The sequence below is a fragment of the Rhinoderma darwinii genome, chromosome 3 (assembly GCF_050947455.1).
Source record: "Rhinoderma darwinii isolate aRhiDar2 chromosome 3, aRhiDar2.hap1, whole genome shotgun sequence".
NCBI lineage: Eukaryota > Metazoa > Chordata > Amphibia > Anura > Rhinodermatidae > Rhinoderma > Rhinoderma darwinii.
The window spans coordinates 24512308-24656486 of NC_134689.1; the positions used below are offsets into that span (position 1 = coordinate 24512308).

At 44.9% G+C, this 144179-nt stretch overlaps 4 protein-coding genes across 4 annotated transcripts; 1 reads left to right on the forward strand and 3 right to left on the reverse strand.

The window, feature by feature from the left end:
• The first annotated feature begins 6815 nt into the window (after window positions 1-6815).
• On the forward strand, window positions 6816-14466 carry LOC142750913 (melatonin receptor type 1A-like). Its single transcript, XM_075859888.1, has 2 exons — window positions 6816-7042; window positions 13694-14466. The coding sequence occupies exons 1-2, from the start codon at window positions 6856-6858 to the stop codon at window positions 14464-14466; spliced, it is 960 nt and encodes a 319-aa protein (XP_075716003.1). The 5' UTR covers window positions 6816-6855.
• A 3339-nt stretch (window positions 14467-17805) lies between these two features.
• LOC142748839 (proton-coupled amino acid transporter 1-like) lies at window positions 17806-63004 on the reverse strand. The gene is made up of 11 exons (XM_075856140.1): window positions 62867-63004; window positions 55464-55623; window positions 54367-54457; window positions 52001-52089; window positions 50253-50348; window positions 47044-47128; window positions 45297-45515; window positions 44186-44284; window positions 33417-33583; window positions 32347-32516; window positions 17806-23964 (listed from the first exon to the last, which is right to left on the reverse strand). The coding sequence occupies exons 2-11, from the start codon at window positions 55616-55618 to the stop codon at window positions 23690-23692; spliced, it is 1446 nt and encodes a 481-aa protein (XP_075712255.1). The 5' UTR covers window positions 55619-55623; window positions 62867-63004; the 3' UTR covers window positions 17806-23689.
• A 4316-nt stretch (window positions 63005-67320) lies between these two features.
• On the reverse strand, window positions 67321-81010 carry LOC142748840 (ganglioside GM2 activator-like). Its single transcript, XM_075856141.1, has 4 exons — window positions 80721-81010; window positions 79611-79763; window positions 70933-71115; window positions 67321-69114 (listed from the first exon to the last, which is right to left on the reverse strand). Exons 1-4 carry the CDS (start codon window positions 80823-80825, stop codon window positions 68953-68955), a joined length of 603 nt encoding a protein of 200 aa, XP_075712256.1. The 5' UTR covers window positions 80826-81010; the 3' UTR covers window positions 67321-68952.
• Window positions 81011-89401: 8391 nt separating this feature from the next.
• On the reverse strand, window positions 89402-94191 carry LOC142750914 (ganglioside GM2 activator-like). The gene is made up of 4 exons (XM_075859889.1): window positions 93802-94191; window positions 93036-93191; window positions 91410-91592; window positions 89402-90286 (listed from the first exon to the last, which is right to left on the reverse strand). Exons 1-4 carry the CDS (start codon window positions 93895-93897, stop codon window positions 90116-90118), a joined length of 606 nt encoding a protein of 201 aa, XP_075716004.1. The 5' UTR covers window positions 93898-94191; the 3' UTR covers window positions 89402-90115.
• Window positions 94192-144179: the final 49988 nt, after the last annotated feature.

Genomic DNA, 144179 nt, shown 5'->3' on the forward strand with positions numbered 1-144179 from the left:
CACAAAGTGCACAAGACAAGAAGAGTTGTCATAGGGACATTACATCCACCTATAAGATGATCCGAAAATAGAAAGATAAGCATGAGAAAATGTTATTTAATTCCACCACATTTGTATCTAAAATGGTGAATAATACGTTTTTTTATTTTTTATTTTGGAAGTTTTGTATTTGGAAAACCTGTATATCCAACCACAAGAGGAGGGCAAGTCAGCACGGCATCACTGATCTGGTCATTGAATGTTTAAAAATATTCCTCAAGTGAATCCCAACCTTTTATCATCTAGTCGTTGGAGGTCCTGAATGCTGCACGTCATTTCTTCATATATTTTTATAGCATTCAGAACTCAGTTTTTCTGATAGTGCGCTCCAAATCCTCTGTATAGACATATAACTATAACATTCTGGCTGCCTGCAGTCAGCACTAGAGGGAGCTCAGCAGCTTACTGCATACAGTTTATACATTGAACTCAATAATACACAGTATGTAATTAGCTCTTGAGTTCCTCCTATTGCAGACAACCTGCATTTTATCATTTTTTTTTTATATGGTGCACAGTACTTCTTAACCGTTCAACGGTAGTCACTGTAATTTTTTCTTTTCATTCTGTCCTCTGCCCGTTTTAGTCCCTATTGTGATCAGAGAAATCAGTCACGTAAGCACTCTGACCACCCGGCAGCTACATGACTCACTACTGCTAGGTCAATCTCATCCAACGCGTGCCTGACCTCCATTGGTATAGTGTGATGTCACTAGTATACTCGATCCGTCCCAGTCCTTGCCTCCTACTCAAACGCTGCACTACTGAATGGTATGCATTGAAATTTAGGATGACAAGCAGCGTGAAACTACATTCACTGGACTCTGCACAATACTGAAGCAGGCTGGGAAATGTAGTAGTAGTGATAGCGTATGACTGCATGGGAATGCAAAGAAGACTGGAGGCCGGAGGAACGATCCAAGATGGCGGGCAAGGAAGAACGAAAAATCTACTTTGGTACACCATTCACAATGTTTAAATAGTTGAATACATTCATGATCATGAGGGCAGTGGGATGCAAGGAAATCTGGAGTGCTTCTTTAACTCTGTCTAGGCAGGGGATTTGGAACTCTGTATTAGTCACATAGAGCTCTGACCTACTATAACGATATATTAAATAATTGATCAGCACAGAATTCTGAACCTAAAACAAAATGGGGGAAATGATCTCTAAGGAATAAGGAAAGATTATCTTTTTTTCATACACTATATGTATAGAAGTATTGTAACACCTACACATTGCACCTACAGGAGATTATATTACATCCCATTCTAAATCCATTGGCGCTAATATGGAGTTGGTTCTCCCTTTGCAGTTAAACAGCTTCCACTCTTCTGGGAAGACTTTCTTCAAGATTTTGGGGTGTCTGTGGGAATTTTTCCCCCATTCATCCAGAAGAGCATTTGTGAGGTCAGACACTGATGTTGGGGGAGGGGGCCGGGCTCACAATCTCCGTTCTAGTTCATCCCAAAGGTGTTGGATGAGGTTGAGGTCAGGGCTCTGTGCGGCCAGTCAAGTACCCAACCAGCCATGTCTTTTTGGACCTTGTTAACGGGGCACAGTCATTCTGGAACAGAAAAGAGCCGAACTCCAAACTGTTCCCACAAAGTTGGAAGCTGCAATTGTCCAAAATGTCTTGGTCTGCTGAGCATTAAGATTTCCCTTCACTGGAACTAAGTGACCAACCCCTAAAAAACAATCCATTGAAATAAACATGTTTATTACAATGGGAAGAGTGGTCTGTCAGCCGCTTATTTCCGACAGTAACAAAGGATTAAGCATGTTGGATTTCAACATGGGGGGGGGGGTCGGTGTTGGGAGGCCCTTGTATAGATTTGATTATCTACCGATCCCAATGAAATCGGGATGTTTGGTGGACTTCGATCTAATGTGTATGGCCACCTTATAATAAGGGGGCTGGAGATTTGCATCCCCACAATATTCCTATGGTAAGACTGAACTGCCACAATACCCCATATAGGGCATGTTGTTATGGGGTAACTGGAGCATAGGAGCTTCAGCCTGCAACACCAATCAACACATAACATTATCCCTCCTCCACCAAACTTTACAGTTGGCACAATGCAGTCAGGCAGGTAACATTCTCCTGGCATTTACCAAACCCAGACTCCTCCATCAGACTGCCAGAGAAGTGTGATTTATCACTCCACAGAACACGTTTCCACTGCTCCAGGGTCCAGTGGCGGCGGCTTTACACCTCTCCATCTGACGCTTGGCATTGTGCTTGGTGATGTAAGGCTGGTGTGCAGCTGGTCAGCCATGGACAGTCATTCCCGGGGCATAGTTTTTGTGCGGGTGTTAATACCAGAGAAGGTTTGTACTCTGCCGTTATTGAGTCAGCAGACCGTCGGCAACTTTTATGCACTATGCGCCTCAGCACTCAGTGGCCTGCTCTGTAACCTTACGTGGTCTGCACTTCGTGGCTGAGTTGCTGCGGTTCCTTCCACTTTACAATAATATCACTCACAGTTGATCGTGGAATATCGAGGAGGGAAGAAATTTCATGAACTGACTTGTTACAACGGTGGAATTCAGTGAGTTCTTTACAACGACTCATTCCTTCCTGGATATTATACACCTGTGGGAATGGGACTGAATAAAACACCTGAATTCAATGATTAAGAAGTGTGTCCCAATACTTTTGTCCATATAGTGTACATTCAGATAGACAGAGGGACATATATCCAGCATTTACATTATAATTGTAGACGGCAGGTTATGTACTGTGATGACAAGCAGCGTTCAGGGAGTTATACATTTCTGCTGTTTGTCAAGGTTCACTCCGCAGAGTATAAGGAATGTCGGCTGATGAAGCTCTTGTGCTGACACCAAGACTCAAGTGCATGCCAAGAAGCAATTTTATCAGCAATGCTGCATAAAAAGACCGGGATGACCTGACGGAGGACAAATCAGTAAGAACTTGTCTATAGAGATGGTTAAAAAATATTGTACTATGGACTGTACTTTCCAGCAGATTAGACATGTGGGACCCTGTCTTTTACATCATATTAGCACAGGCTTAACTAATGATACGTCCATGATTACATTTTAGGTGGGATCCTCTTTACTGATTAACCCTAAAAAAAAATCTTAAAAAACACCATTATGCCGGGTTCCCACGTAGCGTAAAAGCTGCGGAATTTCCGCAACAGAATTCTGTGCGGAAATTCCGCAGCATTTGCTGTAGCAGCAAAGTGGATGAGATTTAGTAACTCTCATGCCCACGCTGCGGGAAAAAAACGCAGAGTAAACGTTAATAAATTGATCTGCGGTGCGGAATTTAACAAAAAACGTCTGAAAATACGGAGCTGTTTTCAAGGGAAAACAGCTCCTGATTTTCAGCCGTTTTTTAAGCAACTTTTTTTGCTGCATTTTTTTACGCCCTCTGAGTCAATGAAAAACTTCTCCAAAAACAGCTCAAGGAGCGACATGCACTTCTTTTTATGAGGCTTTTTTTACGCGGCCGGTTTTAAAAATGGCCCCTGTAAAAACGCCACGTGGGAATGGAACGCCGTTTTTCCCATTGAAATCAATGGGCCAATGTTTGGAGGCGTTTCGTTCCCGCATTTTTAGCCATTTTTTGGGGAGTTTACGGTCCGAAGAACGGCTGAAAATAGCCTGTGTGAACATACCCTCACTCTCCATTCAAGATCCTCCTTATTGCAGGGGGTGCAGTGAGGAAGAACGGGCTGACCCTGGACCCCCATTCTAGTGATTAATCAAGGCCTTTACATTATAATATGCCATTGGTAAATAATAATAGTCATTTGATTACAGATAGCACCAGCTACACATTATACAGAAATAGGGGGTGGTGACTTAACATGCAGGACGGCTGTCTTCCTACTCGCAGTGACCTTATTTTTTCCTTATTTCACAGAAAATAAATAAATGAGAGATTTAACCACTTAATGGCCGGGGCTGAAAAGGCCTTAATGACCAGCTACATTTTTTCGTTTTTACCTCTCTGCCTTTCAACAGCCATAACGTTTTTATTTTTTCATTGACGTGGAAATATGAGGCCTTGTTTTATGCGAGAAAAATTGCATTCTTTTTTTTCGCAGTTTGAGGGTAGAATAAAAATATTTTTACAGTGTGAATATAGGAAAAAGTGATTCTCTGCATCGTTTTTACTGTTTATTTTTATATCACGTTCACGTTTCACGCTAAATAACCGATTCGATTAATTCTTCAGGTTATCACGGTCGTTTAGATACCTAATATGTGTAGGTTTTTTGTTTTTATTTAATGTAGGGGCAATAAAACATTAATTAATTAATAAAACATTTTATGCAAAATGATGACATTTTTTGGGACTTTTTTTTAAATTTATTTATTTTTGTATTACTTTTTTTTAAATACCATTAAGGGATAACTTTATTTACAACTCTATTTTTTACTTATAATGTATTAGCATACTCTTATATGCTAATACATTACACTGTCTCGATGACACAGGCTGATGTTAGGGCAGCACATAGTGTGCCCTAACATCGGGCAAACTGAACAGACAGCCCTGGGGTCCTTTGTAGGTCCCCAGGGCTGACTGCAGAGGGATTCCCTGCTCTTGGATCATGTCACCGGGTTTCCAGTGACGTGATCAAAGAGGGGAGTTCCCTTTGATAATGCCACGGTCACGGACCGCGAAAAATAAAGTCTTAAACAGCGAATATTTTCCGACCCCAGGTGTATTTAGCAGGCTGCTCTAAGATCAGGAGTTGTAAGTTACAGTTCCTGCTTAGAGGATGAGCGTTCACAGGAGCGCTCATCAGCCTCTTCTACAGCAATGCCAAAAGACGTCGCTGTAGACTAAGCACCTGCACCGCCTGCCGTCAAAAGAGGGCGGTTGTTAAGGCGTTAAACCACAGCCAGGGACAGTTTTAGAGAGAAAGGGGGCCTGCATGCCATTGTTAGACAGCTTTTCCTTTAATGATACCACCATATAGTGCAACGATAATACTGCCATATACAGCCAAAATATTATGACCATTTAGTGCCCAAATAACGAGCAGTATTCCAAATACTACCTAAAAGAATCCACATAGTATAACAATTCAATCCCCAAATAATACCATATATTGCCCAAACAATGTGCAGTATTCCAAATAATAATACCTTAAAGGGATTGTCCGGACATGGGGTGGTTTTTCACACCCATGACCCAACCACAGGATAGGTCATCGGTGGGGGTCAGACACCCAGACCCTACACCAATCAGCTGTTTCAGCTGCCTTTGGGCACCAGAGTGGCCGGTGTCGGGAGCAGATGGCTCTATACACTGTATAGCGGCCGTGCTGCAGTACTGCAACTCTGCTTCTATTCACTTGAATAGGAGTAGAGCTGCAGTACTGCAGCAAGGCCGCTAGACTGTGACTGGAGCCATCTGCTTCTGGCACGAACATCCGGTGCCTGGAGCAAGCCGGAATAGCTAATAGGTGCGGGGTCCAGGTATCGGACCCCCACCAATCATATGCTGATGACTTATCCTGTGGATAGGTTATCAGTATGAAAAACTGCTTTGTGCCTAAGCAACCCCTTTAAAGAGTTCACATAATACAACAATTCAATCCTCAAATAATACGACAACATAGTGACCAAATATTGAGCAGTATTCCAAATAATACTACCTAAAAGAGTCCACATAATCCAATAATTAGATCCTCAAATAATACCACAATGCACCACTAAATAATGCTGAGTGGCTTCAGTTTGCTCCTTGGTTTCCCATTCTCAGGGGTCTGGCAAATACCAAGTAGCATCCCCTAAAACCATCCCTGCCAACAACAAAGAGGACGGAGTGAGTGAGCTCAGGAAGATCATTTTGGCCGACCATCATTTTAAAATTATACAGGAACGAATGTTCGTGATGGCCGGCGGCAGAAAAGTGATCATCATGGTGGATTTTTTCGGCCTTCATTGGCCTAAATTGGGCATCATTCGCCACTTTGCGCAAGCGAATTACGTTGTCTTACGCTTTCTTTTGCAACCATGTGCCTGGTCTGCCAGTTTAGTCTGGCATGTTAATAGTAAGATCGTTCATACGAACATTCCGACATACGATTGATCCGCCACATCACTCTTCAGTGTATGGCCAGTTTAACTCTCTGACCCCCTTCATGGCCAACTCTACGTCTATACTAACACTGAGGCTAGTGGATTAGGGTTTCATGCTTGTTCTTATTTATTTTGCGGTCTTCTGCATAAAGCACATACGTTCTCATTTCCCATCTCCCTCCAGAGAGACACATTCACTTATCTGCTGATTTATCAAGAGTACACAGAAGACAGGTGCCGGGTAGAAGATTGAAGAGCAGACCTCAGTGCAGCAGTATAAAGAATTCTGCTTGTCCAGGACTACGCAGACTGTTAAATGCTTGCACACAAATACCCTGAGTGCACAATTCTGTAGATAACAATCGAAGGATCTGCGCCAGCTCCTATAGCCTTAATATATGGTTCTGTGCGTCTTGAAGGGGGTTTACTGTCCACCCTTTATATTACAGAGTAGAAGTGATAATGGTAAGTTGTGGAGTATGACAGCTGATAATCTATGGATGCGTTTGTATCATCAGAGCTTTCACACTGGAGGGAAAGTCGTTCCTATGGATCATGAAGAGCTCAATGGAGAAAATTAGAAATCCCACCTATACTGTGATGCAGGGAAGTGGAGACAGAAGAGCTTCACTTGTATTTCTGGTGCTGACAGGTTGAAGTGAAGGAGGTACCAGCTACCAGATGCCTTGACAGTATTCACAATGTAGGTGGGAGACAGAGCGTGCACGTCTGTGAGGGGAATGGAACAGGTGGCCCCTACTAAGAGCCGGCACTCTCCTGGGGACCCAAAGGAGGAGGAAGGAGAATATCCCACCTGGGTTATCAGCATGCTCACCACAATCCTCATCGTCACCATCAGCGGAGACATCTTTGGAAACCTTCTGGTTATCACATCTGTCTTAAGGAACAAGAAACTTCGTAAAGCAGGTAAAACAGAAAAAAATTTAATTCAAAAAGATTTTGAAATTTAGATAATTAGAAATGTATTTCACGTGATTTGTAGGATTTTTAGTAAGAGTTGAATGTAAATGAACGAGAAGTTCATGAAGTCACTCCCCTGCATACACATTACTGATCCATTTACACGCAGTTTTCGTTCTTCGAGATTAGAACATTTTAGACATTTTTTTTAGAATTTTTTCATGTTTGCAGGTTCATTTTTGGAATTTTTCCTAAGTTCCTTCTAAAGATTATAATTTTGTTATCAACAGTACTTCATGTCTGAAATGCTTAGAAAACAATTGATTGAATATGTTTTGTTAAAGGGGTTGTCTGGTTTCAGCAAATTAATTACATTTTTTTGTATAATTAAAAATTTATATAATTTTCTAATATACTATTTGTATTAATTCCTCACAGTTTTCAATATCTCAGCTTGTTGTTATTAAGTAGGAACATTCATTGTTTACTTCCAGTGGATAAGTTTGCCTTGGTCATGTGATGGACACACAGGTGAATGGCTCGTTACAGTTACAGTATGTGTATAAGAGCTGTATCTAATGATTCCAGCAGCTGTGTGTGCATCACATGACCATGGACAGAATTGTATCTACCGGAAGTAAACAATGAGGCCGGGTTCCTACGTAGATTAAACGCAGCGGAATTTCAGCAATGGAATTCTGTAGCATTTCCAGTAGCAGCAAAGTGGGTGAGATTTAGAATATCTCATGCCCATGCTGCGAAAAAAAAAAACGCAGCGTAAACGTTAATAAATTGACCTGCGGTGCGGAATTTTATGCTGCGTTTTAGTTAATTTTCCGTTGCGGGTTTTCCCCATTGAATTCAATGGGGATGCAAAACCCGCAACAGAAAGCCAAGTGTTGCGACTTTTGCGGCGTAATCGCAGCGATTACGTCACGAAAATCGCAACTCCAGGAAAAAAAAAATCATACTTACCCAGAACGATTTTTACGCAGCGTATCCGACCCGTGGGAACCCGGCCTGAATGTTCCTACTGAATAACAATAAGCAGAGGTCTTGAAAACGGTGCGGAATTAATACAGAAAGTATATTGAAAAATTATATCAATTTTTAATTATATAAAAAATAGCATTCATTTGCTGAAACCGGACAACTCCTTTAATTCTAGCTAAACCAGAATGGGACCTTTATACCTGGAGTGACATGGGGGTTACAGGTATTACATCCCCAGATACCTTAGACTAGTTAAACGCTATGTACACCTTCGATACACTTTTTTTTTTTTTAATAAATAGTTTTCAGTGTGATTGGTGCGACTAATTACTTTTTATTAAAAATGATTTTTACTTTTTGAGATACAGCTGCTTTATATCCTGTATACAGAGCAGCTGAATCTAGCGCTGAGACCTGAACCCGCCAGATCCACGGGACTGACGCGTACAGTGTCAGCGGTTCCTATGTGTCTCTAAGTTTATGATCGATAACGGAGTCTAGTGATCAGTGGGGGTTCAACAGATCTAACATTTATCACCTATCCATAGTGGATAGGTGATAAATGTTTGTTGCTGGAATACCCCTTTAAAGGATTTGTCCGGGATTAGAGAAAAAGGGTCTGCTTTTTTTCCCCAAGAAGCTGCTCCACTCTTGTCCATAGACTTTGCCTGGTATTGCAGCTCCGTCTCACTCACTGGAATGTGGTTGACCTAAGGATAGGCCATCAATATTTAAATCCCAGGGAATTCTTTTCAGATATTGGGAGTTAATTTTGTACTTTCCACAAGGCTTTATTCAGACGAACGGGAAATACGTGCGTGCAACGCGCGTGATTTGCACGCGCGTTGCACGGACCTATATGTGTCTATGGGGCCGTGCAGACATGTCCGGGATTTTTCCTCAGCGTGAGTCCGCTGAAAAAAAGTCACATGTCATGTCCGTTCTTTGGGCGTTTTGCACGCATCACGCACCCATTGAAGTCAATGGGTGCGTGAAAACCACGCATGCCGCACGGAAGCACTTCCGTGCGAACTGCGTGATTCGCGCAAGAGCTGTCAAAAGGATGAATGTAAACAGAAAAGCACCACGTGCTTTTCTATTTACAAACATCCAAACGGAGTGTCTTTGAGAAGAGCGAACCCGGACAACCGAACCGAACTAAACCGGGTTCAGCCGAACTCGTTTCGGCCGAACCCGGCAAAAAAAATTCCGGTACGCGACGTCACGAGATAGTCACTGTCCAGGGTGCTGAAAGAGTTAAACTGTTTCAGCACCCTGGACAGTGACTTCCGATCACAATATACATGAACGAGTAAAAAAAAAAAGAAGTTCTGACTTACCGATAACTCCCGGCTTCTTCCTCCAGTCTGACCTCCCGGGATGACAATTCAGTCCAAGTCACAGCTGCAGCCAATCACAGGCCAAGCACAGGCTGCAGCGGTCACATGGACTGCCGCGTCATCCAGGGAGGTGGGGCCAGATGTCAAGAGAGGCGCGTCACCAAGGCAACGGCCGGGAAGTTCTCGGTAAGTACGAACCTCTTTTTTTTTTTTAACAGGTTGCTAGATATGGTGATCGGAATTCACTGTCGAGGGTGCTGAAAGAGTTACTGCCGATCAGTTAACTCTTTCAGCACCTTGGACAGTGACTGACGTCGGCTAGAATCATCTCTATGATGGCGGCTGCGCGAAAATCACGCAGCCGCGCATCATACATGGATGACACACGGAGCTGGCAAGTGATTTTTGCGCGCGCAAAAACGCCACGTTCGTGTGAATCCAGCCTAAGGCAATTTTCAACTATTTAACGACCCCAAAGACTCGACATCAGGACACGCCAGGCTAACACACCCGCATGTTATATCATAATATGAATGTAATGCAAGGATCTATGCGAATGCCTTGTCCTGGCATATTGAACATTTCACTTCCTTCACATAATGTATTTCTAAGTCCTACATTAACATAGATTTGCAATAATGGAGGTCCAAAGAATAGGCAACAACTGTCATTATGCCCTATAAACCTGCACGTGTAGTACTGACAAAATATCAAGTCACTTCCTAAATCAGAGTGACATCCGGACACCAAGAGATTACAACATATTAGCAGCAGACGTCTATGTCATCGATTACACGGCAGTCATATTGAAGGAGCCGGCCCAGGGAGGAATCAGCCGTCACATTTCACTATTGTCACTGTAACGCTTCAAAGAATGGGATTTGGTGAAGTGCAGACATTGACTTCTGATTTCTACTGTCTTGGAAAGTGCAGAGCAAAGCGTTCATGTCATTACCGGGGTCTTATAAATCTATTCTGCAGCATGGTCTTCTTATCTGAACATAAAAAGTACCATCCATCCATCCATAACTCACTCTATCTAATCTAATTGTAAAGGATCTGCCAGGCACAGCTTCAGGGTTAACTCCCATAGGTAATCAGTCTTCACCTTAGTCTATGTCTCTGAGACTGACTCCAGCTTCCACCGCTCAGGCTGGCGGGCTTAGGAGTGGGAGAGCCTATCGCAGCCTGGCCAGACTCAGCTAGCTCCCGCCCTCTGTCTATTTATACCTGCCTTTCCTGTTCCTCCTTTGCTTGTGATTCTTCTCGTGTGGTTTCCTGGCCCAGCTACAGCTTCTGACTATTTGATCCTGCTCCATATTGACCCTGGCTTACTGACTACTCTCCTGCTCTGCGTTTGGTACCTCGTACACTCCTGGTTTGACTCGGCTCGTTTACCTCTCTTGTTGCTCACGGTGTTGCCGTGGGCAACTGCCCCATTTCCCTTAGCTTTGTGTACCCTTGTCTGTTTGTCTCGTGCACTTACTGAGCGTAGGGACCACCGCCCAGTTGTACCCCACCGCCTAGGGCGGGTCGTTGCAAGTAGGCAGGGACAGAGTGGCGGGTAGATTAGGGCTCACTTGTCCGTTTCCCTACCCCTATCATTACACTAATTTAATCAAATCTAACTCATATCTATCTGAAAGATCGGTAGTCGAAATTGACCCACAACCCAGACCCGGTAGTTATTTTGACTACCGATCTTTCAGCCCGCTATATAACAGCATGCTTTACGAAATGTCATATCACTTGTACGCAACCTGACGAAGGGGCTGGTATGGCCTTGAAACACATCGTTGTTGTTTATCTGTACAAATAAAAACCAGTTCTGCTACGGCTGCGCCCTCGATCATTCCACTTTCCATTTTTCTATATCTTGAATATCTATCTTAGGCCGGGTTCCCATGGGTCGGATACGCTGTGTAAGAACTACGCAGCGTATCCGACCTGGAACCCACAGCACATTCCGTCCGTAAAACCGCACATTGAAAAAAAACAAAAAAGACGTTTATACTTACCCCCTCCCCCTTCTCTGCTCGCAGTCCGGCCTCCCTATATGACGCTGCAGTGGTCACATTGGATGAAACGTCATCCAAGGCGGCCGAACTGCAGGAAGAAGGAGAGAGTTCTGGGTAAGTATGATTTTTTTTTCCAGAGTTGCGATTTTTGTGGCGGAATCGCTGCGATTCCGCCGCAAAACTTGTCTTTCTGTTGCGAGTTTTGCATCTTATTGAATTCAATGGGAAAAAACCTGCAACAGAGAAGCAACGAAAACGTAGCATAAATCGACATGCTGCGGATTGAAATTCTGCACCGCAGGTCAATTTATTAACGTTTATGCTGCGTTTTTTTCTGCAGTGTGTGCATGAGATTTTCTAAATCTCATCCACTTTGCTGCTACTGAAAGTGCTGCAGGATTTCCGCAGAGTTCCATTGCGGAAATTCCGCAGTGTTTATGCTATGTGTGAACCCGGCCTGTATGTTCCCACACACAGGATACACTGCAGACAGTGGCGTAGCTATAGGGGTCACAGTTACAACCGAGCCCTTAAGAATGGGGGGCCCATAGGGCCCCATTTCCAAACAGCACGCTAATTATTAAATAAATTCTCTGTGATGTGATGCCGGCACTTCCTGGTTACGGGCAGGGCTCCCTAGACATCACAGACACATGGTACACTCAGTGTACCATGTGACCGTGACGTCACGTGTGGAGCGTTCCAGCCAGCATGGAAGAGCAGGTGCGGAAGATCCTGGAAGACTCCAGGTGAGCTGCAGAGACGGCACGTAATGTATTGTATTGTGCGGTCTGTGTTTGCGGAGTAGGAGTGGGGGGCCGTTAAATTACAGTCCCCCCCCCCATCTCCTCTGCAAACTGCACAATACAATACATTAGAAACTGGGGGTCGCGACCCCCTGGGGGATTGTGTGAAGACCTCCGGGAGGGCGTGAGTCACTCACCGAGGTTCCGGTTCCATTTAATGCTGGAGCAAGGAGCTGACGGCTCCTTTCTCCAGCATTGGCTGTGCCCTAAGCCATGAGCAGTTCAACGCAGACAGGCGAGATAAAGTGACGTCATCGTGCCAGTCTGCGCCGAGTCACTCATAGCGCAGACCAAAGGAGGAGAAGGATCCTCCACCCCGCGTGGGAACGGGGATAGGTAATTTTATTATTTTTCTATTATGCACATATGGCTGCATTATACTGTATGGGGGGCAGATATGGCGGGAGGGGCATTATACTGTATGGAGGGCTGATATGGCAGGGGGACATTATACTGTATGGGGGGCTGATATGGTGGGGGGGCATTATACTGTATGGGGCAGATATGGCAGGGGGCATCATACTGTATGGGGAGCATTATACTGTGCGGGGGCAGCTATGGGGAGCATTGTACTGTATGGGGGCAGCTATGGGGGGCATTATACTGTGTGGGGCAGCTATGGGGCATTATACTGTGTGGGGGCATTATACTGTGGAGGCAGCTAGGGGGGGCATTATACTGTGGGGGCATCCATGAGGGCTGTTGGGCAAGGCGGCTGGGCATAGGCACGCGCAGTGGTCTGGTGGTGTTGGGGAGGAGTACCCAAGCTGCATTCTTGCACCAGGACCTATGAGTCTTTAGCTACGCCCCTGGCTGCAGAAAATCTGCAGCAGAATCTCAAGAAAAACGCTGGTAAATCTGTGACAGAAACTCTCAACAATAGTGCATTTTTTTCTGCTCATATTGCTACGGAAACGGCAGCGATTTTACTTGCCTGCACTCTCTTTGCCACTTTTTTTGCGACGTTTTTGGGTCGCGGCCATTGAGCGCTGCAGGCAAAATACGCAGTGAAAACCGCTTTCTCTGCCTCCAATTGATGTCAATGGGAGGTCAGAGATGGAAATGCCTGAAGAAAGGGCATGACTATTCTTTTTCCCGCAAGCGTTTTTCTCCCAATACACAAGCACGCTCGATTCAGCCGATAGTGCATATTTTCTCAATGGAGAGAGGGGAGTAAGCCGCTGCCAGACAGCTCTGGTGGCGGCTTATCTCCCTTGAGAACAAAGGATCGGGACAGTGGTGGACCATTGAAGGTTGGAAGAGAACCTTCATAACTAGAGAACATCCAATCTACTAGGAAGAATAATTTCAAATTTGATAAATTGTTGTAACTTCTGCTCAAGAAACTTTACACTCTAGTCGTCAGTAGTCTTAATGAATTCCATATCACAGATTGGATGACCAGGGACTATGTTTGACCTTCATAAAGCACTGCTTGGTAACTTTCTATATTTGGTTTGACAATAGGCAATATTACTATGTTGTTTCTATCTCATGCAGGAAATGCTTTCGTGGTCAGCCTGGCTGTGGCAGACCTACTGGTGGCATGTTACCCTTACCCTTTGGTTCTTCTTGCAATCGTCAACCGCGGCTGGAGAATGGGACACACTCATTGCCTGTTGAGTGGCTTCTTTATGGGACTAAGTGTTATAAGCTCAGTCTTCAATATAACAGGCATTGCGGTCAATCGATACTTCTACATCTGTCACCAAAGCTGCTACTCCCGTTTGTTCTCCACCACGAGAACCATCTTGTACGTGGGACTGGTGTGGACATTGGCTTTGGCAGCTATTCTACCCAACCTTTTTGTGGGATCCTTGCAATACGACCCAAGAGTCTTCTCCTGCACATTTTCTCAGTCAGTTAGCCCATTGTATACTATAGTCATTGTGATTTTTCATTTCTTTTTACCAATTGGCGTGGTGAGCTTCTGCTATCTCCAGATCTGGATATTAGTTCTCAACAGCCGGCATCGGGTGAAACCGACAAGGCAAGTACACATCCAGATATGGCCGAACAACATGCACAGTTTTATCACCATGTTTATAGTGTTTGTACTTTTTGCGGTGTGCTGGGGACCCCTAAATATAATTGGGCTTTTGGTGGGCTTGAATCCACAACTAGGAGAGTCAATCCCACATTGGCTCTTTGTCACCAGCTATTTCATGGCTTATTTCAATAGCTGTCTTAATGCTGTGGTTTATGGAGCTCTCAATAAGAATTTCCGAAGAGAATATAGGAGAATTTTGCTGAACATTTTCCAATTGGCTTAAAGCTGAATATTTAGTATTTTATGCAATTTCTTATTCCAACACAAAAAGAAAATATTGTTTAAAATGTATGGTTATCACTCAAATATAATTAATGCGGTTGCCCAGTATTAGGAAAAACATGGCTGCTTTCTTCCAAAAACAGCGCTTTACCTGTCCACAGGTTGTGTGTGGTATTGCATCCCAGCCTTATTTACTTCAATAGAGCAGAACTCCAATACCAGACACAGCCCATGAACCGGTGTGACGTGGTAGTTGAAAGAAAGCAGCCATGTTTTACAAATCTTGGACAAATAGCTTAATTAATGAAATCTGTTATTTTATTTTTTCACTATATAATGTAAAATTGTTTAAAAGGATTTTCTGGGGAGATAAAATTTTTTTTTTTAAATGAGCCCAAAACTCTTCCATTCACTTGACTATAGGATTCCTCATCATTTCTTACCATTATTGTTTTGGTACCATCAATAGTGATGTCACCACAGTAGGATGCAGTTACCTGGATGTCACCATTGTCACTCACGTAGATATGTTTGTAGAGTAAGACCTTATGCACATGGCTGTATAACGGCTCCGCAAAGTCTCCACATTAAACAGGGCTTTAGACCAAAACTGTACCTCCATAAGCCATATTACGGACATATTCACACCTAGAAGTCATGGTTCTATGGGAGCATATCTCACGAAGTTGATATCCTACATGAGCACCATATGGCTCCTTGAGCGGCCATACAGGCAATGAGGCCTAAATGTTGGAGACATTTCCAGAGTTAAAACAATTTCTACCCATATGTAGAACTTAGATTTTCATTTCTAAGATTATATCAAGGAATCTAGAGGGCGGAGCAGATGCATTTGCAGCAGCATTCCTCAGTTTATGGTAGTGTCAGACACTCAATTGCCCTCACCAGGTTAGCTTGAATTAGGCACCACCCACGAAGAGCCTCTTCTTGTGTATAGTCCATATAACTAGAAGACTTCGGCTAGGGCTACAGGGCGTAGTGTAGCCCTGCCCGCTTTTTGATGGGCATAATACAGGTTCTTATAGAGCTCAATACAAACCTCTGGTGCTCTAACTCAGGTTTTGATGAACCACGGGAGGTACGGCTGTTGCATCCATAATAAAACGCAAAAAAGCACTATTGCTACAACACCTGAAAGCAGCTGAAGACTACATGGAGGGTCTGACATCAACTAAGCATATGGGAGGGTCTTCATATTTACATGCAATCTGTCTATTTATTATAGATTTTGGAAACCAGAAAAAGCTCCCAAACAAAAACCCTACTCATTCCAAGGTGTCCACCATTATTGACATCGTTCAGTCTGAAGCACGTAACAGGTCACCAAGGGATAGGAAATCAATACAGGTCCAGCAGTATCCATCGTAACAGCAATTACTTATTTACTATGTAAGCGTTAATTAGAATACAACATGGGACGGAGTGTCATTTAGGATGTACACCACTCAATAAATCAATAGAAAAACACCAGACTGTCCAGGACTATTAACTAAACACCTGCTAACGCCACAACGGAGTATAGAACAAGAATTAAGCATTGCTTGAAAACAGGAAGTCCCGTGTGCATAAGAAAATGTCTTCCCCAGTGCCATCAGTCTATTTTGTAAAGTTAGCGATGTTTATAAAAGGCTGCATCTTGCAAGTGACACCCATAGTGGTCAGTTTTTAAAAATTCTTGACAACTGGTCCAAGTTTTTTTTCTTTTTTTTTTTACTAGGAGAACTCGGAGATATTCTTTCAAGCCAGGGGAAACCCTACTCATACCGAAGCTTAATGTGGAATTCTGCATAGATAAAAAAAATCATTTAAGTTTAACTTTTTAATGGGAATTTCACTTTTGCGCAATCAATTACAAGCCATTTTATTGTCAATGAATTCTAGACTACAGGGTGTCCTAAAATAGCTGAAGTCTGCTGATCGGATGATAAAAGATAGAGATGCACTTTAATGATCTGTTATTTGTAGGTACAACATTTTGTGCTGATTATTTTCTTGATATAGGTTTAGATTTTATTCTGATACAGAGCTCCAAATCCGCTGTGTAATCACAGTTAAAGGGGTATACCCAGTATGGACAATTATCACCTATCCACAGGAGTGGTGAGAATTGTCAGATTGCTGAGGTACCCCCATTGATCGTCAGAATGGGGGTCCTGAACCCCCCCCCCCTTACTGATTGACGCAGTGAGTACATTGGCAATGCTCATGCTTTCCCCCTCGAAAGAGTGCCACTCTTGTTCATATATAGTGTACGATATTCCAGGTCAGCCCTATTCACCTGAATAGGGCTGACCTGCAGAACCAGACAGTCCATGGACAAATGTGGCACTAATCCTGAAAAGAAAGCAGAACTTATTCCTAATTTCATACAACTCCGTTGAACTGAAGTTAGGGGGTTGTGCATGGCATCACAGAGAGCGCTGGGAACACTTACCACCTACTAGTTTAAACAGAGACACCTACAAGATTCCCATAGTTAAAGGGTCGTCTAGTTTAAAAAGTAATACCATATTGGCGAATCCTGATTAATGGGGTTTTCTCATAAAGATGATAGCCGAACGCCATCTCTGGCAGCCCCATAGAAAGTAAATAAAGCGGTGACCAATATGCACACAGTCTCGCTACATTCACACAGCGCACTCCAGGATCTCCGTTCTCGGGATCGGTGTTGACCACCGATCAGATATTTAAAACCTATCCAGAGGATAGGTGATAAATGCTCTTTATGAGAAAACCCCTTTAATAAAAAGGGTATTTCGATACCAAGAGTGTCTTGCTCTGGAGGACCTGGCACATCTGTGCATTACATGGACAGCCTATTGATTTCAATGGGAACTGTGTAATGATTAATTTCCCCTGTGGTGGCGCTGCAGGCAAATGGAACGCTTGCCGCCGAGCTCCTCTACAGATTCCAGTTGATTGCTGGGGGTCAAGCAGTGGTAAATCATGTGATCCGCTTACCAGGGGTCCCTTTTAACAAAAAGCGGACAGCCGCTTTAAATTTCCTGTCTCTCAATAAATGTAATTGAGAAAGAATTCGTAATCTGAACACATGAAATAAAGCAATAAAAGTAAAAGTAATATATATTTGTGTCTACCTACACTTTCGACCAGTCATCCTATTCACATATTACATTTAACTTTTCATTACTTAAACGCGTCCTTCATTTGGTGAGGAATTGCGGTGATCCTGAAATAATACAATATACACTTAATCTTGAAATCCAATTTTCAAGGTGACATTGATAAAGGTCTTTGATCAATATTCTCGGTCTCTAAAATACACGGTGATGGAAAAAGCAAAAGGCGGAGAGCAAAATGAGAATCCGATCATTTATTAAGCAAAACATCAACACAGAGAAATCCTAATTGCAAATCCTATATGAGAACAGAGCGCAGATCTGACCCTAGAAACATCTAAAAGTATAATACAAAACATATATACATGTCAAACAATCAGCTTGAAAAGTGCTCTGAGGAGCCGACCATTTAAAGAGGACCTGTCCGCTCTCCTGACATGCATGTTTTAGTAATTACATTTATACCGCTGTTCTGTTATTCCTCCTGGAAATGTATAAATTATTTATGGGAGTTACAATTCCTTTTATCTACAGGGTGTGTCCATGCACAGTGACACTAGCAGCCCTGAATGACCAATGTCAGTATACAGATATATCCTAATTACAAGGTGAATGATAAAAACCCAGTTTTCAATTTATTCATATATTTCCAGGAGGAACAACTAAGGAACGGTAAAATGCAGAGTTCTTAAAAAAAAAAAAAAAAAGTTGCAGAAATGTAACTTGAATACAAGTATTTACTAAAACCGACATGACAGGAGAGAGAGGAGGTCATCTTTAAGTCAAAACCATGTATTTTTTACCATCAGGTATTTGCGAATAATAGAATGTAAACCCTGCAGATGTAAAACACTGAGGATAATACAGAATTGGCTTGTAAACCTGGAGAGCAACCACATTCTTCGTTTAGTTCTGAGAAATCTATGAAATGTCATATTAGAGATTGCACAGAGGAAGGGTGTAAATGGTCTATCCTGTCCACCAATTTCCAAAGCCCCCTGATCCCGGTGAGTTAACCTGTTAGTAGCTGAACTACATGTATAATCCCATTAACCGCTGTATGAAGATACCAATACACATTCAAATGGAAACCCCGAGATAGAATATTACCCCATTAGGTAAAACCAAGAGTGTACCAATATAGTAGAGCTGAATTTGTCTTGGAATTCTTTCGGAATACATTGCTTGAGCATCAGGTCTAAAACTACCCGATAAAATACAGTAATGATGAGCTGTGCCAACCTCAACTGTGATATCTCCACATCAACTGGCAGTGGCCTACATAGAAGTGGGCACATGGCACCATAATGTGAGACCCATTTTGATATTTGAGTTTTCCCATCCAGGACAATCCTTGGGACAAGTTTTCACCTTCTTGTTTGCGAACAAAGCGGTTTCTCTTGAAAGGGGAATCCTGCAGAAGTACCGGTATACCGGATGGGACCAAGCTGGGTTGGGCCGTCTCTTGCCAAGGGCCCAAAGGCAGCCATATGGTCTATATGCCCCTGTCAGTTGATTTTAACAAGTGCCCTATTGCAATGCAAGGACAATGAACACGGACGTTTAAGTTCCTCAAAGCTAACAGCACACCCTGAGCGGCCTTCAAGAGACGACCCTACAATGAGCGAGTCTTAGGAGGACCCACAATGGGAGTAGGAGTTGTCCTAACTTACAAATGCCAACACAGCCGTATTACGTCTACGTGCAAGAGCGGTATATTTAGTGCCAAGGACAGGATACCATACAAAAGCTTTAGGGTCAAGGACAAGGTCCAGTCCTGTCCTTGAACCTAAATATAGTCTATCTCTAAGCATTACCAGCACTGAAACCTATGAAGAACACAATGATGCCACATGAGGGTTCAAAACGAGAAGACTGTTTCACAGTGAAATGAAACGGGTCATACACGAGATGGGACACACCGCAAGGGTGCAGGAATATCCCTCAAGCCCTAAACCAATCCTGTAGTTGACGTATTATAGGTTGTTAGGTGGTTAGTAGTAATTACACACCAGGTATCCCTTTAAAGTGGTCCTGTCGCCTCTCCGGACAGGTCTGTTTCAATAAATACTTAAATTCTCGATGAAGCAATTCTGGAGCATCTTTTCCGAGACCTCTGCAATGTATTATTCCTCTGCTGTTCCTCTCGGAAATTTATGAATAAATAGACAACAGTGCGTTACCAGTCAAAAGGGTCCCACTACACATTCTCACTCTGTCACAATGATTGGAGAGTGTCAGTCTGTAGGGACACCCCCCCCCCCACTGGTAACACGCAGTTGTCAATTTATTCATACATTTCCAGGAGGAATAGCAGAGGAACAGCACAATGCAAAAAAAGATGCTCCAGAATTGTTATATTACGGGGGAATACTAGTATTCACTGAAACAGACATGTCAGGAAATCGGACCTGTCCTCTTTAAGGATATGCTGGTGAGAAGTATACATACATGTCAGCTGCCGGTTCCATTTACACGCATGTTCAGAAAGCAGACGTGTGCAGCCAAGCTCAGCAGTCAGTAGGTTAGAGAATGCAGATTATAGGAGCCTTGTGCAACTTATCTACACAACCACTGTTCACTTTTATTTTATACATGTAAAACACTTCAAGTTTAAGAGATAGTAAACATGACACTGTAGAAATCTATAACCGATGAGGAAAGCAAACGAGTCCCCTACAGTACGAGCACGGGTCTCCGGCTTCTGTACCTAAAGGGCATTCAAATAGGTTTTAAAGAAAAAGGGACATCTGTAGGGCTTTTTGGCTTGCACACATGCAGTACATGAGTAATTCTGCCTTAATTTATAACATATCCATAGGGCCATGTTTGATGGGTGGAGGTCTGATTACTGGGACCCCCTTTTTTTTTTTAAGGCAGGTCTTAAAATGAAAGCAGTGTTCAGATTGGTTGCTACAGGCAACACCTCCAATTCTTTCAAATGTGAGAGTGACAACATCTGATCTCCACAAGAGAATGGAGATCTAATGTGGTCACCGGCTTCAGATCTAAGCATTCATTTAGTTCTGTAGCACCAACATATTCTGCAGCGCTGTACAGAGATTGTCATTACTGGGACTCACACTCACAATTCTCTATCTGTATGTTTTTAGAGCGTGGGAGGAAACGGGGAGTACCCAGGGAAAGCCACGCAGCCACGGGAGAACATACAAACTCCATGCAGATGCTGCTGACGTGGAGCCGGAGGGGACATATCACTGCATCAAAAGTTTTTACTTAGAAAAATTCCATTTGCCCAGCATTCAAAAAGGTCCTTTAGCTTTAATTCTATCCACAATACCTACAATATTTAGGTTTCAGTAGAATTCTTCTTGCAGGTGTACATCCGACCACTTCATGGATTAAAGGGTGAGAAACTTTTAACATGTCATATTGGCATGTCAGACGTTTTGGTCACCGAGACCCCCACCGTTCGCTAAAACGAAGCGGCAGAAGCGCTCAGGTGAGCGTTGTGCCGCCTGGTTTCTGATCGGCTTTTCTCAGAGAGGAGTACGGGCTCAATAGAATGTCTAGGAGTCCGTACACCGCTCGCTCAGCATTCCGAGAAAAACGGATCAGAGACTAAGCAGCAGAGCGCTCACCTGAGTGCTTCTGCTGCTTCATTTTAGCGATCGGTGGGGGTCTCCGTGCTCGGACCCCACTGATCAAACCTTCTGACATGTCACTATGACACGTCAAACGCTTAGTTACCATTTAATGTCTTACACCACAGCTTTTGAGACAATCAAAATGTCATTTACATTCCAGAGAACGCTTTGCAAATCCTGCAGACACTTCAGGGGTTGTAGATGGGGATGAGTGAAGACGACCTGTGTCATAATGAAAAAGTATATAAAAATATAGTATCAGAGGTACAGTATAGACACAACGATGGTCCCAATACCGTGCTTCTGATCTTATATTTACCCTATATATTTTTTGGGCGGATTATGTAAGAAACACACAATTGTGGTATGGTCCATCGCATGCCAGATTATGAAAGTATTCTCCCTCAGGCTCTGTCGATATAGCGCTAGAGCCATACATTCAGCGTATGCACCAGAAACCCCCAGGATATATGCCAAATGTATCCATGGTCCCCATTTACCCAGCGGGTTGTTTTTTTTTGTTTTTTTTTCAAAGGGTGAATTTGGCGCCATATTGGTGCCTACGGCTTCATAATTTAGAACTGTAAGGTCTGAGATCATTCAGGCCCCGTGCACATGGGTTTGACAAATTTTCAAAGCCAAATTAGTTGCATATAACAACCCATCCAAACTCAGCTTTTATCTGTTAAACTGCCCTGAAAAAATAAAAGCTGCACTATGATTGGTTGCTATAGGCAGCAAGGCAATTTTGGTGTAAAAAAAAAAAAAAGTATATATATATATATATATTTATATTCCCAACAAAGATATTTACTGAAGTTTTGGCACGTCATATCCGCCTGGAATAACACTACAATAATACTGACGGTTCATCAGTGATTTCAGGGGGTATAGGAGACAAGGAAAACATGGTTGTTTTCTTCCAGAAACAGTGCCACTCTAGTCCTCCGGCTGTGTGTGGTATTGCAGCTCAGCCCCATTCCAGTAAAAGGGGCTAAACTGAATTTCTATAAGAACACTGTGCAAAAGAGTGGTGCTGTTTTTGGAAAAAGTAAGCCTTTTTTGTTTTTTTTTCATTCGGCTTTAAGAGGGTGCCCTAGCTATGCCTTACAAGAATACAGTCATACTGAATGACTGGGTCACACAAGCCTTGTGAAAGGACTTTGGTGGGTACATCATAATAAATATATATATATATCTCTGGCACTAGGAAATCAGGTTTATGATTGGCAAGTATGATAAACAAAAAAACAAAAACAAAAACAAAAACAAAAAACCCATGAAGCTCCCACCAATAGAAAGGCTTCTGTGAAATCACTCCTAATAAGAGGTCTAATAGGATACAGATACTTCAGCCATCTCCGTAGTATCCTGATTCTTCCTCTATCATGGGCTCCCTGAAAGCTCCTGGGGTACACACTACTTGGTCAACATTAGTCTAACGGAGGCCAAAAAGGTTAAAATAGCGTAGTAGACTACATTATCCCCCACAACAGGTTGCTGTAAAAAGAAAACAAAAATTACCCAAAGAAGCGTATAGTAAGGGTGATGGATACCACTGTATGGCAAACATTACAGGCATCAGTCTAATGCATTAGTCATGATCAATAGCCTATGGGTGAAGGATGCCACGGTTAGGTTACATTCACACCAGAGTGCCCGTATTGAGTGCACAAAAAACGGAGCGTATTTCCTGAATTTAATGTGCGTGCGGCGTCAGTGTGCTTTGAAGGCGGCGTCAGTGTGATTTGAAGGCGGCGTCAGTGTGATTTGAAGGCGGCGTCAGTGTGATTTGAAGGCGGCGTCAGTGTGATTTGAAGGCGGCGTCAGTGTGATTTGAAGGTGGCATCCGTATTTCACATCCGTGCTTTTGTTTATTTTTTTTAAATCTTTGCATTTCTTAGCAACTGATGCGTGAAACACGGACAGCACATTCATGTCGTCTGTATTTGTCACCCACCCATAGACTTCAATGGGTGACCACGTCCATAAAAACGCACCAATATAGGACATGCAGTGAGTTTAACGCAATGGATACTCGCTGCGTGAAAACTCACGCATGTCTGAATAGCCCCGTTGAAATGCACGGGTCCGCGCACTGTTATTTCAAAAGACACGGACGAGGAATACGCACGTCTGAATGAGCCCTTAGGCATCCATCACAGTCTCTGCACTAAAAGGCGCTATCCCAACTGGATGACCCCTGTCCATATACCCTATTAGAGTATATGAGGATCATTTGAGGACAGTGGGATTTAAAGACGATACCCTCCATTTTTTGAAGAATAGAATTGGCAGTCTTTGGAACGTTTGAGGTTAAAGCAATAGAAGCAAAGTACACCTATCATTGGGAAATAAGACGATGCTCATACTATTTTTACATGGCTGAAATTTTTTGACCACAAAAGTAGCACATTTGGCAGCTATCAGGTAATAAATACATTCATTAACATTGATGGAACATTCTAGTAGAGGATTCTTCGCCTCTAGGTACCGAGAAGTGGAGCTCAGAGATTCATTGCACTGCGTACAGAGTGGCATTTACGTGACCTGGATTGGAATTTGGCACAATAAGTTCCCATAGAGTCACATATGTCCCCAACACAAAGCCCAGGAAGCCCACCACACTGATGATAACGTCCTTGGCTATGACCCAACGGCTAAGACCTTCGGAGTAGTAAGTGGTTATTTCCAGGAGCGGTGGAATGATGAGAGCCAGGGCACTGCTGCTGACCGATCCCACCAGCGAGATGACCATGTCCAGGCGGGGAATGAGGATTGCCAAGACACCTGGTGATGAAGAAACAAAAGTCAAAAAGTTTAAACCACGTGAGTAACATTACTGATACTACTAGGATTGTGCTTGACCACCGCCTTCACTGTCACAAGCAACCGGACATGGCCAGTATAACCAGGCCTCATACACTATTTTCTACTAACCAAAGGTGGACTACGGTTAGTCATTTGAGGAGATCATAAGGACACACATTTATATGAGGTTTTTTGCAGGCGGAAAAATCTGCCTTAAAATTCCTTCAGAAATCAATGGGAGGCGTTTTCGGCACGGTTTCCGACAGTGTTTCCACATCAAAAACCGTGCAAAAAAAAACTCAGTGTGAACTAGGCCTAAGGTGAACTTAAAAAAACCACAATATATTCCCTCTCTGTTTCCCACCCATCTCTTTACGCCCATACCCATTAATGACGCGTCGTGACATGTGACTGCTGCGTGACATGTCATGCTATACCTGGAGGTGCACTTCAAAGGGAGCAAATTCAGTCTCGGCGCCTGGGGCAGGATCATCTGTACACAAATGCAATGAAGCTTCAACACACGCGGCTGCTCTGGAGGAAAGATCGCGTGGGCTGAAATCATGAGCATCTGACAAGCAGTCTCAGCGGCAAAAACAAGTGATTGAAATGAACCCCGCTAGTCAGGTTACACGCAGAAGATGAGCGTGTCTTATATATTCAAATCAATAACCTATTAAATCTTATTCTGATTGAGAATTATAAAAGTAAAAAAAAAATGGACCGTCAAAAGTTTGGTTAAAAATGAATGGTAAATTCTCAGAAAACCGTAAAAAACAAAAAAAGTAAATGCATCATGAAGAACAGGGAAAAAAAAAAGGTAACAAGGTCCGTGGCCTCTTATAATCTAAAAGTTCCACTGGGAGTCAGAAAGTAATCTAGTAAAGTGGATTCCCAGGTAGCGCACGTGGATGGGAAAATCCTGTCAGTACCTAATGGATAAAGGCCACTGCGGTCACCGCCTGGACAAGTCATAGGAGACGGTTCAATATGAGAAGAAGACGCCTTATAATCTACGCTTACTGCAATCAGTTAATGCAGAAGGAAAGGAGACTGCCCTAAACCGCCGCAGAGCCGTGTGTGGGGTGTCAGCAGGTCTTCTCTACCCATTATAGAGATGGTTTCAGATAGTGACTGGAATCTTGAGTGATTACAAGTGTGTCATCTTCTACCCAACAATTATCTAATGTGTATCGTCAGCTATACATTTTCTACATCCCCTTCTAAACATGCACAGCATGACCTTTTAACAAACCGATTCTTTTATCCCTGTCGAGGTTGAGTTGGGACGCCGCCATACCCATTAGATGGTCGGCCATTCAAATTACATTTTTAAAACCATGTGCCAGGGAGGCTTTATCTGGGATATTACCACCAAACGTCAGTATTAGGCCTCATGCACACGACAGTAAAAACTCCCGTTATTACGGGTCGTAATTACGACCCGAAATAACGGGCCCATAGACTTCTATTGGCCATGGGTACCTTCCCGGTTTCTAATGGGAAGGTGCCCCTGCCGTTGAAAAAGATAGAACATGTTCTATTTTTTTATTTTACGGGCCGTGCTACTATACTTTATAATGGGAGCACGGCCCGGAAAAACGACCGGCTGCCCGTGGCCGGCCATGCCCATAATTACGAGTCGTAATTACGGGCACAGTTGTGTGCATGGGGCCTTAAAGAGCACCTCTGGAAGGTGGATGGACCTATAAGGTAGGCGGATGGACCTATAAAAGGTAGGCTTCGTTCACATCTGCATCGGGGTTCTGTTCACGAGTTACGTCTGACCTTTCAGTCAGGGGAACCCATGAATGGAAACCAAACAAACAAACAGAAACCAAAGCTTTCCGTTTGCATTACCATTGATTTCAATGGTGATGGATCCGTTTGTCACCATTGTAAGGTTTCCGTTGTTTTGGCAGAATTAATACCGTAGTCTACTACGGGAACTGAAACCATATGCAACGGATCCGTTACCATCTAAATCAATGGTAATGCAAACGGAAAGCTTTTGTTTTCCTTTCATGGGTTCCCCTAATGGAAAGGTCAGACAGAACCCATGAACGGAGCCCTGATGCAGATGTGAACTAAACCGTACTGTTCGATAATTGGGTCCGGAGTGTTGGACCACTTTGTGATCCATTTATGACAGCTTTCTTGTATTCTAAGCAAGAATGGTCATACTTTTGATATGTCATAGAGACATATCAAAACTTTAGATTGATGTGGGTCCGGGTGCGGAGACCCCACACTGTTGCTGAAACGGAAGTGCAGAATCGCTCAGCTGAGTGATTGGCACCTTCGGCTGTGATAGGCAAAGCGTAATCTCCCTGTAACCTGTCATTTACAGGGAGATCTCGCGAGATTACACTTGTTCTGCTGTAAGTACCAAACAAACGTTAACAAAGTGCTGGTATTGTGAATAGACATCACGTCCTGGCTGGAAGGAATGTCTAGTCACGGTCTAAACACTTCAGTGACGTTAATATGTCAGTATAAGACAGCACATAGTGAACAACGCAGTGTCACTATGCGCTGTCTAAATGAATGGAGAGAAGTGCATGACGCTGATTGGTCAGCATCATACACTCCTCTGTACAACGCCCACTTGGTCTAAAGTAAAAACACACCCTAAGAAACGAATTAGCATAAATCTAAAATCGCTCCTAATGTCGTAAAAATAGATTGTTTTTCTAAATAAAAAGAATTACTGTCACCTACATTATAACCCCGATCTCCTTATGTAGGAGATTGTCACCACATTATAAGTGCCCTGAGTCTCTTTAAGGTCCTCTTACACGGCCAGTGCTGGGCCGTGTAAACGAGTGCGATCAACGAGACAGCTTGTTGATCGGCGCTTGTTTGTTCCTTTCACAAGGAGCTAGTATGGGCACTCGTTACACCGATCGCTCGTCCCCATACATTTCTATAATGTTTACACAGGGAGATGTGCTGCCGACAAAAATCATATTTTTAATTTTTATAAATGATACGATAAGCAGATGAACGATCGTTTTGCTCGTTCACCTTCTGATCACTGCCCTGTTTACACAGGGCAATTATCGGGAGCGAGCGTTCTATGAACAAGCGTTTGCCTGGTAATTAACCAGTGTAAAAGGGCCTTTAGGAGGAGAGTGGCACCACGTATGCTCACATGCCTATCAATTCAACTATGATCGTTCAGTGAGGAGGAAGAGGGGGCTCAGGACTCCTATTCTAGTGATCGGCAGAGCCGTCAGTGATCAGACATGTATCTACCATCCTGTGAATAGGTGATAAATGTCCATTGTTAAAAACCTCTTTAATCTTCTGCTTTCCAAAATATACAAAACCTAACTAATGGTAAAACCCTACCGGAGACAGACCTGTGAAGGCCCCACACACACACGAGAGATTGGATACAACCTGCTCAAACATATGATAAGAACTAGAATGCCTACAACCTAATCACCTCAGCATCTACCATCCCCACCAACCTTCTCATAGTCGTATCATCCTCTAATATAGGGTGGAACGAGTGTTGGGGTAGTGCCCAAAAAGTATGAATTCTTAAAGAAATCCCATTTCAGTATTGAATGTAAATTTTGTACAACTTAAAAATAGTAATTTTTATTTCACCTGATGCCACAAGGGCACAGGAGCAGAAAAAAAGAAAAATTAATAATTTTAACAGGTATACTTTACTTTCTCCAGGCAACGCGCCACTGGGTCCTTAGTACATATTTTTAGCCTCACTTCCTGTAAAACCATCAAAATGTGCGCTAAGAACCTCCCTATTGTAAGTAGATTTAGCAGTAATGCATATTTATTTATATTTAGTGGTTTAGGTGGCATTGGTGTTCGCAGTGTGCGGTCGCCATTTTTTTGTCTGCTGTATAAATTTGCAGTCACAGCCGTTCTTGCACCTGAATACATGTTTTGTTTTATTTTGTTGGAATGTAATGTTCAAACTTTTGTGTTGTTTACGTGACTCATATGTGGGGTTGGTGACTGCCTCCATTTTTTGATCTTGCACTCCTTCTGTTTTGCCCTGGGTGATTTTAATTTGTTTAATGCTGGTTCATACCATCCCCAGATAGATGTGCTTAGTCCTAGTTCTGGGTGTATGTGCAGAGTAGGTCCCCACCTTACAGAGGTCGCCCTGTCGTGGCAGATGGGCTCACACAATTTGAACAAAATCTGCACTAAGAACCTCCCTATTGTAAGTAGATTTAGAAGTAATGCATATTTATTTAGATTTAGCGGCTTAGGTGACAATGGTGTTCGCACTGTGCGGCCGCCATTGTCTTGTGTGCTAGAGAGATATAATATATATATATATATATATATAAAAATAAAATTATTATTTCACTGTAACAGGAAGAGGGAGAGAACGGCATAAATACAATAATGGAAGACTCGCTCTATGGAACGTGACAAGGCAAGCAGTAAGGAGACCAACTCGTGGTGCTAGCATCTGATTTACACATCAACCCCGCCAACCTCATAATGGGATTAAGTGAAATTCGGTCACAAAAAGGAGGTTAAATGTGGAGGTACAGAGGTCGTCTGCATTCCGGGAATTGCACTCTATAGACGATACAATAATTTATAGTGTATAGAATGGAAATGTCATCTATGAAATGTCCTTTAGTATTTTGCTACATCTAGAAAATAATTTCGTAGAGCGCATCAAGTTTTCAAATTAACAGGGAGCGTTATTTACTGGCGGCTACTGAAAAACAAAAAGCAGAACTATTTCACTGATTGTGTCAAAGATTTGCATGGGATTATCCAAACCTGGCTAAATCTAACATAAAACCAATCACCAGTAAAAATAAGCCCTTCTATAAATTCGATTCGATTATGAAATCTCACCCACACTGCTGCTTCTGTAATACGCTGCGGATTTTTCAGAATTATTTAGTTGCGGAAAATCTGCAGTGTTTACGCTATGCATGTTCGTACCCTTAAGGGGTAAAAGAGGTCTTCCTGATCAGCAACCTCCCCCCCCCCCCCCCAAAAAAAAAACAAGTATGGATTCTTAAAGTGTAGCTAAGCATTTGACAAACTTCTGATATGTCAGAGTGACATGTCAGAAGTTTGGATTGGTGGGGGTCCGAGCACGGCGACACCCACCAATTGCTAGAACGAAGCAGCTGAAGCGCTCATGTGATATACAAGACCTGCAGAGCTACAGGGAAAAGCAGCACGTTTTAGGTCATGTTAACCCACTGTGTATAAGCAGTAAACGGTACAATCTGACATATAAGCGACATGATGATTTATGGCTAATTTTAGGGACACCTCCCTAATAAAGGTTTGTATCAAACCCCTTCCCATTAGGTGTCGGTGCATACACTGTACGGACACAGGCTCATCATTCCGTTTGCGGCCACCTTACTAATACTGCTTTGTTTATCACGATTACATTGAAATCCCTTTAATCCAATATCTGGAAATCTAGAAAGTCTAATAATCCGGCACTTATTTCCAGTACAGAATGGCAATGGTAATGCAGAAGACTGAGCAGGGATAACCAAAGATAAAATTAGGCCATTTTGTGTTTGCAATTTATAATGGTTTTACTTTTAGTAGGTTCTAAAAAGCGATTTTTATAGGGTGAATCTATATGTAGCAGATTTTGCCACATTGTTCTGCAGATTTCATTCTATGCATCGCAAAGGGTATAATCTGTGGTGGAAATCTGCAACATTTCCGCAAATGAGAATAAACTAAATTTTAAAAACCACAGCATTCTTCAATTTCCAGGCAGATTTTTCCCGCCGTGTTTAACTCAGGAAGATTCAAGACAGGTGTCTCATTGGCAAAATCCAAGTAGAGAGCAAAGTAGAAACTTTATTCGTTCCAGAATAAAAAAAAATGGGACACAGGATAAGTGATAATTTTCTGATCGTTGGGGGCCCCCCTGCCAGTCAATCATTGGCCTTAGCGGTGATCCTGGCATGTACGGCACAAAACCACTGAGGCCAGTGATTGGTGTGTCCCTACGAAGTATGACACTCGGGAAACGCCCTATTGAGGCAAATTGTAACACGCAGTTGTCATTTCCAGGAGGAACAACAGAGGAACGGCACAATGCAGATCTAAGAAAAGATGTGCCAAAAGGTATATTTTATGGAAAATTACAAAAACTCATGCCAGGATTGCTGACAGATACTGAAAAGGGCTCTAGTCTCATGGTACAAAGGAATAACATGGGTCAAGACCCATATAGTGCAGTTTGATGGCAGCAGCAATTGAATTGGTCTCTAATTTGCTTATTCTCCTGCATTTCATACAAAGCACACAAGGCATAAAATATTCATAGGTTTCCCCCACTCCATTGAGAAGGGGTTGACCTGTCAAATAATATCATTCTCTCCTTCTGCACGGATTGCTTTAGTGGGTGCTCATAGGGCTGGCCTGAAATGATAAAAGCTCACAGGGCGAGGGTGGCGCTCATAGGTCTGGAAGGGCCTGATAAGAGTGAGGGCAGGCAAGTAGAATTGAGGCATGCCAGGATGTCATAATCATGCGGGAAAATTATGCATTACACCTCTATTCCAGGGGGTAAAGGCCAGGGGCGGACATACCATATGTGCAACTTGTCCAGTTGGATTGTTAGAGACATAATCTCGTGTTGAGGTATTTAAAGGGATTTTCCCATAAATGACATTTAGGACATATCCACTGGATAGGGCATTAATGTAGTAAGACAGATGCAGGTCCCACCTCTGGGACCGGCAAGCTATCTCTAGAACGGGGTCCTCTAAACCCTGTTTTAGCTTTTTGTGCTCACGCTGACTCCCAGCCACTTCCTGATTACAGGGTTGGGACATGGTCGGGAGTTACGGAAACAGCTTAACCTGCTGAACTACACTGTTTCCGTAACTTCCATAGTGGTTAATTGAAATTACGGAAGCAGTGCAGCATGCGAGCTACACTGTTTCCGTAACCAACATTCAGTTCTATGGGAGTTACGGAAACAGCAGAGCTCAGCGAGCTACGCTGTTTTCTCCTTCATGGTCGGAAACCAGCCAGAACACAAAAGAGGTAGAACGGAGCTTAGGGACCACGTTCTAGAGATAGGTGCGGGTCCAATAGGTGGGACCCGCATCTATCGGACATTTATGACATATCCTGTGGATATGTCATAAATGTCCCTCGTGGGAAAACCACTTTAAGAGGAAGGGGCCCATATACTGTTCTTGAACTTGAAACCTCTGCAGGTCTGTGTCTGCCCCTGAAAGGGCAAAGCACTGCCAGTCAGATGAAGAACCATATAGTAAATTTATGACTTGATTGCAGCTTTATAACATTTTGGAGGATTACAAATAATAGCTTAGATATAGTGCCACTTAGCGAGGCCATAATACAAAAACATTGCACGCCATTATTCTGATCTTTCCCTGCTGTATACTGAACATATTCAGGATGCTTGCTAAGCAATGCAGGCCAGTGTGCGGATGACACATCCTGCTCTCCGTGCGGTTGTGAAGATCTAGATGTGTCATTTACAACTTCAGTCGATTATGGCGCATATTGATGTATGCAGCCAATACTACCAGAAAGGAAGCAAGATGGCCGCCGCTTTCCGTAAGTATGCGATTTTTTTTTTGTACTACAAGGGGGCATCTGACAAGGAGTCTTTTTTTTAAGGGAACAGGTATAAGAAATACACTGTGCTATGCGAAGTGAAGGGCCTGAGGGGGCGGTGCATAGCAGGGAATTTTTTTGTGCGTATCATTACATCCCTGTGTCATGCCCCGCCCTCAGGCTCTGCACTAGGCATAACAGTGGATTAGTTTAGTTCAGAGTGTTCCTTTAAGGATCAGAGAATTCATAAGTTTATTTTGCATGATTTGTAAAAATGAGATTCCAAGTAAAGTGGTTTAGTTTTTCATTAAAGGGCTGTCTTTTCACAGACAATTCCTTCAATATGTGAGCAGCAGCTCCCTGTATCGTTTCTCGCTCTGGCAGACCAGGTCTTCAGATATACAACAAGAACGACCATACAATTGAATGGCTGCATGTAATGCTACATTTCGCCAGAAAGAAGCCAATGCAGTGGAATCAATCAGCTGCCGGTAACTTCCCACGGCAAACACCTATCGGCTATTTCAGGTGGTATTACATGTAGTTGAATGGCCGTCCATGTAAGCAAGAGCTGCTGCTTGATAGCTCACCGCTGGTTCGTAAATGGAGGTCTTGAGTGGGGGACCCTCCTTTATGACATCAAGCGAACCCCTTTAATTTTATCTTACCGTACCCGGAGCGGATAATATGTAGGACACAGTCTTGCAGTAATATCAACAGGTATTGGATAAAATTTCTTAAAAGTATAGGGAAAAAAGTTTTTTTATCAAAAGACAAACTTACATGTGATACAAACTAGAGCGGTTCTCACAGTAAGGTCGACCAAGAGCACCCAGCGTTCACCCACTCGAGAGGTGGCTGAAGGGACTATAATTTCTGCAGCCACGTAGAATTGTAATGCGAAGGAGATGAATATTCCAAAGGAGTACAGCAACTTGACAGACTGATACAACCTGTAGAAGAGAGAATGGAGATAATGACCATGGGGGATTGTCCTGCATTCAGAAACTTCTACAGGAAAAAAAGGCTTGTTCACATCATGGGCAGCATAGGTTCAGGTAAATCCTCATACAAAACGTTACACAAAGACACCACAGTACAGGCTTTTAGAGAGGCCTTCAAGAAGATGGAGGGGGAACCTTCTTAATGGAGACATCCAGGTAAGTAAAACATGGAAGCTGGGACGTATACTTGTCAGTCTTCACTTTAAAGTGAAGGTCCACCTTCGGAACCAATATTTTTCTTGTTCCAGTTGATGTAAAATTAAAAATGAAGCTCTTTTGCAAATAAAAAAAAAATATCTATTGTTTTGTGTTTACAGCTCCAATGCAGACCTATAGGTTTCCATGGTAACAGACCACAAACTGTGTAGTCTGATTCTGCACTCATGTTCCCTTCTATCGGTTACCGAATTCCTACTAAAATACATTGGGTAGTTAAGCAAGAAGTAGGGGACAGATGAGAATATGACTGCAGGATCTGACTACACCCAGTCTCTTACCATGGAGACACATTGGCCTGCATTAGAGCTGTAGACACAAAACAATAGGAGACCTAATTAAGAAGATTTACAAAAAGTCATAATTTTATATTATTGATGTATTAGAGAAATTAAAAAAAATGGTTGCAAAGGTGGAGCACTTCCCAAATAAAATTCTCATACACTGCAGATCGGCTACAGGGACTGGAAATTCCTTAGACCCTGCCCTGAGCAACAGTCTGTTAAAGGATTATTTAAGTATTTTAAGAACTCAACTACAGACAGGTTTTCATTTAAATGTCTTCACTTTCTGGATATCTTCATTCAAAATGATTGATTTGGGACAGAGTAACCGTGTAGCCAGGGCACCTACCAACAATTGGGTAAATTCAATGTAATGCTGGCCTGGATATCTGAGCCAAATCGCAAGTAGCCAAGTGTCCCCATGCTGATGTAGAGAGCGGTTACGAAACCCATACCGACATACAACACAACTGGAAACTGATGAGGGATCTTCATCTTATTCTCCAAGGGCAAGACCTGGAAGAAAGGAATAGACATAAAGCTGTAATATACCCTAGTGGTTAGCACTGTGCGGTTCGAAACCAAGACAGGGCAACAAAGGCAAAAGTTAGATGTTCTTCCTGTGTTTGCGGAGGTTTCCACTGGGTTCTCCGGTTTCCTCTCACACTTTAAAAAACGGCTGAATTGACTAATATTAGCACCTAGTAGAAATCAAAATTCTAATAAAAAGGGGAAATACAGTCAAAATGATCTTCTGATACATTATATACTCGTGTGAGAGTCACCAGGGATACACAGAATTAGGGACCCATAGAGCGCTCCGACCATTGGCACTACTCAGAGATTTCTGTTACTGAAAACCTGACAACATTGTAAGCAAAGAGACATTGACTTGAATGGCAGTTTGCTTAGAAATCTCGGAGGAGTGTCAAAGGGGATTGAGATCTCTATAGAGCCTTTCTATTACGGCAGAGGTGGTCTGAGATCATTGGTGGCCTATCACATATCAGAAGATCATATGTACTGAATTTCCTCCTTAAAAAGGAGTTCTCCAACTTCAACAATCCCTACTTGTTAGAAGTTTCCCTTGACAACCAGTGGAGCAAACAAGTGTCCCCCTGCTGGGACCCCTAGCGATCATCTGTAATCTGTGGGGAAACATGGTAGTAAGTGTTTAATTTCCCAGCAGTGCCACCACAGGTGAAATGAAGTATTACATTACATTTAGATCAATGGGGTTTCTGTGTAATGCGGAACAGGACAGACCCTCCAGAGCGAGAGCAGTTTTTCTAATCGCTCCCAACTCTGGCCAAGAGATGAAGGTCCTGAACAAAGGAGCCCCCTCTATTAAAGAGAACCTTTCACCTGCCCATGGGCCAATGGGCAGGGCTTCACAAACCCGGTCTCACTTGAAATGATTTTTCTAATTCCCTCCGTTACTTACATATCGGTGCCGTTATATTTGGCGCCCGATATGTAAATAAGCCCCTGAACTGTCAATGAACCACATGGCTCAGCTGCTGCAGAACCTCACTGAGAAAAGAGGAGCTTCATGTCAATGAGTGATGGCAGCAGCTAGGCCTGGTGAGAAATAATAAAACACTACAAGAAATTAAGAATATTAGAAGCACAGCTCAGATTTGACATAAAATATATTTATATAGAATGTTATCGGAACTCACAGTAGATGATACAATATTCTTGACCTAATATCACCACGCAGAGATACATTATCTGCGCGGTCAGCTCTCTGCTCTGAGCCAATGACCTATCAGAGGATTGCGCTAATTAACATGCAATTAGCTTTGTTGTACAGATCACTAAATGACTGCATAGGTTTAGGCTTGTAACGCCTGAAACCGTGACCTGCCAGTAGACCTGGAGGGCCGCGCTCATTGTGATGCATCTCTTCCCATGATCCCAAGCATTAACTTATGTCACCCAAAATTATTACTCCTGTCCAGTGATCAATGTTCCTAATATTATCATGTCAAACTAAATAGACAGGTCTATTATTTTCTAAAGATTCTTCCTGGTGGAGCGCAGGACGGGATCTATAAAAGTCAAAACTTTAAGATATGGGGAAATACACTCCAATTCTACCCCTTCTCACCACTGTTCTGTCTAACCGCTGCATTCAATGTGAACGTCAACCTGTTCTGACACATCAACATTGCATTTGTGCAGAGTGCGGTGCAGGGCCAGGGATTATCACTTGGTATTACAACAACATGGTATTTACATCGGTATTTAGATTCTGCAGACTGCAGTGTAAAGCAAGGGGGATAGATCCACAGAAACCTGAGCTACTGATACAAGAGGTGTGTCTCAGACTACCTCAGACATCACTTGCAGCTTAGACAACCCCGTTGTCATCGATCATAGATGTGGCCTAATGGAGAAGAGCTGCAAACATTAAAGAAAATAAAAAAACAAGAATTACTAACTCGAATTCTTATTTAAAGAGGTCCTGAAAGCTCTCCTTTTAGAAAATACTTGTATTCCCCATGAAATAATAATTCTGGAGTACATTTTCTTGGAACTGCATTTAGCTGTTCCTGTTATTCTTCTGGGAAATGTATGAGTAAAGTGACAACTGTTCGTTACCATTCCCCTGGTCAGTCTCATCTAGCGCTGGGAATAATCTATGCTAGACAAGAAGATATAATACAGGGTTAAACGCCATATATACACATTAGGTTGAGTGAAAAAAATAAGGAGTTAATTACTTGTTCACCAGGCACAGGGGATCATCTGGTCAACAGGAAAGTCAGACCAAAGCTAATTTATGAAATACTAAATGATTTCACTGCCCTGATTTGGGGGCGGGGGGGGGGGGGGGCGATCGGTCTTGCAATGCCAATTGGTTTATGTGGTTTGTGCCACATTATTACAGAAGCCGAGGAAACTCCCGTCTCTTATGTAAACAGGTTTTTACATTTTCCATTTCACGACAAGAACCTATTCCCGCCTTCAATTTCCCTTAAATACAAGTAATACTACAAACAAGTCGATCATTCTAAATATATGGCACATCCCTAGGACTAGAATTCGGGCTCAGGTACGTGCTCTAGTATTTTGTACTGCATTAATTCCCATGAATGGAGGGGATGCAAAAGGAAAACACCCCAATCAGACAGGAAAAAGCAATCTCAGGTCTCATCTAGTGGAGCAAAACCAATGATGGAGTTCACCACTGGAGTGAAGGGCACTGAGCGATTTCTGAAGTCCTCAATCACGCTGAAGACCGCCGCTCACTTCTATATAACAATTATTATTAATGTTAAAACCTAACAAGATCTTACCTACAGCAGCAAGACTTCCATATACTTCATATAAGGGGCTGCCTCATCAAGACACCCTCTTTTTATATTGAAGCTGATCAGGTTCAGAACCCCCAATTTTAGTATAAGGACAGGCAGGGTCGACCAAAGCACGAGCCGTTATTACATAAAGGAGGGTCCCGAGCAGGAGAAGCCTTGCTAAGATATCCAGATCCCCTTATAGGTAATATTAAACAACAGGGTGGTCATAGTGAGACAACCCCTTTAGTCTAGGGCCACCATTACGTAGGGTTACACACATTTTTTTTCTGAAAATTTTGATGCCCAACTTTTCTATTAGCAAATTAAATCCTTCCGATTTCATAGAATGATTCTCTTTCAGATCGGCATTTACATGCAAAATTAGTGGTAAATTTTCGACCATCAGATCAGTTTTACACACCAAAGTTATTTGATATTAGACAGAAATTAAGGTCCTCTCACGGGGCCAGACGTTGGCCGTGCAAACGAGCGCCGATCAACGAGGCATCGCACGAACACATTACATCCGTAATGGACGGAACGTAATTTGGCCGCAAGTCCCAGACCGATCACACTGCAGGGAGCCGGGCTCCTAGCATCATAGTTATGTACGACGCTAGGAGTCCCTATGATGCTAGGAGCCCGGCTCCCTGCACGGTGTTCGGTCCGGGACTTGCGGCCGAAATACGTTCCGTCCATTACGGACGTAATGTGCTCGTGTGAATCCAGCCTAAGAAAGGAGAAGCTGCAGACTGTGCCCTGAGCAGCAGCCTGCATGTCACAGGCAGCGTATAAACTCCAGCCCACTGAAGGGAGAGGCAGAGATGATTGATTGGCACTGGCTTTACAACATGGTCAAACTCACTTGATTTCTCCAGTGAACCTTGGCCCAGCTACAGGTGGTTTCCCAGCTGTTTGCAGATCCAGATACTGTTGTGCACTAGCGACATTGCTAGAACTTGGTACTAGAATTAAAACCACATCGATGGCTGTTAACTCTTGGGTAAAAGCCTTATCATTTGGTTCTGTCTTTAATATGCCATGAGGCTCAACTCCACCTATAGTATTAGAAAGTGGCTTGAGGACTACTAAAGGATGATGATGAGGATGATGAAATCTCTGCTATACAGGAAACAGTCTGGAGATTCAGTGGCATCAGCAGAATACAGAGGGCTAAGAAGAAATGCAGATGTCACCCAATGCCAACCCTGGATTGTTGCTATGCAATAGACCGAGAATATTCTGCCTGATATTTAACAAGATAGAAACTTACAATAGACAGAAGTGGCATTTGACACCCTGATACGAGGGCATTCACACGGGAACCTATGGTTGTCAGCGGAGTTTCCCTTTAAATCATAGTAATGGTGACACAAATGATGACTGTATTCTACTGCTAGCAATTCCGATAACGCTTTATATTGTTATATTCAAGCCAGAAATCACAACTTTACAATTGAATAGTGCCTTCTATAACGCCATCATAGTCTTATTTACAGGACTTTAGATTTAAAGACACAGGACACCCCAAAAAAAAAAAAAAAAAAAAAAAAGCACACATCTTTCTGTATTCAGACGCAACGGTGTCTGCACAGCCAGCGCGTCCTATAAAAGATGCTTCACCTGGTATCACCCACATTCATAGCAATCATCAGGTATAATCCAGTTCCTGTTAATGAGCAGCATTTCCCACATCCCCGGCCTGACTGGACCTATATTTGATAGGGCGGACAATGGTCTTTTATATATACATAATACACATGTACTTTAGCGATCACTTTCCATGAAGACTCAGCTTTGTTATGCAGCCAATCCGAGAATATATTCCTGTTACTGGTGCTAGGTACATGGTGCAGAGAGTGAGATTATTTTACATGTAATACAGGGTTTAGCCAACAAAGACATTCAGACAATTAAGGGTTTAAGTGCAAGTCAATGTCTCTTAAAGAGCCATAATTACCGCCAAAGCGTTTCAAAGGGAGAAAGAGTCTGCGATATGGAGGTTACAGCTTATATTGTCAACCAGGAATTGTAAATGGGAGAAGGCTGTAATACTGTGAACCACCACTACAACGGTGTCGGCGATTCACAGTGTGCGTAGTAAAGGAAATTAAGGGGAGACAACGCTGGTACAAGGCCCCTCCAAAACAACTGATCAGCGGGGGTGCCGGCAGTCAGACCCCACCCGATGAGATATTGATGGCCTATCTTCAGGATAGGCCATCGATTTCTTACGACTGGACAACCCCTTTAAAAAAAAAAAAAAAAAATCACCTTACTGTGTCCTCCACAATTGAATGCTTTTTAACACGATCAGTAGGGCCCATTTAAAGTATTGTTTATCCTGAGCTCAGTTTCACAAATAGAACTTCAGAGATGAGGCACTTCGTCAAAAAAGTAAATGCATACCAATGCAAAGTTATATTCCATTCAGGATGTGTAGAAATCTTGACCTATAGTCATTGCAATGGTGGGTTGTAGTGGCTGTCATCCGGCATACACCTACTAGACCAGTACCCCAATGTCAAAATAAATCAGATTCAAGATAGAAAAATGAATTGTAGGTTCTGATTTTCTCTGAAGATTGCCATACAAGTAACGATTAGGCTACGTTCACACCGTTAACAAAATACGGCTGAAAATACGGAGCCGTTTTGAAGGGAAAACAGCTCCTGATTTTCAGCCATTTTTTAATCAAACTAGCGTTTTTCGCTGCATTTTTTACGGCCATTTTTGGAGCGGTTTTTCTATTGAGTCAATGAAAAACGGCTCAAAAAGGGACATGCACTTCTTGATCCGGGGCATCTTTTTTACGTGCCGTTATTTGAAAATGAGGCGTAAAATAACACACCGTCGGAACAGAACACCGTATTTCTCATTGAAATCAATGGGCAGATGTTTGCAGGCGTTCTGCTTCCGATTTTTCATCCGTTTTTCGGGACGTTTACGGCCCGAAAAACGTCTGAAAGTAGCCCGTGTGAACATACTCTAATAGTTGAAGATTACCCCAAATATGAGCGGTCCTCTTGCTGGGACCAGTGGGGGGAATCTGGCAGCAAGTGTTAATTTCTCCTTCAATACTGGGTAAATTAAAGCGTACCTAACATTTCAGAAAACTTGACATATCATAGTAACATGTATGAATTTTTGATCGGGCGAGGTTCGGAGACCCCCACCAATTACTGAAACGGAGTGGCAGAAGTGCTCTTCTGAGAGCCCATCAGATAGGAGGACTCAGTCCAAGCACCCGGACCCCAACCAATAGAAACTTCTGACATTTCACTAGGACGTCATAAGTTTTCTGAAATAAGTTACACTTTAAGCAGTATACAGTTCCTATTAAAATCCACAGGCTGTAATGAATGGAGGTGCTGGATAATCCAGAGTGAAAGACATTCTTTTTAGCCCTCTCTTGATGAGGGTCCACTGAACTGAGGACTGTTGAGGAACTTTTCATGGCAGAAAATAGAAATATACGTTATATGGAGAAAAGTATTCTCAATCATTGAATTCGGGTGTTTCATTCAGTCCCATTCCCACAGGTGTATAATATCCAGCACCAGCCGTGCAGTCGCCTTTACAAACATTTGTGATAGAACCGGTCATTCTAAAAGAGATCACTGAATCCTAGCGTGGTCCTGTAATCGGATGCCACTATTGTAACAAGTCTGTTCGTGAAATTTCTTCCCTTCTAGATATTCCACCATCAACTGTGAGCGATATTATTACAAAGTCGAAGGAACCGCAGCAACTCAGCCACGAAGTGCAGACCACGTAAAGATACAGAGCGAGCCACTGAGGTGTATAGTGCGTAAAAGTCGCAAACGCTCTTCAGACTCAATAACTGCAAAGATCTAAACCTCCTCTGGCATTAACGTCAGCACAAAACTGTGCCTGGAGCTTCATGACATGGGTTTCCATGGCCGAGCAGCTGCACACCAGCCTTACATCACCAAGCACAATGCCGAGTGTCAGATGGAGAGGTGTAAAGCCGCTGCCACTGGACTCTGGAGCAGGGGAAACGTGTTCTGTGGAGCTTCTCTATCTGACAGTCTGATGGAGGAGTCTGGGTTTGGTGAATGCCAGGAGAACGTTACCTGCCGGACTGCATTGTACCCACTGTAAAGTTTAGTGGAGGAGGGTTAATGATATGGGGTTGTTTTCAGTGGTTGGTCTATGCCCCCTAGTTCCAGTGAAGGGAAGTGTTAATGCTTTACCAGACCAAGACATTTTGGACAATTGTAGCTTTCAACTTTGTGGGAACAGTTTGGGGTTCAGCCCTTTTCTCTTCCAGCATGACTGCGCCCCAGTGCACAAGGTCCATAAAGACATGGTGGGTGGGGAGTATGATGTGGAAGAACTTGACTGACCGCACAGAGTCCTGGCCTCAACCTTATCGGACACCTTATGACTGAACTAGAACGGAGATTGGGTGCCAGGTCCTCTCATCCAACATCAGTGTCTGACCTCACAAATGCTCTTCAGGATGAATGGGCAAAAAATCCCACAGACACCCCAAAATCTTATAGAAAGTCTTCCCAGAAGAGTGGAAGTGGTTTTAGCTGCAACGAGGGGACCACCTCCATAATAATACCTATGGATTTACAATGGGATGTAATAAAAGCTCCTGGAGGTGTAATGTGTAGGTGTCCCAATGCTTTTGTCCATAAAGTGTATGTCCTAGCACTTGACAGATCAGGGCACATTGTCATTGAGCCCCAACGAGCACTCCATAGTCACCAGGCTCCTCTCCTGGGGCTGACGTATTGAGAAGTTCCATGAGGATTAAGCCGCGTCTTGCCTGATGTAGAGGGGGCAGCGAGACTTCCAAGAAATAGACCTACCCAGGTGAAATGCTCAACAGGAGGAGGATTCAGTGGCCAAGGGCTCTAGAAAACCTCAGCAGTCTGACACTGAACACCTAGGAGTGATCTGTAATTACCCACTTAAAGGGTGGACAGCTTTGATGTTGTGTAACCTCTCACTCCGGCCAACAGGGGTAATTTAATCCCCCACATACTGTACTCCCAGGTGACCCACGGGCTTCATTTATAATAAGTTTAAACAAGAAAAAAAAAAGCACAATACACACAAGGTGTGTCAGAAATCAGGGGAATGTGAATATTATAAATTCCTACCCTATAGTTTAGACTTGAGGAAACACCGGGAATGTAGTTATGAAATGGAATTGGCCTTACAGTATTAGGCCTCATTTACACGAGCGTGTGCGTTTTGCGCGCGCAAAAAACGCTGCGTTTTGCGCGCGCAAAAGGCACTTGGCAGCTCCGTGTGTCATCCGTGTATGATGCGCGGCTGCGTGATTTTCACGCAGCCGCCATCATAGAGATGAGGCTAGTCGACGCCCGTCACTGTCCAAGGTGCTGAAAGAGCTAACTGATCGGCAGTAACTCTTTCAGCACCCTCGACAGTGAATGCCGAACACAATATACACCAACCTGTGAATAAAAAAAAAATTTCATACTTACCAAGAACTTCCTGCTTCCCCCAGTCCGGGCTCCCGGCCGTTGCCTTGGTGACGCGTCCCTCTCTTGTCATCCGGCCCCACCTCCCAGGATGACGCCGCAGTCCATGAGACCGCTGCAGCCTGTGATTGGCTGCAGCCTGTGCTTGGCCTGTGATTGGCTGCAGCTGTCACTTGGACTAAACTGTCATCCCGGGAGGTCGGACCGGAGTTATCGGTAAGTCAGAACGTCTTTTTTTTTTTTACAGGTTCATGGATTTTCGGAGCGGAAGTCACTGTCCATGGTGCTGAACCAGTTTAACGCTTTCAGCACCGTGGACAGTGACTGTCTCCTGACGTCGCGTACCCGAACATTTTTTACCGGTTTCGGTCAAAACGAGTTTGGCCGAACCCGGTGAAGTTCGGTGCGCTCATCTCGAATTTGACACTCCGTTTGGATGTTTGTAAACAGAAAAGCACGTGGTGCTTTTCTGTTTACATTCAGGAGTTTGACAGCTCTTGCGTGATTTTCGCGCATGCAACGCAGGACCGTCCGTGTGGCATGCGTTGTTTTCACGCACCCATTGAAGTCAATGGGTGCGTGTTGCGTGAAAAACGCAAGAATATAGAACATGTCGTGAGTTTTACGCAACGCACTCACGCAGCGCAAAATTCACGCATCGTCTAAACAGCCCCATAGACTATTATAGGTGCGTACGACACGCGTGAAAAGCACGCGCGTCGCACGCGCGTATAATACGCTCGTGTAAATGAGGCCTTATAGTGGTGTTCTGCTCCGCCATACAGGATGGTTGCCCTATTAAGGTAATTCCTTTTTAAATGGCAGCCGAGTCCATCTTCTGTAACCCCTGGTGATCAGCTGGCCAGACAGGTCCATGCAGCCGCTGCTGCAGGTGAGACGTAGCATTACATAGTGGCCATTTAAATGAATGGACGGGCCTGGTCCACCAGAACAGGAGTGCTCGGATGTCCTGAGGAGGGAGGCTTATCTCTATGATGCCCATATAATCTACTAGGCAATGTGGACAGGGCATGCCATGCTGGCACAACCTCTATAAAGACATTATTTTCTCTTAAATACCTGGGTATAGAAGTCTGCATGTTGTCCCCTCGCAAAATCATTTAACATCGTGCACAGTCATTTTTAGAGTTAAAGGGGTTTGTACAGGATTAAAAAAAACATGGCTGCTACTCCAAAAACAAAAAAACAACATCTGTCCACAGGTTGTGCCTGGTAGATCAACTTCGCTCCATTGTGGTAAATGGGGATGAGCTGCAATACCGCTCACAACCTGTGTACAGGTGTGGCGCTGTTTTTTGTTGTTTTTTTTAGAAGAAAATGTTTTTGTATTCCTGTACAACCCCTATAACTTGGTCCCCTACACTGGTGACATAAACTGCATGCCAATCATTAAAGGGGTTCTCTGTTCATGATTTTATTGATGGCCTATCCTTCGGAAAGGCCTTCAATATAAGATCGGTGGGAGTCCGACTTCCGGAACACCCACCGATCAGCTGAATGATGGGGGCCTCTGTTTCCGTCACCGCATCCTTTTCCCAGTTTACAGACACAGCGTCGTACACATCCGGAGCGTCTGTGACTGGGATTGCAGTTCCGGTCCCATTCAAGTGAATGGGACTGAGTTGCAATCCCAGGCACAGCCGCTACGGATGTGTACGGCGCTGTGCCTGGTAAACACTGAAGAGGCTACGTCGACTAGCGCCGCCGCCCCTTTAGTCACCTGATCGGCAGATGTGACGGGGAGTGGATCCCCACTGATCTGATATGGATGGCCTATTCTAAGTATAGGCCATAAATATAAAATGCCCGGAAAACCCCTTAAAATGGAAGCCATTACGGGGCCCAAAATGGTTGTCACACTCTACTCTCAAATTCATCTGTGTTCAATTTCTCAATAGCGCCACCACTGGAGAAATGAAGCATTACACTGCTCCCAATTAAATCAAAGGTCTGTCTGTGTAACGCAGGATGTGTAGGGTCCGCAATAGACACAGACACTGCACTTTGCTCTGGCAAAATGATAAAGGTTATAAACGAAGGCGTCCTCTCTATTAACTCAGAATTCCCTCTTGAGTATTTGAAAATGGGTTTTCTGATTTACACAATGCTTTAATGACTGCCTGTAGCATGTGATCCATTTAGACTGACATCTTTAGATCGCTGATTACTGTGCATAGTAATGGCAGGGGCGCCTTGTCATTGGAATACCTCAAGGGTAAAAAGGAGCGGTTCTGATAACAGTATATAAGCAAAGTACTCTCTTATTCCGCAGTCAGTACTGCATTGTATGGGACATGCCACAATCTTACCACTCCAATGCCCTCAAAGGCAAAGATGGCAGTCCCAAAAAAGAGAGGATATGTTCTCCAGCTGGCGGCATAGGAAAGGTGCGTCGGATCTGGTATGTCCTGAAAGCAAGCAAAGTCATCCCATTAATACACCAATCACACGAATGCTTCCCCAGGGGCTGGGATCATAAAAGGAGGTGGCACGTCATTACCGGGTGATCACTCAATCTGCTGGAAATGAAGAAAACTGTATGGATTTTAAACAAAGCCGGTAATTTATGTTTTATAAGTTATGGAGAAAGGTCGTGGAGCTAGGAATGTTCTTAAACAGGACAACATTTCACTCGTCAAAGTTGTTACTGTTATATGTTGGTGAAATTTATTTTTATTTTATTACATTTTGTACAGACTAAACGGAGACTCGACTCTTACACAGTACTGGGACCCGCATGATTGCTACAACAGGGGACGTTTGTTCCCCTCCCACCCACACAACGGATGTGAGGTTCCATGAGGTGGTCGTCGACTAGCGTTCTGCTGCTCCATACAACTTTCTATGGCTGTTACAGAAACAGGCAAGTGTTGGGGGTGTCACAGTCAGACACCCACCGATCTAACATTTATCACCTATTTATAAGGGATTTTCCAGGATATCAATTTGAGAGGTGTGGGGGGGGGGTCCAAATCCCGGCACCCCGCCTTTTCAGCTGCCTTTTTCCAGTTTGCAGGCACAGCGCCGTACACATCTGCAGTGGCTGCGCCTGGGATTGCAGTTCTGGTCTCATTCAAGTGAATAGGACTGAATTGCAATCCCAGGAACAGCCACTACAGAATTGTACGGCGCTATACCAGGTAAAGACTGAAGAGGCTGAACGCTGCTGACCAGTCAGCTGATCGGCGGGAGTCCGATCCCCCCCGATTTTATATTGATGACCTACCCGAAGGAAAGGTGATCAACATAAAGGTCCTGGAAAACCCCTTTAAATAGGTGATAAATGTTTTCCACCGGAACGCCCCTTTAAGTTTGAATAAAAAGCTTGCCGTTTTAGGCTATGTAAGGGGTTAATTCAGCCACGTGTTTTAATTGAAAAGCGTGAAGTGCAGCAATGCCCAATAGATTACCCATACTCACCCTTCCAATAAACTGGTAGATCATAACTACGCTGCCCAGCATGGCCACATTGGCGAGCAGAGAGAAGCCAGACAGGTAGCGGAGGTTGCGGATGAACACCAGGAGGATGAGGAAGGGGAGAAAGGACAGGATGTAAAGCCTGGAGTCCATACTCTCTTTTAGCACCACGGTAGCATTGGAGCTGCAGTCGTTGGTTGTGCCGTTGGCGGATTCTACTACCTTCAAGGAGACAAAGATGATAGTTGTTAATGTAATGGCCGGTAGCAAAGAGATCTGCTTTATCCAACCGTTCCACTAGCTCTGGATCTGCCGCCTCTATTGTAATTGAGCTGCAACCATAGTCTATCATTTTTGGAGTTCTACTGCTGCCTGTTCTGGTCACAAGTCACCCAACTGTATATAGAAATGTACAGATACGTCCCTCCTCTGCTCTCCTTCCCTATACTCTGTCCCCAAGGCATAGTAATGTCCCAGAGTCCTCGTTGCCTACGTGGATTGGTAGACAAGGGAAAATAACTACTTTAATGAAATGTCCACATGACTCGGAATTGTGAACTAACCCACTCCTCGTTTCCATTCATTTAACAGGCTCATAATACAGTGATGGAAGAAGAACGCTACATGGCATGAGGTGAACAGAGGCTCAAACGCGAATGTGAACGTAGGGTAATGGGACTATGAACCAAATCAATCCACCAAGGAGAATGGAAGATTGAAACTGGTATCATCTGATGGTAAAATCAATAGTCCGCAACTTTGAATGTAATGTGTTAATTTGTAACTCTTAAGAGGTCAGCAGAAAGTTTAATACATTTAATATAAGTCTTCAATTAAGTGGAGGAGAGGAGTCCGGAACATTACGCCATGCATTAAAGGGTATTTTCCATTTCGGACATTTATGACATATCCACAGGATATGTGAAATGTCTGATAGATGCGGGTCCCACCTCTGGGACGAGCACCTCTTCCTAGACCGGGGCTCCGTGACACCCGTCCTACCTCCTCTCGCTGTCACGGTGCTCCGGCCGCTCAGTAACTGTTGGCCAGGTTTTACGGAAACAGCTGAGTGCATTTTGCTACTCTGCTTCCAGATCTTCTTTCTAATGAAGTGAATAGGAGTTCCGGGAACAGTGTAGCACACCTCGTACCCCAGTGGCCAGAGCCCTGCGACAGAAGGTTGGACTGGGGTCAGGGAGCTTTGGGTCCCAGGGGTAGAACACTTATGGCATATCCATATCAGCTATTCCAAAAAAGCCCTATAGACAATAGTTCCCATTTTCCTCCCCCATGTCTGTACAGCGTCTCAAGACAGCCATACACCTTGTTAGTCACCTTGTTAGTCACACGCACGCTCGGCCACACTGAATCCGCACGTGTTCTCAATGGGAAATGGGGGATAAGCCACTGCCAGACAATCTCAATACAGCCCCAGCAGGTGTCAAAAGTAATATTTTTTTCAGGGTCAGACTGAACCACTGCCCTATTTCAGTGGTTATCCCATAGCAGGTTAGTGGTGATTAAGACCCATTCTCAGGATCATTGGGAGTCCGAGAGGATGAACCCCCACCGATCAGACAGTGATGGCATACATTAGCAATATCCTATCACTTTAGAAGAATAACCTGTTAACGCTTTGGTCGCCACTAGGTGGCAGCTGGAACACGTACTAATGTGTAGGTCATCCGGTATAAAAACACGGCAGAATAGTAAAGAATTATACAAATGAATGATTTGCTTGAACGGATACCTGCTTTATGTTGTCAGCCAGGAACACAAAGTACACACAGCAAAATCCCAGCTGAGTGAGAATGAGGAAGAAACCGACAGTCCTCCTACGACACAGACAGTAAGAGTATATTATATCATTGTGTGGTCATTGCAAAATAATAAAAGGTATACAGATGTCAATCATTTATTAGGAGAGGGTGACCAAGGCGAACCACTATAGAGCAAATTCTGCATTTTGTATTGCCGTGTCCCGCTGTGACTAATAGGAGATGACAAGCAATGAATTTATCGAGGGGTAACATATCTTAGAAAGGTAAAACGGTTAAAAAAAAAAAAAGAAGTTTTTATTCATCCAGGCTTATATCCAGCTTGATCATTGTATAATGTTTTGCAACTTTCCAAAACACTGTCTAAATTCGGCACTATTTCAAAGATCTCTGCTTGCGGTTAGTGAATGTAAAACAGTCTTCTTTACGGCAATCCTCTGAGGTAAACAGGCTGGACTTCAGTTACATTTTACCTGTACCGATACATTGTAGCAGGACAGATACATGCTGCAGATTTGTTTAGCACAGAGGAGCTTCTAGATGTAAACAATTGTTCCTATGCCCGGTAAAAATTCTGTGCATGGCAAGTAATAGAAACAGTAGAAGTATAATGAATCGTTCTGCAAGTTTGTAACAATTGATGAGATCCCCTCTGATCGCTAAAACTAAGCTGCAGAAGAGCTCAGGTGAGCGCTGTGCCGCTTCATTTCTGATAGTCTTTCCTCGGAGCGGTGTGCGCGCTCAATAGGAGTCCGTACACCGCTCACTCGGCTTTCCGAGTCACATAAGACCGGGAATCCCCTCAGACAAACATCTTTCCCAACTATCACAAACCTTTTTATTTCTTGGAGTGAAGGGATAAGAAACTGGAAGACACTTCAGGTGTCCCTTATTATCGCTAATGTTTGGTTTCCTAGGAGATGACATAACGCCGACTTGTAATCGACAAGTAAAATGATGACGCCAAGTAGAATAGGTCATAGGAGTCCACAAAAGTGATTTATTAAATTACGCCACCTTGTGGACAACACATGCAAGCCTGCTTTATTATTTACGGTGGGGGTGCCGACATGGGCAGATGGCAACAGAACTTTTTATCCATCTTTTATTTGTTTTTACTATTTTGTGGGCATATTGCATGTAGTCACTTTGTAGGCATGTAAAAGATTCTCTTGTACCCTTAAAAAGGTCACCTCCGCCATCTTCAAACAGTTAATGGGTGAGTGAAAACCACGGACAACACGCGGACGTCTTCCATGAGCTGTCCGTGATTCACGAACCTGTTGCTAAAGAAAAGCAGAGAAAAACTAAATAAATACATTTAAAAAAAAAGTGTGCACAAACACGGACATCAAAAACGGATGCCACGTGGAAGACACACCGACAGCACACGGAACTGCGAAGCAGGAAAAACACTGAACAGGAAAGGTGTTCATGGAAGGACGCCACAAAGGAAGCCGCTGCTGTAAAAAAACAACATTGCGGCCCGTCTCAAGTTCGCCGAGACCACCTGGATGTTCCCCAATGCTCCTGAGAAAATGTTCTATGGACAGAAGAGACTACAGGGGAACGTCTTTAGCACAAATGCACAAGGCTATGCTTGGTGGAAAAAGAACGCCACAGGCCAACACCAAAACCTTATCGCAACTGAAGCATGGCGGAGGGAGCATCACGGTTTGGGGCTGGTGTGCTGCATTAGGGGCTGGACGTCTTGCGATCATTAACTGATTCAGGACCGGGCTACGTTGAGCCTTCAGGACCAGACACTGTTAAGCCATTTTTAGCAGGCGTTAAACAGATCTAACCTTTTTATTTGTTGGGCCAGCGAAGTGATTTTTGTGCCATTTTTTTCGTAGACAATGCAGGTTTCTTTTTTATCATTTTTATACACATCCTTATTGCTATTTTCACATTTTCAGGCTTAGAGTTTGAAAATAAAAAAAAAATTATTAATGTTTTTTTACTTTTCAGCTATTTTTTTATTGTAATAATAAAGTTTCACCATGAAATAGACCTTCTATTTGTGATTGTCATTGTCTACTATAAGTTTGGATATATTACATGTCTATTTTAGGGTATTTGGGTCAGGGCTAACATTACAATGATTGGCGTGTAGAACGTTTTTTTTGGGCGGGTATTTGAAGTGTATTTATTATTCCGTTTATTTTTACTATAGTTTACTTTTTTTTTTGTTATTATGCTCTGTCCCACAAAGGTCAGAAAACACTTTACTAATTACCTTGTTTTTCCACGGTAACATTAAGCATAGAAGCGATCAGAGAAGACAGAAGCGGCTTTCATTGCTTCTATCTTCTCTTCAGGTTCCCCGGCGGTCACTGACTGCCGGGCACCCAATATTTAGCTGCCTGATCTCTTGGGCAGGCAGATAAATCCCACACCGTAGATACACTATGGTGCAGGTTTTAACGACCTCGACCGCCAGCCGTATATATACAGTCGGCGGAGAACCGGTTAAGGAAGAATAAGTTCAGAGGTGTATCCAAACATTTTAAAGGAAAATGTAAGTCCATGACCTCAAGCTGAAGAGACCTTGGATGATGCAAGACGACAATGACCCGAAGCACACAAGTAAATCAAATAGAGAATGGCTGAAAAAGAAGATTTGTGTTTTGGAAAAGCCAAGTCCGAGTTCTGACCTTAACCCTATGGAGATGCTGCGGCGTGACCTGAAGACGGCTGTGCACACGAGACATCCCAGAAAATTCCTCCTCAACGTTCTGCAAATCTTATTTGCAGCTACAGGAAACATTTGGAGGTGACGACCGCTGCTAAAGGGGGATCTACAGGTTATTAAATTCAAGGGTTCACTTACTTTTCCCACCTGTCCTGCACTAGTACACTGTATATAACAAAAAAATAAAAAGATTCCCACCGCTATGAAGCTATAGTAAGAAATTATATCAGCACAAAATGTTGAACCGAATTACATTAATAGTGTCATTTACTTTCTGTACAGAGTTTCAGGTTTTTGCTCATTTGTCAACCGATTTTGAGGTCAGAAAAAGGGTTTCCTGTTTTGTTAAGTTGCTAATATTAGAAAGAGACGTTTCCCTGGAAAGCAGCCCATACATAGTGAGGGATCAGTAAAATAAAAGGCCATTTCTACCCGAAATCGACATTACTGCTCATGTCTGTATCACAGGACGGATTTATTCCATACCTTCCCCAGACGGAGTGTGTTCTCAGCCACTGACTAGGAGACGACTCCATACCGTACATCACAGCATCGCCATAATCCACAAATGGACGCTGGTTCCTTAAGAGAATAAAATTTAAAAATAAAATAAAAAAAATAAACTCTACAAGATCTGCCCTTTACTTCATTGCCGGGATATGCCTTCTCTTATGGATCTTAGGGTCTGACCACTGGGACCCCCTCCCCCCCCCACAACAATCACAACAGCGATGTACAAAGAAAATGCTGAACTGTTGATCTTGGGGGTCCCACTAGTCAGATCCTTGCTACCAGTAAGTGATGTCATGTCCTAGAACTATACCATTATTTACTTTGATGGAAAATCTCCTTTAACTTACTTTTGTTTCCCCCTTCACAAAATTGTGTGTACATTTACAGCGTGGGTTTGTATTTAACGCCAAGCGCAATAAATGTACAGCAGAGTGAAGGTGCGGGCACGGGAGCTGTACGTGTATCACCCGCAGTGGGTGTCAACTGTACATTACAGTAATAGCCTGGATCGGAGATCACTCAGATCCCAGTAATTTAACCTCTCAGATGCCGCTGTTAATAGCGACCGTGGCATTAAAGTTGTTAGACAGAGAGAGGAGAGGTGGATTCCCTCTGTCAGCGCGATCGTGTGGTGCAGATGGCTTTCCATGGCTTCCAGGGTCCTAAAGAAGGCCACCAGGTCTATTAGGCCACTGATTAAGTGGTACAGAAGTATTGCAGCATATTATTGAAGCGATTAAGTGAGCACACAAAAAAAAAAAAAAAAATGCATTATTGGTATCGCTGCATCCGTAATTATCCATACTTAAAACTAACATGTTATTAATCCCGCACAGTGAATGCCATGACAAAAAAAAAAACATAACAGCAGAATAGCGTTTATTTAATATTTCATCTCCCAAAAAGAAAAATTAAAAGTCCTATACACCTCAAAACAGTAGAAATTACTACTACAAGTCGTCCCGTAGAAGACAAGCCCTAATAAAACAGTCGACGTAAAAAATCTAAAAAGTTATAGCTTCCGGAATACAGTGATGAAAAAGACAAAAAAAAAAATCACTGTATCAAGATGTTAAAGGGGTTGTACCAAAATTGTCATTTATTGTTTGACCGTGGGAACCCCACCGATTGCGAGAACAGGGGTCCCAAAACGTTGCTCATCATTGCACCCGCACCAGTGAGAGGAGGAGCTTGAATAGATTGGTAGTGGAGCACGCGCCCGCTGCTTTATCAATGTCTATAGGACTGACGAGAACAGCTGAGCTCTGTACTTGGCTGTTTCTATCCAGTCCCATAGACTTTGAATAGAGCAGCAGTGCAAATGCTGGACCACCGCTCAAGTATTCAAAGTCTGCCTGACTGCGGTCGAACAGTGGAGGAGGAACAGGGGTTCGGGACACCCGTCGTTGCGATAGGTGCGGGTCCTTGTAGTAGCCGGACTCCCAGCGATCAGACGATTATCACCTAGAATGTGGATAGGTGATAATTGTAGATTCTGGTACAACCCCTTTAAGAGGTTAATACGTCCATTACATGACATATAACAGACAATATAATGGTCTACCCCTAGGAGAGCAGTAGCAGTGGCATCTATTGCTCAAATAGCGCTCAGGACAGATGGTATTTTGGCCAAGCAGAAATGGTTTTCCAATCTGTCCATTTCGTATTGATAGCGCATATGTTGTAACTGTATTGGAGACCATGACAAAGTCAGTACTTACCTCTGACAGATGTGATTTGCGCATTTTACCAAGAGATCCATGCAATGAACAGCAATGATTCCCATAACAACAAGACTCAGAGGACCCAACTGCAGGGAAAAGGAAGAAAAAAAATACATTTTAACACAGGAAAATCACCAGATAAAGAGCATCTGATCCTCATAGTAATGTGCCGCAGCAGGTGAAGATCGCCCCATTCTGGGCGCTGCTTGAATGTGTACGTAACACGTATACAGTGACCATCCTCTTCTCTTGGCTGCGGGTGTGCAGAGTGTTCATATTGCATATTTATAGCCCCTCACTGGTATAGCCCAGCACGTCACTGGATGCCTGAGAATTGTAGTGAAAAGTGTTTTGTTTTTTTTACATTGGCTATAAAAGGCCCTAATACTAGAAATATAGCAGCGTAGTACGGAGATCGGCACCGCTCACATCAGTCCCTGCCCCCAGTGGGGCTCACAATCTAAATTCTCTATCTCCAACACACACCCGGGTTAATCGCATAAGAAGCCACTTAACTTGTCAATACATTTTAAACACAAGCCGATTATGTAGGGAGTGAACCGCTCGCTCCTGATGAGAGGCCCGTGTAATAGGGTCCAGCGATCAGCCAATAAATGAGCACACGCTCGTCCGTCGACTGATCGCATCTTTTATACGGCAGCAACAACCATCGTCATTGGCAGCACGGCTCCCCGTGTAACCAGGACGTGCTGCCAACAATGATGCAAACGGTCTGGAGATGAACGATCTCGTTCCTCCCCATACAGTACAATCATTTTTCCACATAAATGGAGCGAAGTGAGCGCTTAGCAATGCACTACATCATAGACCGGCGCTCGTTTACCGGCAGAAATCTTCACATTCAGCTCCCATTATGTTGCGGGAGCTCCCCATTTGAAGGCCACATGTAAACATTGCTCCTCCATCTGTACATTTCACTTAGCATGGCGACGTATAGCGGATATGTGACTTTGGCAGATCTATTGGAGTAAGGAGGATTTTACTCCGTATTTGTAGGTCAGATCAACTACTATAAGTGGCCCCGCTATGGAGCTGTGCACAGCTATGTACAGGCTCGGCCAGAGCTAACAATGCTTACATGTGGCCACGGACGGCGAGTGGGGAGCTCTCAAAACAAAAGGGAGCAAAAATTTTTATTCAACTACATTAGCAAATTAATTATTTGTAGTACCATGGGCACCTATGTCAATTGAAGAAAAAAAATAACAAAAATAATCCCAGACAACCCATTTAAAGTGGATTTTACAATGATGACCAATACATTGCAGAGGCTATTAATGAATAATCGGTGCGAGTTATACCCCTGGGACCCACCGACGAGCAAACACGACTGCAGTATACGGCGGAGCAATATCCATGCGAGTCTGGCTGTGCATGGTAACGCACTTAAGTCTTGTTTGTGAGAAAACCGCATTATCACCTATACACTGGATAGGTGATAAGTGTCTGATCGTTGGGATCCCCATTGATCATGAGATTGGGGGTCCTGCGTCCCCGTTTAAAAAGGAGCAGTGGTCGGGCCCGTGGGCCGTCGCTCCATCCAACTCCATGGGACTGATGGACATAGCCGAACGCTGTACCCTTTGTTCTATAATCTTGTTGCTCAGTAACTGAAGATACAACGTATTTTTTTTATCTTTCGCATAATGAAAAAAATAAGAGTCAATTATAACCAGAAATGAGGGAAATGGAGACATTTGTCATCAAAGCCGAGTGATGCACAAAGAAGCTTTCTGCCTCTCCAGTCATCCGGATAAGAAGCCTATCTATAAATAAAAGCGGATATTATGCACAACATGGACTGTAATATGAACAAACAAAAAAAAAAAAAAAAAAAGTATATATATATATATATATATATATATATATATATATATATATATATATATATATATAAAAAAAAAGAAGAAGGGGAGTATATAAAAAAGGTAGATGCTAATCGGAATTATTTTTTTTTTACTTCATATTGTACACAGAACAACCCCTGGTGCTAAAGTCACATCATCAACATACGCCACATGGGGTAGGATACTCTGAACATATTCTGGACAGACCCAAAATATAATTTCATTCATTGTTTACCAGGCACAGCGCCGTATATTTGATAGTGGCTGTGCCTGGTACTGCAGCTCCATCCCTGAGCTGCAGTTCCAGGCACAGCCATGACCAAATGCATGGCGCTGTGCCTGGTAAACAATAAAAGAGCTCTTTAGTCAGCTGATCAGCGTCAGGAGTCAGATCCCCATCAATCTGATATTGATGGCTTATCCGAAGGATAGGTCAACAATATCATAGTCGCTGGTAACCCCATTAAGGTTAAAAACAATGAGTGTTTTTCATACCACAATCCCAGCATTTTTCACAGCCAGTGGCAGTCCAAGAAGTCCAGTGCCAATGTTCCCTTTTAGTAAATGTATCAATGTCTGGAGCCATCTGCAATTGGAAAACATAAGAGGATCACAATTATCACAGTGACATCGAGGTATGCAGTTCTAATTTAACAGTATCAACTAGCAAACATCAAATTGTCACTTCGTAAATATAAGAAAATATATATATTTTTTTGTCCCAAATTTTGAGAACTCAATGGAGCAAAATACGGTAGAACAAAGTATTTGAAAGCAGATCTGTCAGCTGGATATGCTGGGAGGTATCATACAGCTACAGGTCCGTACTCCTATTATCCAAAACTGCAGAAAAAAAATAAATGGGTCTCATTGAAAAGGAGTCTGCTTGATTCATGAGGGCTGCGCTCCCCCCACCTCTCTCCGCAGTGACTGACATGCTATTGTGTACAGTATACGTGCATACAGCAGCCTGTCAGTCACTGCGGAGAGGGGCAGCGGAGCACATCCCTCAGCAAGCTAGCTTTTATGAACTCAATAACACTGTATGCAGGAAGCTCCCCCTAGTGGTTACTGCAGGCAGCCGCGAAGAAAAGTAAAGCTCTGACCGCTATAAAGATACGTTAGGAAATTTATCAGCACTAAATAAAAACACAATGTGTTCAAGGGAAGTTATTTGCTTTAAAGGGGTTGTTGAGGATTAGAAAACCATGGCTGCTTTCTTCCAAAAAAAACAGCACCACACCTGTCAAAAGGTTGTGCGTGGTATCGCAGCTCAGTCCCATTCTCCTCAATGGAGCGGAGCTGCAATACCAGACACAACTAATGGACAGGTGTGGCGCTGTTTCTTCTCCTAATTCTGGACAATCCCTTAAAGTCTTCTGCTTAGAACACAAACTATGCAACATCCCAGTCCAAGCATTGGTTTCATGCATCATGTCCTGGCAGGACATACAAATACCAGGAATGATTTGTAAGAAGTATTACTTTCCGGAAACCTATTCCTGGGAATGTAAGAGACGGCCGTTCACTTACCTCTAACACTTCCCTACATGTTATTACACAATGAGATCGTTGTCCGGCCATGCACTTACGTGGTGCTGCTGCTGCCGTGTTCTCCGAGCCGCTCGTACTGACTGGGTCTCGGGGTGAAGCTGTTGGTGATCCCAGGGGAACTCTCCTCACTGGGACTGGCCTCCGTGGAGCTGTAGTCATTGTACGCATCATTCCTCAGCCTGGTGGTAGCCATGATACCTAGACCGTCAAATCAAGATTAAAACGACAGTAACCATAGCGCTAGGGACGCTTCTTTACGATACACGAGACAAATCCATGTACTCAAAAGGGTTCTCTAGGATTTGGCCATTTAGTCACTTGACTGCAGCATGTGAAATTGAAAAAAAGGGAAGGGGGTGGGGAAATGTCAAGGCGATAATGTGGAAGTCATAACCTAATGTGTAAACAAACGAGAGAAAAACACATTCAAATAGATTTTAGGAAACCCAATATATATATATATAAAAAAAAGTGTTTAAACAAATAATAAAAATCAATGTTATGCAGCGCACAGGTCGCTCTGTAGAAGAGGTTTGCATTACTTATTATTGACCACATCATTTCAGACACATGCTATTACATCGCTGTGCCAGCCTCAGATGCCTCCCATTTATATCCGGCACCAGTCACCGGTGCCCCCCTTTACAACCTGCAACGGCTACAGAAGACCCCTTTTACAGTCTGCACCAGCCACAGGTGCCTTCCTTTAGAGCCTGCGCCAGCTATAGATGGCCGCCATAACAGTGACAGCCAAATATGCCCCCCTCCCATCTCTGCGGATTTTCTGCTGCCCTCCTCTGCCACCCACCTCTTCCCAGTCCCCTTCAGCCGCCACCACGAGCCTACACGGGGCGGGTGCTGCGAGTACCTTGTAACCTCCGGCTCCCCACATAGGCCCAGTGAATAGGTCATGTGATGGACACAGGTGCACAACTCGTTACAAGACACAGATCTGATACACCAAGGGTGCGGTCACGGTGCGTTTATGTTGCAGCGAGTCATTTTTCAATAGACGTCAATGGTGAAATGTGTGTTATGGACATTAACTTCATCTTCATAACGTCCGACCGCACGCAGTTACTGACCGCGCTGCCACAGTTGTTGCTGAACTGCTTGTATGTATGAGAGGGGGTTTGAATGAGCATTTGTATGAACCCCTCTCAATCTTTGCTAAGTGAAAATAAATTAGCTCCAATCGTCTATCGGCGTTCGTTACGTAAAATGTATCTGCCCATGTAAAGGGACCTTTAGATTACTCACTGCAATTGTTCTAGGGAACAGGCTAGCCACCCAGCAACAGCGGTCACGTTGGGTAATCCTGTGCTAGCGCGGGTTACCTCCAAATTTTTCCCAGGAGGCTTGGTGGCTTAACCGGTTACCTAGAACACAGTAAATTGCGGTTTAATATACCTTAAAGGGGTTAACTCCTGTGCCCACGTTATCCTATAGACATAACTGTACACCGATTTGCAGGAAGAGGCTATCTCCAAATACGAGTAGGGGTTAAACTGAGGCATCGTCCCCCATAGGATATAACGGTGGACGAACTCTCATTACATATACATTAAACGGATACCATTATAGCCTACGGTTCGGCATCCCTCACGTTCTCCGTTTAATGGATACGTCGGGAAGTTCCAGTGATGTAACCGTCCAATCATGGACATTTCTTTACCAAGTTCCTCTGAATACAATAGCGTAGTCGACGATGCTGGTCTATCAAGCAAAAAAAATAAGACAAGAAAAAAAAAAAAAAACAGTATACCCGACGTATAGCATTTGAAAGATGCCAAGAAAACACTCTTCTGGCTTCCGTCGGTACAACTGAAGCCGTTATTTTCATTACGACAAAAGATACGGAAGTCTGACTGAGCATGGATAAAATCATCTTCCTTTAAAGAGGCTCTGTCACCAGATTTTGCAACCCCTATCTGCTATTGCAGCAGATAGGCGCTGCAATGTAGATTACAGTAACGTTTTTATTTTTAAAAAACGAGCATTTTTGGCCAAGTTATGACCATTTTTGTAATTATGCAAATGAGGCTTGCAAAAATGGTCATAACTTGGCCAAAAATGCTCGTTTTTTAAAAATAAAAACGTTACTGTAATCTACATTGCAGCGCCGATCTGCTGCAATAGCAGATAGGGGTTGCAAAATCTGGTGACAGAGCCTCTTTAAGACACTAGTCATCTAAAGTGCCCCAGGCCTTTTGTCCTTAATAAGTTTTTATCGCCTTTTAATATCCTTGTATTTGGAGAGGACAAATACCATTACATTACATTGGTAAAGTCGGCCTTTACATTGGTACTGAAAACATGATTACAGTACGGGACAGTTGTCCCGCAGCGAGGCAGGGACTCCTAGCGTCGTACATAACTATGATGCTAGGAGTCCGGCTCCCTGCAGTGTGTTCGGTCCGGGACTTGCGGCCGAAATACGTTCCGTCCTTTACGGACCGAACATGCTCGTGTGAACCCAGCCTTATAGTACAGACCCGCTGATCGAAAGGGCCTCTTGTATTAGTAAGACGATCTCTTCAGGTCAGAAAATGATTTGCGGGCCCCAAAACCTTCCCTTGACCTCCCTTATGAAATCCAAATCTGGATGTTTGTGGCACTTCGGTGCCTGGTCTGACATTCCTGCAGCAGTTTACCAGCAGGCTCTTATATTGATTACGTTATTTAACCCTGGCCATATTATTAGAACCAACTGCTTTAAGCAGGGCGATCGTTGAGGCCAATAAGACCTTCATATTAGCCACGTTTCTTTTCTATTCTGCTTTCGTTAGCATTTGTAACAGAGAACCAACTGCGTTCCCAATTTTAACCGGTTTAGGACCAGGCTAGTTTAAACCTTCAGGACCAGACACCATTCATACATTTTTAGCACGCATTATGCGGTTATAACTTTTTTACCTGTTTGGCTAGTGATGTGATTTTTGCGTCATTTTTTCATGAAAAAAAGCGGTTTTCTTTTCCTATCATTTTATACGCATCAAAAACTATTGCTTTTTTTTACAATTTTAGCTTATTTTCTGGTAATAATATAGTTACCCTACAATAGACGTTATATTTTTGATACATTACACATTAGGGTAATTGGTTCAGGGCTGGTGTTGCTAAAATGATTGGAAGGGGAAGAGATTCTTTGGGGGGGGGGGGGTACTTTATGTGTATCTTCTATTTCATTTACTTTCGGTCATTGAGCGCTGTGTATGTAAAACCAGAGAATTCGCAAGCTGTGAAAACCGTTTCTATTTGCTCTCCAGGGTCCCTGACAGTATCTGACTGCCGGGCACCCAACATTCAGCTGTCCGATCGCTCGGTCAATGAGCTCAAGCCCCTGCCCTAGAAATGATGTGGCGCGGGGTTAAAGGACCAGGACGGGACGTTGTAAACATACAGTGGGCGCTCCTGTACCACTTAAACTGAATTTTTTTGTCATTGTCTGATACTTTGGGGCGCCTGTGATTGACAGCAAAGTCAGTCAAATTCAGGTCCAAGTAGTGCCTATATGTCTGGAATGTCAATTCAATTCCTCAGAACGTAATCATCCTCCTTAGTTGGGTTAAGTCTTAACGCTAGGGGTATGTTCACACGATTAACAAGATACGTCTGAAAATACGGAGCTGTTTTCAAGGGAAACCAGCACCTGATTTTCAGACGTTTTTGGAGCAACTCGCGTTTTTCGCTGCGTTTTCTACGGCCGTTTTTCAATAGAGTCTATGAGAAAACGGCTCCAAATACGTCCCATGAAGTGTCCTGCACTTCTTTTGACGAGCCGTAATTTTTCGCGCAGTATTTTGACAGTGACGCGTAAAATGACAGCTCGTCTGCACAGAACATCGTAAGACCCATTGCAAGCAATGGGCAGATGTTTGCCGACGTATTGGAGCCGTCTTATCAGGCGTAATTCGAGGAGTAAACCGCCTTCATTACGTCTGAAAAGAGGTCGTGTGCACATACCCCAACAGCGCAAAACCATCACGTCCGAGGTATCCGAAGTAGCCCATCTTCGAGAAAACAATTTACTAGGGGGTGCTTTACCTGCCAACCCCACTCGTCATTTGCAACTCACTGCGTTGGCCTCTGACTAGGCTGCTGACCATTTGCCAGTCTAGGACTTCTGTCTCTGATTCCTGTGGTGAGATGTGAGGTAAAGTCAACGCTTCTTGGTTGCTACTATGAGAAAACGTGCACGAACAAGTAGAATTCAAATTTTTGGCCCATTTTGTGAAACATAGTAGTACCTGGTGCATTCACTTGCCTTTTCCTTCTCCTCATAATAACCTACTCGAAGGAGGTAGAAGAAATAAACATGTCGGCTTTTTGCAGACACTCTGTGGTGACAACCCCACAGTGCGTCCACAAGGTAACACGCGTCCTCCTCCATCAGCAGGTGGAAAAATTCTGAGGTAACCCATATTAACACGGAATTACCCCACATGACTCCATGCTACATAGCGCAATAGCGGTCACTTTGCGCCATGTGGCTGCCTCCTGTGGAACAAAACCACTTTTTTGAAGTCTTGATGTTCTTTAGGTCCGAGTGACTTCCGTCTTATTTTCCAGCAAGAAAAACTCTGAAATACGGCATGTGATGGAACACGGATCCCCTGAAAACCTGTGAGAAAAAAAAGACTATGTTCCTCTGTATAAACTCGGGGGCACGCGGAGGTAAGAACATGGGGCCATAGTCTATTGGTGCTGTATTATGGATCAGTACAAGCATGAACTCGTAATCGAATAAGGAAAGGTTTTCCCTCTAGCGGATATATGGCTTCTCTCCTCACATGCACGTTCTGACAACCCCTCTAAGATGTGAATACAGTCACTAAAAAAAGGCGGCAAAATATCACACGTGAACTGGCCTAGGATAACGAGTGAAAAAAATCTCAAGTCCGGCAGTAATTCTGGTACAAATATCTCACATAATATACAGCGGTGGTCTGCAGTCAGTAAAACTACAACTCCTAGCATGTACCACCACCCTCTGGCAGATCATATAGAGCCGATCACGTAGCTATAGAGCAGGAGCCCCATTATGCAGCAAATGGTGTATGTTCGGGATCTGTACCCGCCTGCGATCAGTCCAGATAATATGAATACATATATTTTCTGTGTTTTAGGCAGTAACAAATGATTGCTGGGAACATGTCCAGTAATGGCTCCATATAAAAGGCTGGTAAACCGATGACCAGCTCAGGCCGCCCTCCACGCATCAAGAACATGGCACGTGACTGTACTGGAGATTGCACAATCTGAGACTTTTGCACTTTAATATGGGGAACTTGAAAACCAGTTAAGTCATAGAAAAAGAGCAGAGCCAGGAGCTCTCGATGACGCATAACAGGACACAGAGTCACGCAATGTATATAACCCTGGAGACACGGGTAGCAAAACCACGCTCACCCCGGAAGGCACCAGTCACCAGACTAAAGACATCAGAAGCATCACCGAAAAATTCAGGCTTAAATTAAAGGAACAATCCAGCAAAAAAAATAACAAAAAAAACCGTGTTAGGCCTTGTTCACACAGTACAGATTGGTTGCAGATATTGCATGTATTTTTTTTAGGCCAAAACCAGGAATGGAACCTAAACAGAAGAAATATATAAAGGAAGGCCTCAAAGTGTCTCCTATCCCGGACCCAATTCTGGGTTTGGCTTAAAAAAAAAAATGACATGCAAAATATGCACTGTGTGAACAAGGCCTTAAAGGGGTATTACAACCTCACACATTGCATATGCAGAGGATATGTCATAAATGTGTGATAGGTGCGGGTTCCAGCTCTGTGACTGACAGCTATGTAGGAAATGGGGGTCCTCAACCCGCTGGCTGATGCATCCAGGTGGAGAATGAATGGAGAGACGGTCGTCTGCAGTTGCTCGGCTGTTTCCGTAACTCCCATAGAACATAATAGAGAGCTGCGCACCTGGGTGACCACATCTCTATCTAGTCTCTGCCTGAAATCAGTGGCCACCTCACCAGGCGGCACACGGGTCTGGTCACCCCCGTTATCAATATAGGTGCGGGCACCCAACCTGGCGCCAATATCCTGTGGATATGCCAAAAATGTGTGAGATGGGAATAACACTTTAATACAGTTTTGGGCCTGAGTATTTAACACCGGGTACTGCCTGGAGAGTCCACCCTTGAAAACTATATTGCTGGTTTTGTATTCCAGTATACGGAACAGATTAATTTCTTAACATAAAACTTTCTAGACATAGATTGAAAACATAAAAGGGGCCTAGATTACTCTATACGGTGTTATTACTGGGATCAATGTATAAACTGTATGCAGTACACTCATAAGCTCCCTCTAGTGGTGCAGGTAGCCAGCATGTCATATTACAAATCTATGGATCACAAATTATGAGTTTGACCATTACAAAGAAATATTAACCCCTTCCCGACATATGACACACATTATATATATATATTTATTTAGTATCACCGTAATCGTATTAACCTGCAGAATAAAGTTAACATGCCATTTTAATTATACAGTGAGCGCCGTAAAAGCGAAGCACAATAAACAATGGATCGCTAGATTTTTTTTCCCCCATTTTCCACCCCGCAAATAATTTTTTCCCAGTTTCTTAGTGCTCTTGCACACAACCGAGATCGGGCCATGAAAAACGGTCGGCTGGATTTCCCGGTACAGGTGAACGGTACTCCTGATATAGACATTTTATGATGCTAAAATGTCTATACCAGGAGTCCCGTTAACCTGAACTGCGGTCGGGCCGCGATATCCAGCCGACACTCAGACCGTATTTCACGGCCCGATCTCAGTCGTGTGCAAGAGCATTTAGTACATTTCATGGTACAATAAATGGTGTAATGAAAACCAACAACTCGTCTTGCAAGAATCAAGCCCTCATGGGGGTATATCGACAGAAAAAGAAAAAAAAGTTATGGCTTTTGGAAGGTGGAGAGAAAAAAATTTAAATCTGAAATGGCTACGGCAGGAAGGGGTTAAGTAATTAATCAGCACAAAATTGTGGACCTAGAAATAAGATGATAGAAAGGGGTTGTCCAGTCGTCGTCCCCCCCCCCCCAGATAACTGTCTGACACCCAGCAAGGGTCGTGCATGTGCCCTGGTAATTAGAATAGCTGCTTATAACAACAAACCCTCAATAACCTCCCCCTCCCGTGTAATCACAATATTATTCCACACACCCTCCCGGCAGGAATATGATCATTCTTCATAACAACCACAATATTGACCCTCGCCATCCTCTGTACCGGCATTATAATAATGACCCTCGCCATCCTCTGTACCGGCATTATAATAATGACCCTCGCCATCCTCTGTACCGGCATTATTACCCTATTAATAACCACATTATAATGTTGGCCCTCGCCTGCCCCCGTACCGGCTTTATTACCCTACTAATGCCTATATCGTAATATGGACCTCCGCCGTACTTACATTCTCGGAGCCCCGCACGACCCGGCTGTGACACTAGCAGCAGTCCTCAGACACTTCCTGCTCCTCCGCTCTGTCAGCTTCACATCATTACCACCAGCTGCACACACAACAGTCACGTGAAGCGCGAGTCAGCTGATCGTCGCCATGACAACAGTCTCAATTTTTTTTCTGATTCGAACTTTATTGATTTTTTTTTTACAACTATATTGATTTCGTTGTTTATGCCTTTTTGTCTATAAACAGCTGTTTGTAATACATTTTTTGTTGCGTGTCACTTTTGTCACAGGTTTTGTCGCAGTTTCTCACAGTCACTAGGTGGCGCTGTAACGTTGTATAAAATAGTCGTTTCAGCGGTCATTGTTTTTTTAATGTATTCTGAATTTGGCCACACGGTGGCGCTGTGCATACATAGATTAGATGATTAGATAGATAGATAGATTAGATAGATAGGCCACGCCCCTACGTCTCGTTGGGCCTTTAGTTTTGTAGTTGGATTTCTTGAATAACTTTAAGGGTATGTTCACACGGCCTATTCACGGACGTAATTCGGGCGTTTTTGCCCCGAATTACGTCTGAAAATAGCGCCTCAATAGCGCTGACAAACATCTGCCCATTGAAAGCAATGGGCAGACGTTTGTCTGTTCACACGAGGCGTAATATACGCGCCGCTGTCAAATGACGGCGCGTAAATAGACGCCCGCGTCAAAGAAGTGACCTGTCACTTCTTTGGCCGTAATTGGAGCCGTTATTCATTGACTCCAATGAATAGCAGCGCTAATTACGGCCGTAATTGACGCGGCGTTCAAGCGCCTGCACATGCCGGTACTGCTGAAATTACGGGGATGTTTTCAGGCTGAAACATCCCCGTAATTTCAGCCGTAACGGACGCCCTCGTGTGAACATACCCTAATGGTCATTCCTTGGGGCAGTCTGAATTTATAACCACGGCTGATTTTGGTTTATTTACTGACTCTGCTGGCTCTGTTGGTTATGGCGCGTATTGGAATGGTCATTGGTCAGCTGGACAATTTTTGGATTTTGAATAAAGTGACAAAAAATGTAGTGTTGCTTGAGCTATGTCCAGTAGTGGGCGCTATGATTATCTGGGGTCAATTTTTTGCTAATAAAAGGTTAATTTTGAATACTGATAATAAAGGGGTAGTTTTTGCCATAAATTGCCTATCATCAAAAAGTGATGTAGTGTTTAAACTACCTCGTCATCCGGTCCTGCTCTGTTTAAGATTAACATTTGGTTGAAGGCAAGACATTTAAGGGGCACAAGGAATGATATTGCTGACGGATTACCTCGTTATCAGATGAGCAGATTTCGGGAGCTGGCCCCGGCAGCGGACGAGGACGGCATTTCCTGAACATCTGTCGGGCCGGATTTGGGAATGATTTCGGAGTATTTTTCAAGATCGGTTGCTCCAAAGACATGTCAAGATTATACGTCAGCATGGAAGATGTGGTTGGGTTTTTGCATTTCTTTAGAAATCAATACGTTTATAGGGGATGTTCGTAGTTTGCGTGTATTTATTTGTTCTTTGTTTGAGAGAGAATTCTCAGCCAGTTACATTTATAAGATTTTGGCTGGAATTTCCTTCTTTCAGATACGTCCTATTAATTCTTATTTTCAGGTTAAACAGCTCGTCAAAGGTTCCAAAACTGGTTTTAATTAAAAAGATAAGAAATTCCGTCTCATTTAAATTGCTTGAAAGATTGGTTATGGTCCTTCCTGAAGTGTGTTCTTCTGCTTTTGAAGCTCAATTGTTTAAAACATCCTTTGTACTTGCATTCTTTGGTGCTTTAACCCGTTAGTGACCGCCAATACGTCTTTTCACGGCGGCCACTAACGGGCTTTATTCTGATGCATAAGCCTTTTCACGGTGCAGCATCAGAATAAAGGAGAGCCGCCAGTTAAAACTCCCTGCTCTCAGCTACCAGAGGTAGCTGAGAACTTGAGGCACGCTGTTCAAGCGGGCGCATTGAAATCCGCCTGTTTAACCCCTTAGATGCGGCACTCAATAGCGAGCGCCGCATCTAAGTGGTTTTGGAGGGAGGGAGCTCCCTCTCTCACCCCACCGGCACTGCGATTCTATGGAAGCCGGGGGCCTAACAAAGACCCCCAGTCCTGCCAGTAGTGGATACCACGGTAAATTTTCTATGAGCTTGGACCGCAGAACACAGCCGTAATAAGGCATGCCCGTTCTTTCTGCGGTCCGGGCTCCTGGGCCATGTACAGACCATGAAAACCACAGTCGTGTGAATGGCCCCATAGGAATGAATGGGGCCGCAATTCTCCTGTGGATTTTCGGGGGTATTGCGGCCGCAAAAGCACGTTCGTGTGCATGGGGACTTATCTGTAATGCAGGCCTAAGGTTCTTGGTTCCTTATTAGTTCACGCTGATGGTATCTCATTGACCAAGTTTCAATTTAACAGTGTTGAAGAACTGTTTGTTAGTGCTAAATTTGGATAAGGTTAAACTTTCGTCACACCCCTTCCGAATTGGTGCAGCCACTGAGGCATCCGGTTTAGGTTTGCATGAAGCAGTTAAAAAAAAAAGATCGGTAGGTGGGAGTCAGATCGCTTCAAAACTTATATTAGGCCAGATTTAATTGTTTTATCATTTTCTTCTTAGGTTCCCGGAAGCTCGTTGTCTGGATTGTAGGACATTCTTTTGTATTCTGGGCTCAGAAGAGGGCAGCAGATCGTTGCAATACTGAAAATCTGTCCTTCAAAGTGAACAAGCTTAAAGGGTAACTAAATGTTTGACAAGCTTCTGTCATGTCAGAAGTTTGGATTGGTGGGGGTCCGAGCACTGAGACCCCACAAATCGCTAAAACGAAGCTGTTGTCAAACATTTAGTTACCCTTGAAGGTTTTTTGGTGAGGAGTTAGAGGTTTAAAGAGGCTCTGTCACCAGATTATAAGTGGCCTATCTCTTACATAATGTTATCGGCGCTGTAATGTAGATAACAGCAGTGTTTTTTTAGAAAGTCCTTATAGAAAGTAAACTTAAATTGGTATCCAATAAAAGCCAGTACCAACGTCAGGAAGTTGTATATACTGTAACCGCAAGCAAGGTCGTACATATCATTGAGGTAGCCAATGCACTTGCTATGGGGCCTATAGGGTGGGGACCACAGTTCAGGTTTTCTCGTTCATCCTTCTTCCTGAGCGATGTGAATCAAGGGCTCTCCATTGGCACAGCAACATTAAAACCATAAAAAGTAATCCAGCCTGACGGTTATGTTGTCTTCAACAGGGGATCAGTAAGGAGGGAGTGAGCCAGTACTGTGCCCTCCTGTCGAGGGATGGTGGTGGCATAAATCGTGGGATGGCATGGGGCCAGTGGTGTGAACCCACTTTGTCACCAAGGGATTTGACGTAGGGCTAAACCGGGGAGTGGAGTCTAAGGGAACCCCAGGTATTCACCCTTTAACCCCTCTACAGGTATCTGGACTTCGCTGCAGGGGAACCCTAGGTAGCTTCCCCAAGAGTAGTCCCCCTTTGTGACGGCTAATGTAACAGGTGAAGTGCAAGCTCAATTACAGCAAATGGAGTCAGGTATATCTAAAGGTCAGGGCAGGCGGCAGAGGTTCATCATGGGTCACTTGCAAGAGGTCAGGGCAGGTGGCAAACAAGAATGGTCAAGGCATAGGTCAAACACAGGTAATCCAATAATCGATGAAGTACACAAATAACACTTGGATGAACCAAATTGCTCTGGAAAAAAGAGCACAGAAAGGGAGAAGTCTTTATACCCAGAGAAAGCTGGGTGGAAAAATGTAACGCACGCTGGCCATTTAGGAGATAGGGAGCCAGCGAGTGTGAACAGTAGGACCCAGAGCACAATGGTGACAGTGTGGGCGCCCGACATACGCTGACCTGGGAGAAGGAGTGGTGCCAGCCAGAAGGAAGAACATGTCAGGAGCAGGTAAGTATAAGGCGCGGAGAGTAGAGGACATTACTTGAACCTTTAGGCCCCGTGCACTGGTAGCAGATTTGTTAAGGATTTTATGTCCGGATCTGCAGCTATAGCTTATAACAAATTGAAAAAAATAATAAAAACCGAAAAAAATCTTCTGGTTTTTTTTTTGGTCGCATTGTTTTCTCTTGTAGGAATTATATAACCGACAATCTCATGCGTATGGGAACTGGCAACCCCTCACCAGCCGTCCATTCTCAGGACAGAAAGGAGGATCTGTCTTGTTGGATTTTTTCGGCCGATCCAGAGCTGTCCGGCAGCAGATCACTCCTCTTCCGTACTTAAACATTATGTGCAAAGTAATGAGAGGCGATAAATGTCAGCAAAACAATTGTATGGCCACCCCAAACAAGTACTTGAGCATCTTGCCCTAAAATAGATGATCGCTATGTAAGAGAATCTGAGTTTAAGAATAGAAACATCACGGACATAGTAAATGAAATAAAGATCAAACTGACCAGCAGAGTTAAGTGAGGATATTTTATTAAGGCGTTTCATTGTCATGTGACATCATTAATTATTTGTATTGCTAAAGGCAAAAATATATTTACATCTTGTACAGCCAACAGACATGTGAGTCTTCTAGAGACATCGCCTCAGAGCAGGAGATAAGCTGCAGGCTTTAAGCTGGACACACATGGTCACTTTGTCAATGATTGGGTGACCAAAACAGACAAGGTCCATCCAGACATAAAGTCAAGCAGCCGGACCTCCTCCAGTGTCATAGTCGCCTGATGTGACAGCTTTACCGGTCCATTTAATGCCAGTTCCAATTAATATTGACAATTTTATTACTGGTTGCGTTAGGGCTCGTTCACATCTGCAACCGGGTTCTGTTTTTCTGCTCCACCATAGGAGCAGAACAACAAAAATAACGGAAGCTCGGGATCCGTTGTATGACGAAAAGCAACAACGTCTAACAGAACCCATTGACTTTACTGGGTTTCGTCGGGTTTCCGTCATTTTGCCAAACATAAGAGTGCACATTCTGCGCTATTTTGACAGACTAAAAAAACAACAGAATCTGTGACGGAGGCCCCTCACGGACCGTCCAACGCAGATGTGAACGGGTGACCACTAATTGTACAGCACTAACGAATATGTTGGTGCTATATAACAAGATTATACTAATAATAATAGTGACTGCTACCAGTGTAGTTGGATTCACTAGCATAAAAAAATTTGACTCTTCTCTCAAAAAGGACCAGTCACCTCTCCTGACAACTCTTTTATAGTAAATACTTACATTTCCCATTAAATAACAATTCTGTAACATCTTTTCTTAGAGCTCTGCAATGTGCTGTTCCTCTGTTATTCCTCCTGGAAATTCATGAATAAATTAACAACAGGATGTTACCATTCCCCTTCTCAATAGGATGTATCCCTACACCATCTGACACTGTCCGCACTGATTGGACAGTGTCAGCTTTTGGGGGTACACGCCCCATTGACAAGAGGAATTACAACAAATAGTTTTCAATTTGATCTCCTCCTATGTGCGGCAGCCTTGGCATCAGGAGACCCACATTCTCCTGATAGGCTCCCCCCTACAACATCCTGTGGATATTCCATGAATATCTATAGTGGAAAACCCCTTTAAGGAAGCAATTGTGGGGAAAAACGGGTAACAAATGAAGCATAAAATACACCAAAAACAGTACATGTGCATATATTATTATATTTCAGCTCAGTGAGGACTATTAAAGAATAACTAATAATTAAAAATTAATAATAATACAATAACGTGTGTTAATTCTTGTTAAATGTGTCAAGGACGTAATTTATTCTCACTTCAACGCAACCCTATATCAGTGATAATCTGTTTATTGCTCTATTTTACAGATTATTCCCGTGGAACGATCCACAACGCACAACATCGTGTGTATTTACACGTACATAATAAAAGTGATAAAACTTCAGGTTAATATTTTACGTTAGAGTGTTAGCAAACGATTAAAAAAAAATTGTACAAAGAAATATGTGAAGTAGAATGACGCCGTTTTACAGCCTTGGGCGCAACCTATTCCTTCATATATAAACGGGGTTGGCGCCAGAAGGGGGCAAAACTACTTGCGTGGTAAACGGTCTTCAGTGTCCTTCACAGATAAAAACCCGCTAAAGAAAAAGTGAGTTTGGCGCAACCAATCTCCTGGTCTCCGTGGCCGACGACAATTTGTATGCGGTAATTGCCTTTGGTGAACCAAGATGGGATAGACAGACTTGGAATTTCAAAGCTGGTGACAGGAAGATAGTAGGAACCCTTAAAATAAGGAAAAAATATGATTCGATTATTACATTATACATGAGGAAAATTTATCTGTCTGAGAATCTAATTCAAAGGTGACAACCAATATGGCTTGACCTGAGGAAGACGCCGGTGCGGCGTCGAAACGCGTAGCCTGTTAACAATAAACCCTTTTAAACACTATACCCACTGGAATGATCGTGGATGATCTCTATCCAAGCAGCGCCGTTGGTCCCCTCCTTTTCTTCTCTAAACCCAATCGTAAAACCAATATGGCTGACCTTCCCGTTGTGACTTTTGGCATCTAAATGACTCAGTGGTATCCCACTGCCAGACCTCTGCGCTCCAGTGCGATGACTAGGCCGCAGTGACACTGCTTTCATAGGGGGTCACATTATATAAATGCATTATTTTCCAATGGCTGCAGAACATTATATCCCTACAGATCAAACGTCACTGCAGTAAATTTCACCATGACCTATAGCCTTTGGACAATTTAATTTCGCCTAATTGGAGCACAGGAGACCGATTTAGACATCTTATCAGACAGATATATTTTACAATCTTCTTTTCCGGTTAGTTGATGCGGTTTGTCCCAGAAACTGTACCATACATCTTTACAGCTCCTTTTTTTTTTCTAATACAGAGCTCCTAATCCCCTGCTTCCCTTTTTCACATAAAATTGTGACTGGCTACAGCCATCACTAGGGGGAGCTCACTACATATGGACTTTTCCCATTGAACATAATACAAGCTGTATAAATCTGTATGGAGTGAGCTCCCCCTGGTGGTGGCCGTATGAATCCTGAATTTTATCAGACTTATTATAATTTTTTTTAGAACCGCTGCAAGTCTCCTATTAGAAAAAAAGGAATAAGTACTTAACTAGTCTTTCTCCCGACTATCCAGCGCTGACGCTCAAGCAGTGTTTGTTTACATGCAGGCAGCATATGACCGCAGCAGTCAATCAGAGCCCTCAACGGTGATGAGTTGTATTCCTGTCATCCTAGCGCCAATCACTCAGCGTTCGTTCCGGAAATACGACACGTCACCAATGAGGCCTCTGATTGGCAGCAGAAGAAACATGCTGCCCAAATGTAAACAAACACCAGCAGGACCGCTGGAGCAATAGCGCTGGATCTCTGGGGGAAAAGAATATGTGAGTAATGTGATTTTTTCTTTTAGGACATTTGCAGCTGTGCCCAAATTTTTTTAGAAAGTCGGATAATCCCCTAAAGCGTAACTAAACGTTTAACAAACTTCTGAGACCCCACCAATCGCTAAAACGAAGCGGCAAAAGTGCTCATGTATGCGCTCAGCCGCTTAGTTTCTGTCCGGCTTTTTCCGAAAATCAATATATCGGAGTACGGGCTCAATAGAAAATCTAGGAGCCCGTACTCCGATACATCGGCTTTCCGGAAAAAGCCGTACAGAAACGACAGGGCTGAGCGCTCACACAAGCACTTCTACTGCTTTGTTTTAGTGATTGGTGGGGGTCTCAGTGCTCGGACCCCCACCAATCAAAACTTCTGACATGTCACTGTGATATGTCAGAAGTTTGTTGAACGTTTAGTTACCCTTTTAACTCTATGACAGGAAAAAGGGGATTCTGAACTACATATAACTACACAGTGTGAGCCCTCCTAATGCTGTGGATCCTTAGCCAGTGTCAGAGTGCCCAAACGGTCAGACTGTCGCTAATTGAGGAAGAGATAGATAGATAGATAGATAGATAGATAGATAGATAGATAGATAGATAGATAGATAGATAGATAGATAGATAGATAGATTTCCAATCTAATTCAGGAGTATACAGCAGTTGGTGTCACTTACCTCTTGAAATGGACAGTGGCACGGTAGCCCATACGTGTGCAGGGGTTCTGGACATGACTGCCCCGGCTGAATTAACTGATCCAGAGTGTCACAAAAATTATCATAGGTGCAACTTCCTAAATCCTCTAAGCAGGGAATCTTTAGCCACTCGCCCATCAGTTCTTTCTCCGCTGTAACTTTTATCTATTGGATGAAACCATAAAAACAAAACATTTACACATAAAACAAAGAAGGAACCAAATACCAACCCTATATAATTATGCCATTGGGTGACTACCCCTGTACATGCTGTAATAGAAGCCATTTTGTTTGTCGGCTAGTTTTGTCAGAGACAGATATAACTAATATAGAAACCCATGAGAGACGAGGACAAACCTAGGAGTTATAATACTATGCATGTGACCTATGGTAGATGTATGAGAACTCATCTTTCTGACAAAAATACACATGCAAAAGAGCAGTTACTGACTGATTTAGAAGAGACACCAGTCAATGGGCGTTGAACCCGTGAATTGTGTGCCAGAAATGGCATGCTTGAGAATCTTCCTGGCACGTAGTGTATTATCTAGTGGCCAGAACTTCAGGAGGCTGGTGAGGAGGGGGAGGTGGTGCATCGCCTGCGCCTCTGCATCACAGACAGTGTGTAGCTGCACGGAGTGCAATCTTCCGCCTGCCGTCCACCAGACCACAGTCACAGTTTATTATCAATGTTTTGGAGGTCTTGTGGCTGGCACTGCTATGATGGTCCTGTGGCTGGCACTATATTTAATTGGTCCTCTTTTTGTCACTGTTATGAGTGTCCTGTGGCTGTGACTGTTATGGAGTCCTGTTACTGTCAGTTTTATTGGGATCCTATGACAGGCAATGTACGGTATTTGAGGGTCGTCTTGCTGTCACTGTTCTGGTAGTCCTGGTCCTGTGGTCGGTACTGTTAAGGGTTCATTTGGCTGTCACTGTTATGGGGTTCCTGTGTCAGGCACTTAATGCTATCAGTTTGTGTTCATTTTTAGGCTACGTGGGGCCAGAAAACCTCTGTAAATCGCTGTAAAATCATGTTGACATTTTTATTTCCAAAATTTTAATTTACCTAAATTTACTGCTGCCATGTAGTCCCAGCCTTATTGGTACTTTGGCACTCAAGAGAATTTCCCACAAAAAAGAATTACCAATTTGGCACACTGTGATCAGCGCCGCAACTAGGCTTTCTTTCACCCGGGGCAAAGGTTCAGTTTGCTGCCGTAGCCCTGACTCTATATACACTGGCCAAAGCAAAGCGCTTGTTGGCGCCCCCTGGCACATGCCCCTGTTGCCCCACTACCTAGACACACCCCTGCTTTGTCAAAACGGTTCACCACCCCTGCACTAGTCTTTTATAAACAGGCGACTGTCGTGTGCTAATGAGTTTACATATCGAGGACAAGTAATGTAAAATTCCCTTCAACCCTACATGTGTTTTATAAGACCGTATTGGCTGCTAGGAGAGGGACTTACATAATAAGACGGTATATGACAATATATGGGAAAAGGGGGGTGATGTTTAGGCAATTCCCTCAGGCCACATGCACACGACCGTAATTTTGATCCAGAATTAAGTAATTGTGAATCAAAATACTGATCCATTCATTTCTACGGCGCACGGACACGTTCCCGTATATTTACGGGAAGGTGTCTGGGCCGTAAAAAGGATCCGCAAAAAATAGGACAAGTCTTATTTTTTAGATTTACAGTCCATGCCCCTATACTTTGTAATGGGAGCACAGCCTGCAAATGCGGGTGACAGTCCGCGGCCGTCCGTGCAGGGGCCTCTCATAATCATGCAGGTTTAACAAATGTGATGTTACCATGCTTGCTCTTGAGGACTTAAAACTTTCATATAATCTGTGGTGTTTAACTACTTATCTTAAGAGGGTAAAAAGCAAACAGGGAAAGCTCAAGGAACGACTATGATGAAAAACAGTTTAGTCATCACCAAGAAATAAGATATTTACCACAGAACTTTATTAGGACATATTGAAGTCACAGAGGAGAGTCCTCCGCAATGAGCCAAAGTGATTACAATGACTGCAATGTGCGAACACAGCCTAAGGGTCCTTTTATACAGGCCGATATGGGCCGTGAAAACGAGGGAGATGTGCTGCCCACAACGATATTTTGTGCTACATAAAAGATGCGATCAACCGCTGAATGAGCGTTTGCTCGTTTATCGGCCGATCGTTGCCCAGTTTACACAGAATAATAATCGGAAACGAGTGTTCATATAAAGGCTAGTTTGCCCGATCATTGGCCCGTGTAATAGGATAGCGCTTGTGTGCCGCTGATCCTTCATAGCCGCCAATCAGCTGTTTTGAAGGAACAGCGACGAGCACCGCTGCTCTGATGAGCACAGCTGCTCCGGCAAGTGCCTCCCCCCCCCCACACACACATATACACATATACACACACACACACACACACACACCTTATCTGCAGCAGGTCTTCTCCAAAATGGCGCTGCTTTTCCCCCTACAAACCAGCTTTTATGCTGGGTTGCTCTGAACTGTGCATGCGCAGTACAGAGCGAGACAGGACAAGCACAGGATGTAACGAACGGCTCCCGTTCATTGTGTCCTAAGACCTGTAGCTGCCATATTCCATCTGTGTATGTGTCGTTAAGAGACACATACACAGATGAAATAAAACATGGCAGCCCCCAGTGAATAAAAAAAAAGTGTTAATACAAAAAAAACATTTTTATGTGAAAAAATAAATAAAGTACATATAACATTTTATTAAATAAAAACACATAAATTAATTAAAAAAAAAATTAATGACACCTTTCCTTTAATTGTGTATAGGAGGAGTACATTGCGGTGCAAGTAGGGCTCTGTTCACATGATGTTATTTTCTTCCATCGAAGGTATACCTTGGCAGTATTTACCTCTGACGGAAATGTCTGACATAAGTCACTGTATGGGCATACAGTGCCATACGTTGCCAATTGACTCCCATTGTCATAAAAAAGTATGCCATGCAGTAGAGGTTCTGTTGTATAGTAAAGTGCAGAAGACTAAGTATGACGACGTATACCAGCCCATCGTATGTCAAAAGTACACTCGGTTTAAAATACGATGGACACATGGAGCAATATGGATACATTCCACTTATGCATACGCCAAATGTATTCAAATACCGAGATGTGAACAGAGTCCTACATGATTAGTCATTGTGCCTTCTGGGTCCCCCGGGAGTAGGGACCCATTGTAACTGCACGCCCTATAACTGTATCGCAATTTAACAAAACCATATGCATGTATTTTTTAATAATGACAAGCTGTTGAATCACTACGATAAAAAAAAAAAGAGTTAAGAAAAAGTCTATGATGTGAATGAAGGGTCTGAATGTTGGATGTAGTTGGCATGTGGCCACGCTGCCCACGCAACTCACTGCACAGGCACAATGGAAATGTAGGTCAAGCTGGGAAGAAAAAGTCTCTATGAGAATCTAATGAATTGTGGTTATTAAAAGTTATACAAAGTATCCAAACCAGTTTTTCTAGTCTGCCTGTATAGGATGAATAATCCAAACCATTATTTGTTTTATAAATTATGGTAATACCAGTCCCCGATCTTCCCGATCTATTGACATAGATTTATAGGATACAATTCTGTCTGCAGCCTCCACTAAGGAGAGCTTAGAAGCAGTGGCGTCACTAAAAAGGTCAACCAAGTTGCATTTGTGACCGGGCCCCATAGCCTAGGGGGCTTACACACCCCTCTGCCACATTAAGCCCTTCTGGGGCCGGACATATAAGGCCCTGACGCTGGCGAGTCAGAATGTTGTGCACAGTGGTGCATACAAGGAAGAGAAGCCAGGAGCGAGCAGTGGTAAATAAATAAAGGTTTAGGGTCTAGCATCATTTTGTTTAGTCTGATCTGGGGTTTGATTTAGAAGTCTGGTCTAGGGTCTGAATTAACTTTGGGTTCCTGTCTGTTGTTTGATTTTCTACTTATGTGTATGAGTATCTGTGGTACCATTGTCCCAGCATGCTCTGATCATTTGTCAGGTCATGGAAGTTTCCACAGAAGTTGTGATTTTACCGGGACTCGATTGGCGAGTGTGTGTCACCCTAACTTTCACATGAAGCTGGTAAATGCTCAGGGAGGAAGGGGCGGCTCCATTCAAAAGCTTGGCATCGGGCCCAGTACTTTCTAGTTACGCACCAGCTTAGGAACTTTCTTCATCCTATTCATATACTCATCTCAATAGTACAACAGTTTGCAGAAAGTTCCTGAGCTCCCCCTAGAGGCAGATGCAGGCGTCCAAAATTTGTACTGTACTCAGCACGACTATGTATAACCCATTAATTTGAATTGGCGCTCAGACTACCTTTGAGTGCAGCTTGCCCTGCAATCACACCTGATCGCCAGGGATTAGAGCAGCCAGACCAATGATGAACAGATGATCTCTGAATTAGCTTCAGTCTAAATCCAGTTGGGGCATTTCCTGAATCATTAACAGAGCTCAGACACAATAACCTTGCATATTAAGCGTTACACCCTTTAATTTGCCCTTTGTCCCATATTCCCAATGCTCCTCAACAGTTATAATTGAAGCCAAGGGAAGCTGCCCCTAGTGGCTGTTGCAGGCAGACAGAATTGTATAATTGTAGTTTTCTGGGAACACACATTGATGGCCTGAGCAGAACTTTGATGCGACTGAACGGCTATGCCAGGCAGAGCCGCATGTGCCTGGATACACATTGAAGGGGCCATCGCGCTCACTGGTTCACTTCGTTCTGCGGGTGGGTGGGCGTCCTAGGGGTCACATTGACCTCTTTATAAGGATATATTATGACTTTTTTTTAGATTTAAAAAAACATATTTAAAAGGGAGTCACAAAACAATGTGTACAGAAGGCTTGTGATGTGACTCCGACAAATCTAGTCGAGTGGCACTAAAAAAATACAGTATAGTGGCATTGTGTTGGGTTTCCCAATTATGTACGTTATAGTTGATTGTGGCTAAAGCTTTGCAGAAGTGAAAAAGGAACTGGAATTATATTAATACGGAAGAGAAATAAGAACAGCATGTTTGTTTTATTTTGGATGCCGATTACAAAACTTCTGTTACTGGAGCATACCCCCAGCCAAAAACATGTCTGTACTCCCAAATCCTTATGTCCAGTCTTTTTCTAGTCAGCTGTTTGTGCTCCAGACCTCTTCTGCCTTCAGTTTCTGTGGCAGGAAGTAGCTGTCTTTACCAGTCATATTGGCACTGCGTCCTTCTGTCAACCGGTCACCCACAGGGCCATCTTTCCCTCTTTTATGTCATTCAGGCAGTAATTCATAGTGAGAGCTCTCCCATCCCTTTCACTGTGCAGAGACATGCTCGATGCAGTTACAGGGCAAAACATGATAGGATATCAGTGACCAAATGTTTATCTGTTCATCAGGTATGTGTCCGACAGACGAGAAGCCTCACCCTAATGTATAGATTACAACGTTTTGGAAAAACAAAGAATACTGGGAAATATTGATCTATGGGCGAGGGCCGGGTCGAGGGTAAGTCAAAGTAGGCAGCTGCCTAAGGCGCCTTTAAGGGGGGTGCAATTAATGAATAAAAAAAAGAATAAAATAGTACAACTAATTGGATGCTGTTATATAATTACATACAGTAATTACTTAGGTTGAAAAAAGACACATGTCCATCAAGATCAATTATAGATCATTAAAAGGTAAATGAACTGTAACCCTCTTTGCCATTTGTCATTAGATAAACATCTAGCCTTTTTTGAATGTTGTCCTTGTATTTGCCATCACTACCACATGGGGTAGGGCATTTCATAGTTTGACTACTCTAACTGTAAAGAACCCTTTCCTCTATTGACGTCTAAATTGCCTTTCCTCCAGATGTAAAAAATGTCCCCTGGTCCTTTGAACATTTCTAGGAATGAAAAAGTAATGTGCCAGGAAGCTTCATTAAATGGGTTTCTATGGTAGAGTAGCTGCACACAAGCCTCAGATCACCAAGCACAATGCCGGGCGTCGGATGGAGTGGTGTAAAGCACGCCGCCACTGGCGCAGCGGAAACGTGTTCTGTGGAGTGATAAATCATGTTTTACTAAATGGCAGCCTGATGGGGCTGCAGGATTTGGGCTAAGCCCTTTATTTCCAGTAAAGTGTTATGGTAATGCTTCAACATACAAAGACATTTCGGACAATTGTAGCTTCCAACTTTGTGACAACAGTTTTGGGTTGGGCCCTTTTCTGCTCCAGCATGACTATGCCCCAGTACAGAAGGTCCATAAAGATATGGTGGGGGGAGTTTGATGTGGAAGAACATAATTGGCCGCACAGAGCCCTGACCTCAACCTCATCCAACACCTTTGGGATCATTTGGAACGCCAATTGTGAACCAGGGTCTCTCAGCTTCTGACCTCATAAATGTTCTTCTGGATAAAAGGGCAAAAATTTCCACAGACACACTCCAAAATCTTGTGGAAAGCCTTCCCAGAAGAATGGAGGCTGGTAAATCCACAAACGGGGCCCCAACTCCATATTAACGCCCATGATTTTGGAATGGAATGTCTAAAATGCTCTTATAAATGTGGTGTCAGGTGTCCACACTTTTGGCCATGTAGCGTCACTTCTCATCCTTCTACTGTACCTTTCTGCACCGGGGACATTGGTTCAAATCAAACCAAGGCAAAATGTGCACGGAGTTTGGATGTTTTGTCCCTCAAAATCCAAAAATATACAAAAAATATTTTTATGCTATGGTATTGGCGATAGCGTGCCGGTGAGACCAATTACACTGTGTGCGCAGCGCTGCGGAATATGTCAGTACTACCAAAATATCAGGCAATAAATAAACCTTTATAAAAGTCTGTGCTTGGTTTACAGCTCAGGGCAAAGATCAGAGTATGAACCCTTGTTTATGGTGCGTTTCTTGACTGATACCTCTAATTTTCCACTATGATGTAAGAGCAATGATCTCGGATGGTGAATACACAGGATTGCAGGTTACACATTGCGGGTTTATGATCCGTAGCTACTAGTTGTAACAACAGGCAGTACAGAGTTTGCAGATGCGTCCCATTCCAATGCCCAGAGAACTCCACCATAGATGTCAATGCAAATGTAGCAGAGCTAAATTTGTTTTCAACGTTTTTTTTGCCCATTATTACTATTTTTTGTGCAAAAATGCAAACTCTGCTATACTACATCTAGTATTGGCAGTGAATGGTAAAATACATTTAAAAAAATGGGCTTTGTCAGATGGCTCCATATTTCCGGATAAATTTTGACATAATAAAAATGATTCGGATAATAATAAACAATAGTAAGAGTGACATTTTTGGATCGTCCATAATGGGAAATTCTTGGTTGTCGTTAAACGTCACAATCCTGCGGTAGAATAATCTCCACCAAAGATACAATCATTACTGCTCCATCTGATTAATTGCATTTAGATTTCCTGAACTAAATTCCTGTCTATAGACACCTGTAGTCATTTGAGTGATGATGGTTACACCCAGATATGAAGGGCAATGTCACATATATCTAGTGCTGTGTGTTGAGTAAAAATATTTTGTATACATGGGGTAATGTGACATGCTTGTTGCTGGTATTCCTATTACGCCATGGTCAGCTCTATCTATGTTTTTACAGTGAAATCCCGGTACCAATGCCATTTCCATGTAGGATAATTTGCGGGGACTCCTTCCAGGGTAGTAGGTGGCAGGAAAGCTGTTGGCGAGCTGACCACCCCAACAGAAGGAGTCAAACAATTAGTAAAGCCAAAGGACCAGTCCATTTCCTTTTATTGCATTACACATTTTGCCCAATGATGGCATGTAATACTGGCACATAATGGCACCTGAACTTGGCCAACAGCAACAGTTCACCGACTGCAATAGGTGCAGCCCATAGTATCATGGGCAGGACAACTTTAAAGTTATGGCTACACAACCATATACAGGCTGCCATATTGTGAGCTCAAATGATATTCATGACAATGCAATGTAATAGGATGTAAAAGTTTTTCCCATCATATTCCTATATCGCTGGGATATGCCATCACTTGTGCGATCGGTGGCGGTCCGTCTGCCAGGGAACTCACCGATCCCGAAAATGATGGAATTGCAACGATGATTCACTTGAATGGGGTCGTGCTGAAGATCCCCGCACAGTGGCGTCCCGGCCACCCGCTGTGAAGGGGCCACAATGCTAAATCAATCCTGCAGTCTCTTAAATCTCAAGATCGGTGGGGGTCCCAAAAGTTGGAACTCTACCGATCAAAAGGTGATGGAAAATCCTAGCGATATGACATCAGTTTGTGTAATGGGAATAACCCTTTAATGGCAAGAGTGCTAATAAAGCGATTCACATAATGGCTATGGTTTCACAGCGACTTTTGGTCGCAGAACAGTGGCAGTAAAATTGTGTGACCCCCAATGTTTCCCTATAAGAAAAAGTCAAAAACAGTAGCTGATGATTTACCGAATTCCAACACAGACCATGTAGGGATTCTTGCAATTGTCATGTCACTTCTTCCCTCCTAGGGAAACATTACAGTATCAGCGACTCGCAATGTAACTGCGACCGTCTTCGTGAAGCCCATGCCGGCAGGTAGCAGTGGATTGAGGTATGTAAATATCGGAACGTACATATAATATATAGGGAGATATAAGGACTCACCTTGACTGGAGAAGTCAGTGGTACGCTTGTATTCAGGATTGTGGACACTGTGATTTCCCCGGGAATCAATAAGGGGTCGGGTAGAATAGTAAGAGTCTTTATTTTACCAGGTAGAGTCTCAGCGTCACAATTGGCCCAAGAGAAACCATTAATCTGTGAAGACATCATATTATTGTGAAATAATCTATTAGGGAAAAATAATCAAATAATAATGCATTAAAATAAATTTTCAGAACACAATCCTATGCACTTTCTAATCTGTTTTTTGGACCCTTCAGAGCTGAGGACCTTCTCTTGCCATAGGATATGCCATCGCTTTCTGATCAGTGGGGGCCTGACTGCCGGGACCCCTACTGATCCTGAGAATTACGTTTTTCCCTGTACAGCAGAACTCCAGGAGTGGCCTCAGTGCCGCTTCATTTTCTTGATCGGTGAGATTCTCAGTTTCAGCGATTTACCATAATTTTCTAAGATTGGAAAATCCATTTAAAAACCCCCTACCATTTTGTGTCTACAAGTCCTATGCAGACCTATGTGTCTCCTGGATACAGACTACAAACAAACCCTGCGTAGTCTGATCTTGTAGTTTTATAATTCCTTCCATCCGTCCCCTACTTTTGTCAACCTACCGTCAGCAAGGAGTAAAGAACAGATCGTGTTTAGCTGCCAGATCCGACTACGCAGGCTTTAGTTGTAGTCTGTAACCATAGAGACACATAGGTTCGCAATGTATATGTATCATGATTTTTATACATGTAGCACAATGGCAGGCATCTTCAACCTGTAGCTTTCACAACTATAATGCTTTGCACTCGCTGGAGAAAACAACAAGTTGAGATACCAATAAGTAAACTGTTAATATATATATTTTATAAATAAAGATTGTTGAAATAAACACTGTGTGCGTTTGTTATTCGTCCTGCAGATCTTTGGGACCGAGGCCGCAGCGACATGTTTGTCAACAGGACGACTATGACAAAAGCGTAAAGTGATTTTTCAATAAACTTTATTGATAGAAACAGAGAACCCGTTATTAACCGTAGAGACTATAAAATCAAAGTACAATTTAAAGGAACACACCGTAAACATCAGAAGCGTGTTACAACTTACTGCTTTGATCCTCCATGGTAGTCGGTTGATTAATATTCCTGAAGCAGTCGCCAATGGCACTACAGCAATGATTGCAAAAAGAAAACATATACATGTCTGCGCCATTGTGGATAAATTCTGCGCCCACTCTCAGATAGTGCAGATATTGGTTAACCTATAGATGCTTCCTGCTCGGCACAGAAAATACAACCCTGACGACAGGCAACAGCAGAAAAGAGGAAATGCTGCACTAAATTCTCCCTGTCAGAAGTCACATGACACAACAGCTCAATAGCCTCAGGCTGCCTTGTTATGCACCGTGTGACCAGCAGCATTATGGGAGTGACAAGTAAACTACAGTAATCTGTACTCTGCTGCCCTCTGCTGTTAGCAAATGCAAAATACTTCTTTTTTTTTATATTACTGAGTGTGTCACTGTCTGAGTAATTTGGCCATCATTGTGAATTACCATAGGACTGCAGATAATCTACTGAACATTATCATTGGGCACAAAATAAATATTTATCACAGTTCACAAAAATCCAGCTCTGCTACATCTGTATGTCGTAAATAAAGGGAATGTTGAGTGACAAAGGGGGCGCATGAGGAAGAAAAGTATTATATGACCGCTGCCAAACATGTTATTCTTTTGTTTGTTATATCTCTTGTAAGTGTATAGGCAGGGGCGTAACTAGGAAAGACTGGGCCCCATAGCAAACTTTTGACTGGGCCCCCCCCTCCGCTGGGTATCACACAACCCCCCCCCCCCTTGTAGATAGTGCCTCCCTATAGATTCCACAACACAGCGTCCCCCTATAGATAGCACCATACAAATTCCCCTGTAGATAGTGCCTTACAGCCCCCCTGTAGATAATGTCTTACAGCCCCAAACCCCCCCTGTAGATAATGCCTTACAGCCCCCTGTAGATAATGTCTTGCAGCCCCAAATCCCCCCTGTAGATAATGCCATACAGCCCCCTGTAGATAACGCCATACAGCTCCCCCTGTAGATAGTGTCATACAGCCCCCTGTAGATAACGCCACACAGCCCCCCTGTAGATAACGCCATACAGCTCCCCCTGTAGATAGTGTCATACAGCCCCCCTGTAGATAACGCCATACAGCTCCCCCTGTAGATAGTGTCATACAGCCCCCCTGTAGATAACGCCATACATCCCCCTGTAGATAATGTCATACAGCCTCCCCTGTAGATAATGCCATACATCTCCCCCTGTAGATAGTGTCACACATTCCCCCCTGTAGATAGTGTCATACAGCTCCCCCTGTAGATAGTGTCATACAGCCCCCCCTGTAGATAGAGTCATACATCCCCCCTGTAGATAGTGTCACACATCCCCCCTGTAGATAGTGTCATACAGCCCCCCCCATGTAGATAACGCCATACAGCTCCCCCTGTAGATAATGCCATACAGATCCCCCTGTAGATAATGCCATACAGACCCCCCCTGTAGATAACGCCATACAGACACCCCTGTAGATAGTGTTATACAGCCACCCCGGTAGATAACGCCATACAGCTCCCCCTGTAGATAATGCCATACAGCTCCCCCTGTAGATAGTGTCACACATTCCCCCCCCTGTAGATAGTGTCATACAGCTCCCCCTGCAGATAGTGTCATACATCCCCCCCTGTAGAAGGCGTCATACAGCTCCCCCTGCAGATAGTGTCATACATCCCCCCTGCAGATAGTGTCATACATCCCCCGTAGAAAGCGTCATACAGCTCCCCCTGTAGATAACGCCATATAGACCCCCCCCTGTAGATAACGCCATACAGTGACCCCCTGTAGATAATGCCATACAGATCCCCCTCCCAAAAAAAAGAACGGCCTATAGTTTGTCCTACAAAAGACATGCATCCCCTATCCACAGGATAGGGGATACATGTGTGATCGCTGGCAGCGATAAGGAGAACGGGGGAACGAAAGTCCCCCGAAGTTCTCATGACAAACCTCGGACTTCCGGCGTCTGCGCAGTTCAATAAAAATGAAAGGAGCGCTGGTCACGCATGCGCATGCGCACAAGCGAGACCGGTGCGCAAGTCATTTCTATGGAGCTGCCGACAGACCCCGGAAGCCCGAGGTTTGTCATGGAGAACTTCGGGGGACTTTCGGTCCCCCGTTCTCCTTATCGCTGGGCGTTCCAGCGATCACACATGTATCCCCTATCCTGTGGATAGGGGATGCATGTCTTTTGTAGGAACAACCCCTTCAGTGGTGTCGCGCTGTAGCAGCCATAGCGGCTGCTAGTGTAGCCTCCGGCCATGGAAAGGAGGGCCTCATGCTGCGGGCCCCGTAGCAGCCGCTACGGCTGCTATAGCGGTAGTTACGCCACTGTGTACAGGATTTCTAAACTTTGCAGTGTTTTACTTACCTGCAGATTAATGACATACCTACCTACCCGCAATCATTATCACACTCATCCATTATATACCTACCTACCCGCAATCTGGTTTCCGCACTCTACACTCCACAGAAACTGCCCTTACTAAAGTCTCAAATGATCTCTTGGCGGCTAAATCGGACGGTAAATCCTCTCTCCTGATTCTTTTGGATCTCTCTGCAGCCTTTGACACTGTAGACCACAAACTCCTACTTAACATGCTCCACTCTATTGGCCTCAAGGACGCGGCTCTCTCTTGGTTTTCCTCCTATCTCTCTGACCGCTCATTCAGTGTGTCATTTGCTGGTTCCACCTCTTCTCCTCTTCCCCTTGATATCGGGGTTCCTCAGGGATCAGTCCTAGGTCCGCTCCTCTTTTCTCTCTACACAGCTCCTATTGGACAAACCATCAGCAGATTTGGCTTCCAGTACCATCTCTACGCTGATGACACCCAATTATATACCTCTTCCCGTGACATCACCCCTGCTCTAATACAGAACACCAGTGATTGTCTGTCCGCTGTCTCTAACATCATGTCCTCTCTCTATCTGAAACTGAATCTTTCTAAAACTGAGCTCCTTGTGTTCCCACCATCTATTAACCTCCCTAAACCTGATGTCTCCATCTCTGTGTGTGGCACTATCATAACTTCTAAGCAGCACGCCCGCTGTCTCGGGGTTATTTTTGACTCAGATCTTTCCTTTACTCCTCACATACAATCACTTTCACGCTCCTGTCATTTTCACCTCAAAAACATCTCCAGAATCCGCTCTTTTCTTACGGAGGAAACTGCCAAAACTCTCATTGTTGCTCTGATTCACTCTCGTCTTGACTACTGTAACTCATTACTAGTCGGTCTTCCCCTCACTAAACTCTCCCCTCTCCAATCTATCCTCAATGCAGCAGCCAGGCTCATCTTTATGACCAACCGCTACACCAACGCCTCTAATCTGTGCCAGTCACTGCACTGGTTGCCCATCCCCTTCCGAATAAAATTCAAACTTATTACTCTCACCCACAAAGCTCTCCACAGTGCTGCACCTCCTTACATCTCCTCCCTCATCTCTGTCTACCACCCTACTCGGGCTCTACGTTCTGCCAACGACCTTAGATTAAAATCCTCCATAATCCGAACCTCCCACTACCGTCTCCAGGATTTCTCTCGTGCTGCACCCGTCCTCTGGAATGTGCTACCCCAGACAATCAGATTAATTCCCAATATCCACAGTTTTAAACGTGCCCTGAAAACACATCTATTTAGACAGGCCTATAACATTCCCTAATCTGACTCCTTTCCATGGCCCTCCATTTAGATTAGTCATCAGAATAAGATTCCCTCACACTCCTTCTCTTCATGTCCGTCATACACGGATAGTGGCTGGTGACCGGCTCATGCAGCTTTATGTTACCACCGCATGTGTATAAAAATGGCCGGACCATTGTACAGAACAAACACTATTACACTTTGTGTCTCCCTTATGTCCTCATAGATTGTAAGCTCTTGCGAGCAGGGTCCTCACTCCCCAGGTTTGAATTGTAAATGAACTTTGTCACTATGTAATGTCTGATATTGTTTGTTTCATGTTCCCTCTAAATTGTAAAGTGCTGCGTAATATGTTGGCGCTATATAAATAAAGATTATTATTATTATTATTATTATTATATCACACTCATCCATTATATACCTACCCGCAATCATTATATCACACTCATCAATTATATACACGGGGATTCCGCTCCTTCAGGGAGCTTTAGTGCTGCTAGTAGATAGCAGAGCAGGAAGATACCTTGGCATCGCTACAGCTGTAGCAACGGCTGCTATCGACAACACCGGAAATGGGGGGGGCACGCGGCACGGGCGCCCTCATGCCTGGTGTCGCCGCTAGCAGCTGCTATGGCTGCTACAGCGGTAGCGACGCCACTGAGTGAAGAAGCGCCCGGGCAGAAAGACAAGCACGGGAGGGGGGCCAGCGCAGCATCCCTAAGGCCGGCCCTGGCTACGATGACATTTTCAAACTGCTCATCCAGCTCCACATCTCGATGCATTGCCAGCTGTAGGTGACGAGGTGTAATGCGGCAGCTATTACGACGTAGGGCTGCGATGCCAGAGCCAACCAGGATCTCCGCGGTCATATACTCCATCACAGCGGCCAGGAATACTGGAGCAACAGAACTGAAGCGTCTGCCATAATTCCGTTTCCTCAGAAAGCGGTGTATACGGCCAACTGGAAACTTCAGGCCAGCCCTGGATGTTCTGCTCCTGGCTGTGGCTCTTCTCTTTCCTCTCAGACTTTCTCTTTCTGACATGTTCACAAGAAACAAAAGGACTACTGCATAAAACAATAATCCAGAATGAACAGAGCAGGCGGCGGCTGCTATTTATACCCAGTGCTGCTCTCTGATTGGTGCAATTAGAAGTCATGGGTGGTTCTAATTGGCTCCTCTGGGTGGTGCTGCTTTCTGATTGCTGTAAATCCAAGTCAGTTTTATAATATTACACTTGGAGAGCAGCAGCTCAGTGGATGTTCAATTTGCTTTATTTAACTGTCCAGTAGTGCTGCCCTCTGATTGGTGGAAATTCAATTCATCTTCATGATATTACAACCAATTTGGCTATTACCGCAGAGGATGTCCAGATTTTTTCTCATGAATGGTCTGATATTGAGGATATTAGCCACCATCTTGTACTTCTGCAGATACGGAACCCACCACAGTAATTGATTATGAGGGTCCTCCCTTTAGATTTATGATAGTATTGATTAAGTTTTATGTTTTCTTCCTAATAAATAATACAATTTCTGCGCCATATTCCTCAACAGTTGTGCGCCATGTTGGGTAATGCAGTGCTTGCTTCACTACAATTAGAGACCGGTGTACCAGGTATCAGTACGCCAGTATTAGTAATTATAAATACTGTATGTCCTATTAGGCCTGTAGCACACACATGGTAAGTTCTGCAGGGGAGGAGATGGAGGGGGGTGATACGATCATTATGCCTATCGAATTACGCCTGAAACAACGACTCCATTACGCCTACAAACATCTGCCCATTGCTTTCAATGGGTTTTACGATGTTCTGTTCCCACGAGGTGTAATTTTACACGTCGCTATCAAAAGACGGCGCGTAAAAAGACGCCCGCGTCAAAGAAGTGCATGTCACTTCTTGGGACGTTTTTGGAGCCGTTTTTCATTGACTCTATTGAAAAACAGCCCCAATAACGTCCGTAAAATACGCCGCGAAAAACACGAGTAGTTACAAAAACGTCTGAAAATCAGGAGGTGTTTTCAGGCGAAAACAGCTCGGTAATTTCAGACGTATTTTGCTACTACGTGTGGCCATGCCCTCAGGGTGCAGTCACATGTGGAAGATTTTGTTGCAGAAATTTTTATGACTGAAAATCAGTTCCAGTTCCATGGATTTCGGCAATTTCCATTCAGATGAATGGAATTGATTTTCAGTCACAGAAAATGTCTGCAACAAAATCTGTTGCGTGTGACTGCAACCATACGAGAACCGATTCATGTTAGCGCAATATCTGTTCTAACATGCATTGTTCCGTTTCAATAGAAGGCCACGTTCAGACGTGGAAAAAATTTACCGCTGCAGATTTTGCTGCAAATTTCCGACAATCCCGCAATGAATCTGCATCAAAATTTGCATATTTGACAGTTTATTCAGACGTGGCGGATTTTGCAACGGACTTGCCGCAGATTTCAGCTTTTGCATTGCAAAGGCTGAAATCCGCTGTGAAATCCGCTACTTCTCCGCAACAGACCTTGTAGGTAGTGCCACACAGCACCCTGTAGCCAGTGCCTACCCTGTGGGTAGTGCCGATTTTTTTTCTGCAACTTCTGCACTTGGTTACCTAAAAAGCAATAGAAACCAAGGAAAAAAAGAGTCGGCTGCGTTTCCACTGCGGCCATTGCGCTGTGGAATTCTGCAGCAAATCTGCCACGTTTGAACGTGGCCTTAGGGTATTTTGAAATAGAAAATAATGCAAAAAATAAATCAGTTCACTGGTTACATTTACTGTGTGCTGTTTCAAAGCTGCAACGCATGTGTTTTTAAAGTCAAAACTACAACAGGTAGGGCAGGCTGCGGTTTAAAAAAAAAAAAAATGCACCATATCTTCATCGTCTCACTTTACAACATTTTTACTATCCAATACTGAAAAGAAATGTATATTGTGGTGAGGGTCACGTATATAAATATAACATTCATCTCCATTCACCAGACTGGCAGCACGTACATGTCTGTAAGTCACTGCTGGTGTCGCACTGGGGCTACTTGAGCCCACCAGAGGAGATGAGCCCACCCTCCATCTATACAGAACATGTGCACGTTCACTATTAGGCTATGTTCACACGCTGAACAAAAAACATCTGAAAATATGGAGCTGTTTTCAAGGGAAAACAGCTCCTGATTTTCAGCCGGTTTTTTACGCCCGTTTCTGGAGCTGTTTTTCTATGAAGTCAATGAAAAACGGCTCCAAAAATGGCTCAAGAAGTGACATACACTTCTTTTTCGCAGGCGTTTATTTTCCCGTCCATTTATCAAAACTGCCACATAAAAAAAATGCCCCGTCAGAACAGAACGCTGTTTTTCCCATTGAAATCAATGGGCAGATGCTTCCGATTTTTCGGCCGTTTGCGGCTTGAAAAACGGCCAAAAATAAGCCGTGTGAACATACCCTGAGGCTATGTTCACACAGCATTTGGTGCAGGCTGAAAAATATAAGGCTGTTTTCGATAGAACAGCCTCTGAAATCCAGGCGCTTACACGTGTATTTTGAGGCGTATTTTCGGATTGTTTTTCATCAATGGGAAAGACTTCAATGGAAAAAGTCAGCCGTTTTTTTAACTAAATGTATTTTTACGCTGCGTTTTTTAATTCAGCAGCGTAAAAATACACCCCGTATGAACTGCACAGCGCTTCACGTGCCGGAATACTTCTGAAAATACGCAGCGTGAACATAGCCTAAAGTGATTTGTAAACTTTGTTATCATTGTACACACAGGACTTCATCTAATAGGTTATTTGTGAATCAATTTGTGTTCATTTCATTAAAACTCACACAGGAGAAAATAACGTTTTTGGTTGGCTGTTAAAGGGGCCGAAAGTACAAGAGACCCAGAACAGGAACACCAACAGCACCAATGATGATCCGGCCCTGACCATTTCCACACTTGATCCATTTTACCACCAATTTTATTGAGCTGCTCAGTTGTAAACTTCTAAAACTTGGCAAATTTTTCCTAGATGATGGCAGATTTAAAGTTTTTATGTTTTTTTATTAGATTTATTTTTACATGATCATGGGGGCATCAATCATGTCTGAGCTTCAGCAGTCACAGAGATTTGTGTTACAACAACAACCTGAGCAGAAGGAAATGAAGTCAGAAAACTCCTTATTAATTTCTATGGGACAGTAAGTATGTTCACACGCTTAATAAAAAACGTCTGAAAAGGCAAAATCAGCCTCTGATTTTCAGCCGTTTTTTTAAGCAACTCCCGTTTTTCGCAGCGTTTTTTACGGCCGTTTTTGGAGCTGTTTTTCTATGGAGTCAATGAAAAATGGCTCCAAAACCGCCTCGGAAGTGACATGCACTTCTGTTTCGCGGGCGTTTTTTTACATGGCTGTTTTTCAAAAACGCCTTGTCGGAACAGAACGCTGTTTTTCCCATTGAAATCAATGGGCAGATGTTTGGAAGTGCCATGCTTCCAATTTTTTGCCCATTTTCTGCCCGAAAAACGGCCGAAAATAAGCCGTGTGAACATACCCTTACATGTGCAGAGGTCACTTTGCTGTGAGGGGGAGGAGGGAGGAGAAGCAGTCCCCATTCCCTGAAATCCTGTGTTATCTGCCTCCAGCTTTATAGTAGGCAGGATTCACACGAGCATGTTCGGTCCGTAAAGGCCGGAACGTATTTCGGTCGCAAGTCCCGGACCGAACACACTGCAGGGAGCCGGGCTCCTAACATGATAGATATGTACGACGCTAGGAGTCCCTGCCTCGCTGCAGGACAACCGTCCTGTATTGTAATCATGTTTTCAGTACGGGACAGTAGTTCCACGGAGAGGCAGGGACTCCTAGCGTCATACATAACTATGATGCTAGGAGCCCGGCTCCCTGCAGTGTGTTCGGTTCGGGACTTGCGGCCGAAATACGTTCCGTCCTTTACGGACCAAACATGCTCGTGTGAATCCAGCCGAAGAGGTGTTACCTTTTATCACTCTCACTTTTGTTGACCGATATGTAAACCGTCCCGTATAAACATAAAACACACACAGAGACATATTTAAGTAGTAACAGGTTTATTGGGTGTGATTGATCATTGATTAGAAGAAGATGGATTTCTATAGACTGGTACATAAATAGTCTGAATTTTCACTAGAGCGTCACTCCGGTGCTTACATTGTCTTCTGACATACAGTAGATAATCTATTGTTTTCCATGTTTTTTCTGACAATTGGTCATGTTCTCTCGTCATATGGATTCATTCGACTTTCCATGACATTCTGTACCACCAGCTTTATTTTCTGTGCTACTAATGCGGGATATTTAGTCCACGGTCGGACTGTCTTCCAACCATTTTCACCATTAGCAGAGCAATAAGGGCAGTTATGATAATATATTTTTCAGAGGAAAGACCATGCAACATTCCGGGTGCTATTATTAAGCAGAACAGGTAATTGAACACGCAGGATAGTGGCCTTTTTATTTTCGGCAACCGAGGAGGACAAAGGCTCCTGTAATATACATAATGTTTTCAAACGGATGGAGCAGAGCTGAATTTGTTATTTAACTCTTTGGGGCTGCATTGTTTGTTCACCATAACCACAGTTACCACATCGTCCATGACAAACTCAGCTCTGCTTCACACTTGTCCTTATATTAATACATTAATTTATCTAATAAAAATGGGGCTGCTGGTGGCATTAATGGGACATAGGGACATCATTTTGTATATAGAATTTCTCGTTTGTTGCAGATCGTTGCCATTTCTTCTCCTTACCACCACCAGGATGAGGTTGATGACAGAGAGAAAGTAAATTTGGCACATCCAATCTCCTTATTTTTGTGGCTCAGAATTCCAGTTACTCTGTAACTCCCATCAGCCATCCAGGATGGGAGAGACAGGTTTTTGATTTTAAAACTGGTTGTAGGGAGAGCGTAGGAACCCTGAAAAAAAGGGAGAATTATTATTATCAGCATGGAAAGCAGAACATTTTACCAGTGGTTGTAACAACAAAGAGGTGAAGAGAATATGTGTAAAGAGGAATAGGTAAAAAGATCTTCAACTATTGAGTAGATGCTTGTCACAAACAGTCGTGATCGTGGAGTCCCATGTAAAGGGGTGAACATTGCCTCTTTAAGAGATTATTGCTTCTTTAAGAAAACTGTTCCTGCTCTTTAAACTGTGGCAATATTTTATTTTCAGGACTCTGCCCCATAGGACAATGACTTTTATGTCGGCTTTCCCTTTCTTTGTGTTCAGCCAGGGACATTTACGTGTTGCACTGCATGTGTTATATGTGTGCAGGACCTGTGATCACATGACTAGGTCTATGCAGATCCTCAAGACTGTGCTGCTCATGGTAGGAGAGAGGACCTGTGAGTACTGACGCTGAAGAAGTGAGAAATATATTATTGGCAGTGTGAAGCATGCCAACTAGTCACTTCCGAGATAGTGTGAGGGCACTAAAAGGGGCAGCTGATCAAGTGTAATACCTCCTTGCGAGTACCATTTTGTGTGCTGTGCCTCCTAGTAAGATTTAGAAACCGCCAAGCGTTGTACATCCTTGTGAGAAAGAAAGACCCGTTTTGTTTGCACCGCTTGTGTCTGCGACATTTCCTGTCGGAGAATCCACACCCCCTGCCTTACCACCCCTGTCTCTGACATCCTACACCGTCTAAGTCAGTGATGCCCAAACATGGTTCCCTGGAATCCTTGAGTTCCTTGGATCCTGGCCAGGGGTTCCCCCAATGACAGCAGCAGCAAGAGCTGTCACTTTTACAGCAGCGCTGGCAAACTCATCCTGCTTGTAGATGCTTGCCATGGGTAGAGGCAAAGCAGTCAACAAATCATGGCCAAAATGTTTAATTATTGAATGCTTTCCCCTCCCCTACACCAAGCTTTGAGGTAGGAATGGGAGTAGGGGTTCCCTGGGAGTTCCCCATGGTACTAAGGTTGGGAATCACTGCTCTAAGTAGTTCACGAGTAGATAGGATATTGATTTGGCCACAGGATGATAAATCTTCTTGAGTTGCAAAATGGCAGTCAGAACCTGGAAAAGATACTTACAGCTTTGAAGGGACAGTGGCAGGGAAGGCCATAGGTTGCCAGGGGCCCTGGGCATTGCTGTCCTGGCTTGAAGAAAGAGTCCAACAAATTACAGACGTCATTATAGGTACAGCTGCCAAATTCATCCACACAGGGAACAGTCAACCACTCGCCCAGCAGCTCCTTCTCAGCTGAGATTTTGATCTAGGATACAGAGGGAAAAATGTCATTTCTATGTTTTTCAGAATATAGCACATATAGGGGAATACAGTTTTAAGGGTTGGGTTTACATAGACGACCTTAAAGGGAAAATTGTTATAACTGACTGAGTTGGTCTTTAAAGGGGTTCTCCGCTTTTGAAAATCCCTACTTGTTAGAAGGGTCCCCTGACAATAAGCTGATCACAAAGTTCCCGCCTGCTTTGACACCAGCAATTAGCTGTAATCTGTGGGGAGACTTGACAGTAAGTGTTCAATTTTGCTGCAGCGCCACCACAGGAGAATTTAAGCATTACACAGTGGCCATTCATATCAATGTGTTGTCTGTGTAATGCAGGACAGGACAGGTCCTCCAGAGCAAGAGACACTCTTTGTAACCGCTCTCCACCCCCTCTATTAACTCAGAATTCCCTAAAAGGGTATATAGAAAAGTGTTTTCCAAACTGGACAACTTCTTTATGCTGGTTGTACAGGATTAGAACAATATGGCTGCTTTCTTCCAAAAATGGCACCACACCAGTCCATGGGTTTTGTCTGGTATTGCAGCTTTGCTTTATTGAAGTAAATGGGACTGAGCTGCAATACCACATAGAACCTGTGGACAGGTGTGGCATTGTTTTTGGAAGAAAGCAGCCATGTTTTTCTCATCTTGTACAACCATTTTAATACAAGAGGCCCTTTTTGGATATGACCCATGTTAATGCTGCTTCCATGATTATTGTATGGGTACTCAGCTAGCCTAGGCTAGTATGGTAACCTCACCGTTACCTAATCCAGGGGCGTAGCTAAGGCGGTACATGTGCCCCGGGTGGTGTGCTGCAGAAGGGGCATCAACAAGTATAACTAAAATATCCAGTACAGATCCAGGATTTTGCATCTAGACTCTATAGATGACGCATTTATGGCTGTGTTCACACAGAGTTTTTTTGCAGGAGGAAAATTCCTCCTGCAAAAACTGCTCCAGACGTTTTTTGCACAGTGGTTTGACAAAAACTCGTTAAAACGCTCGTCGAGGTGTTTTTTTTACCCTTTCTGACTGATTGAAATGGGGTTTTGGAGGCGGAAACCGCCTCAAGATGGGTCATGTCGCTTCTTTTTACCGCAACGCGTTTTTTTTGCTCGCGGTAAAAAAACTCGTCCAACTCCCATTGAAATCAATGGGAGGCATTTTCGGGCGTTTTTTGCAGAGCGGTTTCCGCGCCAAAAAACTAGTAAAAAAACCTCTGTGTGAACAGGGCCTATATGTTCCTTACTCCCACTGTACATGACAGATAATCCCATATCAATTGACCCAGGCCTATGGGCAAAAAGCCGTGGCTTTGGGGTCTCAAGTTGGAACATTTTATTAATCCCAGCCTGCAAGCATGGTAAGAAGGAGACCTGTGGCGGTGGGAAGCCTCGGCATGAAATGTTTTGGATGTTATCTTACCTGGAGAGGAGAACTTAAGGGCAAATCAGTGTTGAGGACGACAGAGACAGTCACTTCTCCAGGGATAGAGACGGGGTCGGGGCTAATAGAAAGACTTTTGATTGTTCCGGGGAGCTTTCCGGAATCACAGTTTTCCCATGATATACTCTTCACTTGCTGTGGGAAACACAAAAATTTACAAAAATTTACAATTACTATCAACACTCCAGGTCACCGTTAGTAGGATTCTTTGTAAATTGTCCTGTGCAACCGAGATAACCGAAGAGCAGAATATATCCATGAACCTTTTTATTGCAGCTCAGCTCCATTCAAATGAATAAGAATGAGCTGCAGTACCAGATACAGCCTATTAACAAGAGTGGCGCTGTTTCTGGAAAAACATCAGATCATTTTTCTAATCACGTACAGACACAGATGTCGGAGAGCAGTCCCCATAAACATAAGAATTAGGCAAAACTCATTTAAATTGTCAGGATCCGACAACAAAAACATCATGTCTATGATCAGCGTACATAATAGTGCAAGTAAACCTATTGCATCATCATGACACGTTATGAATAAATCCAAGGATCATAGACAAACTCAACTCTGCTACATCTGTATTCAGGGGATTAATAACAATACCATGAAAAATTCTGTAATAATCAAACATGGGATATGAAATAATGAAATTGTATATTCAGTAATACATTGTATTATCACGTGGGATGTAAGTGATGCGCACAATATTGATCCCCCCTTATTATTGCATTATGTCAGCTCTTACCGTAGCGAGTCTCCACCATGGAATAATTATTATACCGTCAGATAGATGTCCTAACGCTGCCAAGGCAACCAGAACACAAAATGCCAGCTTTGCCATAGCTGCTATACACTGAGGTGCAATCAGTCACAGAGAAAAGAGAAAACGCAGCCTAAAACCTGCTCTGCAGTGTCTGATTCCACATCTGCTTCTCCTTATAAACCTCGTACAGCAAATATATCAGAGCAAGAAACACGGCAGCTGCTTAAAAACCATTAAAGGCAAATAATAAATCAATACCACAAAAATAAATTATGATGCTATTCCACAATGACATGATGTCAGCATCTCTCCTCCCTATAGAGACCAGCCAGATATGTCACCTTTCCCAGAGCTTTATATTGGTATTCACTGAGCATTGCATTGAGATACATCTAGAAGAGCAGGCTGCCCCCTAGTGGTCAACAGTATAATTATCAGTATCAATTTAAAGGGAATATGTCAGCAGAAAATTGCCTACCAAACGGGCCCAAAACAATCAATCCGGAACCCTTTCCCCACAAAACTATCGTATGCTGCAATTCCAAGTCGTTTTTGAGAAAATCGTGTTTTTTGTCATCTGCAAATTAGCTGCAAGTGCCACTCGGTTGAGCCGTTCCGCGGCAAATGCACCACCCCAACCCTCGCCCATACACACCAAGTTCAGCCCACACATATCAAACTCCCATAGTGCCTCCCCACAGTATAATGCCACCTAGAACCCACCACACAGTAAAATGACTCCATAGTGTTCCCCCGCACAGTATAATGCCCCAATAGCTGCCCCACACAGTATAATGCCCCCATAGCTGCAACATACAGTTCAATGCCCCCGTTAGCTGCCACCATACAGTATAATGCCCCAATAATGCCTAATAAAAAAATAAAAAGTTAAAACTAACCTAATCACATACTCACGATGAGTGAAGTAGATCCCTCTGCTCCTCAGCTCTGTGCTATGAGTGGCATGGCGCAGACCAGTGCGATGACAGCATTGCACCGTGCCTGTCTGTGATGTGCCGCTCGTTGCCGGCGTTACACAGTAAATGGTGAAGCAGGGAGCTCCTTGCTTCACAATTAGGCTGGGATCACACGACCTATTTTCAAGCGTAAACGAGGCGTAATATGCCTCGATTTACGCCTGAAAATAGGGCTCCAATACGTCGGCAAACATCTACCCATTCGAATGGGTTTGCCGACGTACTGTGCCGACGACCTGTAATTTACGCGTCGTCGTTTGACAGCTGTCAAGCGACGACGCGTAAAATGACTGCCTCGTCAAAGAAGTGCAGGGCACTTCTTTGGACGTAATTTGAGCCGTTTTTCATTGAATTCAATGAAGAGCAGCTCAAATTTACGGCCGTCAATGACGCCTCGCAAAATGCGAGGAGGCGCAATTATGTCTGAAACGAGGCAGCTGTTTTCTCCTGAAAACAGTCTGTAATTTCAGACGTAAAAGGCAGCTATCGTGTGCACATACCCTTAGATTTAACTTTATCTGCGTCTTGAGGTAGTAGATACAGTTTAAATCGAGACATACCCCCGGCCGCCATGGGCAGCGAGCGGGACACTGCTCGGAATCCGGGACTTTCCCGCTGAATCCGGGATGGTTGGACGGATGGGAAACAGGATGGCTCACCGAGCTCGGCTGTTACTCATACTCCTGACCACCTTGTCAAACAATAGCTGGAGAGACAAGGATGGAGGGGGGTCAGTACGTCCCGTTCTAAAGATAGGTTCAGCTTCCAGAGGTAGGACCCGCATCCATAGGACATTTAAATGTCCAAGATGGGAAAACCCCTTTAGGTTACAATCTGTCAGATGGCATTAGGCAAAAAAAGGAAGGTTAAAGGGCTGTCCAGCATTCATATGGTCTGATAGACATATGTACATTACTGACCCCCCCTTCCCTTGATGACCACGTTGCTTTATCTCAACTCTTACCGTTGCAAATTGGAATGGCAGTCTTGAAGCTTCAGTAAGTTGTCCAACCGCTGCAAAAGCGACCAGAACGCAGAATGCGAGATTTGCCATGGCTGGTAAACCGAGGCGGCTATTAGTCACAGGCAACAATGAGAATGTAACGTTTATAGTTTTGTCCCACATCTACTTCTCCTTATATACGTATTCTTAGACAAATACCTAATAACATCAAACACTGGCGCTGCTTATCTTTAAATAAATCCATTAACAGCAGATATTAAATCAACAAGATGCCGAGATTACATGACCTGCCTAGGTAGAGTCGTGTGTTAACCTTAAACCATACTATCCCCCACCCCCATTTAGTAACGACACATGACACCGAGGTTGGATGTGAAATGGCCACAGCAGCCGTTTATTAATTTCACAGTTTTATAAAAACAATTTAAATCCGAAACATTCGGATAACTAGTTAGGAATCCACCAGAGAATTCCTCCTAATAATTCACATGACCCAACATGGGTCAGAATCATAAATAACAATTAAACGTTAACATTAACCCGAGCAGAGGAAGTCCTTGAAGCCCCTTCAGATGTTCCTTTCAAGAACACACCGAATTAGCCATCTGCAAACCACTAATTACCTCCAGCCGTAAACCAGCTCGGAAGCACCGTTCACCTCTGCAGATGGCTCCAACCACTAGAAGTCCACTTCAAGGGGATAACACCCGTTGAAGCCCTCAAGTGATATACCGACCACTAGAAGTCCACTTCAAAGGGATAACACCCGATGAAGCCTTCAAGTGACATACCTTCTACCAGAAGACCACTTCAAAGGGATAACACCCGATGAAGTCTTCAACCATGTACCTTTTTTGGGGGACGCATACCCCCGATGCGACCCCCCCACCATTTTGTACTGACTGGCCTCAAGGACTCCCCCCGCCAGCTGCCATGACAACAGAACCTACTCCGGAAAAAAGAAAAACATGTTAAATAAACACACAAAATAAAACACAACGCTCATATACGGACGTACAGAAGACCTAAGGAGTAACAAAACAAGGGTGGGAGGGTGGGAGCTTTGCTTCTTGTGTATTACTCCTCCCGCTGCTTCCGGCTCAATGCCGAGAAACAGCGGGAAGCGCAGTAACGGCCCCCCCGTCCCCCCTAGCTCCTCCCCGTCCCTCCTTCAGCTCCTTCACCTTTCCCTCACCTCTTAACATTAACCCTTTCCCTACCAGGACGGTCATGTCGGCTTCCCTCAAGCCTGCAGCTGCGTCCAGCCTCTTCTTGACCTGCCTAGGTAGAGTCGTGTGTTAACCTTAAACCATACTATCCCCCACCCCCATTTAGTAACGACACATGACACCGAGGTTGGATGTGAAATGGCCACAGCAGCCGTTTATTAATTTCACAGTTTTATAAAAACAATTTAAATCCGAAACATTCGGATAACTAGTTAGGAATCCACCAGAGAATTCCTCCTAATAATTCACATGACCCAACATGGGTCAGAATCATAAATAACAATTAAACGTTAACATTAACCCGAGCAGAGGAAGTCCTTGAAGCCCCTTCAGATGTTCCTTTCAAGAACACACCGAATTAGCCATCTGCAAACCACTAATTACCTCCAGCCGTAAACCAGCTCGGAAGCACCGTTCACCTCTGCAGATGGCTCCAACCACTAGAAGTCCACTTCAAGGGGATAACACCCGTTGAAGCCCTCAAGTGATATACCGACCACTAGAAGTCCACTTCAAAGGGATAACACCCGATGAAGCCTTCAAGTGACATACCTTCTACCAGAAGACCACTTCAAAGGGATAACACCCGATGAAGTCTTCAACCATGTACCTTTTTTGGGGGACGCATACCCCCGATGCGACCCCCCCACCATTTTGTACTGACTGGCCTCAAGGACTCCCCCCGCCACCGCGAAACAGGCCTTGACCACCTTAAGCCTGTGAGTTCCTCCACACCACCACCGCCCTTTCTATGCCTTCTGCTATAGCCAAGCTCCAAATATCAATGCCAACCTCGGTCAGATGAACCCCGTCACTCCTCCAGAAATTCCCCAATCCTGACTCCAAATCCCTATGCCTCACGCAAATGCCCCCGTTCTTTGCCACAAAACGGGACACCGCCCGGTTAACTTTTATCCGAGCCTTATTGACTCTCTCCACCGATCTAGCTAACCGCCAATGCTTCCTTGGGACTATGTCCGACCACACTACCACCAACTTGGGATAAGATACCCACAAACACAACAAATCATGTTTGATATCCCGCACCAACTCACGAAAAGGGCGGACTCCTAAGTCATTCCCACCCACGTGCAACACTAAAACCTCCGGAACCCTATCAAGCCGCACATATGTCTGGAATTCCGCCAACACCCTGTTCCACGACATACCTCTAAACCCCAGCCAATGCACAACCGCATCCTGTCGCGGAATGCGCAACTGGCGACCATCCGGGCGGACGTCCGCCCTCAAAGCCCCCCAGTGCACGTACGAATGACCCATCAACCACACCAGACAAGGAGGCGAATCTGAAACGGAAAACACAGTTAGGCACCACCATATAACATTTGCAAGCATAAACAACAAAATTACAACATATGGGGGCGGACATAGGACTTAAACCTTTTTGACTCCCAACGACCAATACGCCTCACCCCCTCATCATCCAACCCCCAGCGCCCTGCTTCCGTTGCTGCGCCAATCCGGAAGGAATGAGATGAATATGAGCCTGCCGCAACCCCAACCGCCGTCAAACATTTTTTAAAAACAGCTCCAAACTGAAACCTGGACAAGAACGACCCGTCCACATGACGTAACAAAGGCAAATCTGGAGACCCCCTGTTTTTTGTAAAACCCCGCATGCACTCTACTGGGCACATGACCGACCCCGGGAGAGCGAACAAAACTATCAGTTTTCCCTTCCCTAATTGGTCAGTTTTTGATCTACGCAACCATACCTCCAACCGATCTGCAAAAAGGCTCACCTCCCCAGATCTCAGCCCCCCTGCCTGTTTAGTACTTGGCGACACCAACTCACCTATTCTAAATGCTCCGAAGAACGCCAACGAGAAAGCCAACCGAAACAAATCTATTTCATCTGAAGAACGACATACCGATGCCAATGAACCGCCCAACAAGCCCAGCAAAGCAAACGACACCGGCCTTCTACTATCCGCCTCCACCCTACCTCTGCGCAACCCCTTCAAAGCCTGCGATACCAGAAATTCCTTCGATACATCCCGCAAGCCCCGCAACTTAAGCCCAAACGCCACCGCGGATATAAACCGGTTCACCTTCGCTACTGAAAACCCCCCCTCCCAGGCATCCCCTAACCAATACAAAAGTGCCACCAACCTGTCTCTATCCGTATTAACATCACCCAACTCTCTTACCCACTCCTCCCACTGCCTCCAACAAGCAGCATAAGCCCTCCACGTCGTGCGCGCCAAAGACCTTTGTAACAGCTGCTCTACGGGACCGATACCAGATCCCATAGATGATCCGGACACGCCAAACCGAGACGTTCCGCTCCCGGGGCCAATTGCCGAAACCGGTCCCACTGCGAGCGAGAAAGAGCATCAGCAACACAATTCCGTACACCCGGGACATGCACCGCCACCACCCACGCGTTCAGCGACAAACACACCAACACTAAATGTCGCAACAATTGAACTACCGGAGGAGAGGACGCCGTGATGTTATTAATGGCAAGCACCACCCCCATGTTGTCGCAGTAAAAACGGACCTTCTTATCCCTGAGCCTGTCCCCCCAAATGGTAGCCGCCACCACGATGGGAAACAGCTCGAGCAGGGCCAGATTCCGCGTCAATCCACTGGACACCCAGCTAGCCGGCCATTGACCTGCGCACCACGGACCTCCCCCGTAAGCTCCAAAGCCACCCGCCCCAGCCGCATCCGTGAAAATATTCAGATCACTCGTATCCTGCGCTGGGGCCATCCATAGCGAGCGACCATTGTACTGGCCCAAGAAGTCATCCCAAACCTGAAGATCAGCTCGGTGCTCCTCCTTGAGCCTCACAAAATGATGCGGCGCCCGCACTCCCGCCGTTGCCGCCGCCAACCTTCTACCAAACACCCTCCCCATCGGCATAATCCGGCAGGCGAAATTCAACTTCCCCAGCAGCGACTGAAGCTCCCTCAGCGACATTTTCTTCCTTCTACAAGCCCGTCGCACCTCCAGCCTCAAAGAACCCAGCTTATCCGCCGGGAGCCGACACTCCATTGCCACCGAGTCAATTTCGATTCCCAAGAAACAAATCGTCGCTACCGGGCCCTCCGTTTTTTCCGGCGCCAAAGGGATCCCAAAATCCCTCGCCACCTTCTGCAGGGCATGAAGCAAGTTACCGCAAACCGGCGAACCCCCCGGGCCAACGCACAAAAAATCATCTAAGTAATGGATCAACGAATCGACCCCGGATACTCCCCTCGTTACCCACTCCACGAAGCTACTAAACGCCTCGAAGTATGCACAAGAAAGAGAACACCCCATCGGAAGGCACCGATCCACGTAAAAGGCCCCATTCCAAAAACAACCCAACAGCCGTTGGCTTTCTGGATGCACCGGCAACAACCTGAACGCCGCCTCGATGTCGGTTTTTGCTAGCAGCGCCCCCGGACCCGCAGCCCGCACTAACCCCACCGCCTTATCAAATGAGGTATAAACTACGGAACACAACTCGTGATCAATCCCGTCATTTACCGACGAACCTTTGGGATACGATAAATGTTGAATCAAACGAAACTTTCCGGGCTCGCGTTTAGGGACAATACCCAAAGGGGACACAACTAAATCTTTCACCGGCGACTCCACAAATGGCCCCGACATGCGCCCCAACGAAACTTCTTTTAACAACTTTTCCGACACGACTTCCGCATGCAAGTAAGCCGATTTTAAATTTCTCCGCGTAACCGGAACCTCATAAGGAGGCGGAGGAATAACAAAACCAACACTAAACCCTTCATAAAGCAACTTAGCTGCCGCCCTATCCGGATACTCATTTAGATAAGGGGCCATCCTTTCCACCCTCACCGGCGACACCCCCTTGACCAGCCCCGTGCTGGTTCCCGGACCTCTTTTTCCGCAGACATTTTGCCGCCCCGTGTGATGCCCCATTACACTCGGAGCACACGTGCTTGAACTTGCACGTGGCCCCGAACTTGCACTGGCCTTCATTGAATTGCCAGCAAAACCCCGCCTTTCCCCCGCCGCTTGGTCCACTCTGACTAGTCTGGCCTCCCTGGCCACCGCTCCCGGGAAAGGGCTGCCTAACCGGAGCCGTAACCCGTAACCAGAGAGCAATATCCTTCTGGTCCCACCGAATCGCCGGCCGAACCGCCTTCCGCTGACGGAATTGCTCATCATATCGCAGCCACGCCTGACCCCCATACGCCCTATGAGCCTCCCCAATAGCATCAAAATAACAAAATAACGCCGAACAATTTTCCGGCGCCTTTTCCCCTATCACACTAGCCAATATGGCGAACGCCTGCGACCAATTAACGAACGTCTGCGGGATAAGCCTATACCGCCGCCGTTCCTCCTCGTCCTTTTTACTCTCATCCCGCTTGCTCTTATCCAAATTGAATTTAGCCAGCGGCAAGAGAGAAAAAATTTCAACATATTCATCTTTCCAGATCCGATCACGCACCTCCTGCTTTAAATGCGCCCCCAACGGACCCTCAAAACAAACATACACCTCCCCCCGAGCACGATCGTCCATGCGCACTCGATCGCCGTCCTTCTGTGCCTCAGTCTGCACCGACACCGCGACCGCCTCTCTAACCGCCACCACAGGACGCGCCTGCAACGATCCCACTTCCCTGGGGCCTTCCCAAACTACCGCAGGGGACACTTCCGTTACTACCGGCGCCGCGGCCCTATCCAGGCGCCCCACCAGCTCCCGTAAGCAACCCACTAAATCTGCCAAACCCGCTCCGTCGCGTCCGCCCGCGCCACTACCGGCCCCCGATGCTATGCTAGCAGCCCCCCCGCCGACACCCGACATAAAAATCGCTGGATAAGACAATAATGGAGTTATACACTCACCGGGCTGCACAGGCGCTGTGTTCCCGTCAGCCGGACCATCCTGACCTCGACGATAGACGTCCAGTTCACCTTCCTCCAGTTCTTCTCTCGCCGACGACTGTCCCTCCCAACGACCTCTTCGGAAAGGGGATGAGGACGCGCTGACCGATGGGCCGGCAACCTGCCGCCCGACCGCCGGGACCCAGACTTCCGACCGGACCTGTTGCCTCGACGTCGCTGCAGATCTAGTCGTCCGTCTAGACGATCCTGACGAAGCCTGCCCCCTGGCCGGAACATCACCATGCGGGGCGGCCGTACCTTGCTCTCGACATCTTCCATCTGATGGGGGAGGGGTGACAGGGAGCCCGGCCTGCGACTCCCTGCTTACCGCCGGACCCCGTCGCGGCCTGGGATTCCTGCCAGGACGCAGGGCCTGGGAAGGGGCGGTCCTCCCAGCTGCCTGGCCTGCAGCGTCCGGGATCGGGCTCCCTCTGCGACGCCGTGTCCGCGGGACTACCTCCGGACTCAGGCGCTCTGGAGGTCGGGACCGCCGAGAGGGACGGGTCGACACAGCCTGCATCGCCGTCACCCCTGCTACCGCTCTCTGCCTGCCCAGCGCAGGAGCGGTTGTTGCCGACTCCCCCCCCGCCGCCATAGCCATGCTCGTAGGGGGGCCGGGGGAGGGGAGCCTGTCCCTTACAACAGACCCCGAACGCCGTGCCCGACGTGGCGAAACGGCGTCCGGGATCCGCGTTAATGCAGCCACGGTCTCCTCCAGCCATCCGGGACCGTGGTGCACAGCAGCGGCACGCAGCCGCTCTAAAATCAGGGCCTCTGCCATACTAAAAAGCCGGGCAACGGGGAGCTTTGCTTCTTGTGTATTACTCCTCCCGCTGCTTCCGGCTCAATGCCGAGAAACAGCGGGAAGCGCAGTAACGGCCCCCCCGTCCCCCCTAGCTCCTCCCCGTCCCTCCTTCAGCTCCTTCACCTTTCCCTCACCTCTTAACATTAACCCTTTCCCTACCAGGACGGTCATGTCGGCTTCCCTCAAGCCTGCAGCTGCGTCCAGCCTCTTCTATCACATTGTTTGATACAATTATTCTCAGCATCTAACCCTCCCTGTGATGGCTAACCAGATACAGGCGTGGACCCAGGATTGAAATCTAGACGAGGGGTTGAAAAATCAGTGACGTGGCGGTTTTCACTGTATTTTGTCATGCCCCTCGCCGCGCCCTTAAATATGTAAATTACACAATTAACGCAAGAATAAAAATAAAAGTAGAACATAAAAAAAACCCTAATCACACGATTAAGGACAACAGTGCGCTACCACTACGCAAGCACCAATCTAACTAATAATACCGCCATCCAGTGACCATATAGTGGTCAGAAACCAGGTCTACACTGTCCGTCTGCAGAGTATTACCGCACTGCAGACTATACAAGAGAATACATTACTGAACAGGCGCCGTCACAGGCAGAATACATAACAATTAAGGAGGATCTATAACCTTTCCTGAAGTGCCTATTTTTTGTATTATCTTATAAATCTGGATAGTGTCATTCCTCTGTTATTCCTCCTGGAAATGTATGGATGAATTGGCAATTGGGTATTACCATTCACATTGTCAAAGGGGTGTGTTCCGGCAATGACGGCAATGATAAGACAGTGTCGGAGTGTGTAGGGACACAGCCCCATGACAAGGTGAATGGTAACACACAAATGCCTGGCAACACTGAGACTTTTTGTATCACTACTGATTGATGTTATCTATCATGTGACAGCTGCGGTCCACAAAATTGCATGCAACTCAATGTATTGCTCAGTACTGTAGCTGTAACTCTATAGGTAAAATGATTTAGTTGCATTAAATAAAGATTCCAGGTTAGGTCAGGCCTTATTCATACATTTCCAGTAGGGATAACAGAGGAATGTCACAACACAGAGGGAGTTCTAAGTAAAGATGCTCCTGAAATGTTATCTTATGGGGAATACAGGGATATATTAGAACAAACATTTCAGGAGACCCAACAGGTCCTCTTCAAATCCAGTAACTCACAGGTGACGTGTATTTTAGACGTCTCCCTTCCATTTATTTCTTCTCCATCCCAAACCGTTATGACGACTTCTACTGCCGACATCACAGGTTTCCTGCCAAGATATCTTTGGCCACTTGCTTCTGCAGCCATTCCCAGCTTCTATAGCAAATAAATTTATACCCCAGACCCCTAAATAAATACAAACCTAAGACCTCTAAATGAATTCAGACCCTGGACCAGACCCCTAATTAAATTCAGACTCTAGCCCAGATCCAATAATTAATTCAGACCCCAGACCAGACCCCAAAATTATTTCAGAATCCAGACCAGACCCTTATATAAATTCATACCCCAGATCTAAAGTCTAAATTGGTGCAGTGCTCCAGAGGAGCGATTGCCCCCATCGCTTTCCTTTATATCCACCCCTGACCAAACATATCTTATCAGCCATGAATCTACATAATGGTTGCTAATGTGGGATACATACCGTTCCTTCATAAAATTAAGGCTGGGTTCACACGAGCATGTTCGATCCGTAATGGACGGAATGTATTTCGGCCGCAAGTCCCGGACCGAACACAGTGCAGGGAGCCGGGCTCCTAGCATCATAGTTATGTACGATGCTAGGAGTCCCTGCCTCTCCGTGTAACTACTGTCCCGTACTGAAAACATGATAAGAGTACAGGACAGTTGTCCCGCAGCGAGGCAGGGACTCCTAGCATCGTACATAACTATGATGCTAGGAGCTCGGCTCCCTGCAGTGTCTTTGGTCCGGCACTTGCGGCCGAAATACGTTCCGTCCATTACGGACGTAACATGCTTGTGTGAACCCAGTCTAAAACTGCTAACGGGTAAAGTGAATAACACTGATTATCTGGTTACAATGGCTGGGATGTATTAGGCAGCACATGAAAAGTCAGTTCTTAGGGCGGGTTCACACATAGCGGAATTTCACTTAAATTCCGCTGCGGACACTCCGCAGCGTTAATCCGCAGCGGAGCCGTTTCTCCATTGACTTTCACTTTAATTTAGCAGTGTTCGTTTACACGATGCGTACAATTCCGCTGCGGAGCATAGGCTGCGGAGCGGAATTTGGTGTCCGCAGCATGCTCTGTCTGTTGCGGAGCAGTGGCGGACTGGTTGCGGACTCATGGCGGAATTTCTCCATTGACTTCAATGGAGAGTCAAAATTCCGCAATGAAGTCCGCAGATCTTATGTGTGCTGCGGAGCGTATTGTTTTTACTACCATGACATTTCTTCATTCTGGCTGGACCTATGTATTTCTAGGTCTACAGCCAGACTGAGGAAGTCAATGGGGCTCCCGTAATGACGGGAGCATTGCTAGGAGACGTCTGTAAATAGTCACTGTCCAGGGTGCTGAAAGAGTTACGCGATCGGCAGTAACTGTTTCTGCACCCGGGACAGTGACTACCGATCTCAATATACATGTATCTGTAAAAAAAAAGATAAGTTCATACTTACCGAGAACTCCCTGCGTCTGTCTCCAGTCCGGCCTCCCAGGATGACGTTTCAGTGTAAGTGACGGCTGCAGCCAATCACAGGCCAAGCACAGGCTGCAGCGGTCACATGGACTGGAGCGTCATCCAGGGAGGTCGGGCCGGATGCCGAAAGAGGGACGCGTCACCAAGACAACGGGCGGTAAGTATGAATTTCTTTGACTTTCACTAGGGAAAGTGCTGTCCCTTCTCTCTATCCTGCACTGAATAGGGAGAAGAGAAGCACTTTTCCTGCAGTCCGCAGCGGCCAGTCCGCATCAATTTTCTGCACATTTTGTGCAGATCCGCTGCAGAATCTGCAACGCAGATTCTGTGCGGCATTGATGCGGACAGTTGCGGAGGAATTCCGCCATGTGTGGTCATGCCCTTAGGGTGGATGTGTTGGAAGCCGGAAAAATGGTCAAATGTAAAGATCCAAGCGACATTGACCAGGTCCAAATTGTGATGGCTAGACGACTGGGTCAGAGCATCCCCAAAACAGCAGGTCTTGTGGGGTGTTCCCGTCATGCAGTGGTTATTACCTATCAAAGGTGGTTCAAGTAAGGACAACTAGTGAACCTCCGGGAGGGTCATGGGCACCCAAGGTTTATTGATGCTTATAGGGAGTGAAGGCTACCTCATCTGGTCCGGTCCCACATACGAGCTGCTGTAGCACAAATTGCTGGAAAAAGTTATGGCTGACTATGATAGAAAGGTGGCAGAATGCACAGTACATCACAGCTTGCTGCATTTGGGACTGTGTAGCCGCAGACAGGTCAGAATGCCAATGCTCACCCCTGTCCACCACTGAAAGTGGCAACAATGGGCATGTGAGCATCAAAACTGGACTATGCAGCAATGGAAGCAATGGAAGATGGTGGCCTCGTCTGATGAATCACATTTTCTTTTACATAATGCGGATGGGCAGGTGCGTCGCTGACCTGCAGAAGATGGCATCAGGATGTACTATGGGAAGAAGGTAAGCTGGCGGAAGCAGCGTGATGATCTGGGAAATGTTATGATCGGTGTAGTGAGATGTATCTAGAACAGTATGCTGCCCTCCAGTGTATGAGTGTATAAATATCAGTATTCTAAAACTGCACATTGCAAATCCCTGTGTGATCATTGCTCAACTTTTAGACAGATGATAGAGGGACAACAACCTTCAGTTTTGTGTGCTGCCCATTCTAGGGGATTCTGAAGCCCATTAACAAAGTCACCAGCAGGGAGAAAATAAAGACACAGACACACTACCCCATACATAGTTGCCAACAGTCCTGATTTTTATGGGACCATCCCATGAACCATACTTTCAAACAGATGGGGTTCATTCTTAAAATCTGGGGTGTTTTCTTTTCAGTTTTTGGGGCACTATTGGGCAGGCAAGGGCTTAAAAATGCCCTGCAATTTGTGATTTAAATGTTGATAAGTATATCTCCTACAGCAATCGCCACAATCCCTCATCTATAGAGCAATAACCAGAGGACTAAAGTGTCAGCCACATGTCACACCATAGAAAGTGCTAGTTACATGCCTTACATGTCCTACTATACAAAGTGCCGGTTACATGCCTCCCGGTTACATGCCAGCCAGATGCCCTCATATACAGTGCAGCCACAATCTCCCATATACAGCGATAACCTGATTACTAAAGTGTCAGCCACATGTCACACCATAGAAAGTGCTAGTTACATGCATTACATGTCCTACCATACAAAGTGCCGGTTACATGCCTCCCGGTTACATGCCAGCCAGATGCCCTCATATACAGTGCAGCCACAATCTCCCATATACAGCGATAACCTGATTACTAAAGTGTCAGCCACATGTCACACCACAGAAAGGATCGGTTACATGCCCCTGTAATTGCCAGTCAGATATACAATGCAGCCACATGCCCTCCCATACAAATTGCCAGGCCCATGCCTCATCAGACAAAGTGCCAGCCACATGTCTCATTATACAAAGTTCATACCACATGTCCCACCACAGAAAGTAGCAACATGTCCTCCCAACTACAGTGCCAGTTCCAATGGCGGCAGCCAGCCTTACACGTTGCCCATTGAAATCAAAGGACCACCCATATAATGCAAGGGTGAACTGGGTGGAAGAGCCATTCTTTGCAGCAGCTCTCTGGTCTGGTAAATGAGGAGTTCCCTGTGCTGGGACCCTAATAGGTTATGTTGATAGTGGTCATCTATAGCAGACATCCCCTTTAAGGGCTGGGTCTAGAATTGCCCTGGTTTACACCGCTGTGCTTATCGATGGCCCAGACATATTCGGCCTTGGCAAACAGCAGAAGTAAAATAATAAATGTATTCATTAGGGAGTCTAAAGGGGAATGAATAATGACATTGGATATTTTTTGCTTCATTTTTGCTGGAGTTTCCCTTTAATTTTTCTGGGAGCACAGATATAACTGCGTTATCAGAAATACTGGAGTTACTGAATTTATTGCTCTGATCAGTTTTATATTCCAGTAATAAATTAGATATTTTTGCTCATAAAACGAAAGGTTTTATGTGAAATTTACCAGACGCAGGACAACGTGTATGTTATTAGAGCGAATATAACATAAACACTATATAAACCGCGGTCCGAAAGAGATATTAATAGACAAAGCTCCATCTTTAACCCTTCTCTACAGATGTATGAGGTAAATTTTCAGATTTCATATTAGAACCAGAGTATACAAATTTGTAGAAAGTTCAAAATGAATCATAAAATATTACGGACAATGAGAATGTTTGCAGGGGTTGTGCGGCCTGGAAAACCTCAGAAGAAAAGCTGATCATGGAGGGAGAGGGTCTCGCTGATGGGAGATTTTACTAGTGGATATTATTGGGCAAACTTTTGTGTCCTATAGCGGTTCTATAGGGAATATTTACACCATGGTCATTGAAATCTGTGGGCGTCCATTGATTTTAGTGCACATCAGTGGTCCTCCAAGCTGGCACGTCCATGTATTATATGGAAGAGCATTCATTTAAAATGTCTGTCCTTAGGATATGTTGTACTTGTCTGATAGGTACTGGTCCCACCTCTAGGACCCACATCTGTCTGGAGAACAGAGGTGGCGCCGTATTAAGGCAGAGAATGACTGGAGAGGGGGCTGAGCAAACATATTCAGCTGTTTCCATAACATGCCGCCTCTCCAGATAGGTGCGGGCACCACAGGTTTTTGTATAAACATAGCTTTGTCTGTAATAGTAATTGAAGGATAAAACAACCCAAAGTTGTCTTCTCATATGTCATAGACACGTGTTAGGGGATCACATCAGTGGAATCTGTGAGCTGAAACCGTTTGCGATTTCCTTAATTCTAAACAAAGAGCCATTAAAAATAATGGTGTTTTGCTTAGCATGTTGTGTCACATTTACGTCTTTGTGCTGATCGAGTATAGAACGGACATGACACGGAGTGGACAGATTAAAGTCAATGGGCCAATGTACATGTCTGATTTTCCACATGGACCGTAGGTCTGTGCAGAGAAAATTGCACTACTTTGGTCCGATTCTCGCGCTAGACTCGACCATTCAAGCCAATAGGTCTGTGGACTCCATTCGAGTGCGGTCCGTTTTTCATGGAAGGGTTGCTAGGAGACACTGAGAAGAAAGCAGGAATGGATGTGAAAATCGGACGAAAACTAAAGCAAATGGAACACAATTCACTTGGACAATACTAATTTAACTCGGATGGAAAAATCAACCATTTTTTCCTGATGAAACATAGACGAGTTTTCCAATGCTCGTCTTTATAAGCCCTTAGAGTAGCAGAAATCTCTAACCGGTGCCTAAGGGGTTCAGACGCTCTATAAAACACCACAGCTCCTTCCTTCGTTCTGGAAATCGTGGTGATTCAAAGCCATAGAGACCATTATCATGACCTTCCGACTTGTACCTGTGAAAGATCACACAACTTCAAATCTTCTAATCTTTCCCCGTCCTCACAGTAATACAAGTATAATAATCGCACAAATGAAGAAGTTGGCACTACCGCTGGACAGTCATTTCACCAATATTTCTATATATCATTATCAGGGGTTCCTCTGTATAATAATACCTGCACATGTGTGGATCCCATAGCAAGCCAACTTACACTAAACTCAAGAAGCTCCTGTATTCACCAGGGTTGAAAAATTAAAAATGTGAAATTACCAGACTACAGAATTGGACACCTTCTTCAGTATTAGGGCCCCAAACTGGCAAATCCATGCAAAGACATTTTCATTTAAAGTGGAATACCACCTAAAATACATTTTCAAATCTGTTATTTACACAAGCCATAAGATGACATAAGTGGTGTCCATGAACACGGACCTCCCCATTTCCTAAAATAAATTGTCCACTGTAAAGGGCTCAAACCCAATCTGCACTGCTTGGATATTCTCATCGCTGAAAATTTCCTACACAATTTTGGGGTAGAATAACAATAATTTGGAAGGTGCTATATCATTAGTGTGGTATTTGAGAATATGGAGCCCCACCGATGCCATCTTCTGACATGTTTATATGACATTTCAGAAGATGATTTACATAGTTGCCAACATTTGAATTTTTTATCCAGGGACACTTAGGGTGTGGCTTCTTTGGTGGGTGTGCCTTATGTGAGTGTGGTTTATCTGATGGGAGTAGCTAATGGGGCGTTGCTTTCTTCCCAGAATTTCTGCATACAAATAAACTAACAAAAATTTCTGCACTCATTTGGCTGACTACTACTATGGTGGCCAGTATCTCTCACACTGGTTATCTAGTTGTTTACAGGCAGGTGATATCTCACTTTATCACAAGGGCTAGGTAATATGTGCAGACTACTACTGGAAGCATAAAAACCAGTGTAGATAGTGCCACACTCAGTGCCCCTTCTAGATGGTGATCCACACTGCCCCCAGTAGATAGTGCCACACACTGTTCCCTGTAGATATTGCCACAAACTGCTTCCTGTAGATAATGCCACAGTCCCCACTGTAGATAGTGCCACATGGACCCCTGTAGATAGTGCCACAGTGCCCTCTGTAGATAATGCCACAGTGCCTTCGGTAGGTAGTTCCACACTCCCTGTAGATAGAGCCACACAGCCCCCTATAGATAGAGCCACACAGCCCCCTGTAGATGGTGCCACACAGTCCCTTTTTAGATGGTGCTCCACGCTGCCCCCAGTAGATAGTGCCACACACTGCTCCCTGTAGATAATGCCACAGTGCCAAATAAGTCAAGCAGACGATATACCACTTCATAGGATGTCCTGTTAGGTCTTTTGAAAGTCATGTGGGGCCAGATTTGGTATTAGTTCATACAGAGCTGCTTGATGCTACATATTTATTTTGGCTTTCTCTTATCAATGGGCACAATGCCCAAGGGAACATGGTTCGATCAGAAATCAGGATGGTCAAATGAAGGGCACGAGTTCTTATCTGACCCTACTTTAAATTTACATCGTCTTATGTATCAGTCCATATGTTTTGAAATAATCCTTAAATCTCAAGTTTGATGCTTAGAAGATATACATTACCACCCTTCCTAAATATAAGCATATAATGGCAATTGTTCGATGTTATGGTCATCATAACTTTTATTTTGAAGACAAAGTAGGGGAATGTTTCGTCCATTTTTTTATTTAGTTCTATCCAAGTCATCAGTCTTCCCTCACCTTTTCCAACTACTCATGACATGTCCTATTACCAGTTTATGACTTAGGGCATGTTCATATGGCATAGGTTTTGTTAACACAGCTTATTTTAAGGCTGATTATAGTGAGTAAAAAGACTGTTTTACACTTCAAAATACACTTGAAATAAGCCTGCAAACAGTTTCCCATTTATTTCAATAGGAAATACACAGTGTGGTTCACATGAGGTGTATTTGTACGCTGCTTTTTGGAGATGATTTTCCACTGACACAATGAAAAATGCCTCAAAAAATAGCACAGGTCAGAGGAGGAGAAGGATTTCCAACACCCGTCATGGGAACGGGGATAGGTAAGTAATTATATGGTACATATGGGGCATTATACTGTATGGGGGGCATTATACTGTATGGGGCAACTATGAGGGGCATTATACTGTATGGGGGCCATTATACTGTATGGGGCAGCTATGGGGGCATTATACTGTATGGGGCAGCTGTAGGGGGCATTATTCTGTATGTGGCAGCTATGGAGGACATTATTCTGTATGGGGGCATTATACTGTATGGGGCAACCATGGTGGGCATTATACTATATGGGACAGCTATGGGGGCATTATACTGTATGGGGCATTATACTGTGTGAGACAGCTATGGGGTCATTATACTGTATGAGGGGCATTATACGGTATGGTGCAGCTATGGGGGACATTATACTGTATGGAGGCATTATACTGTATGTGGCAGCTATGGAGGGCATTATACTGTATGGGGCAGCTATTGGGGGCATTATACTGTGTGGTGGCATTATAATGTGGGGGCAGCTAGGAGTGGCAATATACTATGGGGTCAGCTATGGGGGGCATTATGCTGTGGGGGCAGCTATGGGGGGCATTATACTGTGGGGACAGCTTTGGGGAGCATTATACTGTGGTGGTCAGCTATTGGGGGCATTATACTGTGTGGGGGCAGCTATGGGTGGCATTATACTGTGTGGGGACAGCTATGGGGTCATTATACTGTGTGGGAGCAGCTATGGGGGGCATTATACTATGTGAAGGCAGCTATGGGGGGCATTATACTGGGGGGGTAGCTATGGGGAGCATTGTACTGTGGGGGCATCCATGGGGTCTGTCGGGCAAGGTGGCTGGGCATAGGTGTGCGCAGGGGTCTGGTGGTGTTGGGCAGGGGTAGGAGGGCCCAAGCTGACTTCTTGCACCAGGGCCCATGAGCCTGAGAGGCTGTATTCCCTTGAAAACTTCCTCGTAATTTATAGCCACTTCTTTTTGTAGCTGTGAACATACCCTCACCCTTTCTTCAAAACTTATTAACAGTTATAAACAAGTATGGGGGGTTCATGAAAGGGGCTAGGGTTTCCTACCAAACCTTTATCAAAGAATGTGAAAAAAAACAGTAAAGATAACAGTTTAAAAAACATTGATCGTAAAGATCCAACTGGTGGATTCCTACCGGCCTCCCAAATTAAATGAAGCTACAGAGTGAATGCACTTGGCAGTCTTTGTGACTTTATTATTTCAATGGGGAGAGAAAATGTATGTGTTGTCTGCTCTTCTATTTCTGACGGGACTAAAAGTGTCCTATGTTTGGGATCATTGGAGGTTCCAGCACCCTACAATCAATGTCTATGTTGTGGTATGAAAAATGCTTCTTCACAACCAATCTTTTGCATCTAAAATAAAAAATATATTCACTTAAAATTAAAATTCCAAATAGTTTACAATAAAAATATCTTACTATTTTTTTGTGTACAAAGCTTTTGCAGACCTATGTGTCTCTATGGTTACAGACTACAAACAAACTCTGTGTAGTCTGATTCTGCAGTCATACTCCATTTTATCTGTCCTCTACTTCTAACATACATTAGTTAAGTTAGCAAGAAGTAGGGAACAGAAAGTGTGACTGCAGGGCAGGGGGGTAACTAGGTTCTCCAGCACACGGGGCAAAGATTCAGTTTGGCGCCCCCCCCACCCAACCTCTTTCCCGACATCTCCTTCCCCCTCGCCATGTTTGTTTTCTCTACCAATCAATGACGTGTCATTTCTTTTCCACATTTTTTTTAATGTAACTCGAACATAAAAAACATTTGTACATTTTACAAGCAATATAGTTCTATAAACAACACCAGAACCAAGCTCATTACATTTATACAGCACCAGAACAAAGCCCAGCACATAGATACAGCTCCAGAACGAAGATCACTACATATATACAGCACCAGAACAAAGCTCAGTACATAAATACAGCTCTAGAACCAAGATCATTACATATATACAGCACCAGAACAAAGCTCAGTACATAAATACGGCTCCAGAACCAGGATAATTACATATATACAGCACCAGAACAAAGCTGAGTACATAAATACAGCCCCAGAACCAAGCTCAATACATATATACAACAGCAGCACAAATAAAGCTCAATTTAGAGCAGCCCCTGCCGTATAGGTTTGCACTAAATTGTTTCCAGCTCCCAGCATGCCCCGAACAATGGTAAGGATATGCTGGGAGTTGCTGTTTCACAAAAAAAATACATATCATAATCATACCACCCATCATCTCGCTGCAGATCATACAGTAACTACAGTACTGATTAGAGGCAGAATAAACATTTACATTAAGTGACTCACCGGTGACGTCTCAGATTCTGGTTCTTTTTCTCCATCTGGTCCAGACCTCTATGGTGACTTCTCCCGGTCACAGCTCATTTCTGCAGTTTGCCACTCAGATGTCTTCAGCTTCTCACTTTTCAAACATTTCTACACCTATAAACAAAGATAAAGTTCTCATTATACCACACACTACGTCCCTAAATATAATAGCGCCATACACTGCACCTCTAATTATAATAGCACCATTCACTGCGTCCCACACACACCGTGCCCCCTGTAGATAGTGCCTGCCATAGAGCCCCCTGTAGATAGTGCCCCCATATAGCCCACCCCTGTATATAGTGTCCCACATATAGCTCCCCCTATAGTGCTCCACATATAGCCCATCCCTGTAAATAGTGCTCCACAGATAGCCCACCCCTGTATATAGCCCCCTGTAGATATAGCCCACCCCCGTATATAGTGCTCCACATATAGCCCACCCCTGTATATAGTGCTCCACATATAGCCCACCCCAGTATATAGCCCCCCTGTAGATAGAGCCCCTCTGTAGATAAAGCCACCATAGATAAAGCCCCCGCTGTAGATAAAGCCACCCCTTGTAGATAATGCCACACACTTTTTTATTAGGATAAAAAAACAAAACTATACAAACTCACCTTAATCCCGTTCCCGCACCGTCCGGCGGCAATTGAGCCCTGCTCTCTTCTGCGCATGTCTCCTGGGGTTTAACGACGCAAGCAGTGCGATGACGTGATCGCGCCGCTTGTGTCTATGAAAGGCGCTGATTGGCAGAGCAGAATGACTTTACCTGTCAATCAGCGCCTTTCAACAACGGAAGCGGCACAAAGTATCGCACTGCTTTACTCATAGAAAGGCCCTGAATGGTTGAGCATGGAATGTACCCTGCCATTCATTGCTTCTAATTGTACCTGTGTCCTTTAGATGCAGATAAAATTATAGTGCAGGAGGGGGTGGCGACGGCTGGTTTCAGTGGCGCCGCCGACCCCTCAGAGAGGCAGCAGGCCACCGTCATGGACGGTGCGGCCCTGGCGCCCCCCTCTAAGTTGCGCCCCGGGGCACATGCCCCGCCTGCCCCCCACCCTAGCTACGCCCCTGCTGCAGGGTCTGACTACACAGAGTTTGTTTGTAGTCAGTTACCACATAGACACATAGGTCTTCATAGAATCTGTAGACACAAAATGTCAAGAGATTTTTAATAAAGACTATTTGCCAAGTTGATTCATTTCTCATTTAAGATGCATTGGAGCAGTAAAATAAATGTTTATATATATATATATATACTACCGTTCAAAAGTTTAGGGTCACTTAGAAATTTCCTTATTTTTGAAAGAAAAGCACAGTTTTTTTCAATGAAGATAACATTAATCAGAAATACACTCTATACATTGTTAATGTGGTAAATGACTATTCTAGCTGCAAACGTCTGGTTTTTAATGCAATATCTACATAGGTGTATAGAGGCCCATTTCCAGCAAGCATCACTCCAGTGTTCTAATGGTACATTGTGTTTGCTAACTGTGTTAGAAGGCTAATGGATGATTAGAAAACACTTGAAAACCCTTGTGCAATTATATTAGCACCGCTGTTGTTAAGGATCTGCCAGGCACAGCTTCTGTATCCACGCCCATAGGTAATCAGTCTGCACCTACTTCTATGTCTGTGAGACTGACTCCATCTTCCACCACTCAGGATGACAGGCTTAGGAGTGGGAGAGCCTATCACAGCCTGGCCAGACGGAGCTAGCTCCCGTCCTCCGTCTATTTATACCTGCCTTTCCTGTTCCTCCTTGTTTGTGATTCTTCTCTGTTGGTTTCCTGGCCCTGCTGCAGCTTCTTGAACTACTTGTCCCTGCTTCGTATTGACCCTGGCTTACTGACTACTCTTCTGCTCTGCGTTTGGTACCTCGTACACTCCTGGTTTGACTCGGCTTGTTCACTACTCTCCTGCTCTGCGTTTGGCACCTCGTACTCTCCTGGTTTGACTCGGCTCGTTTACTACTCTTGTTGCTTACGGTGTTGCCGTGGGCAACTGCCCCGTTTCCCTTTGTTCTATGTTTCCTTGTCTGGTTATCTGTCGTGCACTTACTGAGTGTAGGGACCATCGCCCAGTTGTACCCCGTCGCCTAGGGCGGGTCGTTGCAAGTAGGCAGGGACTGAGTGGCGGATAGATTAGGGCTCACCTGTCTGTTTCCCTATCCCTGTCATTACATAATCACAAGCCCATATACCTACTCTACCCTGGTCCCAGACACCACTATGGACCCCTTGAGACCCTGGTTCAGCAAATGCAGGGTCTCTCCCTACAGGTCCAGGCCCTGGCTCAGAGGGTCAACCAGCCTGATGCTACCATGGTAGTGCCCCTCACCTCACCTCTTGAACCCCACCTCAAGTTGCCTGACCGGTTCTCAGGGGACCGGAGGACTTTTCTCTCCTTTCGGGAGAGTTGTAGGCTCTATTTTCGTTTAAAGTCCCACTCCTCAGGTTCTGAGAGCCAGCGGGTGGGTATAATTATGTCCCGGCTCCAGGAAGGGCCCCAAGAATGGGCCTTCTCCTTGGCTCCTGACGCCCCTGAACTTTCCTCCGTTGATCTTTTATTTTCTGCTCTCAGACTCATTTATGACGAGACTGACAGGACTGCCTTTGCCAAAAGTCAGCTGGTGACCTTACGTCAGGGTAAGAGACCTGTTGAGGAGTATTGCTCTGCCTTTAGGAAGTGGTGCGTAGCTTCTCGGTGGAATGACCCTGCCTTAAGGTGCTAGTTTAGGTTGGGTCTGTCGAACGCCCTGAAAGACCTGCTAGTTAGCTATCCCTCTTCTGACTCCCTAGACCAGGTTATGGCTTTAGCGGTACGACTTGACCGACGTCTCAGGGAACGACAACGTGAACGTTTATGTGTTTTCTCCTCTGACTCCCCCATGATGCCTCCCGAGGTTCCGTTGCTTCGTTCTTCCACGGAAGACTCGGAGGTACCTATGCAACTCGGGGCCTCCGTGTCCCCCCAACAACGTAGAGAGTTCCGCAGGAAGAATGGTCTCTGCTTCTATTGTGGGGATGACAAGCATCAAGTGAACACCTGTTCTAGGCGTAAGAATAAGCAGCCGGAAAACGTCCGCGCCTAAGTGATCATCGGGGAGGTCACTTGGGCGCACAGGTATTTCCCGTAAATATGAAACGTAATAAAATCTTGCTTCCCTTTCAGGTCTCTTTTGGTGGTAGGTCTGCTACCGGCAGTGCCTTCGAGGATTCAGGGTCATCTGCTAATATCATGTCTGTGGAATTTGCTATGTCTCTAGCTATGCCTTTGATTGATTTGCCTAAACCTGTCCCGGTAGTGGGTATCGACTCCACTCCTCTTGCTAATGGTTATTTTGCAAAGCATACCCCTGTTTTTGAACTCCTTGTTGGCTCCATGCATTTGGAGCAGTGCTCTGTACTGTTGATGCATGGATTATCGTCCGATTTGGTTTTAGGCCTTCCCTGGTTGCAGTTGCATAATCCCACATTTGACTGGAATACTGGGGATCTTACCAAATGGGGTAATGAATGCTTGACGTCATGTTTTTCAGTTAATTCTATTTCTCCCCCTGAGGAGGTGAACACGCTACCTGAGTTTGTTCAGGACTTCGCTGATGTTTTCTCTAAGGAGGCCTCCGAAGTGTTACCTCCTCATAGAGAATACGATTGCGCTATCGATTTGGTACCAGGAGCTAAGCTCCCTAAGGGTAGGATATTTAATCTCTCTTGTCCCGAACGTGAAGCCATGAGAGAGCATATCCAGGCATGCCTGGCCAAGGGTTACATTCGCCCCTCTTCTTCTCCGGTAGGTGCTGGCTTCTTCTTCGTAGGGAAGAAGGATGGTGGTCTTAGGCCATGCATTGACTACCGTAACTTGAATAAGGTCACTGTAAGGAACCAGTATCCCCTTCCTTTGATTCCTGATCTCTTTAATCAGGTTCAGGGGGCCCAATGGTTCTCTAAGTTTGATCTACGGGGGGCGTATAACCTTATCCGCATCAAAGAGGGGGATGAGTGGAAGACTGCGTTTAACATGCCCGAAGGTCATTTCGAATACCTCGTCATGCCCTTTGGGTTGTGTAATGCTCCCGCAGTCTTCCAGAATTTCATAAATGAGATTTTAAGAGATTACCTGGGGGTATTTCTTGTAGTGTACCTTGATGACATACTTGTGTTTTCCAAGGACTGGTCCTCCCATATTGAGCATGTCAGGAAGGTGCTCCAGGTCCTTCGGGAAAACAAACTGTTTGCGAAGACCGAAAAATGTGTGTTTGGGGTGCAGGAGATACCATTTTTGGGTCAAATCCTCACTCCTCATGAATTCCGCATGGACCCCGCCAAGGTCCAGGCTGTGGCGGAATGGGTCCAACCTGCCTCCCTGAAGGCGTTACAGTGCTTCTTGGGGTTCGCTAATTATTACAGGAGATTTATTGCTAACTTCTCGGTCATCGCTAAGCCTCTTACGGACCTCACTCGCAAGGGTGCTGATCTCCTCCACTGGCCTCCTGAGGCTGTCCAGGCTTTTGAGGCCCTTAAGAAGTGCTTTATCTCGGCCCCGGTGTTGGTTCAGCCCAACCAAATGGAGCCATTTATCGTGGAGGTTGACGCGTCCGAGGTGGGAGTGGGGGCTGTCTTGTCCCAGGGTACCAGGTCCCTCACCCATCTCCGTCCCTGTGCCTACTTCTCCAGGAAGTTTTCGCCCACTGAGAGTAACTATGATATTGGCAACCGCGAACTCTTAGCCATTAAATGGGCATTTGAAGAGTGGCGCCACTTCCTGGAGGGGGCTAGGCACCAGGTAACGGTCCTTACCGACCACAAGGCTAAACCCGAGACAAGCTCGATGGGCGTTATTTTTTACCAGATTCAATTTTTTGGTTACCTATAGGGCTGGGTCTAAAAATATTAAGGCTGATGCACTGTCGCGTAGCTTCATGGCCAGCCCTCCTTCGGAGGAAGATCCTGCTTGTATTTTGCCTCCAGGTAAAATCATTTCCTCTATTGATTCTGATTTAGTCTCTGAAATTGCTGCTGATCAAGGTTCAGCTCCCGGGAACCTTCCTGAGAACAAGCTGTTTGTTCCCCTGCAATTCCGGCTAAGGGTACTTAGGGAAAATCATGACTCCGCACTATCTGGTCATCCAGGCATCCTGGGTACCAAGCACCTCATTGCCAGAAACTATTGGTGGCCTGGGTTGCCTAAAGACGTTAATGCCTATGTGAGGTTTGTGCTAGGTCCAAGACTCCCAGGTCCCGACCAGCGGGCTTACTACGTTCTTTGCCCATTCCCCAGAGACCTTGGACCCATATCTCCATGGATTTTATCACCGATTTGCCTCCATCTCAAGGCAAGTCGGTGGTGTGGGTTGTAGTAGACCGCTTCAGTAAGATGTGCCACTTTGTGCCCCTCAAAAAACTACCCAATGCTAAGACGTTAGCTACCTTGTTTGTCAAACACATCCTGCGTCTCCATGGGGTCCCTGTCAATATTGTTTCTGACAGAGGGGTACAATTTGTTTCTTTGTTTTGGAGAGCCTTCTGTAAAAAGTTGGAGATTGATCTGTCCTTCTCCTCATCCTTCCATCCTGAAACTAACGGCCAAACCGAGAGGACTAATCAGTCTCTAGAACAATATTTAAGGTGTTTTATCTCTGACTGTCAATATGATTGGGTCTCATTCATTCCCCTCGCCGAATTTTCCCTTAATAACCGGGTCAGTAACGCGTCAGGGGTCTCCCCCTTTTTCTGTAATTTTGGGTTTATTCCACGGTTCTCCTCCGTTTCACCTGGTAGTTCCAACAATCCCGAGGTAGAGGTCGTTCATCGGGAACTGTGCACAGTCTGGGCCCAGGTTCAGAAGAACCTAGAGGCGTCCCAGAGCATACAAAAAACTCAGGCAGATAGAAGACGTTCTGTTAACCCCTTGTTTATGGTCGGGGATCTGGTGTGGCTATCGTCAAAGAACTTGCGCCTTAAAGTCCCGTCCAAGAAGTTTGCTCCCCGGTTTATAGGGCCGTACAAGGTCATTGAAGTCCTCAATCCTGTCTCCTTCCGACTGGAGTTGCCCCCATCTTTTCGAGTACACGACGTGTTTCATGCCTCCCTCCTTAAACGCTGCTCCCCGTCCTTGGCTCCCTCGAGGAAACCTCCTGTCCCCGTTCTCACCCCTGAGGGTAATCAGTCTGCACCTGCTTCTATGTCTGTGAGACTGACTCCATCTTCCACCACTCAGGATGGCAGGCTTAGGAGTGGGAGAGCCTATCACAGCCTGGCCAGGCGGAGCTAGCTTCCGCCCTCTGTCTATTTATACCTGCCTTTCCTGTTCCTCCTTGCTTGTGATTCTTCTCTGTTGGTTTCCTGGCCCTGCTGCAGCTTCTTGAACTACTTGTCCCTGCTTCGTATTGACCCTGGCTTACTGACTACTCTTCTGCTCTGTGTTTGGTACCTCGTACACTCCTGGTTTGACTCGGCTTGTTCACTACTCTCCTGCTCTGCGTTTGGCACCTCGTACTCTCCTGCTTTGACTCGGCTTGTTTACTACTCTTGTTGCTCACGGTGTTGCCATGGGCAACTGCCCCGTTTCCCTTTGTTCTGTGTTTCCTTGTCTGGTTGTCTGTCGTGCACTTACTGAGTGTAGGGACCGTCGCCCAGTTGTACCCCGTCGCCTAGGACGGGTCGTTGCAAGTAGGCAGGGACTGAGTGGTGGGTAGATTAGGGCTCACTTGTCTGTTTCCCTATCCCTGTCATTACAGCTGTAAACAGTTTTGCTGTTTAGAGGAGCTATAAAACTGACCTTCCTTTGAGCTAGTTGAGAATCTGGAGCATTACATTTGTGGGTTCGATTAAACTCTCCAAATGGCTAGAAAAAGAGAGATTTCATGTGAAACTCGACAGTCTATTCTTGTTCTTAGAAATGAAGGCTATTCCATGCGAGAAATTGCCAAGAAACTGAAGACTTCCTACAACGGTGTGTACTACTCCCTTCAGAGGACAGCACAAACAGGCTCTAACCAGAATAGAAAGAGAAGTGGGAGGCCCCGCTGCACAACTGAGCAACAAGACAAGTACATTAGAGTCTCTAGTTTGAGAAATAGACACCTCACATGTCCTCAACTGGCAGCTTCATTAAATAGTACCCGCAAAACGCCAGTGTCAACGTCTACAGTGAAGAGGCGACTCCGGGATGCTGGCCTTCAGGGCAGAGTGGCAAAGAAAAAGCCATATCTGAGACTGGCTAATAAAAGGAAAAGATTAATATGGGCAAAAGCACACAGACATTGGACAGAGGAAGATTGGAAAAAAGTGTTATGGACAGACGAATCGAAGTTTGAGGTGTTTTTATCACACAGAAGAACATTTGTGAGACGCAGAACAACTGAAAAGAAGCTGGAAGAGTGCCTGACACCATCTGTCAAGCATGGTGGAGGTAATGTGATGGTCTGGGGTTGCTTTGGTGCTGGTAAAGTGGGAGATTTGTACAAGGTAAAAGGGATTTTGAATAAGGAAGGCTATCACTCCATTTTGCAACGCCATGCCATACCCTGTGGACAGCGCTTCATTGGAGCCAATTTCATCCTACAACAGGACAATGACCCAAAGCACACCTCCAAATGATGCAAGAACTATTTAGGGAAGAAGCAGGCAGCTGGAATGCTAAAGGTCTGCAATGCTGTAATTGCTGCAAATGGAGCATTCTTTGACGAAAGCAAAGTTTGAAGGAGCACATTATTATTTCAAATAAAAAATCATTATTTCTAACCTTGTCAATGTCTTGACTATATTTTCTAGTCATTTTGCAACTCATTTGATAAATATAAGTGTGAGTTTTCTTGGAAAACACAAAATTGTCTGGGTGACCCCAAACTTTTGAACGGTAGTGTGTATATATATAGCAAAAGAAAACAGCAGCACTCACTAGAGAAAATGTATAGGTGCCAAGCAAGCCGTCCAGATCCAGGGACTAAGTAGTATATAAAAATAGAAATCTTCAGCACTCAAAATAGTGAAAATAAAGTGGTTTATTCAGCCAACAAACAGCTGTTTGTTGGCTGAATAAACCACTTCATTTTCACTATTTTGAGTGCTGCGAGATTTATATATATATATATATATATATATATATATATATATATATATATATATATTTGCAAAGGTAGACCTAGACTTTAGGATAAAAAAAACTATTTCCCAACCTATATTGACTCTATTACAGCTCCCACAGGGGAAGATACTCAGGTTTCATAGATATCTGAACAGCAAATCTACGCCAAAATAAATCCCCTATTCCGTTATCAGAGCACAATTGAGTAGATTTGCTATTCATTAGTTTGGCAAGCTCTATGGAGGGACTGTGATGTTGGTTTCTCAGAACCAGGTATAATAATAGAATAGAGTTTGTACTGTAAACCCTAGAGCCTGTTAGGTGGCAAAGCCCAGGTATAGACTTTACACGGGCCACAGTACTTGGGCTTCTCAGCATTAACAATGGCATATTAAAAACGTACTTTCATGGGGTCAAATTAATTTTATTTTCCACAGACTTCTAAAGTTTGTGTTTAACGTTCGCTGGAAACTTTAGTCCAAAAATATTAACTCAGGTTTAGAACAACAGAAAATGCTGAATTACTGGCCAGCGCACACATGCATAATCTTCATATGAGGTAAACAAACTATTAAAAGTGGAGACAGATCCAAGCTAAATAAAGCAGGTCTGCGGCGGTGATAACAAGTGCGGACGAGGACATTTTCCAACACGCCGCTTGTTGTTACACTGAGGACACAGTAACAATATAATTTAACACTTTTCAAGGGCTGTAATAGCTTGTATGAATTTTTTTTTATAGTACATGCATGCCAAGATTCAGTGGGATAGTCAAGGATTTCTAAATGCTGCCACATATAGAATCTAGGTTTTTGGGGCATTTAATTCAATGATTAAAAATAAAAGACCATGGTCAATTAAAGGGGTTTTCCTACCATTAAGTAAATGATGGCATATTGCTGGTATATGCCACACTATGGGGTCAACAGGGTCCGAATACTAGGACAGTCACTGATCCGAATAGGGCTACTTTGGATTTTTTCTCTCCACATTGCTCCACATGGCTCTGGCCATTCAAGGGATCATTGGTGGTCCTAGCAGTCAGACCCTCACCAATCAGATAATGATGGCATATCCTAGAAATATACCATCACCTACCATAGAAAAAAACACCTTAATATATAGATAAAAAAATTGTAAGGCTGGGGGTACACATCAACTTTTTGGATTTTTCTACTATATTGGAGTGCTAGAAATCCAAAAATATACCTGATGTAAAAAATAAATAATAACACCAAGTAGACACCAAAAATAAAATATGTAAATCTTTATTATCCCATACGGGAGAAATTACCCACAAAAAACATACATTTAAAATACAAAAAACTAAAAACACCCCGGATGGGAATGTTCACCAAGTCCCATGGAAATGACCATATGTTATAACAAGATGACAGCATAAGACATACTAGTAGAATAGCCAGAAGATCCAATATCTAGAATGATCAACTTTAAATGACAAGATATGACTCAATATTTATGCAAAAGTACATCAAAGTCTAAATAGATCGTCATTTACCTGAAGTGGACATGGTAAAGGAACACACTCCGATCCAAGGACCACCTCGACGCGCGTTTCGTTTCCTTCGTCAGGAGGTGAGGTATGCCAAATGATTCCCCTCTTAAGTACACCTCCAAATGAGGTGATGTTAAGCGGCGCATGACAGGTCACGCACATCTCCATGCGTCAGACCATCCGTGTCACGGCCGGAAGTTCGTACCTGGAAACCAGGACTCGTTCTCAGACCTGGAGACAACTTCCGGTCCGACGCACGAGAGATCACGCGACCCGCATGCGCACCCATCAAGTACCCAACAGGTGAAGCAGGAAGCATACTATCATTAGGGGAAAGTGTCATAAATCATTCCGGTCCCTGGAACTATCAAAAACTATCAATAATACCTATGTACGTGCATATGAAAATAAACCGGACTATAATGAAAGTATCCTAAATATGCATAACATTAAATACCAGAATTAGATTACTCAACAAATAAATAAATAAATATATACATGACTGACCACAAATATCATCCTTATATTAAAATTCCATGAAATTCATTAGTTGTGATGTATCATACACATAATGATTAAATGTGATTAAACGTAATATACAAAATCCAACACATGACGTCACCACGCTATGCCGCCGCGCACAGCATCGAGACGACAGAACTCCCGCCGCGGCCGAAGAGGAAGGTAAGGTTAGCCCTGACTGGCGGGGACCGACTCCCGGGACCCGCCAATCAGCTGTTTTGAAGGGGCCGCAGCACTCGTACGAGAGCTGCTCCCCTTCATTCCGGTCACACTGTGAATCCGTGTCGGCGATTCACAGTGTGAGCGAGTAGTGAAATGAAGGGGAAGCAGCTCTCGTACGAGTGCTGCGGCCCCTTCAAAACAGCTGATTTGCGGGTCCCGGGCGACACATCAGCTATTGATGGCCTATCCTGTGGATAGGCCATCAATGTTTAGGGACTGTACAACCCCTAAGCCTACGATGTAGCAGGCTTAGGGGGCCCATGAGACAGGATCACAGATTGTGTGATCCTGTCTGCTGGGCCCTGTATCTAAGCCAATCACATGGTAGGCTTAGATACATGGCCCATGTGTGATCCTGTCTGCTGGGCCCTGTATCTAAGCCAATCACATGGTAGGCTTAGATACATGGCCCATGTGTGATCCTGTCTGATGGGCCCTGTATCTAAGCCTACCACACTGTAGGTTTAGATACAGGGCCCCAGCACACAGTAATCTTATACTGTATAAGATTACTGTCTGCTGGACCCTGTATCTAAGCCTACGTTGTGGTAGGCTTAGATACAGGGTCCCACAGACAGTATCACACATGGGCCCTGTATCTAAGCCTAACACACGTGTTACTAATCATTTTTTGTGTGTTTTCTTACAGGTTCGGTCGTTGGACTACGGCAGATTGCAGGACTACTTCGATGACGGCTTTTTTTTTATTCTCAATAAAATGGTTAATGAGGGTTGTGTGGGTTTTTTTTTTATTTCAATAAAATATTTTTTCTATGTCTGTGTTTTTTTTTAAACTATATTACTACCGCCTTAGTAATGGCCGCCGGCTGATTGACAGCATCCATTGCTAAGGCGGGGCTTAGTGTTTAGAGGCGAACACTAACCTACTTTATTACCCCGGGACCCACCACCACCAGGGGTGCTGGGAAGAGCCGGGTACGATCCAGTACTTGACCATCTGTAGTGATGGTCGGCCACTGGGGTGGCCGCAGGCTGGTATTATCAGGAGGGGAAAGGCCAAAAACAGTGGCCCTTCCTACCCTGGTGATGCTAGGCTGCTGCTGCTTTATTGTATCTGGCTGGTTATGAAAAATGGGGGGGACCCCACGTCATTTAAAAAAAAAAAAAATTTGGAAAGAACGATGTGGGGTCCCCCCCCCCCAATTTTCATAACCAACCAGATGCAACACAGCAGCAGCAGGCAGCATTACCAGGGTGGGAAGGGCCACGGTTTTTGGCCTTCCCCAGCCTAATACTACCAGCCTGCGGCCACCCTGGTACCTGCCCGTCACTACAGATGGTCGGGTAATGCTTCGTACCTGGCTCTTCCCAGTACTCCTGGTGGCAGTGGGTACCGGGGTAATAATGGGGGTTAGTGTTGGCCTCTGCACCGGCTAACATTAAGCCCCGCCTTAGTAATGGAGGTTGTCAATCAGCCAGCGGCCATTACTAAGGCGGTGATAATAAAGTTTAAAAAGATACAAGCACATAGAAAAAATATTTTATTGAAAAAAAAAAAAACAACAACACTCATTAACCATTTTATTGAGAATAAAAAAAACGCCGTCATTGAAGTCCTCGTATCCGAAGTCCAACAACCGAACCTGTAAAAAAAACACAAACACACAAAAATAATCAGTAACACATAAAGAAGCAAAATTATTATTCTTACCTGTCCTGGGTCCAGCGCTGGAGACGCAATGTCAGCGAGCTGGGCCCTGTATCTAATCCAATCATGTGTGATACTGTCTGCTGAGCTGTGTATCTAATCCAATCATGTGTGATACTGTCTGCCAAGGCCCTGTATCTTACATAGTTACATAGTTACATAGTTAGTACGGCTGAAAAAAGACACATGTCCATCAAGTTCAACCAAGGGAAGGGAAAAGGGAAGGAAAAATTTCTACACATAGGAGCTAATATTTTTTTGTTCTAGGAAATTATCTAACCCTTTTTTAAAGCCATCTACTGTCCCTGCTGTGACCAGCTCCTGCGGTAGACTATTCCATAGATTCACCGTTCTTACTGTAAAGAAGCCTTGTCGCCTCTGCAGCTTGAACCTTTTTTTCTCCAGACGGAGGGAGTGCCCCCTTGTTTTTTGAGCGGGTTTTACAAGGAACAGGATATCACCATATTTTTTGTATGTGCCATTAATATATTTATATAAGTTAATCATGTCCCCCCTTAGTCGTCTTTTTTCAAGGCTAAATAGGTTTAATTCTTTCAATCTTTCCTCATAACTTAAATTCTCCATGCCCCTTATTAGCTTCGTTGCTCTTCTTTGTATTTTTTCCAACTCCAGGGCATCCTTTCTATGAACTGGAGCCCAGAACTGAACTGCATATTCTAGATGAGGCCTCACTAATGCTTTGTAAAGTGGCATTATTACATCCCTGTCCCGCGAGTCCATGCCTCTTTTAATACACGACAATATCCTGCTGGCCTTTGAAGCAGCTGATTGACACTGCATGCTGTTATTGAGTTTATGATTTACAAGTACACCCAGATCCTTCTCAACAAGTGAATCCGCCAGTGTAGCGCCCCCTAGGACATATGATGCATGCAGGTTGTTGGTACCCAGATGCATAACTTTACATTTATCTACATTAAACTTCATTTGCCAAGTGGACGCCCAAACACTTAGTTTGTTTAAATCTGCCTGTAATTCATGAACATCTTCCATAGTCTGAACTATATTACATAGCTTGGTGTCATCTGCAAAAATAGAAATAGTGCTATTAATCCCATCCTCTATATCATTAATAAATAAGTTGAATAATAGTGGTCCCAGCACTGAACCCTGGGGTACACCACTTATAACCGGGGACCATTCAGAGTAGGAGTCATTGACCACAACTCTCTGGATACGGTCCTTGAGCCAATTCTCAATCCAATTACAAACTATATTTTCTAAACCTATAGTCCTTAATTTACCCATTAGGCGTCTATGGGGGACAGTGTCAAATGCCTTTGCAAAGTCCAAAAACACTAAATCCACAGCGGCCCCTCTGTCTAGACTTCTGCTCACCTCTTCATAAAAACAGATTAGGTTAGTTTGACAACTTCTGTCCTTAGTAAAACCGTGCTGGCTGTCACTTATAATGCTATTTATTGTCACATAATCCTGTATATAGTCCCTCAATAGCCCCTCAAACATTTTCCCCACGATGGATGTTAAGCTTACTGGTCTATAATTACCCGGGGAAGACCTAGAGCCCTTTTTGAAAATAGGCACCACATTTGCCCTGCGCCAGTCCCTTGGCACTATGCCAGTCACTAGAGATTCTCTGAATATTATGAAAAGGGGGACAGAAATAACTGAACTAAGCTCTTTAAGAATTCTAGGGTGTAACCCATCTGGTCCTGGGGCCTTGTGCACAATTATTTTATTTAATTTAGCTTGGACCATCTCTACATTCATCCAATTCAGTATATCAACTGATATATTAACAGCACTGGCACCGGCTACATCAGCTGCTCCTTCTTCTGTTGTATATACAGAGCTAAAGAACCCATTTAGTAACTCTGCCTTCTCTTGATCCCCTGTGATCAACTCCCCATTACCATTATCTAGGGGTCCTACATGTTCAGACCTTGGCTTTTTTGCATTTATATGCTTGAAGAATTTTTTAGGATTTGTTTTACTATCCTTGGCCACCTGCCTTTCATTTTGTATTTTTGCTAATTTTATTACATTTTTACAGATTTTATTAAGCTCTTTATATTTTACAAAGGCTACAGCTGTACCCTCAGATTTGTATTTTTTAAATGCCCTTTTTTTGTCATGTATTGCCCCTTTCACAGAAGGTGTAAGCCATGTGGGGTTTAATTTGAGTCGTTTATACTTATTACCTGTAGGAATAAATTTTGCACTATAATAACTCAAAGTAGATTTGAAAATCTCCCATTTATCATTTGTTCCATTATTTGACATTAGTTCTTCCCAGTCTATATCCTGAATTGCCGCCCTCATCCTGGGGAAATTGGCTTTCTTAAAATTAAATGTTTTTGTCCTCCCAGCCTGCGTTTGTTTTTTACAGTATAGGTAAAATGTAACTATATTGTGATCACTGTTACCGAGGTTTTCACGAACATTGACATTCCCAACAAGATCTGCATTATTAGAAATGACCAGATCCAACAGAGCTTCACCTCTAGTCGGGTCTTCCACAAACTGGCCCATAAAATTTTCCTGCAACAGGTTGAGGAAATGTCTCCCCTTTGCAGTTGAAGCCGAACCATGACACCAATTAATATCCCGGAAATTAAAATCTCCCATTATCACTACAGTACCCGCCTGTGCAGCCCGCTCCATCTGTTTATATATCTGACCTTCCATCTCCTCAGTTATATTGGGGGGTCTATAGATTACACCAAAAGTAATTTTTTCAGTGTTTACCTCCCTTTCTAGTTCCACCCACAAGGTTTCAACCTCCTCACAGTCTTCACCCACTATTGTCTCTTTCACACTCGCCTTCATATCACTTCTCACATACAGACATACACCACCACCTTTCCTATTTGTCCTGTCTTTACGAAAAAGTGTAAAACCCTGTAGATTTACAGCCCAGTCATGTGAAGAGTCCAGCCATGTTTCAGCAACACCAACTATATCTATATTTTCTTCCAGTATCAAGGCCTCCAGCTCCCCCATTTTGCTTGCTAGACTTCTGGCATTTGTGAACACACACTTTAACTTGCCTGTCAGTTTTTCACTTTTATTATCAGAAATGTGATTTGACATTAATCGGTCCTTTTTATTTACACTGATGTTTTGTAACGAAAGGATCTCCTTATCTTGTTGTCTAGTCCTCTCCCCACATTCTGTATCTCCCCCCACCAATATAGTCTGACCCCTCTCTAACCTGGCTACCCCTTTTTTTTCTACATTGGCCTCCCTCCTCAGCCCTAGTTTAAATACTCCGCCACCCCAGCTAGAATTCTCTCCCCCAGCACAGCGGACCCCCTTCCATTTAGGTGCAAATCATCTGCAGAATACAGTTTGTACCCCAATGAAAAGTCAGCCCAGTGCTCTAGGAACCCAAATCCTTCTCCTCTACACCAAGACTTCAGCCATGCATTTAACTCCCTGAGCTCCCGCTGTCTTTCCTGTGATGCGCATGGCACAGGCAGTATTCCTGAGAATACAACCTTGGAGGTCCTTCCCTTCAGCTTGTAGCCTAGTTCTTTAAAATTATTCTTAAGGCTCCTCCACCTACCATTTATTCTGTCGTTGGTACCGACATGGACCACGACAGCTGGATCATCACCAGCCCCTCCCAGCAATTTGTCCACCCGTTCCACCACATGCCGAACCCTGGCACCAGGGAGACAGCAAACCATTCGGTTGAGGTGGTCTTGGCGACAAATAATTCTATCCGTCTTCCTGATTATAGAATCCCCTACGACTATCAATTGTCTTGGCTTACCTGCATTACCATCCCGCCGACTACTAGCTGGGCTGTTCTCCCGGCTGTTAGGGAGATCAGTATCCACTAGGGCTGCCATTTCTGAGACTGACACCCTCGCATCATCACCCAACTTGGCAATTTTGCCTGGAATGTCAGAAACCGGATCGGCCTTCCTTGTCTTTGACCCCTTTCTACTGCCCCTAACTACATTAACCCAGCTACTTACCTGATCCTGCTCACCCATGTCTTCACCCTCCAGTTGTAACCCACTAACTGCATGCTCTGTGAGCAGCAAGCTCCGTTCAAAATTGTCTATCCTCCTCAGTGTTGCATTCTGCTCCTCCAGATCTCTAATACGAGCTTCCAGGTGAACAATATGCTCACATCTGCCACAGAGATATTCACCCTGGAACTCCGGCTCCAGTCGTGCATACATATGGCAAACTGTGCACCGAAGAAAACCTCCAATCTTGCTGTCCATTATCCCAGTTACAAAAAAAACAGCGAACAGGTGTTAATCAAAAAGATAAAGAAGTAGAAGAGCACTTACTTGGGTTTTAACTCCTCTTTTGAACTCCGGTTTTTGGAACTCCACTTAATATACAAACCACTTGCAATCTAATACAATCATGTGTGATACTGTCTGCTGAGCTGTGTATCTAATCCAATCATGTGTGATACTGTCTGCTGAGCTGTGTATCTAATCCAATCATGTGTGATACTGTCTGCTGGGCCCTGTATCTAATCATATCTTGTGTGATACTGTCTGCTGAGCTGTGTATCTAATCCTATCGTGTGGTACTGTCTGCTGAGCCACTGTATCTAATCCTATCATGTGTGATACTGCCTTCTGAGCCACTGTATCTAATCCTATCATGTGTGCTACTGTCTGCTGAGCCACTGTATCTAATCCTATCATGTGTGATACTGCCTTCTGAGCCACTGTATCTAATCCTATCATGTGTGATACTGTCTGCTGAGCCACTGTATCTAATCCTATCATGTGTGATACTGCCTTCTGAGCCACTGTATCTAATCCTATCCTGTGTGATACAGTCTGCTGGGCCACTGTATCTAATCCTATCATGTGTGATACTGCCTTCTGAGCCACTGTATCTAATCCTATCATGTGTGATACTGTCTGCTGAGCCACTGTATCTAATCCTATCATGTGTGATACTGTCTGCTCAGCCACTGTATCTAATCCTATCATGTGTGATACTGTCTGCTGAGCCACTGTATCTAATCCTATCATGTGTGATACTGTCTGCTCAGCCACTGTATCTAATCCTATCATGTGTGATACTGTCTGCTGAGCCACTGTATCTAATTCTATCCATAGTTTATAGGGTCGTAGTGCTATAGATATGCTATGCTGTCTCATATACACACTTTTTTTTTGGGCGGACACATATGTATTGGGGCCATTTCCCTGACATTTTAAGCCCTGAGGGTCTGTTCACACGGCAGCGTTTGTTACGGCTGAAATTACGGTGCTGTTTTCAGGAGAAAACAGCACCGTAATTTCAGCCGTAATGGCATGTTCAGGCGTCTTTCGCTGCATCCATTACGGACGTAATTGGAGCTGTTTTTCTATGGAGTCCATGGAAAACGGCTCCATTTACGTCTGAAGAAGTGACAGGCACGGGCGTCTTTTTTACGCGCCGCCTTTTGACAGCGGCGCGTAAAAAAAAATGACCGTCGGCACAGAACATCGTAAGACCCATTCAAATGAATGGGCAGATGTTTGCCAACGCTTTTGAGCCGCATTTTCGGACGTAATTCAATGCTAAAACGCCCGAATTACGTCCGTAAATAGGGTGTGTGAACCCAGCCTTAGTGACGCCCCGGCTGCTAGTGCTGCATTGTTGGGTCACTTAGGAGACCCAGCGATGCAGCTGAAAGCTGCGGACCGTCGGCCATGAGAAGTTTGCGGGGGGGGGGGGGGGGGCCAGTAAGAATTCTTGCATCGGGGCCCATGAGCCTTTAGCTACGCCCCTGACTTCACCGATGTGCCAATCCACCAGTAATTGTCAGACACGAATAGGAATGAGCGTAGTCTGTTACATGTTATCTAATAGACAATAGGGAGCACTATTAGGTAGTTGTGGACCCATTTGCCTGCACAGGTTGTACATATGGTATGTCGGATCCTGGTAATAGACATATAGATGAACCTCATGGTGTGATTTTACTGTATTCCACTTTTGCCCACTAGGTGGCACACTCACAAAACAATGAGAATGACAGATTAGAGACTGATTCCATGCAACATTTCGCTCGATCTTTTAAAGGGGTTTTACACGCACGGACAACTGATGGCCTCTCCACATGACCTGCCTAGGTAGAGTCGTGTGTTAACCTTAAACCATACTATCCCCCACCCCCATTTAGTAACGACACATGACACCGAGGTTGGATGTGAAATGGCCACAGCAGCCGTTTATTAATTTCACAGTTTTATAAAAACAATTTAAATCCGAAACATTCGGATAACTAGTTAGGAATCCACCAGAGAATTCCTCCTAATAATTCACATGACCCAACATGGGTCAGAATCATAAATAACAATTAAACGTTAACATTAACCCGAGCAGAGGAAGTCCTTGAAGCCCCTTCAGATGTTCCTTTCAAGAACACACCGAATTAGCCATCTGCAAACCACTAATTACCTCCAGCCGTAAACCAGCTCGGAAGCACCGTTCACCTCTGCAGATGGCTCCAACCACTAGAAGTCCACTTCAAGGGGATAACACCCGATGAAGCCCTCAAGTGATATACCGACCACTAGAAGTCCACTTCAAAGGGATAACACCCGATGAAGCCTTCAAGTGACATACCTTCTACCAGAAGACCACTTCAAAGGGATAACACCCGATGAAGTCTTCAACCATGTACCTTTTTTGGGGGACGCATACCCCCGATGCGACCCCCCCACCATTTTGTACTGACTGGCCTCAAGGACTCCCCCCGCCAGCTGCCATGACAACAGAACCTACTCCGGAAAAAAGAAAAACATGTTAAATAAGCACACAAAATAAAACAAAACGCTCATAGACAGACGTACATAAGACCTAAGGAGTAACAAAACAAGGGTGGGAGGGTGGGAGCTTTGCTTAATGTGTGTTACTCCTCCCGCTGCTTCCGGCTCAATGCCGAGAAACAGCGGGAAGCGCAGTAACGGCCCCCCCGCCCCCCTTAACTCCTCCCCGTCCCTCCTTCAGCTCCTTCAACTTTCCCTGACCTCGTAACATTAACCCTTTCCCTACCAGGACGGTCATGTCGGCTTCCCTTAAGCCTGCAGCTGCGTCCAGCCTCTTCTTGACCTGCCTAGGTAGAGTCGTGTGTTAACCTTAAACCATACTATCCCCCACCCCCATTTAGTAACGACACATGACACCGAGGTTGGATGTGAAATGGCCACAGCAGCCGTTTATTAATTTCACAGTTTTATAAAAACAATTTAAATCCGAAACATTCGGATAACTAGTTAGGAATCCACCAGAGAATTCCTCCTAATAATTCACATGACCCAACATGGGTCAGAATCATAAATAACAATTAAACGTTAACATTAACCCGAGCAGAGGAAGTCCTTGAAGCCCCTTCAGATGTTCCTTTCAAGAACACACCGAATTAGCCATCTGCAAACCACTAATTACCTCCAGCCGTAAACCAGCTCGGAAGCACCGTTCACCTCTGCAGATGGCTCCAACCACTAGAAGTCCACTTCAAGGGGATAACACCCGATGAAGCCCTCAAGTGATATACCGACCACTAGAAGTCCACTTCAAAGGGATAACACCCGATGAAGCCTTCAAGTGACATACCTTCTACCAGAAGACCACTTCAAAGGGATAACACCCGATGAAGTCTTCAACCATGTACCTTTTTTGGGGGACGCATACCCCCGATGCGACCCCCCCACCATTTTGTACTGACTGGCCTCAAGGACTCCCCCCGCCACCGCGAAACAGGCCTTGACCACCTTAAGCCTGTGAGTTCCTCCACACCACCACCGCCCTTTCTATGCCTTCTGCTATAGCCAAGCTCCAAATATCAATGCCAACCTCGGTCAGATGAACCCCGTCACTCCTCCAGAAATTCCCCAATCCTGACTCCAAATCCCTATGCCTCACGCAAATGCCCCCGTTCTTTGCCACAAAACGGGACACCGCCCGGTTAACTTTTATCCGAGCCTTATTGACTCTCTCCACCGATCTAGCTAACCGCCAATGCTTCCTTGGGACTATGTCCGACCACACTACCACCAACTTGGGATAAGATACCCACAAACACAACAAATCATGTTTGATATCCCGCACCAACTCACGAAAAGGGCGGACTCCTAAGTCATTCCCACCCACGTGCAACACTAAAACCTCCGGAACCCTATCAAGCCGCACATATGTCTGGAATTCCGCCAACACCCTGTTCCACGACATACCTCTAAACCCCAGCCAATGCACAACCGCATCCTGTCGCGGAATGCGCAACTGGCGACCATCCGGGCGGACGTCCGCCCTCAAAGCCCCCCAGTGCACGTACGAATGACCCATCAACCACACCAGACAAGGAGGCGAATCTGAAACGGAAAACACAGTTAGGCACCACCATATAACATTTGCAAGCATAAACAACAAAATTACAACATATGGGGGCGGACATAGGACTTAAACCTTTTAGACTCCCAACGACCAATACGCCTCACCCCCTCATCATCCAACCCCCAGCGCCCTGCTTCCGTTGCTGCGCCAATCCGGAAGGAATGAGATGAATATGAGCCTGCCGCAACCCCAACCGCCGTCAAACATTTTTTAAAAACAGCTCCAAACTGAAACCTGGACAAGAACGACCCGTCCACATGACGTAACAAAGGCAAATCTGGAGACCCCCTGTTTTTTGTAAAACCCCGCATGCACTCTACTGGGCACATGACCGACCCCGGGAGAGCGAACAAAACTATCAGTTTTCCCTTCCCTAATTGGTCAGTTTTTGATCTACGCAACCATACCTCCAACCGATCTGCAAAAAGGCTCACCTCCCCAGATCTCAGCCCCCCTGCCTGTTTAGTACTTGGCGACACCAACTCACCTACTCTAAATGCTCCGAAGAACGCCAACGAGAAAGCCAACCGAAACAAATCCATTTCATCTGAAGAACGACATACCGATGCCAATGAACCGCCCAACAAGCCCAGCAAAGCAAACGACACCGGCCTTCTACTATCCGCCTCCACCCTACCTCTGCGCAACCCCTTCAAAGCCTGCGATACCAGAAATTCCTTCGATACATCCCGCAAGCCCCGCAACTTAAGCCCAAACGCCACCGCGGATATAAACCGGTTCACCTTCGCTACTGAAAACCCCCCCTCCCAGGCATCCCCTAACCAATACAAAAGTGCCACCAACCTGTCTCTATCCGTATTGACATCACCCAACTCTCTTACCCACTCCTCCCACTGCCTCCAACAAGCAGCATAAGCCCTCCACGTCGTGCGCGCCAAAGACCTTTGTAACAGCTGCTCTACGGGACCGATACCAGATCCCATAGATGATCCGGACACGCCAAACCGAGACGTTCCGCTCCCGGGGCCAATTGCCGAAACCGGTCCCACTGCGAGCGAGAAAGAGCATCAGCAACACAATTCCGTACACCCGGGACATGCACCGCCACCACCCACGCGTTCAGCGACAAACACACCAACACTAAATGTCGCAACAATTGAACTACCGGAGGAGAGGACGCCGTGATGTTATTAATGGCAAGCACCACCCCCATGTTGTCGCAGTAAAAACGGACCTTCTTATCCCTGAGCCTGTCCCCCCAAATGGTAGCCGCCACCACGATGGGAAACAGCTCGAGCAGGGCCAGATTCCGCGTCAATCCACTGGACACCCAGCTAGCCGGCCATTGACCTGCGCACCACGGACCTCCCCCGTAAGCTCCAAAGCCACCCGCCCCAGCCGCATCCGTGAAAATATTCAGATCACTCGTATCCTGCGCTGGGGCCATCCATAGCGAGCGACCATTGTACTGGCCCAAGAAGTCATCCCAAACCTGAAGATCAGCTCGGTGCTCCTCCTTGAGCCTCACAAAATGATGCGGCGCCCGCACTCCCGCCGTTGCCGCCGCCAACCTTCTACCAAACACCCTCCCCATCGGCATAATCCGGCAGGCGAAATTCAACTTCCCCAGCAGCGACTGAAGCTCCCTCAGCGACATTTTTTTTTCCTTCTACAAGCCCGTCGCACCTCCAGCCTCAAAGCACCCAACTTATCCGCCGGGAGCCGACACTCCATTGCCACCGAGTCAATTTCGATTCCCAAGAAAGAAATCGTCGCTACCGGGCCCTCCGTTTTTTCCCGGCGCCAAAGGGATCCCAAAATCCCTCGCCACCTTCTGCAGGGCATGAAGCAAGTTACCGCAAACCGGCGAACCCCCCGGGCCAACGCACAAAAAATCATCTAAGTAATGGATCAACGAATCGACCCCGGATACTCCCCTCGTTACCCACTCCACGAAGCTACTAAACGCCTCGAAGTATGCACAAGAAAGAGAACACCCCATCGGAAGGCACCGATCCACGTAAAAGGCCCCATTCCAAAAACAACCCAACAGCCGTTGGCTTTCTGGATGGACCGGCAACAACCTGAACGCCGCCTCGATGTCGGTTTTTGCTAGCAGCGCCCCCGGACCCGCAGCCCGCACTAACCCCACCGCCTTATCGAATGAGGTATAAACTACGGAACACAACTCGTGATCAATCCCGTCATTTACCGACGAACCTTTGGGATACGATAAATGTTGAATCAAACGAAACTTTCCGGGCTCGCGTTTAGGGACAATACCCAAAGGGGACACAACTAAATCTTTCACCGGCGACTCCACAAATGGCCCCGACATGCGCCCCAACGAAACTTCTTTTAACAACTTTTCCGACACGACTTCCGCATGCAAGTAAGCCGATTTTAAATTTCTCCGCGTAACCGGAACCTCATAAGGAGGCGGAGGAATAACAAAACCAACACTAAACCCTTCATAAAGCAACTTAGCTGCCGCCCTATCCGGATACTCATTTAGATAAGGGGCCATCCTTTCCACCCTCACCGGCGACACCCCCTTGACCAGCCCCGTGCTGGTTCCCGGACCTCTTTTTCCGCAGACATTTTGCCGCCCCGTGTGATGCACCATTACACTCGGAGCACACGTGCTTGAACTTGCACGTGGCCCCAAACTTGCACTGGCCTTCATTGAATTGCCAGCAAAACCCCGCCTTTCCCCCGCCGCTTGGTCCACTCTGACTAGTCTGGCCTCCCTGGCCACCGCTCCCGGGAAAGGGCTGCCTAACCGGAGCCGTAACCCGTAACCAGAGAGCAATATCCTTCTGGTCCCACCGAATCGCCGGCCGAACCGCCTTCCGCTGACGGAATTGCTCATCATATCGCAGCCACGCCTGACCCCCATACGCCCTATGAGCCTCCCCAATAGCATCAAAATAACAAAATAACGCCGAACAATTTTCCGGCGCCTTTTCCCCTATCACACTAGCCAATATGGCGAACGCCTGCGACCAATTAACGAACGTCTGCGGGATAAGCCTATACCGCCGCCGTTCCTCCTCGTCCTTTTTACTCTCATCCCGCTTGCTCTTATCCAAATTGAATTTAGCCAGCGGCAAGAGAGAAAAAATTTCAACATATTCATCTTTCCAGATCCGATCACGCACCTCCTGCTTTAAATGCGCCCCCAACGGACCCTCAAAACAAACATACACCTCCCCCCGAGCACGATCGTCCATGCGCACTCGATCGCCGTCCTTCTGTGCCTCAGTCTGCACCGACACCGCGACCGCCTCTCTAACCGCCACCACAGGACGCGCCTGCAACGATCCCACTTCCCTGGGGCCTTCCCAAACTACCGCAGGGGACACTTCCGTTACTACCGGCGCCGCGGCCCTATCCAGGCGCCCCACCAGCTCCCGTAAGCAACCCACTAAATCTGCCAAACCCGCTCCGTCGCGTCCGCCCGCGCCACTACCGGCCCCCGATGCTATGCTAGCAGCCCCCCCGCCGACACCCGACATAAAAATCGCTGGATAAGACAATAATGGAGTTATACACTCACCGGGCTGCACAGGCGCTGTGTTCCCGTCAGCCGGACCATCCTGACCTCGACGATAGACGTCCAGTTCACCTTCCTCCAGTTCTTCTCTCGCCGACGACTGTCCCTCCCAACGACCTCTTCGGAAAGGGGATGAGGACGCGCTGACCGATGGGCCGGCAACCTGCCGCCCGACCGCCGGGACCCAGACTTCCGACCGGACCTGTTGCCTCGACGTCGCTGCAGATCTAGTCGTCCGTCTAGACGATCCTGACGAAGCCTGCCCCCTGGCCGGAACATCACCATGCGGGGCGGCCGTACCTTGCTCTCGACATCTTCCATCTGATGGGGGAGGGGTGACAGGGAGCCCAGCCTGCGACTCCCTGCTTACCGCCGGACCCCGTCGCGGCCTGGGATTCCTGCCAGGACGCAGGGCCTGGGAAGGGGCGGTCCTCCCAGCTGCCTGGCCTGCAGCGTCCGGGATCGGGCTCCCTCTGCGACGCCGTGTCCGCGGGACTACCTCCGGACTCAGGCGCTCTGGAGGTCGGGACCGCCGAGAGGGACGGGTCGACACAGCCTGCATCGCCGTCACCCCTGCCACCGCTCTCTGCCTGCCCAGCGCAGGAGCGGTTGTTGCCGACTCCCCCCCCGCCGCCATAGCCATGCTCGTAGGGGGGCCGGGGGAGGGGAGCCTGTCCCTTACAACAGACCCCGAACGCCGTGCCCGACGTGGCGAAACGGCGTCCGGGATCCGCGTTAATGCAGCCACGGTCTCCTCCAGCCATCCGGGACCGTGGTGCACAGCAGCGGCGCGCAGCCGCTCTAAAATCAGGGCCTCTGCCATTACTAAAACACCGGGCAACGGGGAGCTTTGCTTAATGTGTGTTACTCCTCCCGCTGCTTCCGGCTCAATGCCGAGAAACAGCGGGAAGCGCAGTAACGGCCCCCCCGCCCCCCTTAACTCCTCCCCGTCCCTCCTTCAGCTCCTTCAACTTTCCCTGACCTCGTAACATTAACCCTTTCCCTACCAGGACGGTCATGTCGGCTTCCCTTAAGCCTGCAGCTGCGTCCAGCCTCTTCTGGACAGGTCATCAGTATATGATCAGTGGGGGTACGACACCCGGACCCCGCACCGATCAGCTACACCAGCTGCCTCCAGGCGCCGGATGTTATGCAGGGTATGCAGTATTCGGAGCCGGAAGAAAGTGGCTCTGATTACTTCATAGCGGCCGTGCTGCAGAACTGCAGCTCTGCTCCTATAGGAGCAGAGCTCCAGTACTGCAGCTCGGCCGTTATTCCGTGATCCCGAGCCATCTGCTTCTGGCGTGGACATTCAGTGCCCGGAGGCAGACAGCAGCTGATCTGTTCGGGGTCTGGGTGTTGGACCCCCACCGATCATATACTGATGGATAGGTCATCAATTGTCCGCGAGTGGACAACCCCTTTTTAAGTACTAATGACAGAATAATGTGTCTCCAAGGATATAAATAGGTCGAGAGTATACAGAGAATGGTGTGGTCAAGGAAAAACCTCCAGCAAAAGGAAATCCTGTGGATTTCAACAACTCGTCGTCGACTAAAGCGATCAGAGGAGGATGTCATAAATCATTCTAATAAACAGGCGGTGCACAGTTAAAGGGGTTTTCCGGAACCAATCAACTAATTTCTATTTCACTGCACATATAAAAAGAACGTAATTTGTAATATACTTACGTATTGATTTCATCTTCTTACATACGATTTCAGCGCCGGTCACGTGATGCGTCTCCAGTAGCAAAATCCTTACTTACGGCGCTACCCCGTCCATGATCTGAATTTCGTTTTCGGGCTGGCTCAATGTATGGGTACGTCATTCCTGACGTCACTGTACACTGAGGTGAAGTGGTAGCGCAGATACTCCCTTTCTTCTGATAGCTTCCAGTCTGTTGATAGGGAGAGAAACACTGCTAGTCTCTGAGCATGCGTGGTAAACACTGCTAGTCTCTGAGCATGCGTGGTAAACACTGCTAGTCTCTGAGCATGCGTGGTAAACACTGCTAGTCTCTGAGCATTCGTGGTTTCTACACTAGTAGCTAGCTCTGATTTCTGCCATTAACCCCTTCGATGCAGCGATCCAATGCGATCGTTGCATCAAAGTGGTTTGTAGCAAATCAGTAGCCTGCCATGCGATGGCAAGGCTGCCAACTGCTACTATGGCAATAGGAGGCCTAACAATGGCCTCCTGTCTGCCATTACGGAAGCCGATTAGGCCCCGACCGGAGGCGGAGCCTGATCAGCTTGCTGTCAGTGAATAACTGACAGTTCTAATACATTGCACTACATAGGTGGTGCAATGTATTAGAACATCAATGAAACAGTTGGACCTTCAAGTCCCCTAGTGGGACTAAAGAAAAGTTTAAAAAAAATAGTCTCAAAAATGTAAAAATAAAAGTTGTAAAAAATAAAATAAAAGTTTCAAGAATAACCTAAAACACCATCACCCTTTTTCCGTTATCAAATAATTTATTATTGAAAAAAATAATAAAATCATACATATTTGGTATCGCCACGTCCGTAACGACCTGAACTATAAAAAATATTATGTTATTTGTCCCGCGCAGTGAACTCCGTAAAAAAAAACTAAAAAATAATGCCAGAATTGCTTTTTTTTGGCCACTTTGCCTTCCAAAAATGTAAATAAAAAGTGATCGCATGTATCCAAAACTGGTACCTATAAAAACTATAGCTCGTCTTGCAAAATACAAGCCCTCAGACAGCTCCGTCGACGACAAAATTAACAAGTTATGGCTCTTACAACTTGGCGACAGAAAAAATACATTATTTTTACAAAAGTAATTTTATTGTGCATAAAGTTGTAAAACATAAAAAAGTTCTATAAATTTGGTATCGCCTGAATCTTACTGACATGCAGAATAAAGTTAACGTGTAATTTATGACGCGTGGTGAACACTGTATAAAAAAAAATAAAAAACTATTGCAGAATTGCTGTTTTTTTTTCCAATACAAAGTTTTTTATTAGTTTTAATACAAACACTTACAAAAACATTCAGAGAAAATGTGTCCCCATAATAAAAAGAACATGACAAATAGGGCGCAGCCCAAACAGAAGGGTAAACATCACAATCCATAAAGAGCACACACTACCACAGCCATCTAGGCAACATAACGGGAAGGAGTATGACTGCAAGGGAAGTGGTGAGAAAAACAAAACAATGTGCGATAAGTAAACTTGCTGTACATCTTGAAACGCATTGGCCATAGAATGGGAGCACCATCACAGGAAGCAAATAACCCCTCAGAATAGACACAAAAAAGAAAGGGAAAAACAGAATAGGAGACAAACAAGGCAGGGAAGAGACCAGGGTAGTTCGTGGCGAGCCTGGACTCCAGCTCCGGATAATCATGGATACATAAAAGTAAGAAAAGGCAGCTATCCACATAATAAATACCTGAGCAAGCCAGCAATCCCCTCCACACTCGCACGCAGTCCTCTCACAGACGAAATCTCGTGGGAAGGGATGGGCGCTGGGACTCAGGCCACTACAGTGCGGTAGGTGGGAGAGGAGAGAAACTGATGCCACGGAGACCACGTATCTGTATATCGTGCAGAGGCAGCCGGGAATTGAGCCAGGAGGTGTTCCATACGTTGTATCATGGTGACCTCCTGAAACCATTCATCCAAGAGTGGAGGAGCTGCCACCTTGCACTTGCGGGGAATAGCCGACTTAGCAGCCTGAAGGAGGTGCCTAATTAGGGAGCGCCTGTAGATGGGTAGCGACATAGGGAACATAAATAAAAAGGCCGCCTCGGGGGAGCTAGGAACCGAGACTACCGAGACTTCCAGTATGATTTTAAGAATCGCCTCCCAAAAATTCCATAGGGAGGGGCAACTCCACCAAATATGAAACATGGATCCCCCCGCCACCCCACAGCGCCAACATGTGTCAGGTACAGACGGATACCATTTATGTAGAGCAGAAGGGACCCGGTACCACCTAGAGATAATTTTGTAGCTGGTTTCCTGGGCTCGTATGGCAATCGAGGCTTTCTGGGACAGATGAAAAGATCGCCTCCACTGTGCGTCAGTAAATGTCATGTCCAATTTAGCCTCCCAAGCCTTGCAGAAGGATGGGAGGTGAGGAGATCGCTGGATTAGGAGTAACTTATAGAGTGTGGAGATGGCATGTGCAGGGGACCGGGTGGAAACACACAAACTTTCAAAGTCAGTAAGTGGGCGATGAAGATGAGCCTGGCGTTTAGTAGCACTATAGAAATGTTTTAACTGACAGTATTGAAATATGTGACGCGGTGAGGGCGTTTCAGCTGGGCAGATAGTAGTTAATGGGAGCAAACAAGAATCGGATAGGACCTGAGTGAAATAAATGGGATTAGTGGAAGACCTGCCTAAGAAGGAGAGAAGCGCCTCCCCAGCAGGAAATGCTGGGTTGTCGGTAACAGGGGTCAATGGCCCCAGTGGGTCCACGAGTGAACCCCCTATCCCAGAAGAGCGTAGCGCCATGAGGGTATGAAAAACAACAAAGGAGTTGGGTCTCGGTCTGTTCCCAGGCAGGGTCCATGGCAAGTTAGATAGGGTACGGGCACAGAGCCGTTGGGCTAATTGAACCCAGAATTTAGACTCATGATTATGAAAAAAGTCGAGAACACGAGCATGAGTCGACACCAAATAATAAAGATGACAGTCCTGCAGACCAACCCCACCTGCGTCCCTGGAGCGAGTAAGAATTGCCCTACTCAGGCGGGGGGCGACCCGCTGGCCAGATGAAGGAGAATTGCTGTTTTTTGATCACCTTGCCTCCCCAAAAAAAAGGATAACAAGTCGCATGTACCCCAAAATGGCACCAATAATAACTACAGCTCGTCGCGCAAAAAAAAACAGCCCTCACCACTACGTCTATGAAAAAATAAAATTAGTTAAGACTCCAATAAGTCAGGAAAGAAAAATATGCAGTTGTGCCGACCCGAGGGGAACTGTCACGAAGGGTACGTGGACCCACTGGGCCGTACCGCCTTGATGGTATGGCTGCTGGCCAACAGGACACAGATTACAGTCTATAGTTCATATAGGTGTACCTGTGGTAGCTCAGACAGTAGCAAGACAGGCTCGACTGGGACCAGCCAGCAGGCAGGCGCCAGCCGTGGTGAAGCAGGACAGGTGTGGTACTCAGCGCAGCACGGCTCCAACTCAATATGGCACTTGACCATGGTAGCACTGGATAGAGGTTACAGGTAGCAGGAACAGGAAACACTGGGAACTGGAAAACACTTAGGAGACCATTTGCATAGACATACTAGAATAACGACAACAAGGCTCAGGCATTGCAGTAAGGGGCACAGCCCTTCTTATAGTCCAGGGGACTCGGGGAGCAATCAGCTCAATCTCCCACCTGTGTGCGCTTTGGTTCCTTGAGTCTGGACTGAGCTCACAAGCGCACCCTGGTGGTCACTGTGGAACAGGACGGCCGTATGTGCAGACATCTCTGGAGAGAATGGCGTCGACCGGATGGAAGGAGTCCGTGATCTCTTTTACAGGAACATTTCTTCTGTTTCAAGTGGCGATTTATCAAGGACCTAAAATTAGGGAACCCGGAAGGGAAGGGCCCAAACGTATCTGCGGGAAGCGAAGGTGCCCGTATTATACCAGGACAACATTTCCCAGTAAAATTCCCCAAACTGCAAAGGTGCGGAGTATGGACCAAAAGGGGGATAAGGAAGGACATTTATCAGTGCGACACTGGCCTGTGCATGAAAGACTGTGTCACAGCGTAACAAATATTTATGGATTATTTTATTGTTTACCCCATTATTATACCACTTGACTATGCCCCTGATGTACTCTGCCCACATATGCCCCACATTATAAACTGAAAATACCAGTAAAACTCCAAACAGAACTACTACCAAGAAAAATCCACGCTCCAAAAGTTAAATGGCGCTCCTTCCCTTCTGAGCCCTACAGCGTGCCCAAACAGCAGTTTAGTTCCACATATATGGCATTGCCATACCCGGGAGAACCCTTTTAACAATTTTTTGGGTGTGTGTCTCCAGTGAGCACAACATATTTCCCACTGAAATGTCACATCTAGGGAAAAATTACAATTTTTACTTTGCACCATCCGCAGCACAATCATTTATGGAAAAGACCTGTGGGGTGAAAATGCTCACTACACCCCTTAATAAATGCCTTGAGGCGTGTTGTTTTCAAAATGGTGTCACTTCTCAGCGGTTTCTTTTATTATTTCACATCAGAGCCTCTGCAATTGTGAACCAATACTTTGTAAATCGCCAAATCAGGCCTCAATTTCAATTTTAGTACTCTTTCACCCCTGAGCCCTGTCGATAGTCCAGGCAAAAGATTAGGGCCACATGTAGGGTGTTTATAAAACCGGGAAACACTGCATAATAATTAGAGAGCTGTCTTGTTATGGTGGCACAAGCTGGGCACCACATATTGGCATATCTATGGAAAAAATAAAATTTTCACTCTGTAACATCGAGTGCACACTAATTTCTGCAAAACACATGCAGGGTTAAAATGCTCGCTACACCCCTAGGTGAATACCTTGAGGGGTGTAGTTTCCAAAATGGGGTCACTTCTGGGGGGTTTCCCCTGTTTTGGTCCCATAGAGACTTTGTAAATGCGAC

Coding starts and splice junctions, on each gene's coding strand:
- LOC142750913 (XM_075859888.1), top strand. CDS start 6,856: ATGGAACAGGTGGCCCCTACTAAGAGCCGGCACTCTCCTGGGGACCCA. Junction 7,043..13,693: donor CAAGAAACTTCGTAAAGCAG/GTAAAACAGAAA, acceptor TATCTCATGCAG/GAAATGCTTTCGTGGTCAGC.
- LOC142748839 (XM_075856140.1), bottom strand. CDS start 55,618: ATGGCTACCACCAGGCTGAGGAATGATGCGTACAATGACTACAGCTCC. Junction 45,516..47,043: donor TGGCTGACAACATAAAGCAG/GTATCCGTTCAA, acceptor GTCTCCTTGAAG/GTAGTAGAATCCGCCAACGG. Junction 32,517..33,416: donor TTGAATTTACCCAATTGTTG/GTAGGTGCCCTG, acceptor TCTCTTCTACAG/GTTGTATCAGTCTGTCAAGT.
- LOC142748840 (XM_075856141.1), bottom strand. CDS start 80,825: ATGGCGCAGACATGTATATGTTTTCTTTTTGCAATCATTGCTGTAGTG. Junction 79,764..80,720: donor TACCATGGAGGATCAAAGCA/GTAAGTTGTAAC, acceptor ATGTCTTCACAG/ATTAATGGTTTCTCTTGGGC. Junction 71,116..79,610: donor CACTGACTTCTCCAGTCAAG/GTGAGTCCTTAT, acceptor TTCATCCAATAG/ATAAAAGTTACAGCGGAGAA.
- LOC142750914 (XM_075859889.1), bottom strand. CDS start 93,897: ATGGCAAAGCTGGCATTTTGTGTTCTGGTTGCCTTGGCAGCGTTAGGA. Junction 93,192..93,801: donor CATGGTGGAGACTCGCTACG/GTAAGAGCTGAC, acceptor TGTTTCCCACAG/CAAGTGAAGAGTATATCATG. Junction 91,593..93,035: donor CCTTAAGTTCTCCTCTCCAG/GTAAGATAACAT, acceptor TCTGTATCCTAG/ATCAAAATCTCAGCTGAGAA.